The sequence below is a fragment of the Meriones unguiculatus genome, chromosome 21, assembly GCF_030254825.1.
Source record: "Meriones unguiculatus strain TT.TT164.6M chromosome 21, Bangor_MerUng_6.1, whole genome shotgun sequence".
Taxonomy (NCBI): Eukaryota; Metazoa; Chordata; class Mammalia; order Rodentia; family Muridae; genus Meriones; species Meriones unguiculatus.
The window spans coordinates 18,426,424-18,570,602 of record NC_083368.1 but is presented as its reverse complement, the minus strand read 5'-3'; the positions used below and the strand labels follow the sequence as shown (position 1 = coordinate 18,570,602).

The 144,179-nt window shown below is 40.1% G+C and overlaps 1 protein-coding gene across 1 annotated transcript; it reads right to left on the bottom strand.

The window, feature by feature from the left end:
• Positions 1-38,659: 38,659 nt before the first annotated feature.
• Orc5 (origin recognition complex subunit 5) lies at positions 38,660-103,234 on the bottom strand. Its single transcript, XM_060374196.1, has 14 exons — positions 103,019-103,234; positions 100,204-100,296; positions 97,024-97,224; positions 94,078-94,152; positions 88,747-88,858; positions 82,499-82,629; positions 77,164-77,212; positions 76,991-77,081; positions 74,208-74,260; positions 72,506-72,618; positions 71,194-71,241; positions 65,021-65,131; positions 46,918-47,030; positions 38,660-39,450 (listed from the first exon to the last, which is right to left on the bottom strand). Exons 1-14 carry the CDS (start codon positions 103,088-103,090, stop codon positions 39,405-39,407), a joined length of 1,308 nt encoding a protein of 435 aa, XP_060230179.1. The 5' UTR covers positions 103,091-103,234; the 3' UTR covers positions 38,660-39,404.
• Positions 103,235-144,179: the final 40,945 nt, after the last annotated feature.

The window sequence follows — 144,179 nt, the reverse complement described above, 5'->3', positions numbered from 1 at the left end:
TCTTTCCAGCCCTCCCTGTGGAAGGATGCATCAACATTTTCTCAAAAGAAAAAGTCAAAGGCTGGAGAGAAAGCTTGGTGACAGCGTGCTTGCCTGGCAAGAGGGAAGCTTGGCTTCAATACCCAACAGCTCAGACAAACAACAAGCAGCTATTCCAAGGGCGTCTTTTCCTCGAGGCTCTTCAATCTCTCGTGTTTGATTTCCTACAGGGTGCTAATTATTGTTAGAAATCTGAGATATGATGCTTGTTCTCTGGGGATCTTTGTAGAGCATCAAAAAGTGAAATTACTACTTTATTACACAGAAGACTCAAGTGGTCACCAAGTAGGAAGATGTACCTGCAGCCTCAGGTGTAGACCGGCCACTGATGAGGAACATGATGGCTTTAGATACAAGGAAAGTGTGTGGGGTGATGGGCAAGGGGCCAAGCTACCCGAAGACACCTATCCTCACGAAGCCTCTTTTGCCCCTTAGAGTCACTTCCCGAGATGCCAAACTATAATGAACTTAAAGACAGGAGACATTTTTAATCAAGGTACTTGTATCTTATTATTAATGAATTTTGGATCTTACCTGGTGAGCTATGTCTTCAAAGTGTGTTGTAGGTAATTTTTATTGTCAATCACCTAGGAAACAAACTCCAGGCTTACCTATGGTGGGAAGACTCAGACCCGATGTGGGCAGTTACGGTCCTGGACAGAGAGAAAAAGGAGGAAATAGAGAGCATGTCTGCGCTCACCTCTCCCAGTTCCTGGATGGGGACGTGATGTAATCAGCCTGGTGCTCCTTCCACCACTTTCTGCCGTGATGGACTCTAGCTCCTTAAACTCTTAGTCAGAATTAGCCCTTTCTCCCTTAAGTTGCCTCTTCTCAAACACCTTGTCACAGCACTGAGGAATGTAACTGGCACAGAACGGAAAGAACGGGAGAGAAGACCAGCCAGGTGTCGGGGGTGCAACCCTGTGATCCCAGCACTTGGGAAGGCAGAGGCAGGCACGTCTCTGTGAGTTCGAGGCCAGCCTGGCAGGAAAGCTGTCTTGTCAGGGACCTGCTTTTGATACCTCTTCAGATTTAACAGTCTCTTCCTAGGCTCTTGGCCCCTAGAGGCAAAGAGGAATCAGGTGGGCCACTTTAAAGAGGGCGCTGGTGAGATGATCATAAAGAGATGGTTGGTAACTAGTTGTTGAGAGCATCACATTTGATCAACCACAGGAAATCACTGCTTCAGACACAGACAGGTCTTATTTGACGCCAGGGGAAGAAGCTTGAAATGAAGCAGGAACTGAAGGACTGGATGCCCTCATCATTAACAGTTCAAATCTGATGACACCTTTAATGCTAGCATTCTGGAGGCTAAGTCCGGCAGATCTTGATGAGCTTTGTAGACCAGGCTGCCTCTGAACCCACAGAGTTCAGTCTGACTTTGTCACCAAAGTGCCGAGATTAAAGGCGTATATGCTACACCTGGCTTCAAGGGCTTTCTATCTTACATTTAAGTCTGTCATCAATTTTGGGTACTTTTTTTTTTGTATGATGTATGAAGTGCTGTTCAGCTTCGTTCTTTTGCATATGAATATTCAGAAATCCCAGTGCTAAGTTTTTGAAAAGATTATTCTTTCCTCATTGAATTTTCTTGGCATCCCTGCCAGAATCAGTTGAGCATAGATGTGTGGGTTTATTCCTGGATGCTTAACTCTGTGCCATTGATTCATACATCTATATTCAGGCCATTTTTATGCCGGTCTTGATTGCTGCAACTTTGTAGTAAGTTTTGAAATTCATAAGTGTGTGACCTTCAGGTCTGCTCTTCTTTCTCAAGATCATTTTGTAATTTATTTCCACATGAATTTTCAGACCAGCTTGTCATCGTTGGTTTTTAAATCCTTAAACAAATATTCTGATAAGGACTTTTCACTATTTTTTTTTTTAGATGAGAGCCAATAAACTCCCCTACACAGAGGCGTTCAAGAAAGCTACTTCTAACTGTTTTAATTGTTCCCCAGGACTGAATTTGGGCACTCCATTATCATTTTAAAATAACTTCATTCATTTTGAGGAAAAAATGACATTAAACAGATGCAAAACTGGATTTCAAAGTGTTCATGAATAAAGATGCGTGCTGCCAAGTAATCCATAGCACTCTTACCAAGAATCAGGGCTGTTTAATCAGCAAATTGAAGAAAAAAAAATTTTTTTGCAAGGGATCTTTTTTTCCTTTTGAAGAAATCTGATTGCTAATTATTAAAAAGAGCACTACCCAACCTAACATCTGAGTTAGCAAGGAACAGACTAAAAGGTGAATTTCCAGTGAATGAAAATTCAAAAGCCAGCAGCCACACGTCAGTCTGAACTTGAGGGTGTCAGCTCTCGAGACCCCCGCCCGGCCCTCTTTTAGAGAGGCCTGATTGCACAGGGCTTCAGCTAGGATGCTGACAGGCAGGGTGTTTAGAGATCCCTCCCCTGTATGAGTTTTCACGTCTAATGCTGGCACATGGTTTTCACCCCATTGATTTTTCTTCTCATCACTTGTCCTACTTCTTTCCATTCTTTCTTGGCTTACCTTGAAAAATATGGCAGAGACCTGGAGGATGAGTATGCGAATGAATTCAGGTGCTTATCCTGTAGGTGGAAGTGGGTTATAGCGTGTCTACCAACCGTATTCTTACACGGACTCAGATGTGCAATTTTCTAGTAAAAGTTGTTTTGGTATTTCAAAGACGTGTCCATCAGTCTCAAGACTTTACAGGTCAATTAAAATTCTGTCCATGAAAATACCACACCCTAAAGGGAATAATGCTCCAATATTTGCACCATAAGTTCGAGCTTTGCCAGCTACAGAATCCCTTATGAATAATACCTACTTTGTGGATTGTCTGAAGAAAACTCCAATATGGCAGTGGTAGCCATCAATCATTTGGCTCTCTTCCAAGTGTCATGCATCCTCCATCATCAAAGGATGTGTTCAGAGGAGGGCAGCCCCTCCGATACAGCTGCATACAGATTCGAGTGACATGAGCCCAAGAAAACATCAGGAAGCGTTTTCTCAAGCAAGTATGTGGGCTCTAAATGCCACAGGTTTAATGCATGCAGCTTTACTATGTTTGGGCTTTTTGAAAAGTAACACCCTCACACGGATGCTTTCAGTCTGAGGTGAAGTTTCTGAAAAGATCCTGGGGATGAGTCATCGGGTAGGTTTTCCAGTGCAGAATGGTCTGCTTCGAAACTTTACATACACAAACAACAAAAGGAGACTCAGTGGGTTCTGTTTATGTATATTTTGCATATATAGGTACAATGTGTCTATATTTCTATGTACAATATATTTGTATGTTCAGTATTTATAGAATATTTATATAACATTGTACATATATATGTACAAGTATAATTTAAAAGGCTATCACCTTGATGAAGAGCACACAAGGGGTTTGAGGTAACTGGGTAACTGGGAGAGGCTGAAGAGCAGAAAAGGAGAGTGAACTGGTGTGATTCTATTTCAACTAGAAAATATATTTTTTCCTTTTTACTCAGTGCACACACTTGCGTGTGTGTAAACGTGTAGAATGACAGAAAATTTATGAAATGGTGCCTTTACTATCCGCACTGCAGTCCATCTGACATCTCCTATCCAATGGCTTTCCCTGTCAGTGAAAATGCTGAGTAGTCTACCCGATGGCCCTCGGACCTCTGATGGTTCCCAAGCTGTAGTTTCACAAACAGCGTTCACGTAGGAGGAGCTAATGCAAGCAAGGCAGTCCAGTCCCCTGGTGCCCCTGCTGGTACCTAGCTGCTCCTCTGGCTTGCGTGACCTCTAAGCTGTGTATTCTTTTGGATCTTCTCTCCTCCATGACAGCATCTAGTGCCAGCTGCTGCAGGTAAACAGAAGCACACAAAGACAAGACAGTGGCCCTGTAGCATGCAAAAGGCTTTGTAAAGCAAAGCAAAGCAAAACAAAACAAAAAGCATTTTCTTAAACACAACAGTCTTTAAAAGTGGTGATGGGGTAATCAGCAATCCAAAGTAGAGCAAATATTGTAGAACCAAAAATGAAACACAACCCCAGTTGCCATTTTACAACCCCCCTTTCTCTCCACTTGTTTTTTTTTTCCCCCTTGTCCTCCCTAATGTCAGATTTTATGCTCAGTGGGTGTAATACGGTTGCCTTCCTTACCCAAATGTCTGCTTTCTTTCCCAGAGAGTGGCTTTTCTTTCAGACTGATGGCAGCCTTCCACGCTGTCTCTCCCATCTTTCTCTGGCTCTCTGAAGAATGGGAGCTCTTTTATTCAACCCTGGGCAGTAGCTCTCTTGACTCCTCACCCACCAATCAATCACGCATTGCCCAAGGATTCCCAGTAAACTCTGGCTCCCCTTCCTCCCCAGCCAGAACATCTTTTCAGCTTTCATCAAACAAGGACCCAGATTACACAGCCAACCTAGACAACAATGGTACATAACTAAGGAGGTTTTTGGTTTTTTTTTAATGTCTGTTTTATTTCACAGGGCATAGGATCTGTCGGGTAGGTGTTGTCACTGTATCTACCTAGCATTAGTATAAAGATTGTATATAACTCGAGGTTAGGTGGAATTTACTTAGCAACAGGGATTCCCTGCCCCTGCTCTGATGGGGGAAAGCTCCCTTTAGCAGCCATGGCCTTTCATCTTCCTGTTTAGCTGCATCTATGTGCAGGCTTTATGACGCTGAGTCACTTTGAGCCATTGATCTGACCATGTTCAGATCATTCTTACCTACTCTTACTTTTTCTATAACACATCTTTCTCCAGGTTTCTGTTGTTGTAATTCAGATCACCGAATTAAATAAGTATTAAATTTGTAGCCCCATGGAGTAGAACTCCATTATTAGTTTCTTGTCCAGGACGTATTCAGCAACTGCCACAGCCTTTCTAGGAAGCTGTATTGTTCCTCTCGTTCTATCTGAAAAAAGGTTGGCTACATAACTTGTAATAACAGGTAGACAACGCTACTACAGTGGATCTCAGTCTTCCTATTGCCCTGACCCTTTAATACAGTTCCTCATGTTGTGGTCGCCTCCAACCATAAAATTATATTTGCTGCTACTTTGTGAATCATAATGTAAATATCTGTATTTTCCAGTAGTTTGAGGTGACCCCTGTGAAAGAGTCATTCAATCACCCCCCCAAAGGGGTCACAACACAGGTTGAGAACTGCTAGAAGAAGACCCTGTTTGACCTTTTCTGCTTTGGTGTTTTTTTTTCAGGATTTCCATAATGTCAGTATCAAAACCCAACTGACAATACTTGGTACATAACAATGGATATTGTGTGTGTGTTTCTGTTCGTGTGTGTGTGTGTGTGTGTGTGTGTGTGTGTGTTATTCTTCTCTCATATAATACATTGTGACCGCAGCCTCCTCTCCGTTCACTCCTCCGAGTTCTACGCCCACCTCTCCTCTCCCCTGGATCCACCGCTCCCCATCACCCTCCAGAAAAGAGCAGGCCTCCCAGTGTGTCAACCGAACACGACATAAAAAGATGCAACGAGACTAGACAAAAAGATCAAGTCTGGGTGAGACAACCCAGAAGGAAGAAAAACGTCCCAAGAGCAGATAAAAGAGCCAAAGACACCCCCCTCCTCCTAGGATTTCCCCCCAAAAAAATGCCAAGCTAAAGAACCACAGCATGTAGCAGAGAGCGCAGACCCATGTAAGCTCCATGGCTGCTGCTTCAGTCTCTGCGAGCCCCCAAGAGCCCGGCTTAGTTGACTTTGTGAGCTCTGTTCATGTGTTGTGGCGTCTTCGATGACCCCCCCCAACCCCGGCTTCTTTATCCTCTCCCTCTTCTGTGGGGTTCTCTGCCTAACGTTTGGGTATGGGTCTCTGCATTGGCTTCCATCAGCTGCCAGAGAACGCCTCTCTCATGTCAATTGAGCTAGGCAATTTTTGGTCAATCATGTTTGGTTCTACCTTAAGTTTCTGGGCCATTCAGCTTCTGGTTCCTGACCATCCAGGCATTGCCAGGCATAGGCTTCCTCTCGTGGCTTGGGCCACAGCACAATTATTGATGCAATAGTTTAGAAAGCCTTAAGAACAGCTGCCTATAGCAGATTTTAGTAAAAGAAAATTTATTTTCTTATTTTATTGGTGTGTGTATGCGTACGTACATGCTGGTGAGTGTGCAGGCGTGTGTGAGTGTGTGTGTGTGTGTGTGTGTGTGTGTGTGTGTGCGTGTGCCACTGTGGGCCTGTGGAGGTCAGAGGCCATTTCTAGAATAAGTTTTCTTCTTCCACCTTCTCTTTTGCCGTATTTGTTGCACTGAGTAAGCACATGAGCTTCCTCCTGATGATTCTTCTCTCTTCATCTCACTGTTGAAGCACTGGGTTTACAGATATGAGCATCACATCCTCCTTTTGCGTGGGTTCTAAGAATCAAACTCAGGTCCCAGGATTGCAGAGCAAGCACGTCTCCTCACTGGTCTTTTTTTCTGTCTCCCTCCTTCTCATTTTTTTATATCTTCCTCTACATTCTACAATTTAGATAATCACCATGGTAGCAGGCCACATTATAAGATAGTCAGAAATAAAAAAAGACTGACCAAGAAGCTTTGGAGTGGAAGAGGTCCTGGAACATAGAGACAGAAAGGGTGAGGTTTGTAGAGAAGGGTTTGTGGGAGGAACAGCCCACATGAATAAAGCCTAGTTCAAAACTCCTTTCCTCCTCTCTTCAGACTTTCATACTTGTAAGCACCCTCATAAGCACATTCAAAAATATGTTTATACCAAGAGCTGATAAAAAAATGACCGAGGTTTTCTTTTCTTTCCTTTTTTTTCCCATGCCAGGAAGTAAGGAATAATTTATAGTGATTTCCTTAACTCTGCTGCTTGTATCATTATGAAAAATCCCACTCATATCTAGGATGTTGCTTGCAGGAAAGATGTGATTATTATCTGAGTTCCTGCCACCAGGCACTGGAAGAAGGAAGTGTGTGTATCTCTGCAGGGTGAGAACTGACTCCCCACAGACCAGTTTTTCGAATCAACTCTTATTAAATTATAGGCTTTGGCCAATCCCAGGAAACTCCCTCTCTTTCTAACGAAGCATTTATCACCACCTAGACACTGAGTCTATGGCCCGTTCCCTCTCCTGCACCTCCACACTCTGCCTATCCATCTTTTCCCTTTGTTTTGCTTTGGGAGGGAAGCTTGTTATATATTGCTCATATCATGCGTTAATCATGGACTATGGATCACTTTATCGCTCCCCAAATGTCTTGGCAAGGTCTCTATATAAATAAAATGATTATTATTAAAGTCAATTAATCAGAGGCACGATTCACTTTTCAGCACCTGACATCCTGAGTATTTATTGACTCACAGAAATCTTTCTGTTCCTTCCCAGTGTACATTTCAGAGAATCAATAACAGCAAACATGCTACTGTAGACTTCTTTAATTAGGTTGTAATTTGTACATGTATACAGATGTGTTGATCTGTTGAGAATAAACGACTGATGAAGAGCACAATAAAATGTGATACGGAGGCTGGTGAGGCTTGTTGTAGAATTTGCGAGCAATTTTAATTCATACCCAGCAAAAGAAAAAAGACAGAAGCAACTCCCTGTGTAATTAGAATCGCCCATCCACCTCAATTTCTTTTGATGGGTCTGTATACAGCTCCATAATTTTATACAAAAAATACAGGCAGAAAGGGCTCTGGAAATTCTTGTGTTTCAGTTATAGGATGGAAGACATGGCGTCAGAAGTGCTAGGTAACGACCCTTCTGCAGAGGTACTTCCCCAGCTCCAAAGGACACTTAGATCCAGACAAAAAGGATTTCCACTCCTGAAGCCTCACTCCTGCAAGTTCCCAGGCATCACTCCTACTCCAAAGTAATCTATGACTCTTGCCCCAGACTCAGTTAACATTGCGTATATATTCACTCACACAAGATATGTTTCTCTATCTACACAGTGATTCATAATATGATACTATGGCTTTTTTAATTTTTATTTTTTATATTAATTACAGTTTATTCACTTTGTATCCCAGCTGTAGCTCTCTCCCTCATTTCCTCCCAATCCTGCCCCCCATCCCTCATCTCCTCCCGTTCCCCTCTGCAAGTCCCCTGGTAGTTCTCCTCCCCTTCCCTCTGACTCTAGCCTAACAGGTCTCATTAGGTCTCATCCTCCGGGGCCTGGCAAGGCTGCTCCCCCCCCCCCCCTCAGGAGGAAGGTGCTCAAAGAGCCCACCACTGAGTTCATGTCAGAAACAGTCCCTTTTCCCCTTACTAGGGAACCCATTTGGATACTGAGCTGCCATGGGCTACATCTGAGCAGGGGTTCTAGGTTATATCCATGAATTGTCTGTGATTGGAGTATCAGTCTCAGAAAAAGACTCCTGTGCCCAGATATTTTGGTTCTGTTGCTCTCCTTGTGGAACTCCTGTCCTCTACCACAGAGGGCCTATAAAGGCTCTACACAGCAGTGTATCAAAGCAGATGCTGAGACTCTTAACTAAACTTTGGGCAGAGTGCAGGGAATCCTATGAAAGAAGGAGGAGATAATGGGACCTGGAGAGGAAACTTTGGTCTTTTATTTACTGTCTACAAAATGTTGACCATGAGGCAGGAATCATATCGAGGGCAGGGAATCCAAAGAGCTGTTAGAGCCCAGGCCTTGACTGCCTTTCAGTCCAGGGGTAAGAGGAGACAGAATGGCAAACAAATGGGATCTGGTAAGTGTTAGGGGTTCAATAAAGGAAGACAACAGGCCTCTGGGGACATAGGTTTCTGCCTCTTTGGGGATGAATAAAAAATGTGCTAGATGACCCTCTTGAAACCGATTATATATCTTAAAATCCTCTACATACTAAGGGTTTGGAAACGGGAGGTTATGTGGACCAAATTCTACCGGCGGGTCTTCTTGAGCTGTGGCTGAGGACTTGTACTCGTTCCTCCTTTTCTCTCATTTCTGTTCTTTCCCCTTATCATAGTTCTACCTCTGGCCTTCTCTAAATCTCATTTCTCTCATGTTTCTTTCTCCCTTCTCACTTTTGATCGCCTTCCCTTCACAGTGGGAAACCTCCCCTCAATGTGCTCTAGATCTTTATTTCTGGACTGATCCTTGCACCCCCCCCTCCCTTGGGTTTCCTTAGAGTTGAAGGGTTTACAACATGCTTAGTAGCTAAGAGCTGAGCAGGGCTGAGCAGGTGGAAAGGACAGATAACAAAAACCACAGCCGAGGGTCAAAAGGAGCAGACGACACAGGCAAAACCATTCCAGGCGGTTGTTTTTGGTGGTCTACTTTGAGTCCCATAGTCAAACAAATTGGGTTTGGTTGAGTTAATATTTATTATGTTCCTGGTACCACTGCCAAGCACGATTCAATTTTGGATGTCAAGGTGGAACCGATGCAGTTTTGTTCCATTTTGGCTGCAGAGACTCCATCCTTCTTTCTATCTGAAAAACCAAAAGGTGGTTTGTGATGATTGCCTGTCCATCAAGGACAGCGCTCTGGTGAATTATGCCGGGAAGATGTTTTTTGTTGTATCAATAGGAGGCCACTTGAAACACCAGCAAGAGACCTGGACCTCCTGTTTCTACATTATGCCAAGAATCCCCAGTTGTATTTCTTTTTCATCTGATTCAGACAGGGTGATTTTTGTATCTTACACATTGGCTGTCCAAATTGGCAGTCTGGCTGGAAACAAGCTGGCTGAAGTTTAATGCAGACAAGATAAATGTCCAGTGTTGGTGAACTATAAAAATTTTCTTTTCCTGGGCTTTTTTTTTTTTCAGAAGGGAAAGCTGGAGATCTCGGGGGATAGGGGGAGGAAGAACGTGATTACCACTTGGCAAGTTTAGATTAAGAGGCAGAGTAGCAAGATGATAAACATCGAAGAGCTTTGCATCTCAAAATCTGAGCTGAACTCCTGGCTGTATTCAGCCAGCCTGGACAACCCAGGCCAATTGCATAAACCTCAAGGCTGTTCATCAGTCTGCCAGTTGAGGTAGGCATTCAGGCCTCCAGATACTGTGCTGGGAAGCAAGGAGGTTATTGCTGGAGAACAGCTGAGTCCCACCTTCGTGCGTTCTTGATGGGATTGCTTTAAAACTCAGAGAACCCTCCAGTGCAAAATGCACCAGCTAGCTCCCATCGGGGCTCCACAATAAAAGGCAGTTTTGAGTTTGGACTTTGAAAAGGTATGGTTAAAATAAATAGATAGATAGATGGATAGATAGATAGATAGATAGATAGATAGATAGATAGATAACCTAGCTCCCTTATGAACACTGCCCTGAAGGTGTTCTCATTCCATTGGCTCTTCAGGTAGTTGATATTTGAGAACATTTTGGCATCAATCACCAGAGTTCATCTCAAGAATTGTGGCTATTTATTGTTAAATGAGGCAGGTTATACTGATGTTATCAGGGATCTCTTGAAGAAATAGCTTCCTGAGCTTCTTGGAACTGGGTTTTCTAAATAATAATGATAATAATAATAATAATAAACCAAAAATAACAATTAAACCAGAATGGCAGTTCAAATTCAGGTCCCACTGTGAGGTAAAAAACAACAGCAAATAATATTATTTAGATACTGATATAGATATTTAACAGAAGGTAAATTAGGGCACCAGAGTTATTTGGTGATTAATGTCCAAGGGTAATGTATGGGAAAGTCATACAAACACTAATAGCCAATAAGCACATGAAAAAACTGTTCAACCTCCTCAGACACTGTGGAACTCAAAAGTACATCAAGATTCTATCTCAGCCCTGTCAGATTGCTATCACAAAACAAACAAAATCCCCACAAATGCTAGTAAGAGTGCAGGGATAAGAAACCATTTTCCACCACAGTGGGAATGTAAAGTGTCATAGTCACGATGAAAATAGCATGGAGCTTTCTTAAACTGAATATTTTCTATTGAGCCATCGTGTATCTCTATACCTGAAGGAATCAAAGTCAGTGTTCCACACCTGCACATCCGTGTTTATTATGATACTGCTCATATCAGCCCAGATGTCCATCAGCAAATGATAAATGGATAAAAAAAAAAAAAAAAACATGGCGATCAGAGGGGAGGGGCAAGATGGCGGCGCCGGGAGGACTCTCATTCTGAGCAGCAGCACAGCAGGATCAGCACAGTGAACAGCAATCAAAACTCTCGGCCATAAAACACAGTCATTGGGTTTCCCAGGTGAGAGGATACCCCACGGTGGGGGATTCAATCTGCTTTTAACTCACCCGGCTAAACCGCGGAAGAGATCCCGGTTCCGCCAGACGCTTGGCTGCCGGCGCCAGCCCCAGCCCCAGCCCAGAGCCACAAGCCAGTGTCTCTGGTCACGGTCCCAGACTGAACCTTGGGCACCACACTATCAGAGACTGGAATTTTCAGTCGAGAGATAACCCCAGGGTACAGGAAACGATTGGGACCGGCCTTAGGTCACCCAGACATCCCCTGGAAAAGACTCGGGCGGGTTCCACGGGCACCCCAGGAGCCAGCCCGGAGCCAGAGCCGGGGACCCAGGTTCCGGCACAGAGCCCTGCCTGCCTGCGCGCCTGATTCACCGCCGGAGATAGAAACGGCGGGTCTGATCTCAGAGCACTCAGCTCACCCCCAAGCTGAAAAGGTCCCCGGAAAATTACCCAGCTTAGGGAGCCACTCGGGCTCCCAAAAGCCGCAAAGGCAGACACAGGCAGTTTCTGCGCACCAGACAGCTGGCAGAGACTGAGCCGCCATCACACAGCTGTGCTCCAGACACAGGCAAATTTCTGTGGCCAGCCAGCTGGCAGACACTGAGCAGTGTGCACCAGGGCAAAAAAAAAAACACTAGGAGTCCGTGTCTCCAGAGAATCCACGGGGAAGGAAGGAAACTGTACTGATCTAAATCACCCAATCCTTCCCTAGAAAAAGTCTAGCAGTCTAGTGGGGCCGACGCGCCAGCACTCAGCTGTGCTCCAGACACAAGCACAAACAGTTGAGGCGCGCCTGATGTCCAACTGGGTCACAGCAGCTGATCATTAAATTTGCAACAAGAAACCCAGAAACAGGGCAGCTGTCCTCAGGACTTCCCTGGGTGAGAGGAGAACCCTCTCGACTAACAAAGACCCCAGTTACCACTCAGGACTATATCCCTGAGGTGAGCAACTCCTGAAGAAACACCAGCCATCCAGGGACTATACCCAAAAAGCTGAGAAGACATCCTTCAGGAAAAACCAGCTTTCTGCAAAGGCGATTCTCTCCACCACAGGATCCCCAGGAACCACCAGAAAATAACCCCAAACTCCTAAGATAACACAATGGGTAGAGGCCAGCGTAAAAGCTCAAGCAACAAAAGACAGAGCAATATGGCATCTCCAGAACCCAGTTACCCAGGGGCAAGTAGCCCTGGACACCCCACCATAACTGAAATCCAAGAAGATGACCTAACAAGTATGCTCATGAAGATGATAACAGAGGAAACAAATAAGATTCGTAAAGACATAGAGGAAGATAAACTCAAACAGAATATTGCCATCCGTAAAGAAATAGAGGAAGCTGCAGCCAAACAGTTTATGGCCTTTAGAAAGGAAATGCTTAAAACACTGAATGAAATGATAGAAACAGAGTTGAAGGAACTAAAAGAAAAACAGGAAAGTACAATCAGACAGGTGAAGGAAGTAAACAAAACAACTCAAGACCTGAAGATAGAATTGGAAAAATTAAAGAAAACACAAATGGAAGAAATAATGGAAAGGAAGAATCTAGGGAAGAAAACAGGAACTACAGAGGTAAGCATAACCAACAGACTACAAGAGATGGAAGAAAGAATCTCAGGTGTAGAAGATACAATGGAAGAAATCGATGTATCTGTCAAAGAAAATGTTAAATCCGAAAAACTCCTGACACAGACCGTCCAAGAAATGCAAGACAATATGAAAAGACAAAACCTAAGAATAATAGGTATAGAGGAAAAAGAAGACTCCCTTCTCCAAGGCCCAGAAAATATTTTCAACAAAATCATTGAAGAAAATTTCCCCAAGCTAAAGGAGAGGCCAATTAGAATACATGAGGCCTACAGAACACCCAACAAATTTGACCAGAAAAGAAAATCCTCCCGCCACATAATAATCAAAACAGTAAGTATACAGAACAAAGAAAAAATACTAAAAGCTGCAAGGGAAAAAGGCCAAGTAACATATAATGGCAAACCCATTAGAATCACACCTGACTTTTCAACAGAGACTATGAAAGCCAGAAGGGCCTGGACGGATATCATGCAGACCCTAAGAGAACACAGATGTCAGCCCAGGCTACTATACCCAGCAAAACTCTCAGTCCTCATAGATGGAGAAAACAAGATATTCAATGACAAAAACAAATTTCAACAATACCTACAAACAAATCCAGCATTACAGAAGACACTGGAAGGGAAAATACAACCCAAGAGAGCTAGCTACATTCAAGAAAACACAGGAAATAAATAACCTCACTTCAGTAAAACAAAAAGCAACCAAGCACACAACCTGATGACCACAGCCAACATCAAAATCAAGAGATCTAACAGCCACTGGTCATTAATCTCTCTCAACATCAATGGACTCAACTCTCCAATAAAAAGACACAGATTAACAGAATGGATACGTAAACAAAACCCAGCAATCTGTTGCATACAAGAAACACACCTAAGACACAAAGATAGACATTACCTGAGGGTAAAGGGTTGGAAGACGACTTTCCAAGCAAACGGACCCAAGAAGCAAGCAGGAGTAGCCATTCTAATATCTGATAAAGTAGACTTTCAACCAAAATTAATCAAAAGAGATGGGGAAGGACACTTCATACTCATCAAGGGAAAATTCCACCAGGAAGACATCACAATCCTGAACATCTATGCCCCAAATACAAGGGCACCCACATTTGTGAAAGAAACATTGATAAAATTTAAAGCACATATAGATCCACACACATTAATAGTGGGAGACTTCAACACCCCACTCTCAACAAAGGACAGGTCAACAAAACAGAAATTAAACAAAGAAACAATGTCTCTGACAGAGGTCATGAATCAAATGGACCTAACAGACATTTACAGAACTTTACACCCAAACACAAAAGAATTTACCTTCTTCTCAGCACCTCATGGAACCTTCTCCAAAATAGACCACATAGTGGGTCACAAAGCAAGCCTCAACAGATACAAGAAGATTGAAATAATCCCATGTATCTTGTCTGATCACCATGGAATAAAGCTGGACCTCAACAATAACAGAAATAACAAAAAGCCTACACACACACATGGAAACTGAACAACTTGTTACTAAATGACAGCTGGGTCAGGGAAGAAATAAAGAAAGAAATTAAAGTCTTTCTAGAAATCAATGAAAATGAAGACACAACATACCCGAACTTGTGGGACACAATGAAAGCAGTGCTAAGAGGAAAGTTCATAGCACTAAGTGCCTTCAAGAAGAAATTCGAGACAGCTCATTCAAGCACCCTAATGGCTCACTTAAAAACCCTAGAAAAAGAAGAAGCAGACACACCAAGAAGGAGTAGACGGCTGGAAATAATCAAACTCAGGGCTGAAATCAATCAATTGGAAACAAATAAAACGATTCAAAGAATCAATGAAACCAAGAGCTGGTTCTTTGAGAAAATCAACAAGATTGACAAACCCTTAGCCAGGCTAACTAAAAGGCAGAGAGACACCACCCAAATCAACAAAATCAGAAATGAAAAGGGGGATATAACTACAGACACTGAGGAAATCCAAACAATCATTAGGACTTACTTCAAAAGTCTATATGCCACAAAATTTGAAAATCTAAATAAAATGGACAATTTTCTTGATCGATTTGACTTACCAAAGCTGAACCAGGACCAGGTAAATCAACTAAATAGACCTATATCCCCCAAAGAAATAGAAGCGGTCATCAAAAGTCTCCCATCCAAAAAAAGCCCAGGACCAGATGGCTTCAGCGCAGAATTCTACCAGACCTTCAAAGAAGAGCTAACACCAATTCTCTTCAAACTATTCCACAAAATAGAAACAGAAGGAATATTACCAAATTCATTCTATGAAGCCACAGTCACCTTGGTACCTAAACCTCACAAAGACTCAACAAAGAAAGAGAATTTCCGGCCAATCTCCCTTATGAACATTGATGCAAAAATACTTAATAAAATACTTGCAAACCGAATCCAAGAACACATCAAAGATATTATCCACTATGACCAAGTAGGCTTCATCCCAGGTATGCAGGGGTGGTTCAATATATGGAAATCCATCAATGTGATCCACCATATTAACAAACTGAAAGAAAAAAACCACATGATAATCTCCCTAGATGCTGAAAAAGCCTTTGACAAAATCCAACATCCATTAATGTTTAAAGTATTGGAGAGATCAGGGATACAAGGCACATATCTAAACATAGTAAAGGTGATATACAGCAAGTCTATAGCCAATATAAAACTGAACAGAGAGAAACTTAAAGCAATACCACGAAATCAGGGACAAGACAAGGCTGCCCACTCTCTCCTTATCTCTTCAACATAGTTCTGGAAGTCCTTGCTAGAACAATAAGACAGTTGAAGGAGATCAAGGGGATACAAATTGGAAAGGATGAAGTCAAAGTATCACTATTTGCAGATGATATGATAGTATACCTGAGTGACCCCAAAAATTCTACCAGGGAACTCCTACAGCTGATTAACATCTTCAGCAAAGTGGCTGGATACAAAATTAACTCAAAAAAATCAGTAGCCCTCCTGTATACAAAAGACAAAAGGGCCAAGAAAGAAATTAGGGAAACAACACCCTTCACAATAGCCACAAATGACATAAAGTACCTTGGTGTGAACCTAACCAAGCAAGTCAAAGACTTGTATGAAAAAAATTTCCAGTCTCTGAAGAAAGAATAGAAGAAGACATCAGAAGATGGAATGATCTCCCATGCTCACGGCTTGGCAGGATTAATATAGTAAAAATGGCCATCTTACCAAAAGCAATCTACAGATTCAATGTAATTCCCATCAATTCTTTACAGACCTTGAAAGAAAAATTCTCAACTTCATATGGAATAACAAGAAACCCAGAATTGCTAAAACAATTCTCTACAGTAAAAGATCTTCAGGGAGGTATCTCCATCCCTAATTTCAAGCTGTACTATAAAGCAACAATACTCAAAACTGCATGTTTCTACTGGCATAGAAACAGACTGGTGGATCAATGGAATCGAATAGAAGACCCTAACATAAATCCACACACTTATGGACACCTGATTTTTGACAAAGATGCCAAACTATTCAATGGAAAAAAGACAGCATCTTCAACAAATGGTGCTGGTCTAACTGGATGTCTACATGTAGAAAAATGAAAATAGATCCATACTTGTCACCCTGCACAAAACTGAAGTCCAAGTGGATCAAAGACCTCAACATAAAACCAGACACATTAAATCGGCTTGAAAAAAAAGTGGGAAATACCCTAGAACTCATTGGTACAGGGGGAAACTTTCTGAACAGAACACCAACAGCACAGGCTCTAAGAGCAACAACCAATAAATGGGACCTCATGAAACTGAAAAGCTTCTGTAAAGCAAAGGACACCGTCATCAAAACAAAGCGACCACCTACAGATTGGGAAAGAATCTTCACCAACCCTTTATCTGACAGAGGACTCATATCCAGTATATATAAAGAACTAAAGAAGCTGAAAAGCAGCAAACCAAGTAATCCACTTATAAAATGGGGAACAGAGCTAAACAGAGAATTCTCTGTAGAGGAATACCGAATGGCAGAGAAGCACTTAAAGAAATGCTCAACCTCACTAGTCATTAGGGAAATGCAAATCAAAACAACCCTGAGATTTCACCTTACACCCATGAGAATGGCCAAGATCAAAAACTCAAGTGACAACACATGCTGGAGAGGTTGTGGAGAAAGGGGAACCCTTCTCCACTGCTGGTGGGAATGTAAACTTGTACAACCACTCTGGAAATCAATCTGGCGCTTTCTTAGACAACTAGGAATAGCGCTTCCTCAAGATCCAGCCATACCACTACTGGGCATATATCCAAAAGAGGCTCAAGTACACAAAAAGGACATTTGCTCAACCATGTTCGTAGCAGCTTTATTTGTAATAGCCAGAAGCTGGAAACAACCCAGATGCCCCTCAACTGAAGAATGGATGCAGAAATTGTGGTACATCTACACAATGGAATATTACTCAGCAATGAAAAATAAGGAAATCATGAAATTTGCAGGTAAATGGTGGGATCTGGAAAGGATCATCCTGAGTGAGTTGTCCCAGAAGCAAAAAGACACACATGGTATATACTCACTCATATAGACATACAACATAGGACAAACCCACTAAAACCTGTGCATCTAAAGAAACTAAGCAAGAGAGAGGACCCTAACTAAAACGTCCAATCCCCATCCAGAAAGGCAAAGAGGATGGACATCAGAAGAAGAAGAAAACAGGAAACAACCTAGGAACCTACCACAGAGGGCCTCTGAAAGCCTCTGCCCTTCAGACTATCAAAGCAGATGCTGAGCCGGATGGGCAACTGTTGGGCAGGTGAACGGAATTTTAGGTAAGAACTGGGAAATAGTAAGAGCTGGAGAGGACAGGGTCTCCACAAGGAGAGCAACAGAACAAGAAAATTTGAACATAGGGAACTTCCCAGAGACTCATACTCCAACCAAGGACTATTCATGGAGATAACCTAGAACCCCTGCACAGGTGTAGCCCAGGGCAGTTCAGAGTCCAATTGGGTTACATAGTAATGGGAAGAGGGACTGCCTCCGACATAATCTGATTGGCCTGCTCTTTGATCACCTCCCTCTGCGGGGGGGAGCAGCCTTACCAGGCCACAGTAGAGGACAATGCAGCCACTTTTGATGTGAACTGACAGACTAAGATCAGAAAGGAGAGGAGAACCTCCCCTATTAGTGGACTTGGGGAGTGGCATGCAAGCAGAGGGAGGAGGGAGGGTGGGATTGGGAGGAGAGGAGGGAGGGGCTTATGGGGGGATGCAGAATGAATAAAGTGTAATTGATGAAAAATTTAAGAAAAAAGGGAAAAAATAATTTAAGAACCTTAAATGACTTTCAAAATTGGAGGAAAACATGGAGTTAGTCAATTGGCATGGAGCACGTCTCGCCCCTGGGGGCAATGGTCTCCTGAACCTACTCAGACCTCGGACACCACCACTGCTAGTTCTAGAACTGACGCAGGATGTTCCAACGAGGGGTTAAGGCTTCTCATAATATTTCCTATAAGCCCACACCTGTTTGTCTATATCCCCCATTTTTATTCATTATTAGCCAGATAGAGCCAAGCAATTGTGGTAATGATACTTGCTTTTTTGCCCAATGCTGGAATGCTAGTAAATTTAGGTATGCCCTGGTTACTCGCATGCCTCACTGGGTGCCTGTGCCCATTGATGCCCCTCACGCTATGACTCTCTTCAGACAGAAAAGGGATCTTGGAACTACAGCCACCATTGTTACTACCATCTCTTTGACGGCTGTTGGAGCTACCACCAGGGCATTAGCCATGAGTCATACTGGGCAGACTGCTCAGACCCTGAATAATCATTTAGCCAATGTAGCTCATGCCTTAGTTGTACATAAAGGAATTAATGCTCAACTAAAAGGAAGCTTGATGGTGTTCAATCAGAGGATTGACCTCTTGCAGGAGCAAATTGATACCCTATGGCAAATCGCTCTACCTGGCTGTCAATGAAAGTATGCTGGACTTTGTGTCACTAGCATACAACATGAGAATTTTTCCTGTGCTGCAAATCTGTCTAAACAATTGTCGAGCTATATTTTAGGTAATTGGACTGGAGAATTCGATACTACGATGGAGCAGCTGAGAGTGGCCATTGTCACAGTAAATTCTACCAGAGTGGACGCAGGACTAGCCACAGGATTATCAACATGGATTGCTGCAGCCATGAATCATCTGAAGGAATGGGCGGGCATGGGAGTGTTAGCAGGCCTTCTGGTGTTGGTCTCCTTGGTTTGCCTGTGGTATATATGCAAGATTAGAGTCTCACAACAGTGTGATGCAGCCATGATCATTCAGGCCTTTACAGTCATTGAAGCAGGACATTCTCCCCAAGCATAGTTGGATACCATAAAAAGCTAAAATGATACGCTCAGGATGCGAGGCTAAGCACTGCACTCAGGGTCAGCCGCTTTGGACCCAGAGAAGAGCATGTCTGATTGCATGCGGGTTGATGCCCCAGGTCCCGCCTCTGAGAAAAAGGTATCGGTCGGGTCTGATGCTCTTTGGGTGGATGACACCTAAATGAACATCTGTACAAAGTCCCAATTTATTTCTAATATCAGAGATCAGACCTCTACTCTTGCCTGATGCATCTAAAACAAAAAGGGGGAACTGTAGAGAGCTGCGGAATGCTATGCTTTAAAGATGGAGCTGGTTTCCGCCTTCCACCTTCCCGATGGTGAGTGCTCTCTGTCATGAACAACTCCACATTTGGCTAAGGCCAAGGATCTGGCTTGCTTCCATGTAGGTGGACCTATCTGCATTGCCCCCGTGGCACGCCTGGGTTGGCTACCCAGAGGCTATTTAAGCTGTGGGCTGGCTTTCCCTGGGGTCCGAGGATTGTTCAATGTTCCTGAATAAACTGCATTGAAAAAAAAAAAAACATGGCATGTATATGGGTTATTATTCAGCTGGCAATGAAAACATAACAAAAGCATTTTCAGAAAAAAATTGATGGGCCTGGAGATCCTCATATTAACCAAAATTGGCTAGGCTCCAAAGCAAAAATCACATGATTTATCTCATCAATCAAATAAAATCAAACCAAAATAATAGAACTCAAAGAGGAACTATCAGGAGGTAAATTTGATCAAGGTACTGCTATGAAAATGTCATCATGAAACACACTACATAGGACAATGAATACACACACACACACACACACATAATGCATATAACGGAAAATGAGACTTTAGAAGTCGATTCCCTCTTCCTTTCCCAAGTTATATACCCTGGGTCCAGGAGTCCACCCCACTAGGCTCACTAGGAAAACACACCGCCTTCTACCCACGCCTCACCGCCTTGACAGTGTAGACCACGCCTTGTCCCTTCTCGCTCAGAACTACCTTCTGACTGGGCTCCCACCCTGTCTTAATCACAGCACCCTGAGAAACCATGTTAGAGGTCACCCCTGCGTTCCGGCCTCTCTGTTCGATAGCATCCTGTTTTGTTTGGAAAAGAAGCCACACTCCTCCCCTTAGGAAATCTAAGACATCGGAGCTCTCTTTCCTTTTCTGACTTGAACGCCTCCAATCTCCTCGTGGCTACTCTGCTCTATACTTGCCTCATTTCTGCCCTCTGCCATCTCTTCTTTCCAGATACACCACCCCAGGGCCTTTGCATTAGGCTCTGCTCTCAGCCTGGACCAGCCTTCCTTCCTTAAGCTATGTGACTAATCCTTTATGATCATCACACTTTCACTCAAATCTAACTTTCTCTATGAGGCCTACTGCAGCATTAGATAATACCACTGTCCCCCGACTCTGGCATTCTGGTGCTTCCACAGCCCTGGGCTTCTGTCATGTACCGACCCTGCTTACCCTTTATTTTTTGTCTCCTCCTAATAGAATGATAACGTTGCTTTTGCCCTTTTGGTCACTGGTCTCTGCTAAGGCCCTGAACCATTTAATGTGACAAAATCACTAAGTAAAGGTGAGAAGGCAGGATAGGAAAATAATTTAGAAACAATCTCACCTTCAGTGTGATGTTCCAGACACAGAGAGGTGCTTCTGCATAAACCATATAGGACTCTTGCAAGCTGCATTTCTACGCTCTCAGTCGGGGATGCTGAGAGCACAGGCTTCGGGGAGACCTCCTGGCTCAGTTGTTTGATGTAACAAAAAAGTCACCACAGAGGCTGCCGTGTTTATTCAGTGCTTCTCCAGTTCTTTGTGCTGAAGGATAGTGTGCTGTGTTCCACAGGAATGTACCCGCAGTGCCAAACTTCTGTGACAATTGATGACACTAATTTTATCTTTTTATTCTGTGTCCTGTATGCCCCAGACTTTCAATGTCCCTCCCAGTTCTGCCTCCACCTGCTGCTCCTGATTGCCTGGGTTCTTGCCCAGCATCCTTCTGGGGGAGGCATCCAGAGGCTACCTGTGGAATCTGAAAAGCCCCCGCTGCCCAGAGGCCACTGGGTTGATCAGTGGCATTAGGGATAAAGCCTTATCCCTAAACAACAAGGAACTTGTTTTTAGCTTATGTCTTATATTTCTTAAAATGCCACATGTCATTTAACATGCAGCATGAATAAAGTTCTTGGGCATGATACCTGGGCACATCTGAAATGTAAATCTAAACCTGTATCAGTCTGTGTGAAGACAGTAGAAATGTTCCCTTTACTTCATAGCAGTTGAGTCTAGTGGCCAGATATAAGAACAACAAGTATTTTATCCGAAATGTAGATGCAGACGGCCAACACTGTGGGAGGAAGTTGAAATATAACTTGGAGAATAGAAAAGCAGCAACCTCCTCTTTCTCCCTCTCTCTCCTGGGCAGTGCCCGGGACAGCGCTCACATTCTGGTGTGCTGCTGTTTCTCTTTTTACACCACCCTGCCTGACCTTGTTCGCAGGCAGTGGCTTCCCATCCGTGTGGGAGATTCTCCATGGAGATGCATCCATAACATGAAGGCATTCAATATAGAAAGTGACACGCAATGCCTTTCCTCCTCCAGTTTAATTAATGCCGTGACAACTGCCTGGCAGGAATTTCAGTGGAGTGGAGGCCTCCGTAGGCACTGCGGGCTACAAGTAGTGAGGAAACTGTCAAGCTGTTCCTGGATCCAACTTAGCAAAACCCAAGGCTGCCTTGCAGCTTCACTGGGGAGAAGTTTCAAGGAGAACAGGCAGCTCAGATTTGGGGATGCTGGCCACGGCCAGCACTGGAATATTAACTATTAAAGGAAGGACGCTGGCCATGGCGAGCACTGGAATATTTAATGTGTATTACGTTCATAAATGGTGTTTCCTTACCTTTGAGGAGAGCCAGTCTTAGCACCTACCTACGTTATATGTTCTCAACATCCCAAATGCCGTGAGGACTTCAAGATTATTTCCCATCTGAGCAGTGATTAATTTTCATTCTGTTTTATTTTGTGTATGTGTGTGGTGGGGTGCTTTTGTGTGGAGATCAGAGGTTGGCACTGGGTGTCTTTCTCAATTGTTCTCTGTTTGTTTATTGAGAGGCAGTCTCTCACTGAACCCGGAACTCACCGTTCAGCTAGACTGGCTTCGCAGCAAGCCCTGGATCATCCTGTCTCTGCCTCGCCAGCACTCGGGTTATAGACACACGTTTACATATGTGCCTTTCATGTGGCGGATGGAAATCAAACGCTGGTCCTGCGTGCCAAGCTCTTTTTGTGCCCGAGTCATCTCTTCCCAGACTAACGCACCACACCGAGTGTCTGCACGGGGTCTAACTGCAAACAAGGCAGATAGATCACTTGATGTGTGGAGAAAACAGTCAAGGTGAGAAATAGTAACTGACTCTTCAGATTCAGCGTAGATGGGATGAGGGGGAGAGCTGGGGCAAATGAGGTGTTTGAGGCTAGAGAATGAATGGGGCATGAGAGACTGGGGAAGGCTTCTGATGCTTGTCCTGGCAAGTGAAAGGAAGGAGCCGGATCACCGAGAAATGTGTGTTCCGGCCAGGGGACAGTGAGCAAATGGGACTGAGACTGGGCTTGTTTTCTTTCTGATCTTATGTAGAAGGTACAAGTGTCCAACTAATCGACTAATCCATCATAATTTTTGGTACACTTGAAAATGAATATTATAGCCTTTGTATTGTTCTCGAATTAGGGTATTTTATTGCCTTATTTAAGAGTACTTTCTGCCCATGAAGAAGACCCAGGTTAAGTTCCCAGCACCCACACTATAGCTCACAACCATCTGTAACTCACAAAACACTCACGGATAGAAAATTTAAAAACACCAATCAGAAACCCCAACGAAGGCTCATTCTACTTATCACTCTACTTGTCCCAACCATTATTCCTGACTTAGGTCCCTTTGAACTCTGTAGTCATCTTTATCCTTTGTTTGTTCAATTTCTTCTTGCTTTGAAACCCTCTGGTTTTCTAAATACTTCTGCAGCCCTGCATTTATTTCCTAGGGTTGCTGTAGCAAAGCACCACGGACTGGTCAGTTCAAACAATGGGTCTCCGTCAGATGCTGTAGAGGGTTGAAGTCAGATGCCGGACACCGAGCTAGGACAGGCAGCTCCTCCTGAGTGCTCTGAGAATGTGCCCAGGCCTCCCTCCTATGTGCTGGCTGCCACCTTCACGCTCACACAGCGCTCTTCTGAATTTATGTCTGTATCTTAATTTTCCCCTTTATAATGATACTAGTGATATTGGGCTACACCTCACTCTAACGACCTCATCTTAACTGCTTTCATCTGACTAGCTCCATTCCCAAATTAAGTCAGATTCTAAGGTACCAGGGAATTCGAGGTATAACTCCTTTGTATGAGACAGCGGACCGGATAACAGCTGTTTTCCCCTTGGAGTTAAGATTCTGGAATGTGAAATCAATCCTTACTGTTTATTCGCTTATGTGGTATTCATCCTTCAAGTCACTTTAGACTGCCTCTTAACCAGAACGTCATCAAGTTCCTCTTGTTAGGTTTTATATATGCAACACACACACACACACACACACACACACACACACACACACACAAACATGGGAGAGGAGGGCAGCAGGAGAGGGAGACAGAGAAAACAGAGACTGACGAGGTGTCCTTATGTAGCTTAGGCTGTCCTCACACTCAGGAGATTCCTGTCTAAGCCTTCCAAGGGCTAGGATTACAGGTTTGTACCACCTGCACACATGCCTGGTTTGAGAGACAGGTCTCTTCATTATCATCCATGGTGCAAACATCTCTGGATACACTTTGGGCTTCTCTTCACTTTACAGCTCCTTTCTGAAGAACATCATTGATGTCATGACTTTCCTTATACCCCATAAACTGACAATTCCCATGTCTACCACCAGCTCAGAATTTTGTCATAAGGATGACTCACTGTTGCAAGGGCAAGTCAAACACAGGGAAAACTAAACCTAAACAATCTCCAAATCATAAAAATCATGGAGCCCTATGTCATTTGATAATGTCAGATTGCTTTCAGGCGCCGTTACCTAATATGACTGACTTTTCTAGATAGTCCTTACTTTCCACCAAAATTGCTTGCCATAATCTTGTATTTTGTTTAGGCTTCTATGGGTATAATCAAAACCACAAGTAAGCATCCTCATTTAAATCTTTTATCGCTGAGCTTGATACACAGTTACCTAATGTGAGATGAAACCCTGAAGGAAAAGAATGAACTGAAATGATTATATACATTACACTCAAAACTCTATGCTCTGGCCCATCCTCCTCAGACTGCCAGTATGCCCCTGGAGGGTGACCTGCAAATTCCCCATTCTCCAATATCTGGCACACGTGTTGGCATTTCAGTTTCCGAGTATCTTTCAGCCAATAGTAAGTATTTACTAGAACCTGGTTATACAGTGTCTATAAGTGACATCCCTGAATTCATCAAGGACACAGCTGAATGATCCTTAAAGAAAACGACCCTGTCAGACCAAGAAAGACTCTGTGATAGGTACCGTTTTTTTCCTCAATGGTCTTTGGTTATTATTTTTTTATTGGGCATTTTCCATGTTATGGAGTCTTCTCGCCTTCGTTTATAATTCCATTGCTGATGCCCCTGCTTATCAAGTCATAAATGTACTGTTTATCTTGGGAAGCATTTACAAAGCCACTTTGTTCAAGTTCTGACCTAAAGCTCAGCCCCCGAGAGCACACCTCACCATTGAGTATGCTGCTGCCGGAGATTCTTCTGTGGACCTATTATTTAATCAGTATGTTTTTAGATGGATGAATTTACCAGAGCCCCCCCATACACATTTCTAATAATTCCTTCTCATTACATTTGTGAATGGACTGAGATGGAATTCTGGAAATACTTTTCAAAGTCTTGCTGTGTTCTTAATAAGTCCATTATGCTCCCTCAGCATTACACATCACAGGTCTTTAAAAGCAGTAGGTTCTGCTGAATGCACTTTCTTCCAATATCTGTCAGCATCTAAAACAACTGACCCCCTGGGATCCCCACCTGTTTCCCATGCCTTACCGAGATGAAGCTCCGCTAAGACTCACTGCCGGGCTACACTCGTTAACTGCAGCCACTGCCTGACCCAAGAGCAAGTCCAGAAGACAACACAGGCCTGGCTTAAACAGGTCAGTGGCCAGTACTTCCAGTACTTCTGTCTTTTTAAATATATATTTCTTAAATGGAGGTATTTTTGTTTGGTTGGTTTTGGTTTTTCTTTTTTTAAATTTTTTAATTTTATTTGTTCTTATTTTTATTAATTACAGTTTATTCACTTTGTCTCCCCCCTGTACCTCCCTCCCTCTGCCCCTCCCAATCCCACCCTCCCTCCGTTTTCCTCACCGGTGCCTCTCCTCCTCTCCTTCCCTATGATCCTATTCTATCAGGTCTCATCAGGAGTGGCTGCACTGTCTTCCTCTGTGGCCTGGTAAGGCTGCTCCCCCCCTCAGAGGGAGGTGATCAAAGAACAGGCCAATCAGTTCATGTCAGAGAGAGTCCCTGTCCCCATTACTGTGCAACCCCTTTGGACACTGAAATGCCATTGGCTACCTCTGTGCAGGGGTTTTAGGCCATATCCATGAATGGTACTTGGTTGGAATATCAGTCTCAGAAAAGACCCCTGTGTCCAGACTTTTTGGATCTGTTGCTCTCCTTGTAGAGCTCCTATCCTCTCCAGGTCTTACTATCTCCCACTTCTTTCATAAGATTCCCTGCACTCTGCCCAAAGTTTGTCTAAGAGTCTCAGCATCTGCCTCGATACCCTGCAGGGCAGAGCCTTTCAGAGGCCCTCTGTGGTAGGCTCCTGTCCTGTTCCATGTTTTCTCCCTCCTTCGATGTCCATCCTCTTTGCCTTTCTTAATGGGGATTGAGCATCTTAGCCAGAGTCCTTCTTCTTGATTAGCTTCCTTAGGTGTACAGATTTTAGTATGTTTATCCTGTATTGTATGTCTAATAGCCACTTGTGAGTGAGTATATACCCTGTGTGTCTTTTTGCTTCTGGGATACTTCACTCAGGATGATCTTTTCCAGTTCCCACCATTTACCTGCAAATTTCATCATTTCCTTGTTTTTAATTGCTGAGTAATATTCCATTGTACCACAATTTCTATATCCATTCCTCAACTGAGGGGGGAACTGGGCTGTTTCAAGCTTCTGGCTATTATGAATAAAGCTGCTATAAACATGGTTGAGCAGATGTCCTTGTTGTATACTTGAGTGTCTTTTGGATATATGCCTAGCAGTGGTATAGCTGGATCTTGAGGTAGCACTATTCCTAATTGTCTGAGAAAGTGCCAGATTGATTTCCAAAGTGGTTGTACAAGTTTACATTACCACCAGCAGTGGAGGAGGGTTCCTCTTTCTCCACATCCTCTCCAGCATGTGTTGTCACAAGTTTTTGATCTTAGCCATTCTGATGAGTTTAAGGTGAAATCTCTGGTCATTTTGATTTGCATTTCCCTGATGACTAAGGATGCTGAGCATTACTTTTGAATGTTTCTCTGCCATTTAATATTCTCTATTGAAAATTCTGTTTACCTCTGTACCCCATTTTTAATTAGACTACTTGATCTGTTGCTGTTTAACTTCTTGAGTTATTTATATATACTGGAGATTAGCCCTCTTTCAGATAAAGGGTTGGTGAAGATCCTTTCCCAATCTGTAAGCAGTTGTTTTGTTTTTACGACAGTGTCCTTTGCTTTACAGAAGCTTTTCAGTTTCATGAAGTCCCAAGTATTGATTGTTGCTCTTATTGCCTGTGCTGTTGATGTTCTGTTCAGGAAGTTTTCTCCTGTGCCAATGAGTTCTGGGCTCATCCCCACTTTTTCTTCTAACATGTTTAGTGTGTCTGGTTTTATATTGAGGTCTTTGATCCACTTGGGACTTTAGTTTTGTGCAGGGCGATAAGTATGAATCTATTTGCATTTTTCTACATGTAGACATCCAGTTAGACCAGCACCATTTGTTGACAATGCTATCTTTTGTCCAATTTTCATTGAGGTACTGCTTTAGTCCATGGTGGTCTGATAGGATACAAAGGATTATTTCAATCTTCTTGTATCTGTTGAGGCTTTCTTTGTGCCCTATTATATGGTCTATTTAGAGAAGGTTCCATGAGGTGGTGAGAAGAAGGTAAATTCTTTTATGTTTGCGTGGAAGGTTCTATAGATGTCTGTTAGGTCCATTTGATTCATGATCTCTATTAGAATCATTGGTTCTTTGATTAATTTGTTTTGTTGATCTGTACTTTTTTGAGAGTAGGGTGTTAAAGTCTCCCACTATAAATGTGTGGGAATCTCTGTGTGGTTTAAGTTTAATTAATATTTCTTTTACAAAAGTGGGTAACCTTGCATTTCAGGCATAAATGTTCAGAATTGTGATTTCTTCTTGGTGAAATTTTCCTTTGATGAGTATGAAGTGTCCTTCCCCATCTCTTTTGATTACTTTTGTTTGAAAGTATATTTTATTAGATATTAGAATGGCTACTCCTGCTTGATTCTTGGGTCCATTTTCTTGGAAAACCATCTCCCAGCCTTTTACTCTCAGGCAATGTCTATCTTTGTGACTTAGGTGTGTTTTTTGTATGCAACAGATTGTTGAGTCTTGTTTAAGCATCCATTCTGTTAGTCTGTGTCTTTTTTATTAGAGAGTTGAGTCCATTGATATTGAGAGAGATTAATGACCAGTGGCTTTTAGATCCTTCTATTTTGATGTTGGTTTTGGTGATATATTTGGGACCTTGGCTACTTTTAGTTTTGTAGTGAGATTATTTATTTCCTGTGTTTTCCTGAATGTAGTTATCTTTCTTGTGTTTTTCTTTCTAGTGTTTTCTGTAACGCTGGATTTGTGTGTAGGTATTGTTGAAATTTGTTTTTGTCATTGAATATCTTGTTTTCTCCATCTATGTTGATTGAGTTTTGCTGAGTATAGTAGCCTGGGCTGACATCTGTGTTCTCTTAGGGTCTGCAAGATATCTATCCAGGCCCTTCTGGCTTTCATAGTCTCTGTTGAGAAGTCAGGTGTGATTCTAATGGGTTTGCCATTATAGGTTACTTGGCCTTTTTCCCTTGCAGCTCTTAATATTTTTTCTTTGTTCTGTTTACTTACGTTTTGATTATTATGTAGTGGGAGGATTTTCTTTTCTGTTCTAATTTATTAGGTGTTCTGTAGGCCTCTTGTATGCTTATAAGCCTCTTCTTAAAATTGGGAAATTTTCTTCTATGATTTTGTTGAAAATATTTTCTGGAGGTTGGAGACAGGAATCTTCTTTTCCTCTATTGCTATTATTCTTGGGTTTTGTCTTTTCATGTTGTCTTGGATTTCTTGGATGGTTTGTGTCAGGAATTTTTTAGATTTACAATTTTCTTTGATGGATACATCAATTTATTCCATTGTATATTCCACACCTGAGATTCTTTTTTCCATCTCTTGTAGTCTGTTGGTTATGCTTACCTCTGTAGTTCCTGTTTTCTTCCCTAAATTCTTTCTCTCCATGATTTCTTCTGTGTTTAATTTTTCCATTTCTATCTTCAGATCTTGAAGCATTTTGTTGATTTCTTTCATCTGTCTGACTGCATTTTCCTGCAATTCCTTCACCTGTTTGAACAATCCTGTTTCTTTTATTTTTTCAGTGAATTATTTCCTCTCTGAAGGACAGACTGTTTGACTGCATCTTCCTGTATTTCTTTACAGATGGCCATAATCTGTTTGACTTTATCTTCCTCTATTTCTTTATGCATTTTATTTGTTTCCTCCATTATCTTCTTCTAAGCATAGATGTAATGTCATCTTCTTGAATTTCACTTATGATAGGGTGTCCAGTCTACTTGCCCCTGGATAGCTGTGTTCTGGAGATACCATATTGCTTCTACACTGGCTGCTACCCATCTGGCTATCTCAGGTGTAGGCTGTTAGTTTCTGGTGCCTGCTGGAATCTTGGGGTGGAGAGAATCTCCTTGGCAGGAAGATGGTTGTTTCTGAAGGAGACCTCCTCAGCTTTTTTGGGTATGGTCTCCAAATGGCCGATGCTTCTCAGGAATTGCCAGAACTCACCTCAGGTGTATGGAACTGTGTTGTAACTATGGTCATTGGTAGTCAGAGGGGCTCTTCTCTCACCAGAAGTCCTGGAGACAGTGGCTGCCCTGCCACTGGGTTTCTTGCTCTGAATTTAGTGAGTTGCTGCTCTTACACTGTATTTGCTGGGCATAGCCCTCTTGAAGAACCAGGGAGTCCTGAGGTTTGGTCAGTTTAGCTAGGGAGACAGGCTGCACCTTGGAGCAGTGTCTGGGGGCTGATCCCATGGATCCCAGGCTTCTGTAAGTCTGAGGTTGGAGCTTTGTGCCCTAGTACCCAAGTGGTAATCAGTGGCAGGTGAGCACAGCACTCATGTGTGGCAGGAGGCTAGAGCCTAGAGCCTGTGGGAATCCAGAAACTTTCCTGCAGCTGGGTGTCCTGAGGTCAAACCATATGTTTCTCCCACTGTGGAGTTTCCTCCTGACAGGGATACCCAGTCTGTGGTGTTTTGGGTTCCACCACTCGCCTGGGCACTTGCAGGAACCCTGGGAACTTTTCCTGAGAATTTTAGTGTGCATGTGTTGGGGAGGGATGTCCAGCTGAGTGCTCTGAGGTCAGACATGATGTTTCTCTAACTGTGGGGTTTCCTCCCAACAGGAAAAGCCAACTTCTGGTGCCCTGAGGCCTACAGTTCTATATGGGAAGGTGAGTTGGGTGTGCAGGTAGGTCTCTGGGGTGGTGGCTGAGTGCCTGCTGGACCCTAGGACCTTTTCCAGGGACTGTTTGGGTGACCTGAGGTCAGTCTTGATTGCTTCCTTCACTGTGGGGTTTTCTCTCAACTGGAAATCCTAGACTCTGATGTTGTGGAGCCCACATTTCAGTCTGGGGTAGTGATCAGAGCACTCCGGTTGTGGCTATGGGCTGGCAACCAAGTGCCCACCAGGATCCAGGAACTCTTCTGGGTTTAGCTGGGTGACCAGAGAAAGGACCCGATTGCTTCCCACACCATGGAGTTTCCTCTAACCTGGGAAACATATTTGCTAGTGTTTTAGGGCCTAGAGTTCAGTCTGTTGGTTGCTGTTCAGTCACTGCTGTCCTGCTCCTCCAACACTGTGTCCTCTCGGTGCCACCACCTTAGATCCAGAATACATAAATTTAAAACATATAGCTCAACTTAATTTTGAATGGCATCATTGCAACCAACACTTAGATACAGATAAAGGTTAATTATATTACTCCAGAAAGCTGTCATGTCCCCTTCCAGATACCACTGCCACCACCGCCTCTACCACCATAATGAACTGTACCTAGAGGATGGCCATAGATTAAATTTTCCAGTTTCTGTCTTCTTTTACTTCTATATAATGTCTATGAGACTTACTTATGTTAAATAACAGCCTTACAGAAATGTGAGGTTTTAAAATGTATCCTGTGAATATCTGATTGCTTTTAGTTTTGAATGTGATGAATAGAGCTGCTATGGATAGTCTTTCTTTCTGTGTATGTGTTGGGGGAAGTGAACATGTGTGTGCATGTGTGTCATGTGTGGGCAGGATGTTGTCATCCTCCCACCGTACCAGTTCAAACTCCTCCACACAACCTGAAGCACGTGCTGATCTGGAGAAACAACAGCGACACCTGGGTACATCCGGGGAAGAAAAGAGTTTGCTAATAAAAATATTCCATGTTAAATCTACTTCAAGGGAAACTTTATATTTAATGGGAAAAATCAATATTTTATACTTTAGGAATGGGAAGAATGTAAATGCTTAGCAGTAAATACCATTTGGAATTTAATTGGCATATTTAATCTGTAAACTCGGTATTTAGAAATCATCTCACTTGGGCTGGACTTGATGCACACTGATATATCTAAGAATGTGATCCATTCATATCACCACTGCCATTTTCGTTTTTTCTCAATTCCACAAGGACTACTTGAAATTACAGTATTATTAATAACTTAAGAAGCGAAACTTGTATATTTAAGATTTGAATTGTAGCTGTGTCCTACATTCCCATGGGAAAGAATAACCACAGGCCCCTTAGAGAGAGAGAGAGCAGGAGGTCAACCTCTTACAACTCCTGCACCACACTCCACCCTCCATAGCAAATAGGTGCTTTCTAATCAAAGGGGTCATCCATTTATGTACACATTTTCTTTACATATTTACGTTTAAGCAATGGTAATCGCATGAGTTTATCTCTGTTTTTCAGTGCTTCTCTTCTGAACTTCAAATTTTTTCTTTTTAAGGCTTGATTTAGATACTCGGTTAAGTCTGTTTGTGCTGCTACAAGGAAGTACCCAATATTGGGTAGCTACAAGTAAGTCTTTTCTCACCGTTTGTGGGACTGGGAAGCCCAATACCAAGGTCCCAGCAAATCTGGTCTTTGCTGAGAGTTGGTTCTAGGATAGTGTCATATGTTGCATCCTCCAAAACAAAGTACCCATGATGTCTATACTAAAAGTGGCAGAGGGCAAAAGAGATGATGCTATGGTCTCACAAGGCTCAAGGGACAGTAAAAACGGAGTGAGGGGCTGCCCTACTCCTTTTCTATAAGGTCACTAATCCACTCTTGAGAACAGAGACTGAACTCTGCAGCTAAATGAATGTATTTAATGTACTTTTCCTTATTCTACCCCACTTCCCACTGTGCCACATTGACCCATGCCACTACTGCAAAACGAGCACTGTGTATTGAGGGCAGTTAACAGCAAATGAGTGAAGTGTTGCTATCTTAAAAGGAAAGGTATCTTTGAGCCCTACTCATCACATTGGTGATGGATTTCAACATGTGAATTTTGTCAGGATAAAACATTGTTGATCTCTCCTTGCCCAGTTGTTGTAGATTATTATTTACTATTAATATATCTTTTAGTAAAGCTGTGATTATTCCTAAACCAGCTGTAAACCCAAATCACCACACAGAGAGTGGGATTTATTGTTAACCTAGAGCACAGTGCTGGGCAATAGTTATTCTATCCTAAACCTCCGAGCCCGCATAGTTTCCTCCCATTCAGATTTCACCTATTATACTTGCTTTTAGTCATATCTTAGGTCCAGATCCAGTCCACCTCTCCACATGGTTCCAAGACCTCTCCTCCAGATTCTCCTCCTCCCTCTCTGCCTGCTTCCTTCCTCTTCCTCCCACTCCAGACCAGGATGTCCCACCCTATCCTCTCCATTTCTCAGCAATGTGGCTGGTTGTTTTAATTGACAATTTAGAGAACAAATGGTGGAATGTTTACACAAACTTGAGACAGGTGATGCTTAGAATAACCATCAGAATGCAATGGGATTGAAACCAGATAGTGGGGGAGAGAAATCAGCATTTGAATGAACAAAGGGAAATTGTACACATCCCAAAAGAACATTAGACCAACACTCAGTCTTCCCGGTCTCAGCTAGGGTTAACTGTGCTTCCAGACAACCAAGCCAAAAACTTGAAATGACCAATTACTCTTTTCTTCACAACTAACTCCTTATTTAACAAGTTCCATCGAAATTTCTTTCAAATTATGCATACCACAACATCTTACCACAATCTCTGCTGATCCATTTATCTGCGCCATCATTATTCCCCTGGCTTTCCTGCTCCCTTTGGCTCTGGAAAGCCTGTCAGGTAGTGATCCTTTTCAAAACCTCAGGTTCTCTGCTCACGCTCTCCACCTTCAACTCGCACAACCGGAACCAAGGTATGCAACACCCCACAACCTCACAGCCCACTCTCAGCCCCTAACTCCTCTGACACTCACTGTCCTCGCTTCCCATGTTCTCCCCACACAGATCTTCTTGTCTTCCCTGTTTGGGAAGCAGGGAGGAAAAAAAAAATATTTGATTGTAGTGGGAATCTACCGAATCCACCATACTATTTGCAATTTTGGGATGACATATGAGTTTATGTGTTTCTATTTTCAGTATATTATGCTCTGTGTAGTAACCCAGTATGTCTCCAAGTTCTTTCATACCCGTCTTATCAATTTGGTCTAATTGCTTTTCTTCTTACACATGGATAGTTACTGCCCAGGCGAACAGTGCTGAAAGTGCTGCACAGTCCCGAGGCACAGCTTCTGAGCCAGCACGCTGGCCCTCACAGCCATAAGAAAGGTGAACAAGCAGAGGGAGCAACCATGTGATCTATGATTCTCCAAAGAACTGTGTTTGTTTGTTTCCCTGTTGGGGGCCATAAATAAACAAATAGAGCTTATTAGTTTCTTATTACTTCATGAGCTAAAGGGAATGGGGAGCGATAGAAATAGTTTGGAATTTTTTTTCAAAAAGTATAGGTAATTCACAGTTCTTGAAGAACAGCCATGGTTTCTATATGGTTCCCCTAATCATGGCATGGAAATGACTTTGAGAACTAACACATCTAAATCCTGAAATCTATCCTGGGGGTGCCTCTCCAACACAGTACCAATTTCACACAAGATTCCCAATGGTAGGTAACATGTCCAAAACTGAACACAAAATTTTCTCTACCCCATAGGCTTAATGGTCCCCAGGAGGTCTTGATTCAACACCAACACTGGCAAAACCTGTTGCCCACAGATATCCTTCCGTTGCTCACTGCTGTCCCCCTTGTATGTAACACACTATGTGGCATGTAGCTGGTGTTTACTTTTTATGCATACATGACATACTATGGAAATTACAATTATATCAGACCCCTGACCACTTGAAAGTACAATGAAAGATTAGTTTATCCCAAATCCTAGTAGATCTTTAATGCCTCTAAAGCCAAGGCTCTTCCCACTATCCCAAAGCTACTGCTATTTACCCAAACAGTTGGAGTGCCTTTGAAAAGTCTTGTCATTACTGTGCATCAACATGCAGTTAAATGAATGAAATGATTACAATTTTCTGTGCTACCAAATCCTTCCTTCTCATACTGTGCCTCATGAATGCATGCCACTGCTGGAAAATGAGCACTAACTGTGTATTCAGGGAAGTTAATGGCAAATTTGAGCGAAATGTTGTTATCTTGATAGGAAAGATTTCTTTGAGCTCTACGAAGCATTTTTGAAAGCAAATTGTGTCAGCAGACTGAAATTACATGCAAAATTACCAACACCATTCACATATGATAGGCAACCACATGTAAAGATGAAACTTCTGAAACGCAGGAGATGAAGCCAAATTATGAGCTTCTGTCTAATTGCCTCCAATACAACATTCTGTTCATGGGTAAGGTGTTAAAATGCAAACGATCACAGTACATGATAGAGAGATACTTCAGGTAGCAATGGAGGCAGTGTCATTCTAAAAATAAAGATACATGCTACTGTGACCATGGGCAATCTCAAATTTTTAAGAAATATTTTTTTAAGATACAATATTACTTTTTATGAGGAGAGCCAACACTTAACTGAACACTTGCCATGTGCCTGGTACTTACTTAGGTAAGGGTAACGTTGGTACAACTTTTTTTTTAAATTGAAAATAATATTAATTTAGTTAGTTTCCCTTCCCTCAACTCTTCCAGATCCTATCTCCCCACCCATTCAGATCTATACCCTTTATTGCTCTCACTATTAAAAAAATAGGAAAAATAATAAGATACAATAAAAACCATGAATATAAAAAAAGAGCCTAAGAAAAAGCACAACAGAGAGACACATTCACATACAACAGAAAACTAAAAAAGACACAAAATTTGAAACTATACTTTATAAGCAAAAGACCTGTAAGTGGGGAAGGGGGAAGACCAGGCAAAGCATTATGAGTCAAAACAAACAAACAAAAAACAAAAACCCAACCCAACCCACATAAATAAATAAATAAATAAATAGCATCATTCTAAAAATACCATTGAGTTTGTTTTTTATCAGCTATCTAGCTGCTGGGCTAGGATCTGCTTTCAGTGTGGTTTCTATACCCAGTTGAGACTCTTGGAGAAAAATGTTTTCTTTTGTGAATGGTTATTAATTGGAGATAAGTTTCTGGGTTAGAGATGGGGGTTGTGTTCTCCCTGCTTCCCCTCACAGTGCGGAAGCCCATGTGGCTCAGACTTGTTCAGGCCCCATGCATGCTGATAGTCTCTGTGAAGTCACGTGTACATCCGTCCTGTTGTGTCTCAAAGGCCTTGTTTCCTTGGTGTCTTCCATCCTCACTGGCTCTTAAAATCTTTCCATCTCTTCTTCTGCAGTTTCCTGAGCCTGTAGAAGGGATTTGATAAAGGACTGAGTGTTCATTTGATAAAGGACTGAGTGTTCCAAGGTTTTGTACTCTCTGCTTTGTCTAGTTGTAGGTCTCTATATTTATTCTCATCTACTACAGAAGGAAGCTTCGCTAATGATGGGTGAGCAATCCACTCATCTGAGTATATGAGAATGTCTTCAGAACGAATTTTATTGCTATGTTCCTTTTGCAGGATAGTATTTGGCTTTCTCCTAGGTCCATGGCCTTTCTAGGCTCACTTTCTTGGCTATGCAAGGAGTGTCAGGCATGGGTTCTGTTGAGCCCATCATGAGCCCAACTTCTAGGAGGTATATGAGGGGAACTCAGGAGACCAGATTAATCGATGCAATCGAAATGGGGTCACCCCTGCTGGTCAGCGAAGAGTGGCACTGGGAGAAAAAGGCCTTGGGTTTTTAAAGGACAAGACGTGGAAATTTTTAGGGGTTGCAGTCTTGGCAATTCAGAATTGGATGAGGAAGCTATTAGTCTTCTAGTCCTGCTAAGTGTGGATTTGGCTGCAATTAAAGGTGGGGGTGGGGGTGATTAGCTCATCTTCAAAGATCCAGGCTGTGGGCTTTTGGCCAGAGGTCAGGGGCTACTCAGAAGAAGGATTGCTGCCATCTGGGTTGGTTGCTAAGAAACGCTATCTCGAAGACAAAGGTCTGGTCATTCTTTTTGCTGAGCGAAGGTCGTTGCTGTCCTCACAGATGGCCAGGGTCACATTCCTCCATTCTCTGGAAAAGTACTGTAGCTTAACCTGGGCCTAAAACTCAAAAATATAAGTTTTATAAGACATATAGGTAACATAGTTAGTCTGATCCTTTCAGTTCAGTCTCATGGACTTGACCTGAAATCCAGTCAGTGGTTGGTTACTCCCATACACTTTGTGCCACTACTGCACCAGTCTATCTTGAAGGCGGGTCGCCAATCTATCTTGAAGGCTTGCAGCTTGGCTGGTGTTTATATTTCTCCTCTGGCAGCCTGCAGAGTACCTTCCAATACCATGAAAACTAGTCAGTAGGAGTGAAAGCTCTAGATAGGCAACAGCTGTGTTTAAGTGCCTTGAGGAATAGGACCTTACCATCAGTTTGTGGAGAGCAACCAATAGCTTTGGCAGCAGGCTAAGTTGATTAGGGGTTTTCTTGGGGTCCTTTTGGTCAACAACTCAGTTGGTTCTAATCCCTTCCTGGTACTGGAGGTTTCATTTGATGGTAAGAGAAGTCTAATTGGGGCTTTCTCTCCCCCCATTACTTGGTAAGTAATTCTGCTATAGAATGTGTATTTTACTATATTTAGCAATATCCCTAGCCTCTCTGCTTCCTACAAGCAATCCAACTGGACAATCTAAAATGTCTCTAGAAATGCTAAATGTTTCCTGGCAGGCAAATTTGCCCCCATTTGAAACAAACAAACAAACAAACAAACAAACAAACAAACCCTGCTTTAGCTATATAACATTAATTATGTGAACCAATTCCATGAGGCAAACTATATTCTCCAATGATTATTAGTCAGCTTTGCATTACTGTAACACAATACTTTAAATGGTCCATTAAAAAGGGGGGAAAAAGGTGTTGTATAGCTCCCCATTCATGAGTTGTGGCTCAGAGTTCAAGTCATTGGCCCAGCTACTTTGGGAATTTGTGGCTGTGCAGTGTACTATGGGAGGGAATGTATGGACAAGGAAGCTGCTCACCCATGACAACCACGAAGCAAAGACAGAGAAGGAGTTAGTCTCAGTATCATCTTCAAGGTCACCCTTCCAGTGACCTAACTTCCTCCCACTGTGTTGGAGGTTAAAAGTTCCACTAGCTGGTAATAGTGCTCCAGGTTGGTGATAAAGTTTTTAATGCATGCTGTGATCCTCATCCCAACCACAGCAATGAAGACAGATGAAATAACTCGACTAAGGCCACAAAGCCACAGTGATATAGCTAGTTTGGCCCAAGGTAGTCCAACTCCATGACTTCAGAGCAAGTCCAACTTGCTGCCGAATTAAGGAAACTTGATCTGTTTGTGATTTTCAGGGGTAATGCAGTGTGGTTCTGTATACTATTGCCCTTTCCAGAGCTTTTGAAAACAAACTCTCATTTATGAAGGCTTGTCAGGGATTGAAATGACAAGAAAGAAGAGGGAGGATAGTCTTTAGCTATGTGGCCTGCATCTTTGTAAACTAGGAATGTATAAAATAGAGGATTTACATATGAAAACCTAAAACCCCACAGCTCAGTAACTCACTGTGTACCACCTACAGTACTTTTAGATCAAGGTAGAGGAGACAGTATTAAGTTGCCTCCTCTCTTAACAGAAATATCTGGCTTACCAGCTAGTATGATTCTGTTAGATTTCTTCTTATAATTGTAGAAATACATCTTCCAAAGAGAAGATTTCATTTGCAGATGACCCTTGTTAAAATGCTAATATGCGCATTAAGCTCTATTAGTCTTCATTTAAATAAATTGATCACATTACTGAGTCATTTACCAAAGCTATTAGAAAGTAAATTACAAAACAGCAAACTTCTGAAGGCCCTGTTAGGGCAGAGAAAATGTAATTAGGGTATTGCTGAGGGAAGCCTCTTCTAGTGCTGGCAATATGGTGTGAGATGGTTTAAGACAGAAAATGTGCTGTACAGGAGACAGGTAACGAGCTGCAGGAAGAACAATGGCATCTGCCACCGGAAACTCTGGCCCCTGGCTCTCCTGGATGCTATTCCAGTTTCCACCTCACACTTCAGCTTGAACTGACAGGTCACTCAGCATGTTTAGCAAAATCAGAGGTGCCAAAACCACCTGTCCCAGGAGGCATTGCTCTGAATGGGCTGTTTACTCTCCACAGATTGGTTTTGGAAACCCAGGAATGAATCTGTACTGTGCTCAGCTTTTCCCTGGTCCTCCTTCACCAAACACCCTGGGAGGCACTGAAACAACTTTCTGGAAGAGTGTTGAAACACACTCACTGGCTGTGGGTGCTCCCCTTCTGACTGGAAAGTTCCCATCTCACACAGGGAAGCAAAACACAGTTTTATTCCTCCTTTTTCTCCTTACCTGAAAATAAAAGTGAGAGGGAATGAACAAGAAAATGTCAGAAAAATTACTACATAAATAGGCTTTCTACCTAGAAAGGACTGTGAGAATTTTTCTTCAAAAAATAAAATGAAGGAGTAAAATACCACCACATTATAATCAAGCATTTTAAACCTGTTCCAATTTTCAAGTATTTAATGGTAACAGAAAACTACTTTAAAATATGAACAAGTAAGGCAGACAAGGCACATGACTAAGTAAGGCAGACAAGGCATATGACTAACGTAAGGATTTTATTGTAAAGCTCTCAAAAATCCGGCAACTTACAGAAAAGAAAGGAAGAGAGGAAAACAATATTGTGGTAGAAAGCCATGAGTGGTTAACTGTGAGTGAGCAGATATAAACCTTTCGTATGAAGTGCTATCAAGTTAGCAAGGGGAGGCAGACATAAAGCTGTGTGTACACTGAACATGCTGCCTTGTACTTGAGAAAATCAGGGTAAACAGACACGCATATACAGCTTAGATTTCAAATACAGCATATACTTTCCCAACTATGATCTTCTGGAATAGTGGCCTTAGGAAATCTGCTTTGGCAAGGGATGGCAGAGGCTCCTGTGGAGAGGAAGTGAAAAGGCTGGGCATATAAACAAGGGCTGCTGGCACGTTCAAAGCGCAGGGGATAGTTCACAGAGCAAAACACAGTCCTAAGTAAATGGGTTTCAGGCAATTTCAGTGTTAAGATAACATCATTAAGAGTAGAACAGATTGTGCACAAACCCTGCTGTTTATAATTAACACATTGCTTCCAAATACTCCCGGGCCCCTGGTAAATAGTCTTCTGCTCACATCTACCCAGGCCAATCAGAGGATTTTCATCAGATTCCATGCTGGGCCAGCACCTGTTTGGACAAATCCAATAGAGCCAAAGAACTCCTTTCCCTGGCCAGCTGAGTAGTTGGATGAACACAGCTTGGCTTAGTCATTGTCACAGTGTCCATATGGCTTTGAACCTTGTTTTCATAAGAAATCATACAAGTATTTTATTATGTCAAAGTTCACCGTCCTAGAAACAGAAACAGATAGCATGTCAGCATCTTCAATCAATACTGCTCAGCTCTGTATGACTGTAAAGCACATGGGAAGCAATTCAAAACTGGACGATGCTGTCAAATGTAACGGATTTGGAACAGCACTGATCTCTTACAATGTAACTTAAAACCACAATTTTTAAACCATTTTTGACCACACAAAAAGTTACTTTATTAAATAAATAAACAAAAAGTTAGAGCTACTAACACAAGTTTAGATTTTATTTCAAAGCTACTTGCTTTCTGCCTAATAATCAGAACAATCAGAGATGCAAAAGTATTTAAATCTTGTTTGCTTCAGAACACTGTTTATCTTCCAAAACACCTGTTTTACCATCACATAATGCACAGCTCATCTGTCCTCATTTGTAGCTTTCATTATCTTCAGTCTTTTAACAGTGGCTGACCTGTATGCACATTTCAACTAAATCTGTATGATCCAAGAATATGATACAACAGACGATGTAGATGTATATTTTTATACTTTGGCGGCAGGCAGAATAGAATAACAGAGGAAGAAACATATAATTATTTTCCTTCCTCCAAACTCAATCTTCACTATAAATATTCAGACTTAGAGGTTTATTATTTGAATAAATGGTCAAAATAATTAGATATAATGATCTAACAATAAGTACAAAATTAAAGCCTTAAGTATTCAGTTCTGCAAAAATAATCATCCATGTGAGAACAGCCTTTTAGAGTCACTAATTGCACATTCTTACTTATTAAACTATCACCAATTATTCTTTTGTCTATCACTTTGTAATACACTTTCTAAAAAAGTTTCTATACAAATGACTGACATGCCCAATATTTTTTACAACTATGGATAGGGAACTATAGATACTGATTTTGAAAACACATTTAAAAATAGCTCGCTGTGTGAGATGCGCTGGCTGTGAGCTACCCGACACTGACTGAAGACTATCTTTCATTATAACAATGCCTCCCGGAGAAACACTTAACCTTTCTAAGCAGCAAAGAGATACCTGTTGGCATCTACAGTGATAAGACTACCAAAATTGGTCACGTCAGCTAAGATCTCTCACGCACGAAGACACAGCTGTGACACTAACATGGCTTTAGTTTCATGTCCTTTTTTCAATTACCTCTCAAATTTACTGGAAATAAAGTCCCTATCAAGTGCTCTTTAAAGAAAATGCCTTCAGCCAGAACCCTGACTTGTCAGGGCCCTGATTTATCAAGTACAGTGGGCTGCACTTCCTCTCCACAGTGAGAGGGAAGGTGCAGCTGCACACCTCCCTGAAATGCTCCCCTCTCGTGGCTTTGAGCTGTCAGCAAAGTAAGAAAGATTTAATGCTTTGGGTTTTTTTTGTTTTGTTTTGTTTTTTGGGGGTTTGGGTTGGTTGGTTGGCTGATTCGGGTGAAAATAAAAAGCACTGAAGAAGTTAAAAAACAACTTAAATTCCAACATTAGGAGAATCTCTGTACTCCAAAGCATTCAACAGGATAACATGATCAGTACAGGGAAACATCCACAACACTAAGAATGCATGGAGAACACAGAATCACAACTATGTTGCAGTAACCATTGGAAAAAAAAAAGAATAAACAAATAAAAACAATAATTGGTGATAGGACTATTTTATGTTTCAGTAATATTTTTTTTTGTGGTTATAGCACAGTTTATACGATAAACTGTTAACAGGATAAATGGTATGATTTAAACAACCTAAGCAACTTCAAAGCATTCATTTATCGAAGATTCACTGCATTCTGTGTCTCTTTTCTGTCAGTAAGTCAACGGCAAGAAAGCAACTCCTAGTGTATAACTTCTTTTTCTTACAGATTTCCTCAGGACTGGGTGATGACTCGGTGGTTAAGAATCTGCACTGCTCTTGCAGAGGACCCCAGTTGGAGTTCCAGCACCCACACCTGGTGGCTCACGACTGCCTGCATCTCTAGCTTCAAAGAGACCCAATACCTCTGGCTTCTGACGTTATCAGCACTCATATGCACATACTCACACACAGGCACATACACGTAACTAAACAGTACACCAACAACAAAAAGTTATATGTGGTGTTCACAAAGCCCAGAAGAGGGAATGCTGTGAAACTGAAGTTACAGATAATTGTGAGCTGCTAGCCACGTGGGTAATGGGAGCCAAAGAGAGGGCCTCTGCAAGGCCAGCAAATGCTCTTAAGTGCTCAGCTTTCCAGTGCCCACATTGTAAGAGAGCCCAGAAAGCTCAGTGCGTGGCTGTTTGGGGCAGAGAGACGGAAGAAATGCCTTGGGGCACAGGGGTTTGGAGGAGACTGCTAGCTGTGTTTGCTATTGACAAAGATTGTCATGTTCCGGAAAGACCCATCGGCCCTAAACAGCTGGGAGAAGTAAAGGGGTCCTCTCCTCACTAACTTTCTCTCACCTACCTAGAGTTGGGAGGTTGGAAAGGAGGAAGAGACCTAAACACTCCAAATAAAGCAGAGTTTTGAAAACAAGTGCTACATTACGTCTTCAGTAAATCCCGTTCTCATTCTGGGCATTAGCTAAAACATGACTCCCTGAAGGGCACAAAGTTCTCTTCAGTTCTTGCTAAAGGTTAATTTTTCCATGATAGGCCAGAAAGTCCCATCAGAGAAGGCTGGTGTCCTTGTGTAAGAAACCTGCCCTTGAGGCTCAGACTGTTCCAGTCACCACCCTTCTAACTACCTTGTCATCATTTCCTAGTCATTGAATAAAGTTAGCATCTAGTTTGGTCTCCTTTGTATCCTAAGACCCGTAAACTCACTGCATATTTGCCTTTTCATCTCTAAACAATCAGAATAAATGTACTCAGAAATATTCTACCTCTCAAAACATACCCTTCAAGATGTTATTTGCTCCATTTTGGGTACCTTGGACACCTAGGGACATTCAGCTTACAACTCTTCATTTTATTTTGACCTACAAATACTGACTGTCTACGTGCTAGGATGAAACTCCTGGCCCCTGGCTGGTCTGTCCTCCTTTCCGCCGAGCTCGGACTCCATGGCTCATCACACCAAGAGCTCACTTGCTAGCATCTACTCAACTCTTCTGGCAAGACCCCAATATTACGTGATTTCAATTATTATTCTCTGCAGCCCTGTATCTAGCATATGCTGCTGGAAGAGATCACAAGTCTCACAGATTGATGCCACTGTAAATTCAAGGTCAAGAATTCTAAGCCCTCTCAGCACGCTGCTTTTTCTGTGAACACTGGCTTCCATACCCATGGCCACTGATTCCAATATTACACATTTTTCTCAGTACATGCTGCTAATGTTTCTGCCGTTAGTCACAATTCTGCCTCCTCCTTCACAGAGAAAACAGAAGAGGTCAGGTGAGAATTTCCTCAACATTTTTGCTACCGAGGTCAGCATCTGGCTGTACCCAGTTCAGTTCTAGCCAGAGCACACTGCTGTCCAAGCTGTGCTCTTCCAACTCCTTTCTACATCCCAGGCCTACAGTGCTGTGAAGAGTTTGTGTTTTAAATTAATTTTGTCTTGTGTCATTTACTTTCCTCTGTTTTCTCCCTCAGCATTTAAATAGATTCGTATCTTCAAAACAAAAACTAACTAAATAAACACGTGTCGTACTTGTTCCTCTATCTCCTAAAGCCTAGCACAGTGTTTGTATACAATGGGATCACGAATGCTACCTGCACGAAAGAATAAGAGTCAACCCTGTGCTTTCTGCATCCACTTTCTTAGCACTACTACTTGAATGGGCTGAAACGTTCCTTCTGCAAGAGCTGACATTACAAAGAAGTGCTCCTCAGGAAATCAGGACCCTGATTACTCTCTTCCTTTAAGTACCCTTAGTTTAAAGGCATGTGAGATGCCTACACACTTATGCTATATCATGACATCTTCCCTATATTTTTTCCTTCAAAAGTAGAATTCTTAATATCTCCACAGTGTCTCTCCTAAAAAGTAAATTATTGATCAGTTTAATAATTTATTCTTTGCTACTTGCTGACGAGCTGTCATGGTTTTGCTCAACTTGAGACAAACTAGAGTGACTGGGAAAGAGGAAATCTCAACCGGAAAAAAACGCTTCCACCAGATTGGTCTATAGATAAGCGTGTGGAGTATTTATTTGTTTTTTGATTAATGATTGATATGGGTGGGCCCAGTCCACTGTGACTGATGCCACCCATAGGCAGGTAGTCCTGGGGGGTATAAAGTAATGGATGAGTCATGGAAAGCAAGCCAGTAAGAAGAGCACATGGTCTCTGCATGAGCTCCTGCCTCTAGGTTCCTGCCCTGCCTGAGTTCCTGACTTGGCTTCTCTCAGTGATGGACTGTGATCAGGACTGTGAGCCAAATAAACCCTCTCCTTCTCAAGTGGCTTTTGGTCATGATCTTTCTCACAGCAACAGTAAGCAAATTAGGGCAGTCACAGATGCCTGAAAGCAGGATCATTGACCTCCCTGATAACTCCCACAGGGACCTCCTCCTTCTACCATACATCAATTTTGAATGAGACTGTCTTCTTCACTCTCTTTTTCCTGATGTCATCTCTGAAACAAATCCATATGGTTCCCTCCTACCTAAGGTTTTACTGATACTGGAAAGTACAAGAATAGCTGCAATATTTGTTAGTACATAATAAGACTAAGGCATTGCACCAGGCCTGATGGCAGGGCAGCTATAGACATAGCGATATTCTGTGCTTTCAATTTCACAGACCAAGTTTCAGAAAGATGAACTCTAATTATTCAGCTAACTGTTTAAACTGATAAACACATTATATATCCAAATGGCATCTTCCCAATTATAGAGGAAGTGGTGAGGATAGCTACGTATGTCTGATCAGGCTTTAGAAATAGAAGTTCACACTGAGATACAAAGACTAGATGCTGAGCAGAAGTGGAGAAACACTGCAGTCAAGAAGTAGAAAGCAAAATGGTGAACATAAAAAATTTGAAAAGGCAAGTGTGGCTCAAGCGTGAGCCCACAAGGGGAAGAGGCATGTCGTGTATAGGAAAATACAGAAGAATTGCTTCTAGGAGAGAGAAGTTAAATTTTTATGGATTGTCCTGACTGCAGTGAAGACAGAGGGTGGGTTATAAGGAGATAAGAATAAATTAATTAGGAGGCTACTAATGGATGAGACAGTGTCATAAAGTGATAACGTCATGATTCATGACCTATGGGAAGACTACAGAAACAGTAAGTAGACATGGACAGTATGGACTAAAATAAAATAAAATAAAATAACAAAATCACTGTCAAATTCTAGGCTTCTGCAACATGGCAGCCTGCAGTGCTAACTGCTGAACAAGGAAATGCTGGAAGAAAAGGTGAAAGATGAATCTTTCCTTTCTTGTTTGTGTGTGGAGACAGGTTAGAATTTCTGAGTTCAGTCTTGAGTTAGACTGTAATGTCTGATAAAGGTCAAAAATATGAAATATGAAAAAGGGATGGCCTTTAACAGGAAAGGGACTTACTGATGGTTGTTGAAGTTGTAGGTGTAGCTAAAATTGTCTAGAAAAAGTGTTTTATGAGGAAAGATGCCAGGACCAAGCCTCCAGGAACAGCTCCATTTAAAGGTCAGGTGGGAGAGCAGGCTGACAAATGAGCCTGAACAAAACCAGGCAAAGAGCAAAGACAAAAAGCAGCACCATGGCATCATGGTTTCTGGAAGAGAGCTTAAAGAACAGAGTGGTCCTCCCGCTAGGACTCCTTCCCTTACATTTCAAAGAAGGGGAGACCTCCCATGGGCATCAACCCACATGGCCTATCAAGTAGGACTGGGTGCATCTTCTTCTATTGAGGCTACACAAGGCTGCCCAGTTAGGGGAAAGGGACTCAAGGGCAGGCAACAGAGTCAGATAGCTTCCACACCTGCTCTTAGAGCTCCCACATCAGGCATCAGGACCAAGCTTTGCACCTGTTACATATGTGTCAAGGGCTTACAGACTTAGAAGAAAGGAGTGAGAGAAACTTCCTACTATAAAAATTAATAAAAATAAGAAAAAATAATCAAATGGTCAGTGGTGTTAACTACCACTGAAAGACAAGTAGCTGAGATGAATGGGCTCTAGGAAAATGGAGGAGGAGGAATTCTGAGCACAGATGAGAAAGTCCTTACGTAGGGAGATCCCTATCTCTAACATATACACACACAGGAGAGAAAATAAAGACCAGCATCAGTAATGGCACTGGAGGGTTCTGAACTAATGGCTTTAATATTTTGGGAATGAAGCATGGAAAGAGGATCACAAACACTAGGATTTGTGGTTTAAATAAAGTCAAGAATCTGGCAGGCAGGAGAGAATGCTATTTAAAAAGCCACACACTTTATTCCTCAACACCAAAATTGTCATGACTGGAAGCCTGAAGCAGGGTAATCATCCCTAAGGAGAACACAGAAGTGATGTACATTAGCAGTCCTGAAGGTGGGGTAGTGCAGTATGGAAGTGGAAATGATGAGGAGGAGAAGGAGGAGGAGGAAGAGAAGGAACTCACAGAAATGATCTTGTGAAATGAAACAGTCAAGGACACAGCTTAGAGAGAAGAAATTACTGTCACTAGAGACAGCTGCAGGGGCAGTAGTATAATCAGAGCCAGGTTTTAGTTAAGAAGTAAGGAAGATAACTGGGAGAATGTTGTACACATGGGTGGAAAGCGAAACAAGAGGTCAAGTCAGCACAAAAGGAGCATAAGATGTTACCCAAGAGTAGAAGAGAGTAGATGTGGGAAGATAGTGTTTTATGGTCTAAAGTGTCATGTTTTAATACATATGAGCTTTCATATCCAATGGTCTCTTAAATCCCACTTTCCTACAGTATTTCAGTAATTTAATTTCTGTCATCTAACATACTAGCTACTACTTCTAGTTTTACATCACTGGCAAACTGGATTAGAGGATGCTACAATTGAACTAATTCATTCTTGTCACTTAAGTCATCTTTTCTTGTTTAAATGACTTTGTATTCTATTAGAAAGAATATTCTTGCATTGAGAATATTATTTGCATAACTGTGACTTTTTTATTTTTTAAATTTATTTTTATTTACATATTTATTTATTACAATTTATTCACTTTGTATCCCCTCTGCAGCCCCTCCCCTGTCTCCTCCCAGTTCTCCCCTTCTCTTTTCCCCCATGCCCTTTCCCTAGTCCCCTGATAGGGGAGGACCTTCTTCTCTTCTATCTGACCCTAGCTTATCAAGTCTCATCAAGGCTGGCTGCACCATCTTCCTCTGTGGCCTGGCAAGGCTGCATCCTCCAAGGGGAGGTAATCAAAGAACCAGCCACTGAGTTCATGTCAGAGACAGCCCCTGTATCCATTACTTAAGGAGCCCACTTGGAAACTGAGCAGCCAATGGGCTTCCTTTGAACAGCAGTCCAGGTACTCTCCATGCATACTTAGTTGGAGTATCAGTCTCCGCAGTCCCCCCACCCCACCCCTGGACATTTTTACATTAAAAGATAATCTACACTTACCGTGCAATAGCTCTGATGAAATCTAGAGAAACTGTGCATTTGTATTTTGGTGCATCAAGCTGATCATCATGACCAACTAGGGTTAACAACTGTAGAGTCACTAGAGAGGTAATCTAAAAATGAAAGAATATTTTATGAGAAAATTTAATAAGACTAAATGATACCTTTATTTATTTACAGTGGTATTAATAAAGACATAAATGAATCCACAAAGCATACAAGTAGTTTTAGATTTGTACATGCAAATTTGCACGTTTAAAAACCTAGTTTAACAATGAAAGGCACTTGCTAAAGAGACCTAATTTGTCCACAGATGATTTAAAATATTCGTAGCATTTTCTCACATAAACATCATTTGTGTGTGTGTGCATGTGCAGGACAAATATAAACTCACTCTTCAAGAATGATCACCTTTATATTTTTTGAGACAGGGTCTCTCCTCTTAGGACCCAAGGCTCCTCAGTATAGCTAGGTTGGTAAGCTAGTGAGATCCAGGGATCTGCCTGTCTCCGTTTCCCAGCTCTGAGATCATAAATCATAGAGTGCCACCACACTCTACTTCTCATATGTGTGCTGATGATCAAATCCAGGCCCTCATACTTGCATTTTACTAAGTGAGCTAAGTCCTGTCCTAAATAGAACTTTAAATGAGTGGGAAAAGTTAAGAGAGTCTCCCATGGTAAAATTAACTGCAATCCTTTCTACTTTCTATATATGATTTACTTCCCAAAACATTTAAACATTTTCCACAACTCCCTTTATTATTGAAGGCAGAGCTCCTTTTTATACTTTGCCACTCATTTCCTTATATTTCTTATAACTTCCTAATTCTCTATAAATTAAATGCTGTCTCATATTTAATTATATTCTTATACTACCTATTTTTCTTCATCCACAATTTTCACAAACATAATAAGAGTCTTTAACTTAGCTAGGTTAAAATTTCAAAAATATTTTCAGATATCTAAGTTCATACTTTCAGAACAGTCTCAGTGACCGCACAAAGGCTTGGAACAAGTGAACCACTTTGACATCATTTTCAGTTGTACCATTTATAAACTAATCATGTAAACTGTGCAAAAGCATAATATCATTTCAAGATTTAATGGCTAAAAGCCAGTTCTGAAATATGAGTACAATGATCACTCAATTTTTAGGGGGATAAAGGACTTATTTAAGAAAGCTAATATTAAAAAATTCCAAACCTAAACAAAATAATTAAACTAGACTTGCCTTTGTATAAAAAAAGCATAATTTTAGGGGTTATTCATTCCACGAGCTTTTCATATAAGCACTACTACTAACATACAAGTACAAAGTTCAGGAAAACAACTGTTACATAAAATAGTATATAAGTATACTGACACCTTAAGAGTACCTTCCCAGTTTATTAAAGTGTTGCCGAAGTAAAATGAGAACATATCAATTTATGAGCTCAACACCTTGAATCTCAACCACACTAATTTAAAATTCTAAATCAAAACCTATAGAAAAATAATGAAACCTTTAGAAAATTATTCCTTTCCATGCATAAATAAGAATATCTACCTTCTCCATTATTCCATCCTTAAGTAATTTTTATTTTAAATTATATATCCAATAAAATCTTGAGGACTTACTCTTGAATGTGAACATTCAAAGACAATATCACAAAACTAATAGTACAGAAAAGACTTTTTCTTGCTTAACTTCATGACCACCCAAGAAGCCCAGATTTCCATGTTAAGACCACAACTAGATAGCTTGATGCAGTCAGTGTGTACATTTCAGATGGTTCTAGACATTGGCTCCCCCATGACTACTCCAGCACACATGTACAGGCATGCATAAGACAAAGACAGGACGGCCTTTCCCATCTAGCTCTTCAGCATTCAGTGACAAATATGACACCCAAGAAAGAGACACTTGTCATTATGCTCCTAGGAACAGAAATTGATTCATATAGTCTCTAGTTTCAGCAAAGAAAAGTAAGACAGAAGAGTACATAACTCATAAATTAACATTTTAGGATTTAATCTTTGTTGGAGAAAAGCTCCCTAAACAATAACAAAACACACTTTACTTAAACAATATGTAATCTATTTTTAGCACTTCTAGTTAACAGAAGGCTTGTCATTCAAGTGAGCTTTGAATTACCCTGAACATATTTCATAATCAAATACTAACAAAGGTTTACAGGGTTTGGAAAATGATAACCATGTTGACGCTGGAAAAGAAGCTTCCAGTTCCAATAAGATGACATTGGTTCAGATACAATGCTTCTCCCTGTTCAGCACAATTAGAAATCTGGCTATAACACAGGAGTCAACAAAGGAGGCTGGGCAACAGGGAAGTACAGTGGATAATGCAGGGACACCAGGCCTTAAGGAACAATACAGAGATAAAAAGATGGAAAGTCTTTGCTCAACAATAGAGAGTAGGCCAGGCCTCCCACTATCAGTGTGCAAGCCAGCAACACAAGATTTATGGCCAGCCTTATTCTCCCCATGGACAGAAGGCGGTAGCTGTGAAAATGAACTGAGCAGTCTGTGTCTGGCAAAACTATCATTTGCAAATGAAGTGGAAATAGACATTCTTAAACAAGAGAAAATTAGGGAATCTGCCACTGCCAGACCACCTTTAAAGAACAGCCAAGGGAAATTTTTCAAACAAAAGTCTAAAAGGAGCCCTGGGCATCAAAAAGAACATCAGAGAGCAGATAGGTAGAAAAATGTAACACTTCCTGGTGAGTCTAATAGCTGATGAAATTAGCAGCATCATATATTCAAGGCAATGCTATTTAGTCAGTGTAAATAGTAAATGACCAGCTTCATAAGAAAACCTGCACACCAAACTGCAGAGTAGCCTCATTTATAAGAGCCAAAACAACAACAACCTCCAACAAACACCTGAAAGAAGGCATGTGTCCAATGGGTTAATGTTTAAACCCTGGCACAGTCACATCAGAGTCCTAAGCAATAGAAACAAAGGGGCTGTGGAGACTGCTCAGTGGGCAAAGTGCTCGTTGCCAAGCATAAGAGCCCTGAGAGCTGGTTAGGACTCTCCAACACCCACATAAAAAGCCAGCAGGGAACGTGCACCTGGTGTTCCAGCTCTGGGGACTGTAAAGACAAGAGGATCCCAAAAGTTTGGTGGTCAGCTAGTCCAGGTAACTGGTGAGAGACCTGCCTCAGAGGAGAGGCCCAACACTGACTTCTGCCGTGCACACCTACACACATATGCAAAAGTACACATACACGGGATCAAACTACTGATACATGAAAGATGAGTCTCAGCTACCATCGACTGGGGAAGGAAAGGGAAATTTAAGGATATAGCTATCGACAGAAAATAGCGTTGATCCTTACAATACTGAAAACAGTTTGTACTTTGATGGTGGTGATGAATACACAAACATACAAAGAGGAAATATTTTCCTGTGACCAAAGATGCAAAGATGTACATAAAGACGAACAGTTGCAGGGGCTGGAGGAGTGCAGGGTTTGAGCCTTAGTATTTTAAAGAGCAGTGACCTCCCATCCCCCCCACCTGCCCCACAGCCCACAACAACAACCCAAACGCACAGAAATGATCTGTGTAAAGTGGAGCGACTGGAATGAGATCAGTGGCTGCATCGACGCCACCCTGCTGACTGGGGTGCTTTTAGCTGGGCATTTTGCAAAACGTCCCTGCTGGAGGAAATTACTGAAAACACACAAGAAGACAAAGTCTGGATCACTTTTACAACTGTGGCTGACTTACATTAGCTAGAAAAAAAGCTGAATGAAGAAATTATCAACAGTGACAGAGTGTTCAGAGATGTTAAAAACCTTTATCTTTATTTCAAAATGTTTAAGTTATCTATGAAGCTACAAAAAGGTTTTAAAATTAAAACATGCTGGACCTATACTAACCCGGTTTAAAAAAAAAAACATTCTAGGTTGGGAAAGAATCTACACCAACCCTTTATCTGACAGAGGACTCATATCCAGTATATATAAAGAACTAAAGAAGCTGAAAAGCAGCAAACCAAGTAATCCACTTAAAAAATGGGGAACAGAGCTAAACAGAGAATTCTCTGTAGAGGAATACCGAATGGCAGAGAAGCACTTAAAGAAATGCTCAACCTCACTAGCCATTAGGGAAATGCAAATCAAAACAACCCTGAGATTTCACCTTACACCCATGGGAATGGCCAAGATCAAAAACTCAAGTGACAACACATGCTGGAGAGGTTGTGGAGAAAGGGGAACCCTTCTCCATTGCTGGTGGGAATGTAAACTTGTACAACCATTTTGGAAATCAATCTGGCGCTTTCTCAGACAACTAGGAATAGCGCTTCCTCAAGATCCAGCCATACTACTCCTAGGCATATATCCAAAAGAGGCTCAAGTACACAAAAAGGACATTTGCTCAACCATGTTTGTAGCAGCTTTATTTGTAATAGCCAGAAGCTGGAAACAGCCCAGATGCCCCTCAACTGAAGAATGGATGCAGAAATTGTGGTACATCTATACAATGGAGTATTACTCAGCAATGAACAATAAGGAAATCATGAAATTTGCAGGTAAATGGTGGGACCTGGAAAGAATCATCCTGAGTGAGTTGTCCCAGAAGCAAAAAGACAAACACGGTATATACTCATTCATATAAACATACAACATAGGATAAACCCACTAAAATCGGTACATCTAAACAAACTAAGCAAAAGAGAGGACCCTAACTAAAACGCTCAATCCCCATCCTGAAAGGCAAAGAGGATGGACATCAGAAGAAGAAGAAAACAGGAAACAACCTAGGAACCTGCCACAAAGGGCCTCTGAAAGCCTCTGCCCTGCAGACTGTCAAAGCAGATGCTGAGCCTGACGGCCAACTGTCGGGCAGAGTGAATGGAATTTTATGTAAGAAGTGATAAATAGCAAGAGCTGGAGAGGACAAGAACTCCACAAGGAGAGCAACAGAACAAGAAAATTTGAACACAGGGAACTTCTCAGAGACTCACACTCCAACCAAGGACTATTCATAGAGATAACCTAGAACTCCTGCACAGATGTAGCCCATGGCAGTTCAGTCTCCAAGTGGGTTACATAGTAATGGGGAGAGGGACTGCCTCTGACATAATCTGATTGGCCTGCTCTTTGATCACCTCCCCCCTGAGGGTGGAGCAGCCTTACCAGGCCACAGAAGATGACAATGCAGCCACTTCTGATGAGAACTGATAGTCTAAGATCAGAAAGAAAGAGAGGAAGACCTCCCCTATCAGTGGACTTGGGGAGGAGCATGCATGCAGAAAGGGGAGGGTGGGGTCGGGAGGGGAGGAGGGAGGGGCTTATGGGGGGGATACAAAATGAATAAAGTGTAATTAATAAAAAAAACATTCTGATACAATATAGTCTTAAGTGGGAAAGTCAGAGAAGCAATCATTTGAATAGTGATCTCCCACTGGAGCAGGATTATAAACACAGAAAGATTTTCTCCTTAAAGGAACACAGGTAGTTATGGTTTTGAAGCCTGGCCACAGGCAACAGTTTCATTCTATAAGCCCGTATTAGTTTTCACACATTTGCCAGAGATCCAGAGCTCGTAAAACATTATATCTTAATACTGTAGGAGGATTACAGGCAACCCCACCCTGATTGAGTTTTCCCCCCAACTCTTATCTTTTATGTCTATTCTTCAAAATGGCAAAAGTTCTGACTTTGTTTAAAAGCTATAGAAACCACTTACATGTTGAGTATATTAAGGACATTTTTCTAGTGTAAAAACAATTGCAAAAGAAAACTCAGAGCTGGAGAGATGGCTTGGAGGTCAAGGGCACCTGGTACTCTTACAGAGGGCCCAGGTTCAGTTCCAAGCATCACACTGGGCGGTGCACAACCTGTAACTCCAGTTTCAGGGACCACATTCTCTCTTCTGGTGTCTGTATTAGAAAGTACACCATAAAAAGTGACGGGCATTTTCAGTCCCCAATCAGCCACCCAAGGCCAACTAATAACTTCACAATTACTTAACGGGGAAATCCAATGAATGTAACATATATGACAACCTAGAGGTTTATTAGAAACATTTCAGAGTTCTTACAACAAAATTCCAAGGTAAGCATTTCATGTCAGGACTACATACAGAGTTTAGCCAAAACCACGTCTGACTTTAGGTGCTGCTGACTACTGAAAAATGGTTTGCTAACTAACACAATTACTATCGTTTACAAAAAGACCTCAGTCTTGGCCTCTTTTTTTTTTTAACCTTTTCTTCTCTTACACTCTTTCTAGAATAAACGTACATGTAAAGGTATTCAGTCATTCCTCAGGACCTAATCAAGAGCATGCCTAGAGATGGAGAAAAAGAGCTATGAGAACTACCTACTAATATTAATAACCATGAAACATTAGTAGTGCGGACACTGGAATTTGTCACTTATCTAGGCTCTATGCAGGCACTGTGCTACATTTCCCTAGGTCTTACAATTCCCCTAAATACTTAAGATGGCACCTTCTTTCCAGATAAGTAAACAACCCTAGAGGTTAGTAAACTGCTGATGCTACTGGGCTAAGAGCCCAGAGGCACTGGATTTGGGTGTTGTAGGATCTGTCTGGTACCCTACTCATCAATATCCACCTTATAACTCTGAGACAGGATCTCTCCCTGACTGGTGAGATCAGCTGGTGGCTGGCAAGCCCCAATAACCCTCCTGCCTCCACCCCAGCAATGTTGGGGTTATATGTGCTTGTATGAGCATGCCCACCTCTTTGCATGGATGCTGAGATCTGAACTCAGATTTTCTTGCTAGCACAATACATCCTCTTACCTACTGAGCCAACACTCCATACCTAAATGTCTTAATTTACCTCTTACGTATTTAGTTGCCACTGATGGTTTTCCTCAAAAATTGTCTTTTCCCCTCAGTTCAGGGCTATACAAAAACTTCTATAAATTGGAAGCATTTTGCTAACAAGATGAACATTATTCACGTAGCTATTTTGGAAATTGGGCAGTTTCTACTTTATTTTACCTTACCTTAAAAAGAGAATGTAGAATAAAGGTTGCATGATGCTTGGAAAGAGGCCAGAAGAAAGTCAGATAGCAAATACCAAGAACTAACTAGACAGGAGGAATGGCTTAATCACCATATAGAACAGCGATTTCCTTAGGTACTTTATTTATAAGGAACTACTACAGACATATGCAAAGGTCCTAACACAAATAGATGGTCAACATGTAAGGAAAAAAGATGCTTACTGCTTTGGTTTCATGATTATACATAGTAGACATTCAATTAGCATATTATAGTCTATGAATATACAGAACTGTGTGTCAACTAAAAGTAAAATATTTAATATGAGAAAGCTGAAGTATATAATCTTTTTCATTTAGCTCTTAAAACAGATATATTCACCAGGAAAATTTTAAGAATGCGAATCTCTCTGTACATACAGTATTTTTTACTGGGTCTTAAGTGAGGCAATATTTGCTTAGTTCATCTTTGCTGTGTTTTTACTGTGTTCTTTGTTCTCAGCCATGAGGGAGATGAGCTGATTATTTATATCGTAACAATAGGAGTTCATGTACCACAGGGAGGGTTTCTCCCCCCTTAATCTGAGAGGCAGTCACTAACAAGCTTCAGCTGGAAATGCTTAGTGTAAAAACAGTGTGAACCTGTTCCTGGGCTAATAAACTGTTCTTTCTGCCAACAAAAGGAAATCAATTTACAACTGTAATTAATTTTTAACAAGCTCATTATTTTTATAGTTTTATAGGATGGTATATAGGTCAACTGATGTATGAAATAACCCATATTTTAATTGTTCTGAAAAAGCTTTATGATTTATAATAATTTATATTAAATTATTTGAATGAACTTAACACATGAGGTGTCAGTGTATGAGCTCCACACAACTCAGCAAGTTTCATAATTGGTTGGTATCAAAGGTTGTGATGGTTCGTGACACAAGTTAACTGTTAATCTTACATTTACACACACACACACACACACACACACACACACACGAGGTAAATGGAAGCACTAGAAAGAGATAAGCAAATACTATCTGAGTGGTTTAGTTTGAAACTGTTACTGCTCAGATAAGGAAATAAAAAAAGTGTGCTTTTTTTTTTTTTTTTTTTTTTTTTATCCAAAGGAACTAAGAGAAATGCCTGTAACCCCTGGAAATGGCTGGAAACACTTGGTAGCTGGGAAGATCCAAAGCACACATACGGAGTCCTTCATTTAGGGACACTGTGTCTGAGGAAGTCTACACATTCAAACACGCTGGAGAAAAATACACAATAAATGGTAGCATTCAGGTCAGCGTTCTGCTAATGATATGAATAAATACAAGTATCTGATTCTAAAGAAGGGACTGAACTAAACGTAAATGGGGCCAAGTATGAACTTACTGAGATGTGCCATTAAAGGGACAGGCCACGATGCATAAATGAACTGAACAGTGACAGAACACTATATGCAGCAATACACGACAAGAACACTTACTATGACATAGAGAGGAAACAGCCTATTGTGAATAGGACGGAGGAGAAACAGAGTGGCAAACACTGGGTCAGAATGAGCAGGGCCTTACAAGAAGGTCTATGCAATGGAGAGCTGGTTCTTTAAATAACATAACTCATTAAAAAGTGTAGACAGAAATAAAAACAAAAAAGGATCAAATTCAGTTTTGTAAGGTTTATGTTGGTGCCTTTATATAAAGAGCCTGCAGACAAGGAGACCAGCTAGGAAGCTGCTTTAGTACTGAGAAATGATGATGCTAATGACTCAAGGCAACTGCAAAGTAGTAAAAGAATAAAGTATATTTAATATTTAGTAGGAAAAGCATATTGAATGTAGCAATTAAACAGGATAAAAGAAAAACTCAGGAGTTATTTCTCCATTTGCTAAAGGTAAACTAAAAAACCTTGTATTACTTTTTCCCCCTAGCAATGCATCACATTTTACACACACACACACTGAAAGTCCACAGACACATTTTAGGGAATCACCTGGTTTATCACATCAGTATGAGATATATTTGAGATATTTAGATCAACTAAATTTCCTTTGTTACTTCGGACAGAGCACTTGAGCATGAGGGATATAAATATGTAGCCCACACACGGTTAACATTTAAGCAGCATCTGACACCAGAGAAACATGTAAGACAGTTCTGGGTAAGCTCTCTTTCTTATTCTGAACAATCGGGCTTGTTCACCTACCATTCTAAGAATTCAACTGTCTACCAACATGCAGTGTCTGAAGGTGAGCGAGCACTTAGGTTCTAACAGCGACCTGGGCTCAAGATCCCTACTTTTCTATCCAGAGGACAGGGTAGCTTTCCTGCAGTGTGCACCCATGAGTGGGAGGAGCACTCTGTCTATGAACGTGCATGTGTGGTAGGTCTTCTGATGCCTACTGTGGCCACTCCTCTCCAAAGAAAACGCAACTGAGCTATAAACTAAGTTGCATTGGGAAACTCCCTTAAGCAGCACCTATTCTTTTACGATATATTTACACGTATCTGGAAATGTAGCATGCACTTCCATAGTGGAGATTGTCCCCAATCATTTTCCCACTAACCAGTCAGTCCTTATTCAAACTCCCCTTTCTCTTTAAAACAATTTAGCTCTACTGTATTGGTTTGCTTATATAGTCACTATAGCAATAGTGCAGAATCTCTTAAATACGCATCCTGTCCTATACCAGCAGCATAATGGTAATGAACAGTATTAGCATTCCTTAAAACAGTGCAGCTAGTGAAAAATCATAGATCAACTTCACCATTTCCAGTTATAAAGATATTGTTAAAAACACAATCTGATACAGACACCTACTGCCCAGTGCTGACATGAACAGTAATACACCCACACAGGGGTAGGAGGAGATGTGAGAATCTCATTTGCTGCACCCGTGGAAGCTGAGCAGCATGGCGGTGGTGCTCTGAGCTGCTAGGGAGGAGCCTCTTTCAAACAGCATCCCTGCTGACCTATTCATCAGCAAAGTGGACTTTCAGTAAGCCTCTCCATTCCCCTAGATGGAGTGGAGTGCCACACAAATCGCTGTTGTGGCTGAGTAAAAAAAAAAAAAAAGACATAGTAAGATTAGGAAATGTTAGTTATTTTTTGTGATTTACATGAATTCCCCTGAATAGCACTTCAGTGAAGTATTATTACTGACTCAGGGAATGATGGTGCAAGCCAGGCGAAGCAGAGAAATAACAAAGAGAAAGCTTTGAACTTCACCTTCAGAGTAGTGTATTATCAACGGAATTACTTTTTAAAGGCAAACTCCACTTAAGTCACCAAATTTAAAGTTTAAAAAGAGAATTCTGTTACTCAAGACAGTTTATATGAATATCTGATAGCAAGATTTTTGGATGTTGTATTTTATATGTACAAGGTCTTATTTCATATAATAAATGTATGTATTGATTATAATCTTTAATCAATTACTTATTGATTATTTTTAATCAATTACTTCTAGTGTCACCTCACTAGCATTTAATAAATTACTTCTAGTGTCACCTCACTAGCATTTAATAAATATACTTAGTTTTTAAAAATATTCTGAGAACCACCATATATGTGTAAATTAATTTTTCAGGAAAAGTAAACTACTTATAAAAATCAATTATTTGGCTAAAGTGCTTTTGGTAAAAGTTTAGAGACATCTAAAATAGTGTTAATGAGGTTAAGAGTATAATTTTCATTCTAAACTATGTCAAACAGCAATGCAGCTTTCTAAGAAAAGCTATCCAGTGCATAATAGATCATGGAAAATATACTGTTTATATCTCTACATTGTCTATAATTTGTTATATGTAATCTAAAAGTTCTACGTATCAACTGAAATTGTTTGATGATACAACTAAATTTATATAGGCATTAACAAACCTTAGTTATAACACAATTGTCATATAGTTGCTGCCCCAAACACTGAACTCAAGGCAGCGAAAGGAAACTGAACAGATTTATCACTTCCTAAGACTCTTGAATGTCTAAGTTCTCAACTATCAGGGACCACTGAAGTAAAAGAAAAAGTCTCTAATGTTAAGCCCCCCTTTCCTTAAGAGTGACAGAGAGCTTGTTTAGAGTCTGGGTATTACATCCTCCAGAGCTGTCTGTCCTTAGAATAAACATGGATGTCTCTGACAGGACAGAAGGCAGGCTGAGAACGCTACTGACACACTTAGTTCCTTTTTTATTTTCTTCACCTAACACAGTGTTTGAAGTGTAGCGGACACTTATAAATATCTACTAGATAAAATTTTAAGCAAACAAAGAAAAATTCAATTATAAGCAGGAAAAAGTATCGACTATGAAATCTAATTCAATTAAAATAATTTTATACGCTTCAGGATAGTAAAAGAAAACATGAAACAGCTCCCATCTTTAGAAAACCTGAAGTGAAACAGATACAATGTATATCTGTCTGTATTTGAAGGAAAATGTCATGCTCTGGTCTTAGTAAAATAGCATGTTAGCCCTACTAGCAGCAAAGAAGTCTTCCCTGCAGTTACTATGAAGGAGAGACTGAGCGCCTGCCTCACACACTCTGGCCATAAAGAGCAAAACCCCATTCTGCCTTCTGAGCTCCTATTTAACTAATAAGACAAGTCAGATGAGCAGAAATCCTAAGGCTATTTAAATACAATTGATCAAACCTTTGGGAGAAAAGATTAAGCTTTTAATACAAAAAAAGTAGTGCATCAAGTAAATGCAAATCTATCCTAGTATGCAGGATAATGTCAATTTAAAAACAGAAAAAGTAGAAACATTTTTTTTTAAGTAGTAAAATTTATATAGTAACTCAAGCTCTAAAATGTTTTCAATAATGTTCACATAAGTGAAAATAAATGTACAGGGAATTCTAAATGTTTTTATTAAATTCTGTATAACGCAATATGAAATCACCCAGAAATTGCATGTAAATGAAAGTATAACTGTCAGCATGCTGCATGAAACTGTTTTATAAGAATTACATGTTCCCTTACCTCTCACCAATTCCTTGCTACTAATTCTTAGCACAGCTTTATAATGTACTAATATGTGTTATATTAAACTATTATATGTAAGAATCACAATAAATTATCTTAAATTTATTTAAAAAAACAATATGATGAATAATGTTATGTAAATATTACAATTCAACATCTCTACTTCTTAAAAAATATTTTTTCTTTTCAAAATCATTTTTACAACTTGGTACCAGTGATTTTATAAACAAATTCACAATTTCATCCTTTGGAGAAAATGTAACGTGGCTTAATATTTTAAAATAAGTGATATGTGACAATGATAAAGAACTGTACTTGTGTTCCTGCTTTAAGAAACAAATTTGGTCTTTGTGGAGCTCCTATCGTTTCATGTCATACTAACTCCCCCTTCTTTCATATGATTCCCTGCACTCTACTGAAGATTTAGAAGAGGGAATTAGTATGACATGGAAAGGATAGGAGCTCCACAAGGACCAAATACAGCTGGGCACAGGGATCTTTTCTGAGACTGACACTCCACCAAGGACCATGTATGGATATAACCTAGAACCTCTGCTCAGATGTAGCCCGTGGTAGCTCAGTAACAAATTGGTTTCCCAGAGTAAGAGCAACAGGGACTATTTCTGACAGGAACTCAGTGGCAGGCTCTTTGACCTTCCCACCCCCCAAAGGGATAAGCAGTCCTGCTAGGCCACAGAGGAAGACTTTGCAGCCAGTCCTGAAGATACCTGATAAAACAGGGTCAGATGAAAGGGGAGGATGTCCTCCCCAATCAGTGGACTTGGAAAGGGGCAGGGAGGAGATGAGAGGGGGAGGAATTGGGAAGAAATGAAGGAGCGTGATACAGCTGGGATACAAAGTTAATAAAATGTAACTTAAAAAAAAAGAAAAAGAAACAAATTGATGAACAAATGCCCTTGTGGTGTACTTGAGCATATTTTGGATAAATGTCTAGGAGTAGTATACCAGGATCTTGAGGGAACACTATTCCTAATTGTCTGAGAAAGTACCAGATTGATTTCCAGAGTGGTTGTACAAGGTTACATTCCCACCAGCATTGGAGGAGGGTTCCCCTTTCTCCACAACCTCTCCAGCATGTGTAGTCACTTGAGTTTTTGATCTTAGCCATTCTGATGGGTGTAAGGTGAAATCTCAGGGTTGTTTTGATTTACATCTCCCTGATGGCTTAAGGACGTTGAGCATTTCTTTGTTCAACCATGTTTGTAGCAGCTTTATTTGTAATAGCCAAAACCTGGAAATAACCCAGATGTCCCTCAATGGAGGAATGGATACAGAAATTGTGGTACATTTACACAATGGAATACTATTCAGCAATTAAAAACAAGGAAATCATGAAATTTGCAGACAAATGGTGGGAACTAGAAAAGACCATCCAGAGGGAGGTATCCCAGAAGCAGAAAGACATACATGGTATATACTTACTTATAAGTGGATACGAGACCTATAAGTTAGGATAAACATACTAAAATCTGTACACCTAAAGAAGCTAAATAAGAGGAGGACCCAGGGTAAGATGATCAATCCTCACTTAGAAAGACAAAAGGGATGGACACTGGAAGTAGGAGAAAACAAGTAACAGGACAGGAGCCTACCATAGAGGGCCTCTGAAAGACTCTACCTAGCAGTGTATCAAAGCAGATGCTAAGACTCATAGCCAAACCTTGGGCAGAGTACAGGGTATCATATGAATGAAGGGGGAGTTAGTAAGACCTGGAGAGGACAGGAGCTCCACAGGACCAAATATATCTGAGCACAGGGGTCTTTTCTGAGACTGGTTCTCCAACCAAAGACCATATATGGATATATCCTAGAACCTCTGCTCAGACGTAGCTCATGGCAGCTCAGTGCCCAAGTGGGTTTCCCTAGTAAGGGGAACAGGGACTGTCTCTGACATGAACTCATTGGCTGGCTCTTTGACCACCCCCCATGAGGGAGAAGCAGCCTTGCCAGGCCACAGAGGAAGACAATACAGCCAGTCCTGATGAGACCTGATAGGCAAGGGTCAGATCGAAGTGGAGGAGGACCTCCCCTATCAGTGGACTTAAAGAGGGGCAGGGAGGAGATGAGAGAGGGAGAGAGGGACTGGGAAGGAATGAGAGAGGGGGCTACAGCTGGGATACAAAGTAAATAAACTGTAATTAATATAAAACAAAAATTCAATTAAACAAAAAAAGAAACAAATTGTTGGCCAGCACTCGGGAGGCAGAGGCAGGTGAATCTCTGTGAGTTTAAGGCCAGCTTAGTTTACAAAAGTCCACGATTGCCACGGTTATAAAGAGAAACCCTGTCTCAAAAACAAAGACAAACAAACAAAACACCAAATTGTTCAAAATTCTCCAAACAAATTATCAGTTTTCTTCAGATAAGGGAAACACACACACACACACACACACACACACACACCATGTGATTAATATGCTTCTAAAGAAAAGAAATCAATACTTTCTCTTTGAAGAAGGTCTTTAAAGGTCCTATCTGAACAAATTCAAAATGTGAAGGTAATGAGTGTAACTTTACCCATTTGCTGCATGGCTGTGGTATATGCCTTCCACTCATACAACAGAAAAAAGACAAAGCTCTAATTCCAGGGTAAGCCTCTGTCGGCCGTACTATTCACACACGGGGAGACTGCAGTTACCTCAATGAGAACTTTAGAACAGACTTGTAAGAAGGATTACAAGGTGTATAGGATAAAAACTAGGTAAGATGAATATCTTTAAAATGTTTTTAAAGTTCAGTAAATTCACACAACTTTCAATGTTCAGTGTGCTGCTCCTCTGAATGCACTAGTGAGTAAATTCAGAATACTCGCCATGATTGCTATTACCACCCTGAACTATTCTCAGACCGCAAACACTTAAATCTCCTTTAAGATGTGATTTTTACAGTTTTATTATAGAAGTGATTTAAGTGAAATAAAATTAAAATATTTTTTCTTTGTGCTAAGTCTGAATTTATATAGCATAAATGATCAATTGTTATATGAACATTTTATATATAAACTGTTAAATCAAGCTTCAAAATAGTATATTACTATAAAATAAATCTTTAGGATAACTGCATGTAGATTTACTTAATGGAAGAGTAATACATCATCATCTCATATAGACAAGCAACATAACTCCTCACTAATCACACTTTTCATGAAAGGATACTTATATGCCTAGATACACACAACACATACTAAATTCCTTCAAGTCATTCTGCTTTCACTCAAACAAACCAAATGTGGAAAAATTTTAAAATCACTTTCTTTTTAAATATCAGAAACAACGTTAAAGCTGGTTTCTACTGCAACTTAAACCTACAATGCAACAACACTGTCACCTAGTGTTCACAGCAAATAAGAACACCCAATAAAAATGTTAGAGCTGAAGTATACATATTTAAAAAATTAGTGTATAAATTAATTTTAAATGGTGCTTCTGGAGGGGAAGAGTACAGCTGACAGATGAATAAAAGGAGAGAAAAGAAAAACAGAAGCAGCCTTTCAGAGTCACTGCTGACCAAAAGCAAAAGGAATGCGAGACAGCCTCCTTTTGGATCTGATTGCCACATTTTGTTCCTGAATATATTACGTTTTTCTTTTCTTTTCTTGGCTAAGTTACTGACCAAGCAAAAGCAAAGGTCAAAGCCCTAAGTCTAGGTATATCTAGCACCTTGCTTTTCCCCATCTTTTCTACCCTAATAATCGGAATGACCAATTTCCTAAAAGATTTTATGAACAAACATGTATGTGTGTTCACTTATATGCTTTAAACACCTGAAACACTATAAATATCAAGTGTTAATGAGAAGAGGCAACAGAAAGTCAACGACTTTCACTGCCAAGAGTGAAAAGAATTTTCTTTCTTACCAGATAAAGGTAGACCTCGGGCCAAGCTGTCTCTAACTACATCAGTACCAGCAAGGTGCACACAGAGGCTGGTGATACTGTTCACACTGGCCCTCAAAGCCAGGGTGCCAGAACAGTCAGTAAGCCCACATCAGAAACCGCTCTGTCTGTGACTGGTTCCTTGGAGAGTGAAACTGCTGAGTCTACTTCTAAACAGTAGGATGCCCTGGTGACTCGAGCACAGTACAGGAGGCACAGGCGCGCTGTGTGGGAGGGGCAGCCCTATGAACAGAGGGAACAGTACCAGTCTTACAGCGACTGCTTCTGTTATGACACAGCCGCATCCAATGCCAATCAAGCTCCTCGAACAACCGTGGACAAATGTTTCGCTTTTGCTTTGTTCTCTAACTTTGGTCCTATACCCCCTCACCCATCCCCGTTCCTGCTCATCACTAAACTGTATCCACTCCAAATGTCAACTGATTTCATTGCTTTTCCTTTTTGCAGAATTACTTTTTAAGTAACACAGAAATACTAAAGAACAAAAACACTCTGCTCATTCTTTCCAGCCAAGCTCCATTTTTTCCACCTTAGCTGCCAGGTCATTCTTACAGCCTGCCCAATGCAGAAGTAATCATTTCTGCTTTTAGCTCATCACAAGCAATGTCAAGCATTCCTTTAAAACCTTTCAATACTATTTTTATGTATTCCCCACCACCACCAAATAAGTTACAAACTCCCAAAAAGGAAAGTTCTTAAAAATTATCCTTGTTTGGTTCTCAAAAAGGTAATTTGGGGCATCTAAGAATTATAATCACATACAATGATGCTGCTTCTTTTCTGTTTTGAAGTCATCTTTCTCTTACTTCTTCTCAACCTAAGCTGAATGTGTTTAAAGATAACAGCACCTGATGTCCCTCTCAGCTACGGTAGTAATAAAAACCATGTATGTTGTGTGTAGAAACTTGCTAACAGTAACTGGACATGTGGTGCACACTCAGGAACCCAGCATTCAGGAACAGGCAAAGGGATTGTGACTCAATGCACATACTAATTTTCTATAAATGTTGATATGAAGCCTTATAAAGATCAATCTAGATCCAATGTCAGGAGTGTTGCAACTACTGTCAATTTTGGTACTTTAATCTTCTTTAATGAGTTAAAAGCTATTATCAAATGTTACAAAATCTGACATCCATTCTGAGCTCAAACTTATAGTGAGGTAATTATAATTTAACTGTCATTATTTGTTACCAAGCATAAAAATATACCCATAAACAAACTGCTTACTGCATATCTGACCCGACTGTATTCTAACAGATGCCAGTTACATCAGTTCGCCTTTTCTATTCATCATGCGTGCCAACTCTTTCTGAACCATTTAAGAAATATAGAAATACAGAATTTTCTTTAGATATCAATGAATTACTTAAAAGCAAAAGCCAAAAGCCAAAATACTCATTTTCTACTTCTTGGCTTATACTGCCACCTAGCGAAATGCTGAATGAAAACTGAGTTATTATAAAAAAGAGGTAAATTGACAGAAAGAGCATGTCAACCCAAGAAATATACTTATGAGAAATAAAGACATTATAGATTACTTTCCTACACATTTAAAAATATTTCCATTAAATCATGCTTATATATTATAATTCACCAATTTAATCATCAAGCCACTTGTTTAATCAGCAGTGATTTAAAAAATTCCTTTACTGAAAAAAAGAAAAAGAATCAGAAACATTAAATTGCTTTTGTCATCATTTATACTTAGAAACCTGTGATTTCCCCAAAGAATCTTTGGAACTTTCAGTCTATCTGCCTCTCAGCATCCTCAGGAGGCCTGGTTGAAGGACTCGATAGATGCCAAAGCTGAGGACGCACAAGCTCCGTGTATAAAACAGCATATATTTATATACAATGAACCTCCTCTTCAGTATACTTTAAATAATATCTCTATTACTTATAAAACATAATTTAATGTGAATGCTATATAAACGGCAGTTACACTATATTTATATTTGTATTGGATAATAACAAGGCCTGCATATGCTCAGGACAGAAGCAATTCATTGTTTTCTTTTTCTGACTGTAGTTGGTTGAATCCATGAATTCCAAACCTGGCTATACAAAGGGCCAACCGTACTTACTAAGAACAGTAGTCACCGTACAGTTGAACATTGACATTTGCCGAGCAAAAGTAATCTATACCCAGACTGCCACCTACCACACTACCTGAAAAACTGACTGGAAATGGTAGAAAAGAACCCATGACGAGGCCTACCTGGGAAAAGATATTTGCTGTTGGAGCCACTCTGCTGTCCACTATACTGTACAATATTGCTAATAACCTGTCCAGAGGAAACGGCTTTGGTCCAAGAAGATGATTGCTTGTCTGTAGAGAAAAGACAACATATTCTTATAACACAACACATGTTTTCTATACTATAGATTCCTAGTAGTAATAAATTTATAGTTTTTCCTCAAGCATACTAACAAAGTTAATATACAGTCCTTAAAACCTTGCCTGATATTTATCTTTTGACATTTTCATTAGCATCCATTAATTATGCACAACAATAGGTTTCATTATGATGCTTTACTACACACAGATAATGCATGTTGATCATATCCACACCTGCTCATTTACACTTCTTGTCTCCCCCATCCTGCAGATCTTCGTCCTACCTGGTCCTCCTTCATGTCCATTACTCTGTTAACCCAGCTGAGTTTCACTGTTACTGACAGAGGATAGGTATGGGGCTATTGGGGCATGGCCACCTTACCAGTGGCTACAGCACTGAAGAGCTGCCTCTCCCTCCTCCAGCAACCATTACCTTCCTACAAATCCTCAGAGAGGGGAGTCAAGAGCCCTGCCAACTCCATGTTGAAGGGCACTATCTCATGCAGATAATGCCATATCTTTTATAAATAATCTTAACATTTCTCTGTGCCAATAAACGTGAAAGAACTCAGACATTTGCAGTCTTGAGCACTTCTGCTGACATTGTCAAATGATTTTTCAAGATGATGTATAACCAAAACCAAGACATTCATTCATTCATTCATTCACTCATTTGTGTGTGTGCACATGTGTGCCTGAATGTATGCACGTCCACCACAGGCATGCAGGTGCCTGCAGAGGTTGGAGTTACACAAAGCTATGAGCACCGTTTGGGTTTGGAGCACCAAGTGCTACTAATTGTTGAGCTATCTCTCTGGCCCCCAAACCAGGTTCTTTTTTTTTCCTTTCCATTTTTACTTTTATTAATTACACTTTATTCACTTTGTATCCCCTCGTGGCCCCCTCCCTCTCTCTCCCTTCTTCACACATGCCCCTCCCCAAGTCCACTGATAGGGGAGGTCTTCCTCTCCTTCCTTCTGATCCTAGTCTATCAAGTCTCATCAGGAGTGGCTGCATTGTCTTCTTCTGTGGCCTGGTAAAGCTGCTCCTCCTCAGGGGGAGGTGATCAAAGAGCAGGCCAATCAATTCATGTCAAAGACAGTCCCTGTTCCCATTACTATGGAACCCACGTGGACACTGAACTGCCATGGGCAACATCTGTGCAGGAGTTCTAGGTTATCTCCATGCATGGTCCTTGGTTGGAGTATCAGTCTCGGAAAAGACCCTGTGCCCAGATTTTTTGGTTCTGTTGCTCTCCTTGTGGAGCTCCTGTCCTCTCCAGGTCTTATTATTTCCTACTTCTTTCATGAGATTCCCTGCACTCTGCCCAAAGGTTAGCCATAAGTCTTAGCATCTGCTTTGATACCCTGCAGGGTAGAGCCTTTCAGAGGCCCTCTGTGGCAGGCTCCTGTACTGTTCTCTGTTTTCTCCTTCTTCTGATGTTCATCCTCTTTGCCTTGCTGTAAGGGGTTTGAGCATTTAGCCAGTCTTCCTTCTTGATTAGTTTCTTTAGGTGTACAGATTTTATGAGTGAGTGTATACCCTGTGTGTTTTTTGCTTCTGGGATACCTCACTCAGGATGATCTTTTCATTATTTCATTATTTCCTTGTTTTTTTATTGCTGAATAATATTCCATTGTGTAGATGTACCACAATTTCTGTATCCATTCTTCAGTTGAGGGGCATCTGGGCTGTTTCCAGCTTCTGGCTATTACAAATAAAGCTGCTACAAACATGGTTGAGCTAATGTCCTTACTGTGTACTTGAGCATCTTTTGGATATATGCCTAGGAGTGGTATAGCTGGATCTTGAAGCAGCTCTATTCCTAATTGAGAAAGCACCAGACTGATTTCCAAAGTGGTTGTACAAGTTTACATTCCCACCAGCAATGGGGGAGGGTTCCCCTTTCTCCACATCCTCTCCAGCATGTGTAGTCACTTGAGTTTTTTATCTTGGCCATTCTGATGGGTGTAAGGTGAAATCTCAGGGTCTTTTTCATTTTCATTTCCCTGATAGCTAAGGATGTTGAGCATTTCCAGTGTTTTTCTGCCATTCGATATTCCTCTATTGAGAATTCTTTGTTTAGCTCTGTACCCCATTTTTAAATTGGATTACTTGTTTTGTTGTTTTTTAACTTCTTAAGTTCTTTATAAATTCTGCCAGTCCCGATGAGACCTGATAGGCGAGGGTCAAAATTAACTCAAAAAAATCAGTAGCCCTCCTGTATACAAAAGACAAAAGGGCTGAGAACAAAATCAGGGAAACAACACTCTTTGCAATAGCCACAAAGGACATAAAGTACCTTGGTGTAACCCTAACCAAGCAAGTCAAAGACTTGTATGAAAAAAATTTCCAGTCTCTGAAGAAGAATTAGAAGAAGATATCAGAAGATGGAAAGATCTCCCATGCTCATGGCTTGGCAGGATTAATATAGTAAAAATGGCTATCTTACCAAAAGCAATCTACAGATTCAATGCAATTCCAATCAAATTACCAACACAATTCTTTACAGACCTTGAAAGAAAAAATTATCAACTTCATATGGAATAACAAGAAACCCAGAATTGCTAAATCAATCCTCTACAATAAAAGCTTCTAGCAGTATCTCTACCCCTGATCTCAAGCTGTACTATAGAGCAACAATAATAAAAACTGCATGGTACTAGCATATAAACCAGATGGTGGATCAATAGAATCAAATATAAAACCCTGAAATAAATCCACACACTTATGGACACCTGATTTTTGACAAAGATGCCAAAACCATTCAATGGAAAAAGACAGCATCTTCAACAAATGGTGCTGGTCTAACTGGATGTCTATATGTAGAAAAATGCAAATAGATCCATACTTATCACCCTGCACAAAACTAAAGTCCAAGTGGATCAAAAATCTCAACATAAAACCAAACCAGGTTCTTAATTCCTAGACTAGAATATACTACTTAATTCCCGCCATTCCTCTTCAGACCAATTCCTGGAAAATATACTTGTTCAACATTTAGTTAACAACACAGTTTCAAAAGAGTTGAGCAGTTTAAGAAAGTTCAACAGTTTTAAAAAGGTTGATAATTACAAACACCATCTTAATTTAGTAAAGTAATAAAATGGTCTCATCAGTGACTAAGCTGACAGCCTGATATAATCTAGAATTTATAAAAACTTTAAAGACTGTAAATGTTCATAGTTGTGGCTGTTCATATGGTACAATCATGTGATTAGAAAATCACAATACTTGAAATTCCATTTTATTAGCAGATACTTTTAAAAACAGGTTGAGAATTTAAGGACTTTCTATTAATAGTGAAAAATTAGGAAATTATATGCATGAGAGTAATTATATATTTAAAAGAAGAATGGCTGTAAGCAAAGAAACAAAACCTGATCAAAGTATAAACAATCCAGGATTTACTTCAGTTACAGCTAAAAGACAACAGTTAGATATTATTTGTATTTTTAAATATACTATTAATTTTTATTAATTACATTTTATTCACATTGTATCCCTCCTCCTCCTCCCCTCCCAACCACATCCTCCGTCCCTCTTCTCTTCTGTTGCCCTTCTCCCATTCCAGTAATAGGGGAGGTCTTCCTCCCCTTCCATCTAACCCTAGTCTATCAGGTCTCATGAGGACTGGCTGCATTGTCTTCCTATGTGGCCTGGCAAGGCTGCTCCTCCCTCACGGGGAGGTCATCAAAGAGCCAGCCATTGAGTTCATGTCAGAGACAGTCCCTGTTCCCATTACTATGGAACCCACTTGGACACTGAGCTGCCATGAGCTACATCTGCGCAGAGATTCTAAGTTTATCTCCATGCATGGTCCTTGGTTGGAGTATCAGTCTCAGAAAAGACTCCTGTGCCCAGATTTTAGATATTATCTTTCTGCTCTTAAATTTCACAAGCTTTTCCTTCCAAATACTTCAATCCTTGAGAAAAGTACAGAGGTTTAATATAATAAATACCAGTGTACTCACTACCCAATTTTATCAAACCCAAATATTATGTAATATATGCAGATAAACAAAAAACTTAGACCACATTACTAAAAAGTTGAAACCCATCTAACCCTTTCTATCTCATTATCCCTTTCTTTAGAAAGAATCCCCACCTAAAACACAATGCTCTTATTCTCACACTGGTTTTCACAATACTAGTGTTCACAAATCAACTAGCAGTATGTAGCACTGTATGACTTTAAATTCCATACAAATTATGTTATTTTGGATGCAGCTTTTTATCACATTACCTTTTCCCTTTAATATTATGTTTTCTAAGACTTATCCATAGGTATTTTAAATGCAGCCCTAATCCATTTTTTTATCTTTTCCATTTTTATGACTGTATCACTATCACATTTAGTTAAGAAAGCCATCACTACTACAAACATGCTGCTACTGACAATCTTGCACACCTCTCCTTGCACACACATGCACTTCTGCAGGAGAACAAAGACAATGCTGCAAGTGTTTGTGTTTTTCCCCCCCTTCTTGGGCACACAGGGAAGACTTTATGTCTTCATTTTTGCAGATGGATGGAGGTTATAAAACACAGCCTACCAACTCTGTAGGTTGACAATATCTAATCAAATTAAATATGCATGAAATTTGTATATCGGTCAAGGCTAAAGCTAGGCCGCACTGCAGAAAAAAAAGAGATCCCAATCTGAGCAGCTTGCCACGACAGAACTTATGTATTTGCTCACAAAACTGAATGAGTTGCATGACCTCTCCCATCCTACAATGATGTCCAGTGAAAAGCACGGGCCTCTCTAGTCAACAACAAAGAGAGCAAGGCGAAAAGGATCCAGCCTTGGCTGGCCTGAAACTTCCTATGCAAACCATGCTGGCCTTGAACTCATAGAAATCTGTCTGCCTCTGCATTCTGAGGGTAAGTTCCGGGATTAGATACATTTAAAAAGTATACAAATCATTTGCTTATAATAATTATAAACAAGTTTGTTTAAAAAGAATTCTTTCCTGGGATCTTACCATTTAATAAAGACAAGCTACTTTGTACCCTAACAGGATGTATTTGTTTACATAAATAATAGGATATCTGCTGAAGGTTTTATGCAGGATGTAAAGTGGCTTCAGTGTTCTGTAATGTTGATCAATATTCTGACTTTATACTCATTGTGCTGGGAATATCACTTTGCAAATGCACATCAGACAAAATGGTAAAAGTATGCTTAACAGACCTTCAGAAATTGCTTGAAATTCTTTCCTAAGCCCAATACAAACTTCATTTAACTCAAACAAGCAGATTAAACATTAATTTTTAAAAATCAAGTTTTCTAAAATGAAACAATCCAAAGATAAACTAAATTGATACATGCTTAAAACAATGGTAGAAAAATATGAAAGATTTTTGTTTCCTGTAATTAAGCTATTATATTTTTTAAGAGCAGGAAACGTTGTATCTGTAGTAAAAATAGTATAATCGTAATGAGCAACTGTCGTAAATCTGAACATATGTGTGTCACACAGCACGGTGGTATGCCCAGTTGTGTGATTTAACATGGACCAACTCCTCAGGTCATTGCAAGTTTGGTTTTAAATTAATTTTTGGTTGTTACAAGTTTATAGAGAATTTTTACTACTGATATAAGGGGGGGGGGGTGAAGACCCTTAGTTTAAAAAGTTTTGTGCTATTCACTTCCTAATTCCACATTGTAGAATTCTCTTACCTGCTTAAGTATTTATGGGTTTTCCATTTTTATTTCATCAATGGACTTTTTAGTGGGTATGTAAGAGTGGAAAAGAAGAAAGTAACTGAGTTTAATCCATTGTGTTTATCTTAACAATTCAGGGAGAATTTTTACACCAAATAAGTTATTAAAAACTGCCAACTTAGTTATATCTCTAGTACCTGCTCCTTTCAATTTGCTTTGGAATAATGTACTTAACAAAATGTTATTACATTAAATGGTAACATTATTAACATAAAAGTTCTTATATGCAAATAAAATTACACATTTATCCATTTCCTTAATGATCCTACATTCATTAAGTTTTTCTACATCCAAAAGGTAAGAGAATTTAAAATATAAATACCTTCTCATGCTTCTTTAGAAAGTTGGTTTTCTTGATTTTCCCATGATGCTGTAATTAGGGAAAATAATTTTTTAGATTAAGGTGCTCAAACCAGAAAAAACAATTCATTGAAAATATGGTGCATATATAACATATATTTATATAGTATGATAACATATATTTATATAGTATGAGTTTATATATATATATATATATATACACATACACACACACACACACCTTCAGAAATTTTATTTTACTTATTAACTTATATACATATTAGACTTTGCTATGTTTTAGGGTGGACTTAGATTTAGACTGGATGCAGAATTACTTTTGCATACAAAGCTTATAAAATACAATAGTGATAATTCTTAGAAAAATTTATTACACTGATCCTACTACTACATATTCACTGCTATAAGAACAGAACTTCCAAAGATAAACAAGTTATTTGTCACTTAAAGGAGAATGGGCACTCAAGACTCAGTAGTTGGGGTTATCGTTGCCCTCAGAGGACGAGTAACAAATGACAAAAATAAAAATAATAAATCGATCAAAACAAACAAACAAACTTTACTATCAAATGTTTTGCCTCCAGAGGAGGGAGAAGAAGAATGACAGCTGAAGTTCAGATGCCTAGAACCTTCATAAACGCCAGATGGTGTGGTGGCCCGCTGGTAAATCAGCCGCACAAAGAGGAGATGGGGTGCCCAGGGCAAGCCCACTAGCCAAACTCCCGACTGGCGAGTTCAGAGAATGGAGACCCAGGATGACTTCCAACATCAAACTCCACATGCATGTGCACACATATGCATGCTCACCTTGTCCACACACATGCACACAAAATGAAAATGCATGCACACATGTAAATGGGAATAAAAATAAAGAAGGGTCTGAGGGAGTGAAAAGGTTTTACACTAACGACTTATACCCAATATCCTCTCTTCCGTAAACACCTGCTTTCTTCCAAAGTTAAGACTGTGACTGTAGAGCCATTAACTAGCAGGTCCAAATTGTGTAGTTAGCAATCTCTTAGTCTAATCTCTGCCCATTAGAAATTCATAAATACAGAGAAACGTCAAAGCAGCCATTCCTTGGTATCCCTAGAGGACTGAAGACCATTCAGACACCAAACTCCATGGACATTCAAGTCCTTATATACAAGTACGAATATTAGCTGTATAATATACTCTGTTCTTTGAACCATCTTTAGATTACTTAAAATAATGTAAATGCTGTAAGAACAGTTAATTTGAAGCTTGCATATTTTAACCTGCAAGACCAACCGTACTATTGGGATTTTCAAGAAACAGAAGGCTGTTACTCATACCTTGAGGAAGAACCTCCTGTCAGTTCTTGCTGGGTTGTAAGAGGCAAGGTAAGCAGCGATAAGAATAAACTTGGAGTAGTAGGGAAGCTCCACATGGGTGTATGCCGAGAGACCTACATGACAGAACATGACAGCATCATGGCGTTGCACAGCGTTCCAGCTGCCCTTCTGACCGTACTACACGGCTCTTCGGACACGGCTGCCGCAGGGCTGAATATTGTCAATGCTTTGTGTGCTCTATTTACTTGGCTCTTCCCAAGCTGGAGTGTAAATTCCATTGTTTTGTCCCTTTAAGATTATTTTTTCCTTCCCTGAAGACCTTATATGACCACAAATTAGGACACTTTACCTCTACTCCAATTCTTTATCCCCCCCCAACACAGACATGCACATAAAAACATATCCCATGTAATATTATGTCACATGTTAAGAGCTCCTTAGATGAAAATAACAACGCCTACTGACAGACACTTTCCACCGAAGAAGCCATGTCTAGTAGACCATTTCCTGTACACCTACAATTGTCGGGAGCCGGCATAGCCCCCAGACTCTGATTTGTAATATCCTGCCGGACAAACAACAGAGGTCTGTGAATCATACGTTTCGGTTAATAGCCCTGCTGGACAAATAACAGATGTCCGAAACCATAGACGTTGTTTTTAGTGACTGAATAACCTTGTGAGCCTCCACTGTAACAATCACATGAATCAAGTGATTTCTTACAATAGTCTTGGTGATTTTCCACAGTTATTTCCTCCTCCTCGAAACCCCCCTCCCCGCCAGAACTACCCTATAAAAATAAAACTACTGCACAATAAAATCAGCACTTGAAAGGCATTCGTCTACTTGTGCTCGTTTCTCTCTCTCCCTCATCTCCTACAGGTACGACCCCCTTCGCCCCCATGAATAACTAGGTCCCGCGGGGCGGGACATACAATGCCATGCACACGAAGAAGGATGTGATGCTTACTGTGTGTCACACTCTGTGGGAGGCCTTACAAGAGCACCACTTAAAATCTTTGTAATAATTTAAAGCTAGCTATGGGGCTGGAGAGATGGCTCAGAGGTTAAGAGCACTGGCTGCTCTTCCAGAGGTCCTGAAACAGCACAGTTTGAAGCACACAGGAAGTAGCACAGATAAATTACAGCAGTTTTTTTCTAACTCTAGTCATTTATTTTACTCTCCTATAATATACTTCTAGAAATCATTTGGAAATCAATTGAAATGCTCAGAAACCAAGAGAAAAAAACCACCTTAATACCACCATACCATACCCTTTCCTGAAGAGAAATCTTTACATTTTTCAAAAAGAAAGATTTTTGATATATTTTTAAAAATCTTTTCAGTTGATAAAAATGCATAGCAGCTTCTTAAAGAAAAATAAAAGCAGCTAAAACTATAACCTGTATATTCCTAACCTGAAATATAATGTATCATATAATTAGGTGATAACATATAATTAGGTGAATACTTAGGTGAAAACATCACAATAATTATTAATTTTTTACATACTAGAATCCAATCCAAAAACACAAAATTGATATTCAGTTGAAGGAAAATCATTAATGAAAATACTATAACTTGAAGAGTAATCTCTTTTCAAACGCTACTTGCTAACTGAAGACCCTTTAGCATTAACCACCATATTTCCAATAGTTTAAACAGTGTCCTTGGTACTTGTCTCGGTATTTTCTTTGATACCTTTTAGCTGTCCGGGATCTGTGTCATCGTTCTGTAACTTTTCCCACTGGGAACTAAAATAAAATAACAAAAATAGATTTAAAACTGTAAGAAATCAATATGCTGTAATAAAAAGAGCCTCATAGAACCTACCAGTTTAATTTATGAACAAATTAGAAAATAGAAAATAAATACAATAATCATGTGTATGTACCTATACAAAATCATTTGACATATAACAACAGTGTAACAAAATACTCAAATGTTAATTTTTAAAATAATCCTTTTTCCTCTGACCACAGGTGTAAAGCTAGCAAAATCACAATCAATAAATACCATAGCCACTCTGTAAGCTCCCGACAGTTCTAGTCACTGCACTGGATACAGCTGTGCATTCATCTGTGGAATGATCAACTGACATGGGTATGATCAGATCAGAACATTGAGACCCAAAGAGCAAGTCCTTGCAGAGCACACAGTCAAAAGCAGAACTAATGTAAATGAAACTGCATTTTTCAGGAAAAGAGACAGAAGAGAACCCAGACACTGTACAGCTGGTTAGGAACAGCCTGGAAGGATAAGAAAAGGTGTTTGGGAAAAAAGTTTTGGCTTCTTATTAGCCTCTCATCTCTTAAAAGGAGGAGTAATACTTCTTTTTATTTTTCTTTTGTTTTTGTTTTTTCTGGCAGCTAGCCTTGACTGGCCTGGAATTTACGATATAGACTGGGTTGGCCTCACAAAATCTGTCCGCCTCTGCCACCTGAGTGATGAAATCAAAGCATGTACTGCCATACCTCTTGCCAGTTTTTAAAAAGATATGATATCTACAGCTTATCAAGCAATGAATACTCATATACTGTTCTACACCTGTATTTTGTTTCCATTTAAAGATAAAACTGAATTCAATGTTTTTATCAATCTTTTGGTACTAAGTTTCCCTGGTATTTCTTTGTCATGCCAGGGCTGTTATTACCAGATTGCTCAGAGGTGCCTTATAAATAATGTTCCCTGTTTAATTATTTTTCCTACAGCTTTAATATTTGATTTTCAGATTGAAAAGACAAGTCTTTTGGCTTCATTTTTCTTTGGGTTTCTCAAAAACACTGATTACTTTGCAAGTTTCATTAACTTTTTTTCCTCTTTTTTTCATTTATTCATTTATTTGTTTATTACAATTTATTCACTTTGTATCCGGTTTATTACAATTTATTCCTGTAGCCCCCTCCCTTGTCTCCTCCCAATCCCACCCACCATCCCTTTTCTTCTCTATGCCCCCTTCCCTGGCCCACTGATAGGGGCGGTCCTCCTCCCCTTCTACCTGACCTTAGCCTATCAGGTCTCATCAGGGCTGGCTGCATCATCTTCCTCTGTGGCCTGGCAAGGCTATACTCCAGGGGGAGGTGATCAAAGAGCCTGCCAGTTCATGTCAGTGACTAGGTGAACCCACTTGGAGACTGAGCAACCTATAGGCTTCCTATGATCACGGGGTCTAGACCCTCTCCATGAATGATCCTTGGTTGGAGTATCGGCATAAGGGATGACACATGCTGGAGAGGATGTGGAGAAAGGGGAACCCTCCTCCACTGCTGGTGGGAATGTAAACTTGTACAACCACTCTGGAAATCAGTCTGGCGCTTTCTTAGACAAGTAGGAATAGTGCTTCCTCAAGATCCAGGTATATCACTCCTGGGCATATATCCAAAAGATGCTCAAGTATACAATAATGACATTTGCTCAACTATGTTCATAGCAGCTTTATTCATAATAGTCAGAATCTGGAAACAACCTAGATGTCCCTCAGCTGAAAAATGGATACAGAAATTGTGGTATATTTACACAATGGAATACTACTCAGCAGTTAAAAACAAGGAAATAATGAAATTTGCAGGCAAATGGTGGAAACTAGAAAAGATCATTAACTTTCTTTTGTAAGTGACTTTTTCCTTGGAAGACTAGAGATGTTTTTCTTTTGTTTTTAATTTAAACAGTTCCACATCTCAATACCAGACTTAATAATGCTTCTTTTAAAGACGTTAACAGGCAATTATGTTGCCTTATGTGGAGGAAAATGCCTTAGGCCTGACTGAGTCACACTGAGAGACAAAAAGTTTCAATAAATTTTCAAGTAGTACCAGTGAAATAAAAAAGATCCTTCCAGGAGGAAGATGAGGTCAGAAGAAACAATGCTTGAATCCTGACTTAAAGATGCAGTAAAAAGCCACAACCTGATTAACACAGCAACTACTAGAAGCTGCAGGAATGCATCCCTGAGGACCTATCTCAGACTTCTGGCATTCAGATCTCTAAGATAATGCACCGTCTTAAATCTCTAAATCTGTGGCAATTTACCAGAATGCAGCAGACTATCAGAGTCTCAGAACTGACCATTCTGGATAATCTGGGGCCACGAACACTTCTGGTGCATAAAAGCAAGTCTTTTTTTATTCCCAAGATGTTTTCTTTCCTCCAGTGCTGAAGCTTTCCAACAAACCATTTTTTCCTATCTCTGTGAGCTCCAATTATACATGCTGAATCTTCTCTTTCTACCGTACTCACATGAAGAAGGAAAGGAAAGCATGCGTAGTTTGGTTTTTATCAAAAAACAGTTTAGATATAAAGTTTAGTTTAGAAATTTGAAGTATTTTGGAGTTTAGATTTTAGATTAGGGAGCTTAATCTGTAAATTCTATATAAATATTTAATAACAAAACAAACAAAACAAAAAAAAACCCTGATGTTTACAACATTTCTAGTCCAAGGCGCTTTGGGTAAGTGATTTTTAACATGTAAAACATACACAATTACCTTGAAATCTCCCTGAGATAAACAGTCTGCATTGCCTTTTTCAAGTGAGGTTCAATATTTCTCCACAGTTTGCGAGTATCACGTTCACCTGCTATTCTCAGGAGAAAATTTCAACAATTCAAATCTTGTATAGTTTTTCTCAAATGAAGTATTAATAATTTATAGTTAGTTACCTTCTCCTTTAACTACAGGTTCGCAGTATTTGGGGAAATTAAGCACTGCCTATGAATTAGAAAAAGAAGAAGAAGATTTTAAAAAAGCAGGAAACAATTACAATTGGGAATTCATTTTTCACATAAATTTTTATTAAAAATTAAGCAATTTAAATTCAATTTTTAAGCAGAGTGTAATTTTCACTTATTACTGCAATAAAACAATAAAAATATCAATAACGGTAGAACAACAGAATACACACCATTGGCTAAATCCTATGTAATACATTAGGCTCATATAAAATAAGAAGGCATAATTTGTACTCTCAGTCATAATGGTGTTTAATAAAAACATGAAGGGCAGACAATCAAATGCTATTTTCCAGCATGTGAGCACCATCATAAATTAAGCATTATGCAGTTAAGGATGATTTAATGTGTGCGCACTGGTCACTGCACATATGAGTTCTTGGTACTATCCCAGGCACACCAGATCAGTTGGAGGATAACATGCAAGAATCTACTGCATGTGGGTAAAATGTGTGTTTCCACACAGAGGTGGCATTCATTAACATTAATTTGATCTCAAGTATTTTATGATAAAATGATTTAATAATAGAGCCTGGAGAAGAGACAGACATAATGATATACCTGTATACATTCAAATTCAGAGAACAATTATTTTTTATTTTGTTTTTTGAGACAAGGTTTCTCTGTGTAGGTTAGGCTGTTCTGGACTCACTTTGTAGACCAGACTGGCCTCAAACTCACAGAGATCCTCTTGCCTCTGCCTCCCCAAGTGCTGGGATTACAGTGTGTGGCACTGTGCCTGGCTTCAGAGGATAATAGTAAGTATTAAAATTAACTGCAGAGAGAAAGGAGTAAAAGAGAACTATTCACCTCAGCCAACTTCTTACCCTAATTTTGGATTTTCGGCCTACAAACTCAACACAGTACTAGGGTATCACATTAATGAAGCCAGTTAATAGCCCACCCAAGTTCTGTACTGCCCTCCAACATCAAGCCCATTTCTCCTACACTTAAGTTCTCAAATAGCAGCAAATTCTCCTGCTTTGTAGTAGGATTTTATCTTAGTTAATTTTTTTTTTAATGTGACAAAACACCATAATCAAGGCAGCTTATGAAGGAAAGCATTGAACCAGGACTTGTTTCCACAGAGGGTTAGCCCACAATCATCACAGTGGGGGCATGGCGGCAGGCTCGGCAGGCTGGGGCTGGAGCAGTGGCTGAGAGCTTACATCCTCATCTGCAAAGAAGAGGCAGAACTACCTGGGAATGACATGAACTCTTTAGAAACTCAAAGCCTACCCCCGAGTGACACACCTCTTCCAACAAGACCACACCTCCTAATCCTTCCCAAATAAGTCCACTAACTGAGAACTAAATATTCAAATATATGAGCCTATGGGGGCCATTCTCAACCAACCACCACAGAATAACAGAAATTCACAGTCACTAGGACCTTAAACACTATTGCTTGTTTCTGAGAAAAATAAAGTAATAAGGCTGATAATAAAAACCACAAAACTGCTCAAAACCAAGCAGAAATAATTTCAGATTGGTTTTGATATTCCCAATTTTCACCATCAGTGCCCACCTCCTCATATGTTCCCCAGGTCAGTTATCAAGTTAAGAATACCTTCTCACCACTTTCATTAATAGACAGGAGAAGTGAAGAACGCAGCTGTAACTTTCCTGAGACCTGACAACATACTCACACCCACGACAGTAAGAGAAGCTCAATGGTCAGGACGCACAGCCATCATGCTACCTGTTAACTCACGGGCTGTTGAAAGGGCACTACTGTGTCCCCTGGCATCTGAGGGAACAGAAGTAAATGGCAGTCTGCCGGCCAGCACACAGGCTTCCATTCACCTAAATTTTAACTGTGGATCTGTGAGGTGACCAGAGAATTCATTCCTAAATCAATAGAGAGCACATTTAATAAGCCCAATTCAGGTAAACAGGATTATTTTCGACAGTTTCAAAGGAAAGACTTTCATTACTTTAGGTGGTAAAACAATCTACTATGAATATTGACAAGGTGGTAAAGGGAGAACTGGCAAATTAAGAAGCCTTTCCAATGCTTCCTCAGTGAGATTTCCAGCACAAATAGGCAAGATTATTTACTGGAAGGTAGTCTGAAGTAAGAATTCTAAGATGACCCCCCCAAGACTCTGTGCCTTAGCATGACCACATTGTCTCCCAGATCAATAAAACACTAATCTAGGTATTGCTGCAGAGATTTTGCAGCTGAAATGAAGATGGCAGAGATCATGCTACTGGAGAGCTATGACAGGGAACATTATCACGTGGATCAGAGCTAATCATAATCGGGAACTTGTCCTCTGGGTGGTCACAGAAGGTAGTGATCACAGGGGAGTCAAGCATTGTCACTGGCTTGCAGATGGGGCTGACCAATGTGCCTTCTCTAGGAGGCCTGGGGAGAGAGACACGGTCGGTCACCAGGGCCACAAAACTTTGTTCTCACAACCCAAAGGAAGGGCCGAGCGCACTTGGAGACAGATGTGCTCCAGACCTGCAGGATGAAAATCCATTCTGGACAAAATTTTCATTTCAGCTTTACCAAACACGGAACCTAGCAACACATTGCCTGGTTTGTGACCTACAGAATAGTGAGCTGATAAAAGCGTGTTGTTTAAGGTACGAAAGATGACTATTTCATATGCAGAAAAAAACCACAATATACATACTACAGCATAAACACTCCAGAGCCAAGCAGACATAATTCTGAATTATTTTGCCTGTTTAAAAACTCTGTATCTATTTCTTAAATACTGAAGGAACAAAATCGGAACTAAGAACTCTAGAATTAACACTCACTAATTCATAGGAATTTCTAACAAGCAGTGAGTCCTGTCTGTGTTCCAGAACTTCTCACTCTAAATGCTTAATGTGTATTAGCTCATTCAGTCCTTCAAAATACGCTATGTGATAGACATAAATAACCACTGTGCCCATAGGGGTGGTTTAAATCTCAGTAACCACAGAAAACTCTGCTTTCAAATATATCAAAGATTAGGACAAACCCACCCTTTCCAGGATAATCAGCCTATTTTAAAATTGATATCCAAAGACAGCTTGAAATGAGAAAATAAACTTAAAGTAACCAACTGTAAAAATACTTCCCCAACCAAATACATATTAATTACAAAGAAAAAAGATATCATTCTAATCAAACAGTAGAAGTAAACATGACTAACTACTAGTACATGACAAATACAATGTGACAAAAACAATGTGAGATAAACTGGCTTCCTGTGCTACCTTACAGGAAACAAGGAAAACAACAGGACATTTCTGTGATATTCCTGTCCAATGTACAAGAGGAAACATAACAGATGCAAACAGGATTCTACAGATCAACTGAACTAAAGGTCTCAAAAGCATGAGAATTAAAAAAAAAAAAAGAATTGTCTTAGGTGAAAGTAAATTCAAAAGACGTAATGGTTAAGCAACATGCAACTGTGTACTGATTCTCTGGCTTTGGAGCATCTCCGTTGGGACAACTAACATACATGCAACAGGGTCTGAAGGCTAGTTTGCAGTAGAAAATTAATTATCTTTTGCATGTACATGTGCACGCACACACACAGATGCATACACATATGGACCAGAGGACTCTGGGTATCGTTCGGGTGCTGCCAACACTTCTTTCGGAGACATGGCACTGGCCAAGCAGGCTACACTGGCTGAGCAGGGAGCCCCAGGGATCCTCCTCTCTCTGTCTCCCCAGCTCTGAGATTACAAGCATTTGTCATCAATTACAGTTCTTTTTGTCCTGTCCTGGGGTCAAATCAGGCCTCCACACTTCTCAGTCAAGCACTTTACCAGCTGAGTTGTCTTGCCCCCCTCTTCCTCCTCTCTCACCATCGAGTTTCTGATTTTGACTGTGGAATTGCAGTTAGCTGGGTGTATGTCTTGGTAAGAAACACATGCTAACTGGATGTGGTGGCGCACGCCTCTGATCCCAGTGCTCAGGGAGGCAGAAGCAGGTGGATCACTGGAACTCTCCAGGCCAGCCTGGTCTACAAAGTGAGTCCAGGAGAGCCAAAGCTACACATAGAAACACTGTCTCAAAAAGCCAAAAGAAAAGAAAAAAAGAAAAAGAGAAGAAAACAGAATACATGCTGAAGTATTCAGAGATAGTAGGATATCAGGTAAACGCTTACTCTCACATGGTTTGAGAAATCAAGAAATGAGTTCTTTTTCTAAACTTGAAACTTTTCTATAAATTAAAACCTGTTTCCAAATCTGTAAAGTAAAATTTAAAATTACTCAATACTTTCATTATCTTGTAAAGTACTTACAGCAAATATCAACACCATCAAATAGAGTAGTGAACTACATTTTACTAGCTGCTCATTTTACCAGTTATCCTTATTTTGACATCCTCTCTCAGTCACTAAGCCACTCTCTTCCCACTATCCAGAGGGACAAAAGAAAGAAGACAGCTAAGCAGATACTGCCAACTTCTGAACAATTCAGTTATCTCTGAGTGACTTCCCATCATTCTAAGTCTCACTTTGATATTTTGGAGGAATTTAAATATATGACATGTTTAAAAAATAGGCAAAATTAAGGTTAAGAAAATAGGCTTTTGTTTGTTGTTTAGATGAGTATGAAAAAATAACCTCTTTATCTGGCTTTTCTAACAATTATAATTACATTTTTGAACTACCAAATGCATCATCAGAGAAAGCAAATCTAAATGAATATTCAAAATAGCACTTGATTTTTTTTCTGTCTTTGCTGCCTATATAGGTAGCCTCAAAATATAATTACACAGATAGAAATTCCTACAGCAGATTTGAAAGCACACACAGAAAAGACAATTCAGAAAAGACAATTGAGAAAAGACACACCTGTAACCTAGTAACGAGGAGGGTGGAGACAGGCAGATCACTGGGGCTTCCCCATGGCCAGCGTAGCAGAAAAATGTGAGCTCCAGGTCCCATGGGAGAGCCTGGCTCAAAAGAGTAAGTGACAGAGCAGAATACCTAAGAGCCTCCTCAAGCCTCTGTGTGCACACACCCACCTGCACACACACAAAGACACATTGATAATAACTTAAAGATGGAACAGATGATGAATGCAAATTTTCTTACTGGATTTAAGTATGCACTAACCCATAGACCTCAATCCTTTTAAGGTAGATTAGCCACAAAAAGCCATTTCCAAACTTCTGAAATATACTCTCAGCTTCTAGCTTGTCTCAAGATTTTCTAAATGGGAAAACATTAAAGGATATACGCAAGCACACACTGTGTGTGTGTGTGTGTGTGTGTGTGTGTGTGTGTGTGCACGCACTCACCAGGTGCCTGAGCTCATTCAGATCTCGGCAGACCGTGTAGAAGACTCCGAGGAGAATATTGATGTAGGCGGCATAAAAGTCAGCTGAATACTCGGGAGGGTGGTCGTGGGACAGGATCTTTTGAAGGTTCCCTGTTCATAGGACACAAACTAACTTAAATGACCAGTACAGAACCATAATCCTTATGTTCAGGATTTTATAAATATGTTTTAAAAACAAATATTTAGATTCAACAATGATTAAGGAAAATAAAGTAATTATCAGTTAGAAAAGTATAATTTTGTGATAGAATTACTAATATTTCTTTTTCTTCCTGGCACAAAACTTGGGTTAAGCATCTCCCACTAAGTGTCTTCTAAACACACCTGAGCTTGCACCAATGAGGTGACCCGACTGCGCCTCTAGATGACTTACAGATCAGAACAGTTGCTAGAGTTCCTACACCCTGGCCTTGGAGAAGAAGAGATAGACTTAAGGGTAAGTTCTTCCCAATGGGCAATGATTTAGCCAACTGTAGCATGTAAAAAAGGCATGAACACCCCTAAACGATAGAGTTTAGATACAGTGCAGGATGGTGAAAGAATCCACATGCTCGCTGAAAACACCTCAACTCTACTGGGCAGAGCTTCCAGGCTTGGGACATCTCTGCACCTCAGTTTTGTAGCTCTTCATCCAAATGCCCCTATCTGTTTTGCTTCTTTTAATCTTTGACAATAATCTGACAGTAGCAAGTTCAATAGTAAGAAAGAAAGTGCAGTGCTTTCTTGAATTCTGTGAGCCCCAAAGGCACACTGCTAAACTAGAAGAGAGGACCATGAGAACCCTAATTTAGAGTCAGTTTTCAGAAGTCAGTTCTGCACTTGGAGATGGCATCTATCTGCAGGAGAAGCAGCTCCGTGAGGCTGAATCTGTGCTTTCTACACCAATTCCTGAAAAACAGTTCCAATAGAATTGACAAGCAATTGTTAAACTGGATCAAGCAATTGAAGAATTGATTGTTGGATGGAAAAAGAAAAAAGAAACACTTAGCATTTGTTGTCAGGAAGTCTTTTTAGTAGAAATATTTCAGAATGAGTAATATAAGTGAAGCTAAAAGGCCCCACAAATGTTCTATAAAGAATCATTAAATGATGACAATAAATATAAAACAGTGACAAAGAGACAAGCTTGACATTCTTATTACTGGCCAAATAGAGATCAAAGATGAAAAGTAATACAGGTTTTAGTTATTTTTTTTTTTTTTGCCTATTAAGTATTATCAACTATAAAAAGAGTGGGTAACACACAGAAACTCCCAACCAACTAGGAAATCCTTTTCCGTACTTAAAAAAACAAACACAATTCATTAAAAAGCAAGTTTTCTAATAGTCACCATCTAATGTTAACCTGTACTTTCTCATTACTTCTTTTGTAGGACATGTCTTGTAAGAACAACAAAGTTGCTTCTTTCACAGCTTTATGTATTGCATGCTTCAGATCTTAACCTTATTTTCATCATGCTAAAAATTTCTAAAAGCAAAATTAGCCAGGGGGTGGAGGCACACGCCTTTAATCCCAGTACATTGGAAGCAGAGGCAGGAGGATACCTGAGTTCAAGGTTAGCCTGGTCTACAAAGTGAGTCCCAGGATAGCCAAAGATACAGAGTGAAACCCTGTTTCAAAAATACCAAATAAATAAATAAAAATAAATATTTATTATTCAAAATTTCCTAGCCATAGTACATGAGCTGGAATTAAATCCTCTGACTTCATGGTGCAATCTACTCCTCAGACCTTTTGGTTAAGAACTGTTGGACTACAATGAGAACCTTATGCCTGTTCTCCAGAAGTGCAGGTCTTCTGCACAATTTCAGGTATAAAGCAATCTGGGATTTTCTGACAAAGTTAATTTCCTTTTGTTTAGGTTGTCATTAGCCAAATCTTTTAACGATGCCACTTACCACCACATCTAGATTAGCTACTCTCATTTGTGATAATATTTAGATATAGCTACAGGTTCAAACAATGGACTAACAATGCACAGAACTAACAATGTAAACTCAGCTAACAGTTAAATACTGTATCAAGGTGATATTTTAAACATAGCAGGTAAGAAGAAAGTATTTCCAAAGCTATTTTCACTTACAGCATTACCCTAAGGGGATAATAGATGGAAGATTATTATATTCATAACAAAACTACTAGGGAAAAAAAACCCACAAGGTTAAAACTTGACTTTGTAGCCTATGTACTTTCACATTCTGCTAATATACTTTAAATATAATGTCACTACATTTTTTAAAAAACTATGCTTGGAAAATAATTGGTATACTAAAAAATTTGCAATTAGAAATAAAGGTATTTATGTATAAGCTATCATATAACTGGATGGATAGAAAATAGAGCAAAAAGGAGGAGATGGACGGCTGGATGAACACTGGAAAGTTGGTATATAAATGCACAGATGAGGAAATCTGGGGAACAGTGGTGTTTCCAACTCAAGGCTGCACTCCTGTAGCATCATGGACATTGCAGTAAATACATCCCTCCAATAACGCTTGGTTTCCCATAACAAAGTTCATTAGATATTGCCACTGGCCTGTTTCAGCCATGAGGACATTCTCAGTAAATTGCTCTAAAACTGCTCTAAGAACACCAACAACCCGCTGCTTGAGTATCGACTACATAAAAGGCGTAAGGTCTACTGTGCCCAAGTCATGTCTAATCTACTAGCCTAGGACTATTCCAAGGAATAATAATAATTAAAAAAAATCTCATTCCTAACAAATGCTGAACTACCAGGTAGCAAACAAAAAGGAAAGAAAAACCTTTAGATTGTTCTGAGTATCTTACAGATTTGCTTTTAGGGCATGATCTACCACAGAAAGAAAAGCCACCCTAATATAGACAAAACTTTTCTGTAATGAAGAATTAACAGTGGATGGATATAATCAAACTTCAAACAAGCAATAAAGGACCACAGTACCTGGAGAAGCTAAATTTAGCCCTGGAATAATAAAACAGGTGAGTCCTACCATCAAACCACTTTGTGTTATCTATGTATCTGTCTATGTGTCTTTCCTTCCATCCGTCTTTCCATCTGTCTATCTATCATCTATCGATAGGGTCTCTTTATGAAGCCTTGGCTGTCCTGAAACTCTCTATATAGACCAGACTGGCCTTGAGTTCTGATATCTGTCTGCCTCTACCTCCCAAGTGCTGGGATTAAAGTCCTGTGCCACTACACCTGGCTCAACCAGGTTTTTTAACCAGTTCTGTACAAAAAGAGTCCCAAAGGAGCTCAATAATCTCAGAGTCGAGGAGAAAGAGGATGGGGTAGAGTTAGGACAGCCTGAATTTTCAGGCCGTGTATCCAAGGACATAGAACTATCCTAGAGCGATGCAAAAAATTGTATGTGTGTTGGGGGGGTGGGGATCGGACGGACAAAAACCTGAGTTCATATAAATTCACATATACACAGAGTAAAACGAAAGGCCAAATAAGAACAACTTCTGGGGATCAGAGGGAAGGACAAAGGCCAATTATTGAGAACTAAAGGTCAGAAAATTCCCAACTTATATGGGTTTATTAATTCTTCATGATACTTTTAGTTAGAATGCACAGACCATGATGAATATATGGGACATTCAGTAAAAAAGATTCCAGTGGTGTTAGGTCTTAGAGAGAGAGAGAGAGAAAAAAAAAACATCTAAAAATTAGCCCTGGAATAAAAGTTATTCTCCCAGAACACATCAAGCATAGCCTAAAAATATTAAAATCACAATGTCTATAATTCAGCTTTTTAAAAAGTAGATAAATGAAGCGTAATATTCAGGAAAAAAGAAAAAAAAAAGGCCAGTAGAAAGAAAACCAAAATAAAAGAGGTAATCAGTTAGTATATTATAAATATGTTCATATACTTAACAGTACTTTTAAAAAAAAAAGCAAAAAGAAGTCTAACGAGCAAAAATTCCAGAGGATAGCAAGATTAACGTCAGAAAAAAAAAAGGACAGTGAATTTAAAAACAGAGAAATAAAAACTATGTCAAAAAAAAAAAAAAGAAGTAAAGGAAAAGGGATTTTAAGGTTAAATAAACTGCAATGGGACAATGTCACATGACATAAAACAGTACAGTCCTGGGGAAAATGAGAGTTCTAAGTGGGACAAAGCATGTGAAGAAGTAATAACTAAGTTTTGCTCGGATCAATGGTTTTCAACCTGCGGGTCTTGACGCCTTTGGGCTCATGAACTCCCCTTTCACAGGGTCACCTCAGACCATCAGAAAACAGATATTTACATTGCCGTCCGTAACAGTAGCAGAATTATAGTTATAAAGTAGCAACAAAAATAATTTTGGTTGGGGGGTCACCACAACAGGAAGAACTATATTAAAGGATCACAGAATTAGGAAAGCTGAGAACCACTGGCTTAGATGAAACTACATTTATAGATAGAGAATAACAAAAACATATTAGACAGAATACATGACAAAAGCTATTTTCTTTCTTATATTTATATTTAATTAAAACCAAAAGAATATTATAGGCTTCTAATAAGTAGTACCAAGGGGCTTAAAATAAGGAAGGAAAACAAAGAACGTAGATGGAACACATAGTTGAGATGGAACATTTTAAGTCACCGAGTTTTTCAAATTGTTATAGAGCAGGACTTAACCTATGCTGACAATAACTAAACCAAATCTAATCAAGCTTATCATGATCTCTTCAAACAAAGAACAAAATGTAGAAGCCCACTGCTAAAACACAGTAATCTTCTGTATGTAGTAAAGACCAGAAAACAAGACTTTCAAATTGGCCCTCTGACTATAATTGGAAAGGTGTACCTAAAACGAAAACTATAAAAATGACACACCTATCAATTAACATGATTAACAAGTTAACAAGTTAACCATTCACTGCTAATCCCTCTGCCCTGATTTCATGCTTCCAATAATCTGCTTTACTGGTTTATGTCCAGTTAATGACTCATTTTTAATAGAAAATGTATAATGATAGTGTTCATGCTATAAACACTATACATGAGTATATTATATTATATAAACACTATATATGTTTGTAGTGTTTGAAAGGCACTAAAACTTTATTGAACAGATGTAACATGGCTCCATTTATCATACAGTTAAAAGGTCTTGTTTTCATATAATGCAACCTAGAATGATTGTTATATTTGATTTTATCCTGAAAATTCATTCATGCATATATCTTAAAAAAAAAACAAAAACAAAACAGAGTTTACAATTATACCAAATTTGTACTTTCTTGATGTAGAAAAACCAATATAATGTCACAGACCCAAAGCAATTGTTTAATAAATCCTTTAATTTAAGCTTTCTTTCCTATTATTTCCTCCTCCCTCCCCCATTTTGTGATTTCTATGCACAAGAAGCTACTAAAAATAAGGTCTTTACCTATTTTGAGCTCCTTTAAATAAAAAACAGTTAATTAGCTAAAGCAAGAGGTGTTACTTGGCATCTGTTCTTGTGAAAACAGGCAAAAATGTGTTGCTCTTGGCAATGAATGTTTATAGCTCATTAGCTGAGAGGGACAGTATTAACAAGGCCACGATCATGGGATGCTATTTTCTCACAGCTGCTCCACCACCTTATGCTCCACAGCTATAGTCTTTGAGTCAGAGGCATTATCCCTGTATAGCAAGAGCTCAAAATGCAACAATACGCAAGCACTGTGTTCTTCCAAAGAAAACAAATATTAGAACCTTTAAAATTTAAGATTAAATACAATCCCCAAGAAAACAGACATGACAAACAGACAGTTGGCAGAGTAAGAGTTACAGCAATGACAAACAAAATTTATAGAATCAAGACACATTCAACATGGCACTTAATCCAAGTACATGGTAAAGATTTCTCTGCAGTTCTCTGTCACCAATCCAGCATGATTCTTATTTGTGTGGATGTTGCATATACACAGTGTTTATGCATGTATGTGAATATATATATAATATATGTATATACATATGCATATATATGTACATATGAATCAAAGCTGCTGAACATACACCATTAACAAACATGAGACCTGCTTATTTAGGGACCATGAGAATAGGTCCTTCACAGCTTAAAATTAAAACTGCTGTAAATGCAGAAATATAGCATTTATTTGAGACTGGCAACAAGCATAAAAAGGTGAGGATATAAAAGTATTTTACTCTAAACATGCTATATAGATCAACACTTTGAACACAAAAACTTAACAAGGATTATTTATTCAAACAATTAAAACTTACCTATGCTATAATCTGGGAAATATAAGACAAATGGCTCAAAGCATCCGGTATTTGGACGAAATTTTTCCCAAATAATCTCACTGAGAAAGATAACAGTCACATTTCTGTCAGTCTGCAGAGAAGAAGAAAGAAAAGTAACTTAGTGTTTAGGAATCTGAGGGCAGTAATTCCCTTTGGATTTATCTTCAACTAAATTCAGCAAAGCTTAATATGTAGCAAATCATTTGCATATTAGTAGACCATATTTAGAAAACGTAATCAGAGAGCTCAACCATTTGTGAATTTTCATACATAATTGCTTGGAATTTTCATAAAACTGTAGGTTAATCAACATTTCAGTTATTCATGAACACTAGGGCAGTCACAAAGGGACTTATTTTTTAGAATTAACAAACATATCATCTTGTAAATTAAGACAAAATCTTTATGAGATTTTTTTAAAAATCATAGGCTGTTAATTAACCAACAACAAGAAAAGATAATTTAGCATTTCCTATTATTAAAATAGCTACAGCAACTCAGAAAAAAGAAACATGGAGTTGGATAAAAATAGATCTGCCACATTGTATAACTTCATATTATTAAGAATGTCTTCTGTGTGTTTTCAAATTATTGAGAAAAACTAATGGCCACAATATAGTAAAAATACAAATAACTATGATGAACAATACCCCCCCATCACCAATGCAAAGTAAAAGAGTTGTCTTTTGAAATGTATTTAAATATTACATTTAGTATACCACAATGAAAAATTAAAGGTAAATATTATCCTTTAACAGACTGGGCATAAATGCCTGTGCACACCAGACAGAATTTATCTGCTCATTCCTTTGTATTTTCCCATGCTCTTTTTGGCACCCTTGAGGCTAACAATGAAGATGTGGTATCTGCTCCTGTCTGCAAGTCGTCTTAGGACCCTCTCTCATAAATTGCTTTATTTTGTGATGATTTACTATTTGACTCCTAGCAAGTGAGCTTCTTGCCTGCTGTTTTGCATTACTTAGAAAAATAATTCCTTTGATTAACAAAATCAGTTCAATGAGTGAATGAATAATTCTATTAAAAACTGATCATCTTTATGAGAGAAAGTAAGATGTTAGAGGCATAGAGGTCCTAGTACAGACAATCACTGTTTATGATGGAGAGGTATCTGAATGGAAAAGATACAAACCAAATACCTGAATTCGATCCAGAAAGCTGAGTGGATTTCGTTAATGACCTGGTGATCTTTTTGCTATTTGTGGAGGCAGACCTCACCCACTTTTTGCTATAGAGGCAGACCTCACTCAAATTCTCCAGAATGATTGTCCCTGACTCTTTCCTCCCTAGACTGTCACCCATCCTCAGGGGAGATGTCACAGGTACTTTGTGCCCTGCTGACCTCTATGCTATCTCAGAAACCACACTAGATTCTAGGCCTTAAGCTATAGAGGCCACCCTTGTGGTCACATATACTCTGTAAAGGAGTTTCTTTATTGTCACACCTTAAGCCTCATTGTGCACCTGGAACTGGAATGACTATTGCCTGTAAACAATTTCTCACTTTGTACTGTGTTTTAATACGCTGACAATGAACCACCTGGCATTGGACTCCCCAGAGTCTGATCTGATTGGTGAACTCAGTCTGCCCTGGGTATTTATTCTTATCTCTTCCTGCAATTTGCTTCCCTTCCTGGATACCTACAGGAAATCCTTCAGGAAAACTTCCTCACAAATGCAATGCCAAGGTTCCACCACTGAGCTATACACCAGACCCAAAGGAAAGATTTTTCAAATGCTTTATCTTAGAAAGTCATTGATTAGCTTCTTTAGATGTACAGATTTTAGTATGTTTATCTTATACTATGTTTCTAATATCCACTTATGAATGAGTATATACCCTGTGTGTCTTTCTGGTTCTGGGATACCTTACAGGATGATCTTTTCTAGTTTCCACCATTTGCCTGCAAATTTCATGATTTCTTTGTTTTTAATTGCTGAGTAGTATTCCATTGTGTAAATGTACCACAATTTCTGTATCCATTCCTCCATTGAGGGACATCTGGGTTGTTTCCAGCTTCTGGCTATTGTGAATAAAGCTGCTATGAACATGGTTGAGCAAATGTCCTTGTTGTATACTTGAGCATATTTTTGGATATATGCCTAGGAGTATAGCTGGATCTTGAGGTAGCACTATTCCTAATTGTCTGAGAAAGTGCCAAATTGATTTCCAAAGTGGTTGTACAAGTTTACATTCCCACCAGCAATGGAGGAGGGTTTCCCTTTCTCCACATCCTCTCCAGCATGTGTTGTCACTTGAATTTTTGATCTTAGCCATTCTGATGGGTGTAAGGTGAAATCTCAGGGTCATTTTGATTTGCATTTCCCTGATAGCTAAGGATATTGAACATTTCTTTAAGTGTTTTTCTGTCATTCAGTATTCCTCTATTGAGAATTCTATATTTAGCTCTGTACCCTAGAGATACAGATTACTTTTTTTGGATTTAATTTAATTGGATTACTTGATTTGTTGTTTAACTTCTTGAGTTCTTTATATATTCTGGATATCAGAAAAATGGCCATCTTACCAAAAGCAATCTACAGACTCAATACAATTGCCATCAAATTACCAACACAATTCTTTACAGACCTTGAAAGAAAAATTATCAACTTCATATGGAATAACAAGAAAGCCAGAATCACTAAAACAATCCTCTACAATAAAAGATCTTCTGGAGGTATCTACATCCCTAATCTCAAGCTGTACTATAGAGCAACAGTAATAAAAACTGCATGTTACTGGCATAGAAACTGACTAGTGCATCAATGGAATCGAAGAGAAGACGACACAGAAATAAACCCATGCCATTATGGACACCTGATTTTTGACAAAAATGCCAAAACCATACAATGAAAAAAAAGATAGCATCTTCAACAAATGGTGCTGGTCTAACTGGATATCTACAAGTAGAAAATGCAAATAGATTCATACTTACCACCCTGCACAAAACAAAAGTCCAAGTGGATCAAAGACCTCAATATAAAACCAGACACACTAAACCTGTTAGAGGAAAAAGTGGGGAAGAGCCTTGAACTCATTGCCACAGGGGACAACTTCCTGAACAGAACACCAACAGCATGGGCTCTAAGATCAACAATTAATAAATAGGACCTCATGAAACTGAAAAGCTTCTGTAAAGCAAAGGACACTGTTGTCAAAACAAAAGTCATTGATTTTTTTTGTAAAAAGTAATTCTTAATTTATTTAGGCTTAAAAAGTATGCTCTGTCTACATTCTTGATTATAAAGCTCATGGAAAAATCAACAGATATCTTTTTATTTATTTAGTGTGTTCGCATGTGTAGGCACGCTTGAGCACCACAACATGTCTGTAGAGATCAGGGGACAACTTGTTGGAGTTGGGTCTCCTCTTCAATCATCTTGGTTTCAGGTAATGAACTTGGTTTCAGGCTTCACTGAGCCTGAGCCATTTTGCCAGTTCAAAGGCATTTTATATAAATAAGTTAAACATATATGGGGAAAATAAAAAATAAAACAAGATCAATGATTTTAAATTGGCAATATTTTCACCAAAATACTTTTAGTATGCAATAAATTTTATCATAATTTAAAATTCCTTTGACCCATATACTTAAGGTAAAAAAAACAGAAAATGTTTTTATTACGTACTCTGAAATGAAATATAATTGAAAATCAGGCATTTTTACAGAAAAGTTAAACTAATAGTTCCCTTTTCTAGTGGAAATTACAGTAAACCTTATATTTTCTCCAAATTGTTTCTATGATTAAAACCAAATATAAGTGAAAGGCCTAATTACGGCTAACGTCACCTAAACACCATTATTTGGTCTACAGAGAAAATATAAAGGGCAACAACACTCTAGGTAGCAAGTATGGGAGACACTGAGTGAAAGCATGCAAAAGCCCACACACATCAACAAATCAAAACAAACTAACAAAAATGAAAGGACAAAAAGCAGACAAGCACCATGTAACAGGAGTAACTCATGCCAAGAGTTATCCACAGACCCCAATGCCTATTTACTATCCTGCCATCTATCTCCCCTCCCCACACTTCTTCACACATGTGAACCACAGGAGTCCATATTTTGGGAGACAACGATTTCAGTGACACCTGGGAAGCCCCTTAAACTTTTAAATTGCAATCATTTGAATCAGAACTGTTTCCAAAGGCTCATGTATTTGAACGGCTGGCCCTTGGTTGGTTTGCAGCTGGGAAGGACACAGAACCTTTAGAGAGCAGGGCCTTACAGAAGAAGTAAGGAAGAGCTAGCCTTACACCTGACTTCCTGTTTCTGTCTTGTCTCCTCCCCTTCCTTCTTGTATAGGAATGGAATGGAATCAGGGGCTTCCTAACTGACATCCTGGCCTCATAACCTGCTGCCACGCCTGCTGCAGGGTGGACAGCATCTCCTCTGGAACTGTAAGGCAAAAATAAACCCTTCCTGCACAAGCTTACTGTTCTGTCACAGCAGTCCCTCATGACTGGACACTGAATTTCCCTTTCGGAGAAGGAAGAAGACTCAGTACAATGTTACACTCAACATTTTATTACAAACAAGCATGCAGCCAGGACATATAACCTACTGATGCTCAAACCGCTGCTAAGATAATAAAAGCAAATTAAACATATGCAGCAACCACGAAGTCATCAACATTTAAATTACTCTCACCTGAAAAGGACAGACAGTACTGTTCTGCTTAGCCAGCTCCTTGCTCTGTGTGACCAAACTCCTAACAGGAAATATGCATAGCTGTGTTGAACCTAGCACTCCTACACAGATACTGGTGAAGACTAAATTCTCTCATCGAGTTTCTTTTTTCAAATTATTCAAATTTTTGTGCTTTTACTCTATGATAATTACTCTCTAAACTGACACATGCATATAAATCTTTTCTACTTACTATTTTTGCATTAGGCTATGACAATTACCATTGTTTTGAGACTGTTTAATGATAACATAATAGTAGAGTGAAGATTGCATGCTGATACTGAGTGGCTAGCAGAGAGAAATCCAGATGACCACACTTTCGTAGATTTAAATGAAAGGATATTTAAGCATTATTGTAGAATTCAATGTCTAGCCTTCTCCCACTGAGTGAATACTTAAAATTCTTTAACAGACACCAAATTATTTATAATTGAAATTTAGAAGCTAATTTAGTAATTCTATCAAGTCATAAATTAATATTACTATGGGAAGAACTGAACTTTAATTATGACAGAGAAATATGAAAACGCAAGATATGGGACAGGGAACAGATCTTCTACTCTATTATGAGGGAAAGCCACTCTCATATATGACTTACCAATTCTTGCAATCTGAGGAACCCAGGCAAAAGATTGGCTTCCATATCTCTTAGATATTCAGCTTTATCTAGAACCTTTAAAGAGAGATGTCTACATGAAAATCAACTCATAATGTATTTTATAAAGCATGACATACTGTAAGATTTTTTAAACTTTTCATGCTACAAAGAAAACTTGTAACTTTTTATCATAAATTTGGATTTACTTTCTGACCAAAGTTAGAGTACAGTTTCCTCCTGAGGAATAAGCCTTACTTAACTCTAATGAGACAGTGACTGACACCCCCACACATTTATGGCACTTTTGCAACAATGGGCAGATCTCGCAGGCTCCATGTTACTGTACTCACAGGTTCACTGGTGAGGGAGACTGTTGATGACTGTTCTCCCGCAACAGCCAGCAAAGCACCTGACACTACATAAACTGACACGATGAAAACTAGGCAGAGGGAAAGCTTCCAAGTTAGTAACAGCTTGACGTAACTCATTTGTTAATAGTCAAATTGTCTTGTATTTGGTCAGTATGAGCCTCTTCAAATTGGCTCCCATGTTTTTCAGTCATTGATATTTTCCTAGCTTTGAAACATGACAACATGGCCTGTGTTATCTAGTGCATTTTCTGCAGAGAACTAAGGTCCCCTTCTCTACAGAGGAGACTATCTTGTATCAGAAACACATACACTTTAATAATAGATCTTATTGTAAGCTACATAATCACTTAATTTAGGGACAAAATTAAGATGCAAGATATAGTTTTCCCGAATAATCCAGATCTTTTATATCCATTGTACTAACAGAGAACTTGTAAAAATGTATGAGAATAATCATATTTAAAATATTTAATTCCTATTTAGTTTAGACAAACTAAAGCTACAACTTACTGCAATAAAGATATAAATGAAAATTAGTTTTTCCACTACACAGTCTCATTAGGAAATTTCCCATCAATCTCCATATAAATAATTCTAATCTAAAACACAGACTAACTAAAAGATTTTTAAAAAAGATCCACTTTAATGAAAAAAAAAACAACCACAAAGCAGAAACATCAAATTAAGAGTCTATTCTTTTAATCTGATAATGATGAACTGCTATAATTAATGATTTCATTATCCCAATTAATGATCCTTCTTCAAAAGCTATTATCAGATAACTACGATTTTAAAGGAAAACTGAGATGTGAATATTTTTCTTAATGATTCATAGTAAGGCATTTCAGAAGATTCTCAATTTATAAGCCATTTTACAAGCAGAAAATTCTTAGTCAACTTTCAAAATTATTTCCAACGTAATAAAGTATATAGATTTATAGTTACAGACCATTCCATAAACTTACTCTAAAAACATGCTCTACACCAAACACCTGTACACTTTTCTACCCTTACTGTTTAGCCAAATAACAAATGTTTGCTGGGAATTTGCACTGGTCTATGGGATATGAGAAATGAGTATTCTCCCATCCTCACCCTGACTCTCTCTCCTTTCTAATCTAACTCGTCCTGCAAATTCTAGTTGCTAAAGCCAGCTATATATTCTGGGGCCAATCCTCCTTATTTTTCTATCAATTACATTTTTTAAATCATCCTTCTCTAAGAGTACTTCTATATATTTAGATATTTCAAGTTCTACAGATATGGCCCTCTATGAATATGAAAGACATTCAGTCCTTACATTATGAAACAATTTTCATAATATTAAAACGGTATTTGCCCTTTTCATCATGTTGAAACATTTGCACTGTATAAAACCCAACAGTGAGTTAAACACAAGTCACCTTAGCATACATCAACGAAATGGTACGAATTATTAGTAGTCATTGCATTGGGCTGGAAAGATGGCCAGAGCACCTGATACTCTTCCAGATAACCTGGGTTGGATTCTCAGCACCCACTGGAAGCTTGCAACCATCTATAACTTCAGTTCCAGGGAATCCAATGCTTTCTTCTGACCTTTGTCAGCTCCAGGCACACATGTGGTACATAGATGTACATGCACACAAAATACCCATACACATGAAATAAAATAAATGAATTTTAAAATAAAAAACTTCCACTCCTTACAAGACAGAAAACGTGTTTTTTTCCGAATTGCCTGCAAAGGCAAACTAAGAACACTGAATATCCTATAAAACAAAGAAATCCTTGAAACATACAGAGAAAAAGCAGACAGCTCACATTAGTTTTTCTCATCACCTAGTTTGTGTTTTTGTCCCTCGTATCTCCAACATGTGCTAAACATGCCAGCAAAGGAGGAAAACCAGTGGGAACAGACCAGAAGAGCTCCAACAAGGAAGTGCTCTCTCTGGCTACAGGAGCAGGAAAGGGAAAGCCTGGCAGGCTTCTAAGATACTGCACACTGAGTAGACTTAGCACCTCGCTAAAGTCTCAGTCTTCATGTCTGTTCTTTCTTATCTCATCTTCCTCTGAACACTGGCATACTACATAAGCACATGGAATGCCACATCTCTCAGGTCCAAGGCTCATCTGTATTATAGCCAACTGTACTGGTAACTTAATCTAGTCTCGTAGTGCCTGTATGTTCATCACCCCAAAATTAGATCTCCATACTGGACCACTAAACCCAAATCAACCTGTGCTCCCTTAAAATGTTTTTGTTACAATGAGCAAAGTAACTAATGATCCTACTATTCTTTTTGGTCTGTCTCAAATCTTATCACCTCATGAAGCTGTACCAGATCACTAACATCAGTACTTCGCACACCATGGCTAGATTTATTCTATTCTGCGTGTTGTCTTATGGAAGTATGTGTTATAACTCTTCTGTAGAGCAAAGCTCCCTTTTAATAGCAGCTCTGACACATTTTTGTATCACAAAAGCACCTTTCACAGAGCACTATACAATATAAAACTCAAAATAAATATATGGAAGTGTATCTATTGCACAGTTTTCAAATTAAAAATGATATGATCACATCAAATTACTTACAATATATACAGTCTGATCCTTGAGATGTTCAGCACTGGTCACTTGCTTAAACAACCGAACAAAGTCATTAAATGTTTCACAGGTCACTTCTGTCGGACATCCTGACTCTGAAGAATTAAGACGATTCAGCTTGTTTAAAATTTGTTCCAAAAGTAGCCTCGAAGTAAAGCACTCAACACAATTCACAAAGGCATGCGGAAGCTGAAAACAAAACACAAAACAGGGTAAACAAAAAACATGAACAATAAAGTCTCTGTGGGACAGCCTCTAACTCCGTCTGTTAATCCATATCCTACTGATGTTCATCCATCCTATGTCCCAGGAACCTGACCGTACAAATTCCAGGCCCTGGCTGGAGACATCAACAGGAAGCAGCAGCTAGGGCCTAAAGCAGAGCTGTTGAGGCAAACAGTTCAGCATTTCTTCCCTGGACAGTCCACTTTGGCAGTGTCTACATTCTGTTACAAAAGGCCAGAGCTCAAGCTGGGTACACCTTTTTTGTAAGGCTACTGGTTTTGCTGATCTCTGGCAACAGTGATTCACTATGGTTCCTTGAGGTCTGGGGCTGATAAAGGCCATGATGAATTACTGTTCCTTTTTGATTCCCTTAAAACGTCTTCAACCTTTGTAAACAGCCCCTTCCTTAAATAACTTCAGTGATTTAAGTCTGACATTTGTTGTCTTCTAGGACCCAAAGTAAATTGGTATTTTCCTCTCAAAGTATTATTATAAAGAAAACAAATTACTTTTGAAGGTTAAAATTCCTAGTAAGAAATTTGTTTATTAGAGAATTTTATTTGCTAGTAAGTTACATTTATTAATGAGAGAGGTGCCATCAGTATTTGCTAACCTCCTTTACCCTCATATCCTTAGGTAGAACACTCACAATGTCTGCTAAGATAAGTAAGATAAGTATCTTGTTTTCTTTTGTGCTACTTCTTGTCTGAAATAATAGCATTTTTTTCTAAGGATATATTTGGTTATATATAACAGAAGCAGTAATAATCCCATCTAATACTGATTAAGTTGTCGCAAAAGTAACAAAATGTTAAAAATGTAATACATCCTTTAAACATAAAACTTACTTGCTTCATGCTTTTGTTCAACAGGTACCTTCTGGATACACACAAGCTGAAGACCAAAGACCTTGTAAACAGAGTCTAAAGCCAAATACAAAACCCAGGCACCTGTGTGTTTAAAATGGCAGTTGAGAAAGACTCTACCCAGTAGGGTATTACAGCAGATGCTGAGACTTAAAGCCAAATTTTGGGCAGAGTGCAGGGAATCTTATGAAAGAAGGGGGAGACAGAAAAACCTGAAGGGGACAGGAGCTCCACAAGGAGAGCAACAGAACCAAAAAATCTGGGCCCAAGGGTCTTTTCTCAGACTGATACTCCAACCAAGAATCATGCATGGTGATAACCTAGAACCCCTGCACAGATGTAGCCCATAGCAGCTGTCTCCAAATAGGGTCCTTAGTAAGGGGAACAGGGACTGTCTCTGACATGAACTCAGTTGCTGGCTCTCTGATCACTTCTCCCTGAGTGAGTGGGCAGCTTTATCAGACCACAGAGGAAGCCAGTCCTGATAAGACCTAATAGGCTAGTGTCAGATGGAAAGGAATGAGGACCTCCCCTATCAGTGGACTGGGGAAGGGGCATGGGAGGAGAAGAGGGAGGACACAAGGGAGGGGGCTACAGCTGGGATACAAAGTGAATAAATTATAATAAATAAATTAAAAAATTTTAAAAACAAAATAAAATAAAATGGCAGCTGATCTTTGGGATCAAAGACTAATATCTAAAACTTGAAGTATGCCAAACACTGTGTCTGTGAGGACAATACATAAAAAAAAAATTACATCCAGGAAACACAAGACACACACACAAAATCACAGTTGAGAAGATTAAATATTATGCATACAATAAAGCTAAAAGTGTTAAAGCCACAGAACAGGGGTACATTTAACATAGCATTAGAAGTAAGGAAACACTTCCCAGAAGAGGTAGGAAAAAAGGCTAAATAAGCATCTGTCAATAAAGATGACAGTAAGTAGAGGAAAGCCATTCCAAGGAGTGGACTCAACACAGACCAAAGTCTGTAACACAATAGGAACTATATGTAATTCATCAGGCCATCTTAAACATGCATCGTGGAGCTTAGGCAAGACTAGAGTTAGCAGACGGAAGCTTGTGGCCTGCACATCTGCTTCTGTGTGCGCAGTTGCTGCAGATCACAGCCATGCCCATTCACGTAAATATTGCTACTGCTGACTTAGGACATGAACAGGTGTGTGCTTATGTTCATAACAGCATCTGAACTTTATTTTAACTGCTTACAATACTATACTGTAATGCATTTTTTCATGTGTTAACATTTACTTATCACAACAATCCCAAAGGCTGACTACTTGTCCCAGGCTGAAGATAGGGAAGGCACTAGGTGGTGAATCCAGAAGAAGAAAATGAGTCTCCCAGACTCACCTGAATCACCTGACTACTGACCTGAAGCTGCATGAGTAGGTCACAGGATGAAAAAGAGATTATAATTAGGAGACATGCAGAAATACTTGGAACAAGCAATGCTACATGAGACTGAGATAGCAATGGCCCAGAGTAAATACAGATGAAGTCATGACTTTACAGTTGAATGTATTAGATTGTTTTACTGCATGAATGAGGATACAAAAAGGGCATATAAAAAAAAATTCTGACAGCTGTACTAATGATGAAGATTATTCAAACAGGAAATTTGGAAAGAACAGGATGGAAATATGTACAACTTTACACATGCTTTCTGTGAAATTACACATAAATTCTGTGAAAAATCAGAATCATCAGAATCAATATTATAAAAAGAAAGTAAAAAAGAACCATGTTAAAAAGCAAATTCAAGTATTTTTAAAAGAATCTATTACTTGTGTGTCGATAAAAGAGAGAAAATAAAAGAGAAAAATCAGGCTTAACTTAAAACTTTTTAATGTTAGGGTTCAAGTTATTTAATAACAAGTAGGTTTTGAAGTTTATACACATTGAAAGTATTCCAACAAAATCTGGGCAGAAATACTTTATACAGATATACTCTAGAGAAAGGTAAACTTGAATAAAACATCCAGATCCATTCCACCTGTAGCAATTAGGAATAAGGATCCATTAATACCAGGTTCAGGGTTATCCTCACCTCTAAAGTCTTCAACAAGGTCTGTGTGACATAGGTCTTCCCACTGGCAGTATGTCCATAAATAAAGATGGATGGAAAGCTGAAATGGTGTCTCTAGGAAAGAAAAGACAAGGTTCTTTCTGTCTGTATGAAATCATAAATGAATGAACATTTACCAACTTGTAAGAAAGTTTTATTGGTTCGGTATCATACTAAATTCAATTTCAGTGGTGCGTAAATATAAGTTCTTAACATTCTGAACGTAAATTCAACTTGAAGTGCTTTCCTTTATGAATTTATCTTGTAAAATTATATGTGGCCATTATTTTTATGTATTATATAGCCATATTTTTATTATTAAATGTGTTTCCAAACTCAAACTCTTGCATTCTCAACTTTCTAAGAGATTTAAGGAAATTTTCAAGGATAATTTTGCCTATACTACATTTTTATCTTAATCTTTCTCAAAGATCTAATGTCCTTGTAGGCTACAATTTCATTATAGATTTTAATGTTTGAAACTAAAACAACACAACACAAGAGACATTTTTGAGGTCTCACTCCTAGGAAATCTTAAAGAATACCTCTAAACTATGCATAATCACTTATCTTGGCATAAGTGTATACACTTCATCAAATCAAACCCTGGTGAAATCTACATAGCAGTGTATATATTGGTTATAGGGACATAATTCAGTGGTATGTCACTTGCTAAGAATGTGCAAGGCTCTAGATCTGATCCCTACCACCACAAAAAAAGTTAACCAACATGCATATGCACAAGATGTTTTTGTAATACATTAAGTCAGAAGCAAACTGTCAAAAGTATTACTGGCCTATCCAACTATGCCAATATGCCTTCCTTATTTATTTGATGAACATCAACATTCATGAGACAGCCATAACAGATACTGAGCACCACAGAAAACAGTTTAAGATAGGTTAAACTCAGAAGGATTCATAATCTCCTGGGGAGGCATAAATTTAAAAAATAATTTCAGATATCACTGTATAAGCAAAAAGGAAACTTTTGGTAACCGTCAACAGCTTTGTTTTTGTTTGTTTGTTTGTTTTGTTTTGTTTTGTTTTTCAAAGCTAGATGAAATCTGATTTTCTGGAATCCTGTCACACTTGTCTACTTCTGCTATTTGGTGCCTAATATAATCTTCCATGCCCTAACAGGCTTTTAGCACTGTGATAAATAGCATGACCAAAAGCAACTTGGGGAGGAAAGGGTTTATTTCAGCTTACAGTTATAGATCATCATGAAGCTGAGACAAGAATTCAAGGCAAGAACTTGAAGAGGAAGGCCTCTTACTGACTTGCTCCCTATGGCTTCTTCAGCTTCTTTTCTTTATCACCCAGACCACCTTCCCAGGGGTGACACCATCCCCAGTGGGCTGGGCCCTTCCACATCAATCATCAGTCAAGAAAATGCCCTACAGACTTGCCTATAGGCTATCTGTTGGAGGCATTTTTTTTTTCAATTGAGGTCTCTCTTCCCAGATAACTTTAAGCGTGTCAAGCTGGTAACAAAACTAACCAGCACATTCCCCTTTATAACAACTTTTATATTGTTATAGTTAAAACGACTTTACAATTACTTATCTTTTCACTATCATAAACCTCACTAACATCTGTAACAAAAGAGAATCTGGCCCAATGTCATACACAGAGGAGGTGCTCAGCATATACACATTTGCTAAACATACGAACGAATCTTCTAAGAAACATGAGCTAGATCTCTCTCTGTCTCTCAGTCTCGCTCTCAGTCTCGTAGTTATTTGCTATCCTGGGTCTTTGTATTTTCCACATGCCAATGTCCTTGAAGAAAAATATTATTTTTGTTAAACATAATTTAAAGGGCAAAGGTGAAAATCTTTTTCTGTGATCCACTACTAAATCAGCATTACCCATATTTATTTGCTAATAACGAACTCCACTTTTGAGGAGTGTCTTTGGTTGGAGTAATCCGTGTTTATGAAGTCCAATGAAGGAAAACATAGAGCATAAGCATGTATATATTTCAACAATCTAGGGAACTATAATTGAAAGCATTACAGCAGTTGACCTCAATCTTAACTAATGTGACACCTTTTAGAGCCCTTTTCCATTAATACTTCACCGATGACCTCAGACTCACTCACATCCAATACTCAGCTGGATAAGTACATATTTAAAACGCAAACTACACGGCTATTTGTTTTTACTCATCTTCGAGATAAGATCCGAGTGCAATTAATTCGAATTAATGAGTACAATACAAAAGGCAAACGAGAAAGTGAATGCTACCCCTGCGAATGAAAAGGGATCTCTAGCTGTGCTCATTTCGGAGGACAAGCTCTCTCCTGTAAAGCAGCTCATCTCCTAAGCAGGGAGAGGAACCCAGGCGAGACCTCTGCTGGAAAGCTGCAGGGTTTTAAAGGCTAAAACACAGCGTTTTCCCGGACTTGAAGCAACAACCTCTCTGTATTTGACCTAATCTACACCTCACTTCAACGGGTGAACTCGCATTTAATAAACACTCTGCAAACAGACTTAACCCCTGCGCAGTAGCAACTTGCAGTGCCTATTCAGTGCTCACATAATCTCCAAAGTATGGACCAAGTAAAAGGACCACTTCCTAGGCAATGAGCTGGCCAGCCCTTCCTCTGCAGTCTCCTTTGAAACGGACTGAGAAGTTTCTCTGGGTAAGTGTGGGACAGGCCTTACAGCACCTCCATCTCATCCTAAGACGGTCACCTACCACCTCGTGATCCACACACTACTCCCCCAAACAGAACGGACCAGGGACGCGTTCTCCTCTGGAATTTGGGAAACAGTCTGACCACAATACCTCTCCAAACAGGGACTGCAACGTGGACACTTGAGCCTCTCGACAGAGCACCATGCTCTCCAGGTGAGACATTCTGGTGGGCACCACCCGAAAACGCAGGACAGGCGACGGCTGTCAGCTCCGCGCCTCTCACTCCGAACCGTTCACTTCCCCCGACGACAAGCTTGCCGGCCAGAAGCCTGAGCTGTGCGCGGAGCCGGCGCAGTCCAGTGACGTCAGCGAACCCGCGCGGTCCAGTGACGTCAGCGAGCCCGCCGAGGTGGGCGATTCTCCAGTCTCTCGCGGCGCCGGGTCTCAGTGTTCGGCGCTTCTTGTGTGTTTCGTTGGAATTCTGCGCTCCGGCCGTGCGCTTTCCGCCCTAAAACGGGGAGGACGAGAGGAAGGAAAGGCCGGGAGGCGATCTGGGTGGCTTCAGGTCCCGCCAGGAAGCCACACGCCGGGGGGAAGGAGTATTCTTAAAAAAAAAAAAAACAGGCTTTCCTCTGGTGATGAGGTGGGCCGTGGGAACTCATTTCTGCACGAAAAGGGAACTCTGAGACCTTAGAAGTTCAGATAATTTTTTTGTTTGTCTAGATGTGGAAGTATTATAGAGTGTTAGTGAGGACACTAGGAATAAAAACAACGCTAGCCGGAAACGTGTCTTTATTTGTTGGACACCTAGAAGCAAGATGTTAGAAGAACCTTGAAATTAAAAGAATGTATAGATTCTTATAAGGGACCACAGGAAGATTCAGAGACAGGAGAATGCCAACTGGAATGTGGAGATAGGAATGAAATAGAGTGAAACGTTTGCAAGCCAATGAATACTAAGGACTGTATACCAGAAACTAGAAGTGGGCATAAGCAGAATTCCTCTCAAGAGAGCCCAGAAATCAACTCCCAACACCCAAAAATGGGACTTGTGGCCTTCAGAATTGCTGGAGAATAAATTTTGTGTGCTACAAATCACCCTGTTTATGGTAGTTTGTACCCTAGGAGAAACTACAATAGCTACATTAATCATTGTGATGGATTTATTCTTAATCAAAATCTATGCTTTGAATATGTGCAACTACATGCATGACAATCATACCTCAAAACTTAAAATTGTGCTAATGGTGATCGTGTGTAATGGTCTCTAATAACGAATAATTCTAATTCTATTGCTATGAAGATTTATTTAAAATCATTCATCTAAGTTAATATTTGTCTTATTTGCTGTCTCTAATACATACCTGCTTTCTCACCTATAATCTCTTTTTTTGTATTTACTATCCATATCCAAATTTATTTAGTTATTTACTTATCAAATTAACGGATTCTTGCCTTCAAATAAAAGGATCATCACGGGTTTATATTCTTAGCTGCCTATGCCTTCCGACTCTACTTGAACCTGTCCATCTCCTCCTCTAAAACCTTTTATAAGTAACATTAAGCTAGTTTGCCCTAGACATTTTTTAATGAAAAAAAAAGATTATTTTCATACAATATATTCTAATCATGCTTTTCTCCTCTCCCAACTCCTCCCAGATCCTCCCCACTTCCCCACCCACCCAACTCCATGCCCTTTCTCTCTCTTAAAAATAAATAAATAAACAAAACCAAGAAACACGTAAAAATCCACAAAAACCTGATCTTGAAAACCAAACTATATACTAGAGAAACCAGTGAGACCTGCCCCCCCCAAAAAAAAGCCCAAACAAAGCTATCTGAGACAATAGTTTACAAAAAGACTATTGAGTTCATTTTGTGTTGGCCATCTACTCCTGGGCTTAGGGCCTATAGATCAGGACTTCCTTATTCACAAATTTTTATTCTTTTATCACTAGGCTGGAAGAAGTGCCACACTACAAGGCATCCTAAACTAAGCCGTTGGAGGGGACGGCCCAGAAGTAATAAAAGGTATATAGGATTATTTTTTATTTTTATTTTTTTGCAGTTACACACTTAACCAGTTAGATAAAGTACATGGCAGGACAGTGGACAGGCACAGTTTCTTCCTTTGTGTCCACACAATCACATAGATAAGGTTCTGAGTAGTTTCCCATGGGCTGCCCTGAAACTCCTGGTACTATAGCCTGGAGAAATGTCACATGGTGAGGAGATATTATGTATATAAAGTCTCACTGTAGAAATGTGCTGGAGAGCTAGACTCGGCACATTATACATGCATATAAGTGTTTTACTGACAGCCATTTCTTTGGTCCCTCACCTGCTATTTATACCCATTTTAAAAGTTGTTTCGGCCTTTTCCATAGAGTCTATAACGTGCTTAGTTAATCACTACACACATTTATTGCTTGAAGAATACTGGAAGAATTTAGTCTTCACTTTTATATTTTGTACTTTTATTGTAGTAGCTTTTGTTTTTCAATATGTGATTAAAAACATGCATGCTACCATTTTTTGCTTTAAATCAGTGTCGTAAGTAGTGGAAACCTTTCTGTAATGAGGGAAATTAAAATATCTAGTTAGCCAATAGCTCCCATTTGCTTCTTTAAAAGTTGGTAATCATACTGATACCAACTGATACTGATACTGTCCTGTAGGAGATAAAGACATTCTACCTTCTATGCAGAATGAGTTAAGGACCCACGGCACCCCAGATGGAGGATGAGAGTCATGGGTAAGCTTTACTGTATCAACCCTCACAGCTGCCTACCTTGTATGGTCAAAACACAAAGGGTATGTGCCCCATTCTCTCAACCCTTAGGTATAGATGAGGTAATAGAAGTTGTTCAACACTCTAAGGTCCTCATATCCCTAACATCACTCCTCTTAGATGATATCAATCCCACCTCTCTGTCCTCATGGCTCTTCCATCTCTTGCTTCAGACCTTAACCTCTGAGTATCATCTTCTAAACAACACTGTCTGGCTGCTTTGGAGAAATGTTGGTTGTGTTTTCCCTGATATGTTATCTCTGCTGATGAAATGAGCCAATTCAAGCCAAACTAAAGTATAAAGGCAGGGGGCTAGAGAGATGGCTCAGAGGTTAAAAGCACTGGCTGTTCTTTCCAAAGGTCTTGAGTTCAATTCCCAGCAACCACATGGTTGCTCCATAACCATCTATAATGAGATCTGGTGTCCTCTTCTGGTGTGCAGGTGTATATGCAGGCAGAATACTATATAAGTAATACATAAAATAAAATTTAAAAAGACTTCAACTTTTAAAAAAAAAGTATAAAGGCAGGTTTATTAGGGGCAGCTTGGGTGGGGTCACTGTTCCCAAGGAATGAGGCCAGGGAAGTCTCCATGCAGGGGATACAGAGGAGAGGGGGAAGAGAATGAGAGCATACAGAGAAAAAGAGAGAGAAGCAAAATGTCTGGATTACATAGTGAAGAGCCTCTTGGGAAGAGGAAGCCCAGCCCCTGGACTGGACAGTTTAGGGTAGAGGGTGGGGATATCTTTCCTATCAGATCTGTAACCCTGGCACTAATAATGAATTTCTCCTGCTGTGAGTAGTTGATGGAAACATCTTTCTCTGTCATCAACCTCTGTGGACATGACCTAGCTCTTGTTTCTTTGGGGCATAGGATGGTGACTGTGTGATGCATGTCTCTTTTACACCTTTTACGTGTGAGATGGACAGAATGACTGGATACACATGTTCACTTCTTGTTTGGGGCACTAAGTGGTGCTTCCTCCCACCCCTTCTAAAAATCAGAGACAAAATACAAAGGTCCACAAAAAGTCCTGTGACTAAGCCAGTTAAAAAGATCATAAAGAGCATCTCTTTAAGAAAGTCTTCTGGTGGCACATGTCTTTAATCCCAGCACTTGAAAGGCAGAGGTAGAGGTGGGAGGATCTCTGTGAGTTCGAGGCCAACCTTGTCTACAAAGTGAGTCCAGTTACACAAAGAAACCCTGTCTTGAAAAATAGCAACAACAACAAGTTCTTCTGTTTACATTTATCTATCAATTATTCCTTGAGAACAGAATCATTATTAAATTCTTCTTCTTCTTCTTCTTCTTCTTCTTCTTCTTCTTCTTCTTCTTCTTCCTCCTCCTCCTCCTCCTCCTCCTCCTCCTCCTCCTCCTCCTCCTCCTCTTCTTCTTCTTCTTCTTCTTCTTCTTAAATTATTATTCTTAAATTATTCCCTGAGTACAGCCACTTCAGTATTTTTGCCTTAGGTGTTTGTTTAAGTCATTTTTCTGTCTGATATAAGTAAAATTCTTTTTAAAAAAATTGTAGAAGAGTTGGAGGAAGGATTGAGGGAGCTGGAAGGGTCAAGGATACCACAAGAACACTTACATATCCAACTAACCTGAGCCCCTAGGGGCTTGTTGTAGTAAATTAAAAAAGAGTGTTGGGCTATATAACTTTTATTTTTAACCCTTAAATTATCACACCGGTATTATTTAACCTGCTATCACAAATAATAATGCACAGACATCTGTTAGGTTTATAACTGCTTTATTTACCTTGAGCAGATTATTCCCTTGCACTGTCTCAGTACCTTCACCATCTACCTCCCAGCCCCCATCCAATGCCATCCAACTTGATTCTCCTCAATTGGACTACCTTTCATCAATAATCTCATGGTACTTGCTTATATTCTCTACCTGGGCCTTTTCACGCCATTATTGGAGTTCTTCCTTGGCCCACATGGTGTTTTCTCCAGGCTAACACATCCTCGTGTCCCCCTCCTTCCTCTCTTCCTGTCTATCTGTCCTTCCCATGGGATACTCCAAAGCCCGGGAACCTTAGCCACTCCTATTCCATCTGCCCTGCCCAGGTATAGGTTGTTTAAACAACCAATCACATATGTCTTAGGCAGGTTTACAAAACAAAGATAGGTTATATCCATGTATGGTCCCTGGTTGGATAAACAGTCTCATAGAAGCCCCCTGTGCTCAGATATACAGGGACCTTGTGGGGTTCCTTGTCCCCTCTAGGATATACTAATTCCTCCTTCCTTCATAACCTACAACCCCTGCTCAGACATAGCCCATGGTAGCTCAGTATCCAAGTGGGTTCCCTAGTAAGGGGGGACAGGAATTGTTTCTGACATGAACTCATGAGCTTTCCCTCCCCCGTGAGAGAGGACCAGCTTTGCTAGGCCACAGATAAGGACATTGCAACCATCCTGAAGATACCTGATAAGCTAGGGCCAGACCCCCTCTCAGTGGACTCGGAAGGGGGCAGGGAGGAGAGGAGGGAGGGAGGGGACGATTGGGAGGGAAAGAAGGAGAGGACTACAGCTGGGATACAAGTGAATGTATAAAATTATTTAAAAATAAAAAAATATTAAAAAAAACAAAGATAGGTGTAATCATATGTTAAAGCCAGTAACACACATCAGACCAACCTCCAACAGGGACTCATAGAGACTGAACCGCCAACCAAAGGATATGCATAGACTGGTCCTAGGCTGCCTATACACATGAAGCTGATGGGCTGCTTGCTCTTCAAATGGGTCCCATAACAGTTGGAGCAGGGCCAGTGTCTGACTTGGATTCTGTTGCCTCCCTCTGGATCCTTTTTCCCCAGCAAGGCTGTCATGTCTTGCCTCGGTGAAAGAGGAGGCACTTAGGCCTGATGGGACTTGATGTGCCAGGGTGGGTTGGTACCCAGGGGGTGGGTATGGGGGAAGTGGGTGGGATGGTGGGACTGGAAGGGGAGGAGGGTATGAGGTTGCAATTGGGATGTAAAATGAACAGATAAATACATTAATGAAAAAAACTTTTAAGTTACATTTGCTTAGTGTGTGTGTGTGTGTGTGTGTGTGTGTATGTGTGTGTGTGTGTACACAAGAGCAGTACTCTTGGAGGTCAGAAAACAGCTCATAGGAATTGGTCTCTTCTTCCACCAAGTCGGTTCTGGTGTGGGTTGTCAGGCCTGGCAGTATGTGCCTTTACCTACTGAACTCTCCTGCTGGCCTCACAAGCAGGTAAAATTCTTACATGACAACAGCCAAAGTGGTGGGCGTTTCCGAGAGCTCCACGCTCTGCCAGTCACAGCTTAGCCATTAGCAGATGATGCGACACCAAGAAAAGATTTGACATGAAGACACAAACACGTATTAGAAAGCTGTGTAGAAGGCAGAATTGGCAGGCTTATTTAAAGAGGAGACAAGAATGATGTCCAGGATTCTGAGAGGAGCCGTGACTGTCACTGCCTGAGGAGATGCCAAGAGAACACTGTGGGAGACAGAGATGGAGAGTTCGGTTTCCGGCAGGCAGGATTTTAGGGACCTGGAAGACATCCAAATGGTTATGTTGCTTGGCTAAATGGTCTTGAAGCTTAGGGGAAGCCATTGAAGCTAAACACTTAAGAGCTGAATCATTAACATTCAGATGGATGTTAAATTCACAACCATAGCTTAACTCCCTCACGGAGAGTGGATACAAAGAGAAGTTAGAAGGACAGTGTGGGCATCGATATGACAGTTAGCTGAATCTGGGACTTCGGCTTTGAACCGGGCCGTCTGGAGGACGGTGAGGAGTCACCAGTCAGTTATGCTGCCTGGTTCCAGGTAAGTAAGTGGACAGCCACTGTAGAGAGAGAACTGCAAGATGGCCCAGCAGACGAAAGCATTTGCTGAGTAACCCTCATCCTCGTGCCAGACTTTGGTCCCCAGCACCCATATTTCATGGACACAATACATAATAGTAAAGTTGTTTTGTGTTGTTTTGTTTTTTTACATTAAGACCATCTGACAAGGACTCAATAGATTCAGTTCAACCAACCACAGTGCCTGCCATTGCAACATAAATGGTCAGGTTGACCAATGAGGACGAGAAGGCACACCCTCCTAGTTCCCAAGCTAGAGCAGAGGGACTTCCCAGCCCAAGGCTGTACAATCTGCAGCAGCTTGTGGAAAAGTGAAATCCCTCAGTCTAGCAGAGGGAATGTTGAGAGAGAAAGTTTCTGGATCTGGGTCGACTTGCTCAGTTGTTTCTGGACTGCTACAGCTGCAGAAGAAAAAGAAAAAAAAGAAAGAAAGGAAGGAAGGAAGGAAGGAAGGAAGGAAGGAGAAAGAAAGAAAGAAAAAAGAAAGAAAGAAAGAAAGGAAGGAAGGAAGAAAGAAAGAAAGTGGAAAAGCTGAGAGAAACCTATGAGCAGATCCACAAAGTGTTGGTGGGCTGGAGAAATGAGAAACACAAAAGCTAGTTTTCAGAATGAAAGTCCTGTAACCTTTCAGAAGGCTAGTGAGGAGCGGAGTGAGCCAAGAGGCAGACTTTCACACAGGAGGTGGAGGAGACCAGGCAATTCTGATCTGTTTAGGATGAGGGCACATTGTTCTGGCCTTCCAAGGAATAGCTTTCTGTTCTGGGGAGATGGCAGTAACAAGCTCAGCTGTAGTATTGTTTTGCAAACTAGTGCCAGCAGGCAGCCGAGGATTCCTACCTTGTTTACAGTAGAAAAGAACAAGGATGGCCTGGGTTGCCGGCCCTCCCCAGCCTCCATCCCAAGATGTTGATGCTTTCTTTGTTGACTCAGCAGATTTAGTTTGGAGACCTTTGGCTGAACTGTGGCAGCACGCTTCTAGATAGTGGCTTTTTATCATGGAGGGCTGTCTGTATGGAATGGACTCTGAAAAGGAAGGACTAGTCAGAAACTGGTCACTGTGCCTCATCAGCAGTCCCTGTCACCCGGGAAAGGGGGCTTCCAGGTAGCTTGAGGGACTGGGGCAGGGGAGGTAGCGTCACAGCTGTACTTTTCCGTCTCTAGATGGCGCTCTTGGAACCAAAATAACAAATCCTGGATCCTGGGAATGTTTCTTACTCAAAAGAGAAGGCAGCAGAAGCTTGCCCCTGGGATAGGAGAAAACCCTAACCGCAACGACTGCTCTCTTTCTTCCTGAGTCAGATATGTGACAAGAAGGATGAGTGAGAGGAGATGCAGCTCAGTAACGGAACCATCTGGGACTCTGGGAGCCTGTGCCGCTCACATGTTCCAATTTGGCAGCTGCTGTGGCTTCAGGTCAAAGGGCATCTGAAGCGTTAAGCTTCTCAGAAAACTTCTGTAAACAGCCAGCGTGCGAACTAGCATTTCCTGAACTCTAAACCGTGCGTGTTCACTGAGAAAACTCTCAGGCTTGCCCTAAGAAGAGGGAGGTGTCTTTTCGCCCCAACAGGTATGTCCCACATGGCCTCAGGACCTGTATATCTCTACTGCTTGCTTATTCCTTAACCAGGACATATGTTGTCACAGAATTAATTCATTATTTCCTACGTCACCACACTGCTGAATATGAACAAAAAGGCAAGATCATTAAAGCAGTGAGAAAAAAAAAAATGTCAGACACCTAGCAGAAGCCACAAATAGACTCTTAGTATATCAGCCCCTAAGCAATGACTACCAGAAGAAAAAATATCTCTTAAAATGCAGAGAGAAAATGTCCTCTCCGGCCTTGTGTAACCAGAAAAACTTCTTCCAAAATTGAGAGCTAAATAAATAATTATCTTTGATCTAAACAACAACCAAAACCTTAGCAGGGTATGATGGGGCACACTTTTAATCCCAGCACTCAGGAGGCAGAGGCAGGCGGATCTCTCTGAGTTCAAGACCAGCCTGCTCTAAATAGTGAGTTCCAGGACAGCCAGGGCTACACAGAGAAACCCTGTCTGGAGAAACAAAAACAAACAACAAACAAACAAACAAACAAAAAACCTTGATTACTTTTGTTACCATGAGATCTTTCTACATGGAACATGGAAAAGTTGTACTTAAGAAAACCGTCAGAAGAAATGTGTGAAATGCAAGAGATCATGAGAGAAAAGAAAGGGCAACGTAACGAGACCGTCCGACAAACAGTGCTAGTAATAAAGTAATGTCTAATCTGTGGGTTTTGAAAAGGACAGAATTAAAGCACAGAGCATGAATAATCATGCAAGGTGGAAGCTAGTAAGCTTTTAGGGTCTAAGTGACTGGTTCCCTGTTTTCTATAGGGGAATAAAGTTAAGATATCAGTTTAGATTTGGCTTAGTTAAAAAAAAATATTTCTTTGGATAGATAAAATCTCTTTTTGGTAAACTTCTTTCATAACGGAAAAAGAAAACTTTAGAATTCTATAAAGTGTAAATTGAAAATCTCTGGCATCTGCATTCAGCATTTTTCTTGTTCAGTGCTTGTAGGCTGGTGAAAGCGATTGGATGAGAGACTGAAAGTGAATCACCCTTTAGGGGAGGTTCAGATATATTCCTGCATAATATAGTGATATTACGAAGGAAACTGTGAGGGTGATGTTGGAGGTTGGTCTGATACATGTTACTAGGCCTCAAGGTCTGGTTTCACCCATCCTTGTTTTGTAAACCTGTCTAAGACATACCTGATTGGTTGATTAAACAGCCTATACCCGGCAGGGCAGAAAGGGGTAGGCGTGGCTAAGGTTTCCAGGCTTTTGAGTTGAAGAGAGAATCAAAGCAGATAGATGAAAGGAAAGAGAGAAAGAAGGAGGACGCCCTGATGGGTTAAAGTGGAGAAGAAATCACATGGTCCTGTGGGAAGGACTCCAATAATGGCGTGGAAAGGCCCAGATGAAGAATAAGAGCAAGTGTTTATAAGATTATGGATAGAAGGTAGTGAAAATAGGAAGGATTAAGATAGCATTGGATGGGGGCTGGAAGATGGATGGTGAGGATGTTGAGACAGTGTAGCGAAATATCTGCATGGCCCAAGGTAAATAAGGCAATTATAAAATGTAACAGGTGTCTGTGTCTTGTTATTTGTGATAGGGGGTTAAATAATACCACCGTGATAATCTTAGGGCTAATAATAAACGCTATATAGCCCAACACTCTTTTTAATTTACTACAACAGGGTGAGTTATAGATATCAATGAAGGATGGATGATGAAAAGTATGGAGATGTCCCAGAGGAAGTGACACTGACAAACCACCACCACCAACAAAACCAAAAAACCAAACTAACCAACCAAACATCATCAACTACAACAACAACAACAAAAAAAACCCAAAACAAACACACACCAAAAAACACTCATTTCATTTAAATGAATTCTCAGAGATGCTTCACGTCATCAAAAGCACAAAGGATTAAAAGCCAAGAGTATTTTTGCACAGCAGTAGCAATACAAAAACACAATTTGAAAAAGCATTGCCTCCAAAGTGACAATGATAATAACTTTCCAGCAATGTATTTCATAGAAAATTAGCAAGGAAGCCATGAGCTCATCTGAAAATGAATACACAGACATAAATACAAATGTGTAAAATTGGGGGTAATTTTCTCCAGTTGAAGTCGCTCGGAAGCAACACCCACATAACCCTTGGGATCATTTACAGGAAGTCTGTTCTAGAAGATGGGAAGTAGCAGGCTGAGAAGCCCTGGTATAAATCTGGACATTTTTCCCCCCTGGGGAAGACTGTCAATTTCACACTGCTCCTTGTTAACAACAGTTCCTACTTAAACATCTGTGGCCCGTTAGGGATGTGGAAAGATAGCTGGAGAACCCACCGACGGTGTCTTCCTGGGCTACACCTGTGATGTCTTGGGAACGTCATTCTGTCTCCAGCTTTACTACATAACTATGAAGTTGTGTATTAAATGTATACTTCACCCTTCATCTATTTTTGCCCTGAAAAGCTATAATGCTACTTAGAAATGTTGAACATGGCGTCTCTTTTCAGCTCTGGATGTACTAAAAAAACTTCATCCCTATTTTTCACATCTACCCCTGTTACCTGCTGTCAGATCAGCATCAGCATGTATGACCTTTCAATCACCAGTTCCCACACTGGATTCCCGAAGCCCACCCCAAGCTGAGTCGGAGCCCCACATGGGAAAAAAACCAAAACCAAAACCAATTAATCAGTGGCCTCAAGTGGAAACAAAGTGCTTTACTGGTTTGTTCCATTTATGCTTTTCATCTTATATACAGTCAATTCCGGCTTTCCAATGTTCATCTGATTCTGTCCTATTAGGTCATATCAGTACATTGTGAGAAAGGTTATTCATCAAGAAAAGAGAACAGTATAATAGAAGACATAGAAAGAAGTGGGAAATACAAAAAGTGAAAATGTACATCACTTGTAGATGTTGAAAGTAGAAAGATGATATATAGAAAAAAAAAAAAACAGCCAAAATATCTTTTTAAAGGCAAGAGGCAGAGTTTGACAAATTAATGAAAACACGGATGAATCCACACACTGAAATGTACAGAATGATTGCCTCACTCGCTTTTAAACTAATTTAATATGTGCTTAGCCCCAATTAACAGGCTGTTTAATCTCAATGCCTGATACCCCTTGAAGTGCATGTGTGAACTTGAAAGGCAAATGTTGGTGGCTCCTCCCTCTTTAGTCCCCCAGGTTACAAGGGATGTCTCCATTGTCCTTGCTCGACTTTTGCAAGACTCTTCTAATTCTGTTTTGTTTGTTTGCTTTAACTTTAAAAACCTTACTTATTTATGTTTATGTGTAATGAGTGTTTGCTTGCGGGTGTATCTGTTCACGTGTGTGTAGTGCCTATGGAGAGCAGAAGAAGGCTCTGAGTCCCTTGGAACTGGAGTGAAAGAAAGATGGTTGTGAGCCCCCAGGTTGGTGTGAGGAACTGAGCCTAGGTTCTCTGCAAGAGCAGCAAGTGGTTTAACTGTTGAGCCATCTCTTCATCCCCTTTCCTAATTCTTTGGACATGTGAATCTCTGACAAAACTAGACAACAAGGCTGTAAGACTCCTCCTCAACCTCTGTTACCACCCATAATCGAAACTCAGTTCTCCATTCTGTGGAGCCTCTTGACTTCCAAATTCTCTCCTGGCTTAGCAAAATCCACCCTATCAGCTTCCCTTGCTCAGTCACCAAAACTATCACTTTTTTTTTTCTTTTTTCCAATTCAAGCTTTCAAAAAACAAATATAAGCAATGCAGGTTGTTTACACAGAAGAGAGGAAGATGTGGGGCCTGACAACCTTCTTGGAACTGGACTGGAGAAATCTCTGAGTAAAGTTATAAGTTAATGTGTCAAAACTACCATTTGCATCAAATTCAAAGAAATCTTGCATAAGCCAGCCAGATTCAACACCATGAATAAGCCACAGACAGCTGACACAGGCAGGAATCGGTGCTTCTGTTTCTCCGACTCTGACACACTTCAGGGTGAGTGAGGATCCTGGCTGAAGATTCTCAATTACCAGTATAGAGACCTCAGCAGACATTTGGCCAAACCTAGTGACATCATCAACCATTGGTAGCTACTGCCTTTAATTCAGGCCCACAGTTTAAAAGAATAGAGGAGGCTCTGCAAACTGAAACTCTCTGTAATTTGCAAGAAGTAGTTAATCTGACTTGAAGCCATATATGTTCTTTATTTGATTAGGCCTTCCGACTAGTTTTCTATCTTGATGACAAAAAGAGCAGTGTGTTTGGTTACCAGGTGATGTTTCAGACCTGCTGGGGGCTCAAAATCATGTATGGCCTATATGCTGTGTTCATTTATAAAATCTTCAAAATTATGAATTCCAGAAGACTTAACTATAAAGATTTTAGAAAGATGATTGCAGAATCATACTCTTCTTGGCTCACACATGACATAACTGTCCCAGATAAACTTAAGTCGTTGTTTGTGACTCTAGGGCAGTAAAATATCCAAGCAGAGCGGAAGGATAACCACTATGGAGGTTAGTTAATATGGAAGCCCGGAGCAAAAACTTAGGGGAGGTAGTATGTGGCTGGGGATCCTGAGCTTCCCATGGAGTAACTACACCTCCTAGCCAAAGAAACAACGTGTGTCTGCTGGGTAGACTGTGTTCAGGCACTGGGAGTGGAAATGGAAATCAAGGCTATTCTCTAGAGGTTTTAAGTGAAAGGGAGGGGGTAGGAAAAGCCAGTACTCAGCCACTGTGAGTCAGCTTATCAGTAGATAGCAAGACTTCGGGATTTGGAATAAAAATCTATGTCTTAAAGCTTCCCACACAGCCGCTTGGCGAGGCAGACCACACAGTTATTACATATGGAAAAAGAAGTAGTAGTTGGGAAAAAGAAATGAGGGAAGAAAATTGAGGAGGACTTCATTTCTGTCAGAAATGTTTTTCTTTTAATAGAGAAGACCAGAGCTAGCATTCAAAGAGATGCTCCAAGAAGATGTAGACAAGATCCAAGAGAATCAAGAAGGAAGAGGACATCAGAGAGGTCCTTCCTACAGCTGTTCATAGCACAGAATGATACCTAGAGATTAGGTTCACAGCTTGAGAATGCATATACAGTTTGAAGACTGTTTTATGAGAGTGTTTTAATTTCACTGCTTTCAATGCTCTAGTGAGAAGGGTGTATGTAAAAAGACAAACAAATATATTTAAATATCTACAGTAACATATATGAAATGTTCTCATTTTGGAAAATTTCAGCATGTTTCTTATGTAACAACGTTACTCTGACCTGTAAAGATTCACCACCGAGCTAAGTAGCTTAAAGTCTTTCATCACCATTTAGTGCCTGGAAACCTGTCTACCATCTAGAGATTCATGTTAACGTGAGAGTCAGGAGTAGTGTTTGCTCCATGATGCCCAGTCTCACGAAGCAGGCAGAGAAAGAAGTGGAATCACTACAGGCTTACTTGCTAAACGTTATCAGAGTAAGATTTAGGCAATGTTTCCAGTTTCCCACCCTGGATGTGTCTCTACTAGCACCTCCCCACTTCCCCAGGTCCGCTGGCAGGTTTCCAGGAGAAGCTGTAGAATGAGCCCTTGACCTATTTTCACATGCTGCTAGGATCTTAGCTGACATTACTTCCAGCGTCTTGCTAATGTCATTACTTTCTGCTTCTGGCTGTTTTCTCACTCATTCTTGGCTGCCTTCTGAGGTTGCCGTCTGTTCACCCTTGCTTTGTGTTTTGCTCTCTGGCTAAAGAACACCATCCCTCTTGCAAGCCTCGTTCTCATCAGGGTCATCTCTGCACAGACTGAGTATATATACCTCACCCCCTTGACCATATTTCTGAGAGATATGGCATTTTGGCTTTTGCTCTGATTGGCATGCTGTGCTGTGCTCGCCTATCTAACATCTCCTTACTTATTTATATATCTAGAGGCCATAGACTGCCATATAATTCCCTTAAAGTCCATATAATACACACTACACAACTCAGGGAATTTTTTGACAAATTGAAAACCAAACCAGCTAAATCAGTTTTCACATTGTCCCCAGCGAGTTGCAGGTATTGAAAATGCTTTATTAAATGAAGGCTGTGATTTTTTTGTTTGTTTGTTTGTTTGTTTGTTTAGAAAATGAAGTCAGATGTGATAGAGTGAAAAAAATCACCATGTATCATGAAATAGAATGCTCTTTTGTGAAACTCATGCTTCACAAAAGTTGAGAGTCATAGAATAACCTTCGAAGGCTGTGATGGTTGATTTTGGTTGTCGGTTTGATGGGATCAGTATTCAAAAGGCTGGGGGTATATGGACATTTGCAGAAAGGATTAGCTTAATGGAAAGGATTCCCTGAGAAATAGCACCTCTAACTGGGTCATCTAGAGAGGTCTGAGAAAAGAGCAGCCCTGCTTGTTGGTGGGTCCATATACCCCTATTGTATCTATCTATCTATCTATCTATCTATCTATCTATCTATCTATCTATCTGCTGCTATCAGGCTGCAGCCTCTTCAGCTTTCTCATCTGAACAGAGACTAGCAACTTCACTGGCCTCTCCCAAGTCTTTAACCTTAGGTCGGCATTTCTGAGACACCTGGCTTTTAGGACTAAGCGGCTCCCAGGTTTCCAGATCCTCTAGCGTGTAGATGGACATTGTTAGGCTACCTACCCTCTACCACGCTAGCCAATCTAATATCACCTCCCACCCCCATAAACACGTGTGTGCACACACTATCAGTTCTCTGGACAACCTTACTAGTACAAAGGCCATGTGTTAGAGTACAGCGTAGGTTAGATATTAGGTAGACATTTGTTCATTTTGTATATCTACTTTCTTGTCCTACTTTATTTCTGGCGATAGAACCACTTATGGGCATGAGTTCTTTGGACTGAACTCATTGTCTGAGGAAGCCCCAGGAAACAGCAGTCAGTCCAGTCAGGGTTCTCCTCGGAATTTTATGTGCCCTGTGTCCCAGAAGATAAAGACCAACCCTTTCCCTCCATCAGAGTGGCCTAGGTGATAACACATGCATTTTAGGCTAAAATTAAGATTACCCATGGATATATTGGAGAGACTTGGCAAAAAAGAGTGATAATCCCAGTTCTAAGTATTATTTGGAACCTTTCTACTTCATCAGCAAAGTATTTATTTCTTTTTTTTTTAAATGTTAAATGGTTTATTTTGGATCTTGTCTCCACTGCAACCCACAGAATCCTAGCCATTATATATATATAAAACCTGGAGGGAGGATTTGAAAAATCTGAATTTGGGCCTAACAGTGCCACACACTTAATATATGATTCATGGAAAATCCCAAAAAATCTCTATCACCCTCAATTTACTTTTTGTCTAAAATAAGGGCTCAGGTTGGTAGTTCACTGTCCTTGCTTATTCTCACAGTTCCCAGTTATACCAAAATGAAGATGGGAGGGGCAGAGATACCTAAGCTTCCATGGTAGTTTTTTCTGAATCAGAAGCTATGTAAGTGTACCTAAAGCAGGTACTTGCAATTATTTATTATTTTTATTATATTTTACATTTTATTTTGTGCATATGGGCATTTTGCTCTCTGTACTACATGCATACTTTTTGCTCTTGAAGACCAGAAGAAGGTTTTAGGTCTCCTAGAACTGCAGTTGTAGATGATTGTCAATTGGCGTGTAGGTTGCTGGGAAATGAACCCAGTTTCTGTGTAAGAGAAGCCAGTGCTCTTAAACACTGAGGCATTTTTCTAGCCCCAGGCACTTGTAATTTTTAAAATGATCTGAGATGATTCTGACCAACAGCCAAGCCGGGTGAGTCTCAACCGTATCATTTCTATAGTTTCCGCATCTAATGATACTCAGTGCCCTGTGTTCCTTGAGACTATGCATTTTACTAAATTCCTAGGAAGCGATACAGTGTCACATGGAGAACATGAACTCTATTTTTGTTGACTGGCTTAAGATAAGTGATGGAATATAGATGATGATGATGATGATTAATGACGATATTTGCTGTTCCTATTCAAAATTAGCCTTCTAGAAAAATAAGACCAAGGAAGGAATTTTTGTACCCAACATGTAGGATGGTCTACACAATAACAAACTTTTATTCAAGTAGTGAGGGTGTGTAAAGAGAATAATGTGGAAGCGAAAGAGGAGAAAGTGCAGGGAAATTGGCTGATTACATTTGCTTTGTGTCATTGTAAAGATTTATAGTATCCAGAAGTGTCACATTTTCTGTGTCAGAGCATAAATGTAAATTAGAGATGTGAGACAAGCAATAATGCAAAGCCTCCATGATCTTTCCTAAGTAATTTTCTCCTGCCCCAAATTTTTATTCAGTATGAAAAAACTACATGTTTCTGTCATTAATTTTAGAAAACCCCACAGAGAAAAGTCTCATTACCCCTACGGATTTGTGTCTATTTTCCTCTTTAATATTGCTTCGGCATAATTTATTAGTCTATTCATTGTTTTTCACAAGAACTCTAACGTGACAGGCTGACTTGGACCTCTTTGTCTGGGAGGAGGGTGTCTCAGTATATCCTCATTATGCTTTCACTGCTCCCCTTAGTGGAAACTGCAGTGAGTTATGGGACAGCCGGAGAGACAAACACACTGCCATCAAATGCGTACGCTCATCTCTTCTGTGTCCTGGGGGCTCCGAGACAGTGGTCACAGAGGCGAGAAGAATGTGTAGTCTCCATTTGTCAAGAGTTAGAAAAGATTTTTGGGGAGAAGAGAGGCAGGTGCAGAGGGACCATCAAGGAGGCAGAACAGGGTAGGGAAAGTAAGAGACGTTTTTGTACCTAAGGAAATAACTATTTTTGAAATATTAGAGTAGCTTGTCAGCCTTGACTATTTTTTTTTCAGATTCCCAGGAAACTAGGATAAGTAATTATAGGCAGTGACTGTCATTGTCAAGATAACTCCATAATTAGAGAAATACAAAATATGTCTCACTCTGAGGCATCTCAAATAGAGCTGCTTGGGCAGCTGTCAATTAGGAAAGGTTAATAAAGTCAGAACAGCCAGATGGTGGGGAAAGCGAAGACTGTAGATGCTCTGTCCTCCTTAAAACACAGGGCTTCTTTGCTTCAGCAAACCCAGAAGGAGAAAAAGGGTCCTGCATTCTGCAATAAATTTAATGGGATTGCTGTGGGATATCTGCCAGAGAAGACATGGGTTTAAGCCAATGGAAAGTCTTTATTGGCCAGCAGATGACAACACTGGGTGTTCGGGATCCCAGTGCAGCCCTGAGCCTTTCTCAGGGTGAGCTTTTAAGTACAAAAGTCATGTTCTGGGTTGTCATACTTCACTTAACAAGAACAGTTAGCCAGAAGCAGAACTACAGGTGCTAAAAAGCCGAGTGAGTATGTTTTGAGATTGTCCCAGTGCTACGGACTTTGATAGATTTGGCTTTTGTTTTGGTTTTGGCAGGTGACGGCTGTCTACTTGCTGAGTTTTACAGCCGGAATGGTACTTCCATCAGGGAGTCGGTTGTGCTAGGGCCGTGTTACAGGTTAGAGGTTTTCTTTTAGACGCATAATGCAGTTGGAATCCATCTTCGCTTGTGTAAATGTCATGAAATGGCTTAAACAAGGCACCCTGCTATTTTAGCTGCCTTTCCTGACGCTGTGATAAAATATCCCAACAAAAGCAAGCTCAGGCAGAAAGCATTTATTTTGGCTCACATTTCCATGTAAAGTCTATCACGTCAGGGAAATCTCGGCCTGTCAGAGTCCTCCGAGGAGGAGGAGGTTAGGAAAGCTGTGTGTACTGCATGTACAGTTGGGAAGCAGAGAGTGATGATTGCTGGGACCCGGTTAGCTTTCTTCATTTTATGCAGCTGAGGAATCAAGCCCAGGGAATGTGCCGCCCACTATGCGGATGACTCCTCCCACTTCAACTAACTTACTGAGATGATCTATCATAGTCACGGCCAGAGGCTGATGCAATCTAGACAACCCCTTCTTGAGATACACAGTCACCTCGGTAATTCTCGTGCCTGTCTATCTGATTATGAATACTAACCATCACATTGTCTGAATAGTTTCAATAAGCTGGATTTAAAAAAAAAAAATCTGTCCCACAATTTAAAATGTAAACCAGGGATCTTCATCCAGGAAAATAAATATGCATGAACCAAGGTGCTGTTCAGAGTTCTGTAATTGTTTAGGGGAAGTAGTTGAACACACCTGCCTTCTGGCATCAGGTTTAAATTTACTGATGCTCAGGTAGACATCCTGTATGCTAATAAACAGAGGTAGTCACTTATTGGTTGCAAAGTCTATGTGCAGTTTTGTTTCATTTCAAAACCTAGAAAAATCTCTTATTTTTACCACAGAAACTGCCGGAGCTTAAGATAACACACTGTTAGCTGTTAATATAATTATACACTTAAAACTTCCATAACATTTGAAAAGTCCATAGTAGCTGATGTTTGCTACAAAGTCTGGCATGATAGTTTCTTCATCTCCCCTTCTTTCTTGTCACTTCTCTCCTTTCTTTTATGTTGTATATTTAGGATACGATGTCTATATAAGTAAGTGTGAGAACGATGTGAAAATTGGATTAAAATAAATTTTTGCTCAAGACAGCTTTATTCATCAGCTACAAATAGATGTGATATTTAAATACTAACAATCATATCATAGTTTGCACATGAGAATAATTTTAGAAGATAAGCTTAAAAAGGAAACCACATTGTTAAGATTTCAGTTGATGAAATGTGTCTGCCCACGGCTAACTTTTTCCATTCTCTTTAATATTCAGTGCAACAGTGTCCATTTTTATTCTGTGCTTAAGTCAATGACAATGGCATCAGCTTTATTGTGTTACCTGCCAGGAGGTCCCCACAGGGCTAGTTGAATGTTACCAAAGGTCAATGTGTAATTGTAGTTGTGATTTTTCAAAACCAGAAGTAGCTAGAATTTATATTGTTGTGGCCTAGTATGTTGATTAAGTTTAGCATCTATGGTTTGAACAGAAATGTTAATTGCTTGTTAAAAAAAAAAGAAAGTGAAAATGGTGTACTTCATAATTACAACCTTGTATTTGAAAGCCTTTGGCATAAAGCACCATTGAATATGTTCTATTTCTGCTGATTGACCTTCTCCACTCAGAAGCTGGAAAAATTACCTCTATAGATAGCTAAATATAATTTCAAGGCTTTTCCATCTGCAAACACGTGAGAGCTGCTCTTTCATTCCTCGAATGTACATTGAGATGCTGGGGTACAGGAAGGAAAGTACAATGCTCTCTCTTGTCAAGAAGCCCATTTAGTCAAGAAAGACAGTTACAAATACATTTGTGTAAAGCTCATACATGGAAATATATATGAATGCTAAAGAGGTGTAGTTCTGAGCTAGGGGCCAAGGAGTGGTAGAAATCTCAAGAGCAGGGGGCAGTGTTCCAGAAACATGTAGGGTTTGTGCAAAAACATGAGTATTTGAGAGCAGCAAAGAGTTGAGTTTGGTTAGAATGGTGTTGAAAGATTAGAGAGTAACCAAAGGGCAAGATGGATGGAAACCAGGTAACTTGGCCGTGATGCTTAGCCTCAGTAAATACACAAATATCATATCACACATGCAAAATCAATACCACTCATAGACTTCCTCACATTTCTCACCCTCTACCAAAGTCTTCAGATTATCAACTACTAAACTGCTAAAGGCAATGGAGATTACTGACGAATGTTGAGGAATGGTTTAGAGCAAACCTGTCCCTATGACTGCTATGTGATAACCTCTCATGTATCAGGCTTGAAGAGGGACTGACTAGAGACTGCAGGTGTGCATCAATACTGCATACAGTTCAGGATTTTAAAATCTGGCTCTCGTTTCCATGAGCAATCAGAACATTTAGCTTACAGGAGGCACATGTTTATCTTTGGTTTCTAGCACAGTTTCTTCAAGCTGTCACACCAATTGACTGTCCTCCCGACCCCTGACCTTTTGATTCACTGCCATTCCAATTAAGATTTCTCATTTGGCAGGAAACTGCAGAGTAGTAATTAGTTACAAGCTTCATTTGGGCACAGCCTCAAGACTTTTCACATCAATGTGTATTTCTCATGGATGGCTCATACCAGATTTCTCTAGCCCTTTGATCTGGTTCCAGACAGTAAAGAGGTGAATTTACTGTGGGTAAGAGCCGACACAAGAATAAACAGACAGCAATGCTGTAGCTTTTGCCGGCATAACAGGTAGAGCATGACTCAGCCAACAATTTGAGGCAGAGTATGAAAGCGATAATGGCAAGGTTTGATGATTTCCAGGTTTCCAACAGGAGAGGCTGAGATGCTTGGAAAAGATCAAAAGGATCAAAAGCTTATCAGGGTCAGGAGGCATGTGCTGCTTGTCTGTTAAATACTGATGTTAAATACTGCGGTCAGGTTTGCTTGCCTTATCTCCCCTTTATATTTAGACCTTGTGCAATATCATTCATTCTTGTAGATCCAGCCACCACCACATGTGTGCCTGTATCTGTGCTGCTAGAATTTCCTCACTCCATCTAGATAGTAGGAACTCAATGAGTATTCACTAAATAAATGAATTGTACTTGAGTAGCTCCATCTTGCATAGTTTTCCAATGGCTATTGTCTACTACTTATATAAATTAGCTATTTTTCTAACATGTTCAGAGACATTTATGAGTCTGAATTTCAAGATTATAGTCATTTTTTAGTTGATATTTATTGGTGGCAAACTGATGAATAAAAAAAATCAGCAATGGATTAGTCTAGTCATGGAGAATATATGTAGAAGAGAGGTAGTAATATCTCAGTAATGCTGAAGGATTAAGAACAAAAAATAAAGTAGGATAAGCTCTCAAGAAAAAGAATAAAGGGGAAGGCAAGATAAAAATCAGGGAATAAGAATGGAAGCAATTTAGATGAAATGGCCTATGTGTGGCAAGTGCTTTACCTACCGAAACCTCAGGGTGTTACAGTTTGAATATGAAACACAGTTTATGTGCTTGAACACTTAGTCTGGAAGCTGGTGGAGCTGATTTGAAAACACTGAGGAGCTCCTAAGAGTTAGAACCTCGTTGGAAAAGGAGAGCTATTGAGGACAGGCCTGGAGGCCTTATAGTACGCCGTCTCTTCCTGTCTATTCTCTGCTCTGCTACAGTTATAAACTACCCCGTATTCATCTCCAAACCATGCCTTTCTAGTCATGGCAGACAATATGCCTTCTCAAACCATAAGGTCAAATAAACTGCAGCTTCCCTAAGTTGCTTTTGTCTAGTATTTTGTAACAGCAATGAGGAAAGTAAAGTATGTAGCTGGCATGTAAACTTACAGACAGTATTTCACAATGATTCGGTGCATCGGAGAATTCAATAAGGTGCTGGGTTCCCAGAAGGAAGGACAGATGGTCCCAACAATCAGAAGGTGTGAGCAGGAGTGGAGCTGACTGCCGCCACTTTCCATGTGAGGAATTTGGTGTGTCATATCTTTACAATGCTAATCTTTGTAGATTTAGAGATACTGATTCTGACAGGGAGAGTATGTCCACTACCAAACAAAGAAAAAGTCTGTTTTGCTGCAAACTATGACTGCTGTTTGAGCACCTCTGAGAACATCCATAATGAAGAATCACCATTTTGGCAGTGGTCATTGACTCTGAATTTTTAGAAAAAGGCAATGCTGCAGGATTGGAGCAGGGAGGTATATTTGAAACGCAGATGACCAGCTTTGATATCATTTGGTACTTCCATGACCAATTTTAATGGTGAATTAAAAGCTGTAGCAACCTTCTCAGAGTGATATCACACCAATAACAGCAGAACTGCAAAACCGAGGGTGAGGAACTAGAATGGATAACGAGGAAAGGCTATGACGATATCAGTTACTATTTGAAGACTAGACAAGCAATAGGTCATAATTCATCAGGCTAGTTGTCCTGCTATGTTTTCCCATGTCCAAAAGAACCTGGAAGGGCTGATTCTAAAACATATGAAGGAGATCCAAGTGGTACCAATTGTTCATCAAATTAGATGCCTGGAGACACTGTCCAGATTCCTCTTTAGTGAAAGTTTGTTGACCTACTTGCTAGGAATGCTGTTTGCAGACTGCCTTCCCCTCTAGGTTCCCTCAAAGACTGGATCAGCAGCCTGCAGGAGTTTCATTCACGGTCATGACTCCAGGCCAGTTAATAATTAATTGACTCAGGAATATAAAGGTCTGGGCATCTTGATCTAACCCAGGTCATGTTGCAGGTCTGTTCTAGCCTCAGGATTTCCTCTGTGGTCAGCCAAAGCCGGCTATTAGGCCTTCATCACAGCCTCAGTCACCTTCATTCCAGATTAGCTTCCTGCCTCTCCCTTCCACAGCTACTAATATCAAGGGGTTCTTCTTAATAAAAATGTGTTAAACTCAGATTCTGTCCCGACGAGCTCAACTTATGACATTTCTATGCTACCTAGCCCTGCGTCATGGTTCCTCTTCACACCACCATTCTTTGTATCCTCAGGGATGGGATCTGTGTCCTCTTTAGGGATCTCAAGCTAAGTTGGTCTCAGCTCAGCTGTTGGTCCTTTGGTCATGGGATCATCTTCTAGGTAGAAGTTCATCAGGTCAGACCTTGTCTCTTAGTGGCAATCATCTTATGTTTCCTCTGGTATTACTGCCCTTGGGCTGTGGAATGCAGAATACACTGTTTCTCTCTGCAGGGGATACTTTTTTCTCATCACACAGAAGAGGGACCAATTTCAGTACATGCTTATTGTACACCTACTTCTGTAGAATCATGAATCTGTCATTTAAGAGTTTACCGAGATAAAGCAAGTCTTTTCCTAATGAACTTATACAGTTTGTGGAACTGGCAGTTAGTTTCTCCTATGAGCAGGAGAGTCTTTCAGGTCTTCACATATAACATGCTTCCTTCCATCTAAAGCTCAGCTTCAGCTGTCAGTTTCAGAAGCAACATTCAGAAAGGATGGCTGAGTATGTCCCAGCCCATATGTCCCTTGTCTTCCCAACTGCAGAAGCAGACTCCTATCCTAGTTTCCTAAATGTGCTTCATTCTTGAGTCTAGATGCAGAATGGCATTTATTATCTCCTGGGCTATTCTCACAGACTGGTGTATGAGAATGATTTTGTCAACCAGAATATTCAAAGACAAGTGCTAGTCACGGAGACAATCCTGCATGTTAAGTAATTCCTTGAGGATGAGTGGTACCCAGAAGTCATTTTCACTGGTCCATCTCTCATCATGGGATGATGAAGGAAAATCAGAATTCTGATTCTAGATAAGCAAGGTCATATTCCATATTTTACATCGTCACATGAATATTATTCTAAATTCTCACACTTCACAGGGGTGCCTTTTCTGGAGATCAGGAGAGTAGTCACTTTGCTGATGCACAACTTAGTTCATTTTGCTAGAATAATAGTTTTAACTCCTCTCAGGTGAATAGGATTGCTCTAGAACCTGATGATTTACTGATAAAATAAGCACATGAATGCAGTTTCTTGAGCTGGTTGGCTGAAAGTGCATGAGTTCATTTCATTAAAAAAAAAAAACAACATTAAACTAATGGTCTCAGTCACATAGCCCACAGACATGCTTGGTTTTGACACAAGTGAGTTTTAAATTTTCCCTTAAATGAATGACCGTCCTCTATCGATCTAATGACTGTCAGACTTCATTAATTTCTATACCCTGCTCAGCTCGGAGGACTTTTGAGTTTATAGTCTTGCTTAAGGAAATGTAAACTGTTATTATTAATGTTTTAAAAGATATATGCAATGCAACTTACAATGATATATGCAACATTATAAATGTTTAATAAAGCATACATAAATATCTATATACTGACTTTAGATGGTTGCTGATAAGGGTTAGATGGTTTGTTAGTATCATACTCATTGCTTTATCTCCAAAGCCCAAGAAAGTGTCTGGGATACTGTTAATGCTCTATAAGTATTTGTTGGACCTAATTTAACCAGACAGGAAAGAAAATAGGTCATTAAGATAGGGTAGATATCAATGAGAAGTAGAAACAGAACTGAAGAGAATAGTTAAAGTAAAACAAATGTGGAAATAAGTGGCCAAGTAGAACTTGTAATTAATCTCAATAAGAGAAAATAGAAACATTAAGGCAGCAATGGCTCAACACCAATCTTACACAGTGGTAAATCCCCAGGGCAGTCAAGCCTCCAGCAGACGAGGTTCTAAGAAGAGAAATGGAATAAGTTTCTTAAAGGCCCAAACAACAAATCACAGAAGGGCACATGTTAAGAAAGCACAGAGCTAAACAGAGAATTCTCTGTAGAGGAATATAGGATGGCAAAGAAACACTTGAAGAAATGCTCAATGTCCTTACTCATCAGAGAGATGCAAATCAAAACGACCCTGAGATTCCACCTTACATCCATCAGAATGGCTAAGATCAAAAACTCAAGTGACAACACATGCTGGAGAGGATGTAGAAAAAGAGGAACCCTCCTCCATTATTGGTGGGAATGCAAACTTGTACAACCACTTTGGAAATCAATCTGGCACTTTCTCAGACAATTAGGAATAGTGCTTCCTCAAGATCCAACTATACCACTCCTAGGCATATATCCAAAAGAGGCTCAAGTACACAACAAGGACATTTGTTCAACCATGTTTATAGCAGCTTTATTCATAATAGCCAGAACCAGGAAACAACAAACAACTCAGATGTCCTTCAGTTGAGGAATGGATACAGAAATTGTGGTACATTTACACAATGAAATACTACTCAGCAATTAAAAACAAGGAAATCATGAAATTTGCAGGCAAATGGTGGGAATTAGAAAAGACCATCCAGAGGGAGGTATCCCAGAAACAGAAAGACACACACAGTATGTACTGACTTAAAAGTGGGTATTAGACATATAATATAAGATAAACACACCCAAATCTGTACACCTAAAGAAGCTAAGCAAGAAGGAGGAACCTGGGTAACAAGATCAATCCTCACTAAGAAAGACAAACAGGATGGACATTGGAAGGAGAAAGCAGGAAACAGGACAGGAGCCTACCACAGAGGGCCTCTGAAAGACTCTACCCAGCAGTGTATCAAAGCAGATGCTGAGATCCATAACCAAACTTTGGGCAGAGTGCAGGGAATCTTATGAAAGAAGAGGGAGATAGAAAGACCTGGAGAGGACAGGAGGTCCACAAGCATAGCAACAGAAAAAAATCCGGGCACAGGGGTCTTTTCTGAGACTGATACTCCAACTGAGGACCATTATTGGAGATAACCTAGAACACATGCTCAGATGTAGCCCATGGGAGTTCAATATTCAAGTGAGTTTCCTAGTAAGAGAAACAGGGGCTGTGTATGACATGAACTCACTGGCTGGCTCTTTGATCACCTCCCCCAGAGTGGGGAGCAGCCTTATCAGGCCACAGAGGACAATGCATCCAGTCCTGATAAGACCTGATAAACTAGGGTCAGATGGAAGGGGAGGAGGACCTCCCTTATCAGTGGACTTGGAGAGGGGCATGGGAGGAGATGATGGAGAGAGGGTGGGATTGGGAGAAAATGAGGGAGGGGCTACAGCTGGGATACAAAGTGAATAAACTAATTAGTATAAAAAAATAAAAATTAATAATAAAGAAAGTAGAGCCAACAAGTATTAATCTTTGGCAAACAGTACCTGGGAGTATTAGAGAATCCAGAATTGGGCTAACTGGAAGCCACCTGACACATGTGTGTACCAGATTAAGAGTTATGAGATCAGCTGCCTGGCTGCTGGCAAGAGATCCCTGGTAAGAGACGGTAGCTCTCGGTCTATTGCCTTGCTGTAAATGAATTGCCTGGTTGTGATTATGTCACCTAATACAGTCTGACCTGATGTGGGCAGACTAGGCTGACTGGACAAGTTCACCAGCTTCTAACCTTTCTCTTACCTTTAGTTTTTCATCTGTAATTCACCAGGGTCTTTTTATTACCCTGTGTCAAGTAAGTCCTGACCTTGATTGGAGTATTCCTTTCCTTAAGCCATCAGACTCCAACTTCTTCCTGCCTCTTCTCTTTCTACAGTAAATTTGTCCCTTTTCATAGGGCTTACACTTGATTTTCAAGTCAAATTAAAATTTCTACTGCAATGATTCATCCTGTCCAGTCATTCAGGGCTGTGCATGGCTTCCTCCATCAGGCTGTTCTTAGACCCCCAGACTCCACATTTTCTGAATCTGGTCTTGCTCTTTTCCTCATTTGCAAGAAACTGTTTTTCTTAACAAGAATTTTTATCTTGAAAGGTGGTGTGTGGCTTATGGAACTCTAGCATAGAAGTGCAGTGACTCATTGTCCTAATTAGGCCTAGTCACTGTAATGATACACCATGACGAAAAGCAAATTTGGGACCAAAGGGCTTATTTGGTTTGTACTTCCACATTGTATCTTATCACTGAAGGAAGTCAGGATGGGACCTCACACAGGGTAGGAACTTGGAGACAGGAACTGATGCAAAGACTGTGGAAAAACAACGCCTACTGGCTTGCTCAGCCTTCCCTTATAGAACTTGGTACCACCAGCCCAGGGATGGCACTACACTGGGCCAGGCCATCCCCCATCAATCATTAATTAGGAAAATGTTCTTCAGGTTTGCCTACAGCCCAATCTCATGGAGGCATTTTCTCAACAGAGGCTCCTTCCTCTTTGATGATTCTAGCTTGTGTTAAGCTGGCATAAAGCTAGCCAGGACACCCATGTCTGACCTGTTTGCTTGGAAATATCGCTTCATACTTTCTGGAAGGACATGCATCCTACAGTGAGGAAGAAGCAGATTCCTACATCTTCTACTGTCTTGATCATCGGTTAGAAGGTTGATGTCATAGTAAAATTATGTTATTATTGGCTGAACAGCCTGCTGCCTTTGTAAACAACTCTTTGAACACAGACAGGTTCAGTTGTTTATATTATAGGTCATGGCTGTTTTCATGTAATAATGGCAATGTTAAGTAGGTGCAATGCAAGAGACGCTGTATGGGCCAGAGAGCATTATATTAACATTGTAAAGTTAAGGTCTTAACAGAAAATGTTGGCTGACACATGACCTAGAACTTTCTTGTTTGTTTCAGCCTTTCTGGTCTCTTCCGTTAGAATGGAGGCTGCTCGATGGTGTGTGGATTTCCCTTACTGCAAGTCCATAGAGAGGAGATGTAGGATTTTTGATTGAATGACAGGAGTTCATCCAAGGAACATTTTTAAGTGCACCAGATGAGCAGCAAAAGCTAGACATGATTTATATTTTATGGGATGGAAATGGTATTTCTGTGCTGCTTCTCTTCAACACATTGATTCTTATTTAAAGTTTGACTCCACAAGGGTACTGTCATAAAAGTTCCTCAAACTTTCTTGAAATGTTTTAAGGAGATGCTGCCTTTTTGAGGGAAGGCTGCAGATTCCATCCTACTGAAGGGCTTGGCACAGAGGTGTGAGAGGAGAGTAATCTGGATGAATTTCCATATGCTATGATGTCAATGACTTGCCTCTTCTGTTTTCAAAACGGACTACTAATTTAGCCAAATGAATCAATGATAAACCAGTCTGCCTCCTTTTTAGGCTTGAAAACCATCTTAGAGTAAAGACAAACTAGGTTTATTCCTGTTTATGATTAAATCTGTTTCTCATGGGTTGAGCTATGCCCCACCTGTAACCTTAACTACAAATGGTTCTATACTGCCTGTTCCAGGAAGAGACCATCATGCCTTTGTTTTGAAAGGTTATTATGACCACCCGTTGATATAAATACCTTGTTGTGACCTCCTTGTTATGACTACTCTGACTAGCCTGTTATGACCACCTTGTCATGATCACCTGTAGTTATTCCCACCTGTTATTATGACCACCTTGAAGGGACCTCAGAGTTGGCACAGATCACAGATCACAGATCATTATTACCCTGGAGAAGACAAGCTGGGGATGGAGGGCTGCCTCTAGATTGGAAAAAGATAGCAGCAAGTGTTTCTCAAGGAATGGCTTTTTTAAGGAGAAAAGGGGGAAATCTGTGTTAGGATGAGTTGGTAAGGTTACCTGATTGAACATGTCAGTCAGGGTAGCTAAAAATGAATTTTGATTGCTGGGCCTTTGTGTTTTGATAGTTGGACCTTAGGGATCAGGTTTAGGAATGAGTCATGCATAAGGAAGTGGCCAAATAAGGGAAGAGACCCTCTAAATGGCCCATGTGTCAGTTAAAATTATAGATATGTTTTCATTGCCTAAACAGTTTATCCTAGCTGCCTGTTGTCTTAATGGTTGAGCAGTGGTGGTAGGTCTTCAGCTGTCATACAGGGCAGTGGGTCTTTGGCTGTCATATCCAAGTAGAGGAACTTGGGAAAATTGACCTCACCTTGACCAGGCAGAATAAGACATTTAACCTCAAAGTATTTACAGTTTGAGCAGAGCCCTGGCAGCAGGCAGGGCATGGGAGAGTTTAGCCCAGTGGTTAGTTACCACAATCTAGATGGAGTCATCATTGTATCCTAACTGTCTTTTCTGGCGACTGTAGGGTTTTATGTTAGTCATGACTATGTCTCTATAATGGAAAGTTTAAACATTTTAGATGCCATATTCAGTAGATCTCTGGATAGTTTGAGGACTATCTAGTATGAAAAGGGGAGGCCTCCCATGGATATCAACCAGCCGTGGCATATCAAGTAACAATAAGACTAGGCACATCCTTTCCTGTTGAGACTAGCCGGAGCAATCCAGTAGGAGGGAAGGGTCCCAAGGACAGACAACAGAATCAGAGACAGCTCCTGCTCCTGCTGATGGGAGTCCCACAAGGAGACTAAGCTACACAACTGTAACATAGATGCAGAGGGCCTAGGTCAGACTCATGCAGGCTCCCTGGTTGGTGGTTCCGTCTCTGTGAGGCCCCATGGACTCAGGCAGGTTGATTCTGTGGCTTTTCTTGTGGTGTCCTTGTTCGCATCCGCACACCACACACACGCAGTTTTGAGCACACACACTGGCCTCTCTGTTTCTCACTCCAGTTCAGTGTGGGATTGTCTAGTTTGGAGACCTATGCTCAGTTCTACACTTGACAGGACACACCCTGACCTGCCCGTGAAGAACCAGAGGCACACTTTTCCAGGGAGAGGTCATCAGCTCCCATCAGGCCTGTCAAGAGTGATACTCCATAACCCCAGGACAGCTGCGAACCTCAGCTTTCGGACATAGACCTGTCTTAGATCTTCTCAGTGCTCCCCTGCTGTCTTCACAAACACTAGAGTACTCCTGGGGAGCACGGACAGCACAAGGAAAGCACTTTCTAGTTCTCAGGGAATTATTTAAAATGCAATGTTTCCATAGAGAAGGTATAAACTGTCACTGAAGAAAATTTAGAAACTGGAGAGAAACAGGAAAATGTCTGTGTGCCATTTTAGTAGCGGGGTGCCTGTGGTTAAAAAAGCACAGCTTCCTCACTTTCAAAATGGGTATGCTAACAGCCTCTATACCATATGGCACTGCCTCTGCACTTGGCAGAATCAGTTATATGGTTGGCACTTCATATATTAACTCTGCTCTTACTGATATGCCTGGGTCCCTTTGTCTATGAAGTTGGGACAATGTTTCCATCATCTGAATACCATTTATCACATAGCACTTTTCCCCATGTAAATGGTAATTTGTAAAATGAGGTCTTAAGAATTAAGGGTCGGGGGCTGGAGAGATGGCTCAGAGGTTTAAGAGCACTGTCTGCACTTCCAGAGGTCCGGAGTTCAATTCCCGGCAATCACATGGTGGCTCACAGCCATGTGGTGCCCTCTTCTGGCCTGCAGATGTACATGCAAACAGAACACTGTATACATAATAAATAAATAAAATGTTAAAAAAAAAAGAATTAAGGGTCGAGGAATCCAAGATGGAGATGCCAAAAGGACACTATGTCAGAAGAGCAGAACAGCAATGACCACACAGCGACCAAGAGACAGAACTCTGGGCCCTAAAACACCAGCAACTGTGTTTCCCAGGTGAGAGAAAACCCCATGGTGTGGGAAGCAATGGGGTCCATTCTCAGGTCACCCAGCTAAACCCTGGAAGAGTTCCCAGGTTCCAGCAGGTGCGTGGTCACCATCCCAGCCTGAACTGTGGGCCCGACAACACCAGAGACTGGGATTTTCACTCAAGAGAAAACCCCACGGTGAAGGAAGCAATTGGTACTGACCTCAGGTCACCCAGACAATCCCTAGAAAAGTTCCTGGTCTTAGGCATGTGCTCAGCTGCCAGCCCAGAGACCTGCCTGCAGGCCCCACTCAACTTCCCAGACAGAACAGTGGGTGCCAGGACACCAAGGACTGGGTTGCCTTTTCAGAAGGAAACCCCAACAAAAGCCAAAGCAATATGGAAGCTCCAGAACCCAGTTATACAGGGACAAGTAGCTCTGGACACCCTATCATAAATGAAATTCAAGATGACCTTACATCTATGCTTATGAAGAGGATAATGGAGGAAACAAATAAAATGCATAAAGAAAGAGAGGAAGATAAAGTCAATCAGATTAGGGCCAACCTTTAAGCAATAGAGGATGATAACGTCAAACAGATTAGGACCATCCTTAACGAAATAGAGGAAGATAAATTCAAACAGATTATGGCCATCTGTAATGAAATACAGGAAGATGCAGCCAAACAGCTTGTGGTCTGCAGAGAGGAAATAATTAAATCACTGAAAGAAATAAAAGAAACAGGAATGTTCAAACAAACAGGTGAAGGAATTGAAGGAAAAACAGGAAAGTACAGTTAGACAGGTGAAGGAAATCAACAAAACAGTTCAAGATCAGAAGACAGAATTGGAAAAATTAATGAAAACACAAATGGAGAAAATCATGGAGAGGAAGAAGTTAGGGAAGAAAACAGAACTATGTAGGTAAGCATAACCAACAGACTACAAGGGATGCAAGAAAGAATCTCAGGTGTGGAAAATACAATGGAAGAATTCAATGTATCTATCAAAGAAAATGTTAAATCTAAAATTTCTTGACACAAACCATCCAAGAAATCCAAGACAACATGAAAAGGCAAAACCTAAAAATAATAGCAATAGAGGAAAAAGAAGATTCCCGTATCCAAGACCCACAAAATATTTTCAACAAAATCATAAAAGAAAATTTCCCCAATTTAAAGGAGAGGCCTAGAAGCATACAAGAGGCCTACAGAACACCTATTAAATTAGACCAGAAAAGAAAATCCTCCTGCCACATAATAACCAAATCAGTAAGTATACAGAAGAAAGAAAATATTCTAAAAACTGCAAGGGAAAAAGGCCAAGTAATATATAATGGCAAACCCATCAGAATCACACCTGGCTTCTCAACAGAGACTATGAAAGCCAGAAGGGCCTGGACAGATATCATGTAGACTGTAAGAGAACAAAGATGTCAGCCCAGGCTACTATACCCAGCAAAATTCTCAGTCATCATAGATGGAGAAAACAAGATATTCAACAACAAAAACAATTTAAAACAATACCTACCCACAAATCCAGCATTACAGAAGATACTAGAAGGAAAAATACAACCCAGGAAAGCTAACTACATTCAGAAAAACACAGGAAATAACATCACTACAGCAAAACAAATAGTAGCAAAGTACACAAACACATTACCACAACCAACATCAAAATCACAGGATCTAACAGCCACTGGTCATTAATCTCTCTCAACATCAGTGGACTCAATTGTCTGATAAAAAGATACAGATTAACAGAATGGATGTGTAAACAAGACCCAACAATTAGTTTCATACAAGAAACACACCTAAGACACAAAGATAACCATTACCTGAGAGTAAAAGGCTGGAAGATGGTTTTCCAAGCAAATGGACCCAACAAACAAGCAGGAGTGGTCATTCAAATATCCAATAAAATAGACTTTCAACCAAAATTAATTAAAAGAGATGGGGAAGGTAACTTCATACTCATCAAAGAAAAATTCCACCAAGAAGACATCATAGTTCTGAACATCTATGTCCCCAAAACATGGACACCCACAATTGTAAAAGAAACATTAATTAAACTTAAGCCATACATAGATCTCCACACATTAATAGCAGGAGACTTCAACGTCCCACTCTCATCAAAGAACAGGTCACAAAAAGAAATTAAACGAAGAAACAATGAGTTTAACAGAGGTCATGTATCAAATGGACCTAACAGACATCTACAGAACCTTTCACCCAAACACAATAGAATTTACCTTCTTCTCTGCACCTCATGGAACCTTTTTCAAAATAGACAATGTACTTGGTCATAAAATAAGCCTCAACAGATACAAGAAGTTTGACATAATCCCTTGTATTCTATCTGATGGACTAAAGCTGGACTTCAACAACAACAAAAATACCAAAAAGCCTACACACACATGGAAATTGAACAACTCTCTACTCAACCACAGCTGGGTTAGGGAAGAACTAAAGAAATTAAAGACTCCTAGAATTCAATGAAAATGAAGGCACAACATACCCAAACTTATGGGACGCAATGAGAGCAGCACTAAGAGGAAAGTTCATTGCACTAAGTGCTTTCAAAAAGAAATTCGAAACATCACATACAAGCAACTTAACAGCTCACCTGAAAGCCCTGGGGGGGGGGGGGAAGAAGCAGACACACCCAAGAGGAAAAGAGCTGTAAATAGTCAAACTCAGGGCTGAAATCAATAAATTAGAAACAAATAAAATAATTCAAAAAATCAATGAAAACAAGAGCTGGTTCTTTGAGAAAATCAATAAGATAGACAAACCCTTAGTCAAACTAATGAAAAGACAGAGAGACACTATCTAAATCAACAAAATCAGAAATGAAAACGGGGACATAACAACAGACACTGAGGAAATCCAAACAATCATTAGGTCTTACTTCAAAAGCCTATATATCACAAAGTTTGAAAATCTAAATGAAATGGAAAATTTTCTTGACTGATTCCATTTATCAAAGCTGAATCAAGACCAAGTAAATAAACTAAATAATCCTATATATCCTAAGGAAATAAAAGCTGTTATCAACAGTCTCCCATCCACAAAAAGGCTCCGGGCCAGATGGTCGCAGTGCAGAATTCTACTAGACCTTCACACCAATCCTCTTCAAACTATTCCACACAATAGAAACAGAAGGAAACTTACCAACTTCATTCTATGAGGCCACAGTCACCTTGATACCTAAACCTCACAAGGACCCAACAAAGAAAGAGAATTTCAGGTCAATCTCCCTTATGAACATTGTAAAAATACTCAGCAAAATCCAAGAACATATCAGAGATATCATCCACTATGTCCAAGTAGGCTTCATCCCAGGTATGCAGGGATGGTTTAATGTACAGAAATCCATCAATGTGATCCACCATAGAAACAAACTGAAAGAAAAAAAAAACCTAATTGATAATCTCCCTAGATGCTGAAAAAGCAGTTGATAAAATCCAATATTTGTTTATGTTTAAAGCCCTGGAGATATCAGGGATACAAGGCACTTACCTAAACATAGTAAAGGCGATATACAGCAAGCCTATAGCCAACATCAAACTAAATGGAGAGAAACTAAATCAATCCCACTGAAATCAGGGACAAGGCAAGGCTACCCACTCTCTGCATATCTCTTTAACATAGTTCTGGAAGTCCTTGCTACGGCAATAAGACAATTAAAGGAGATCAAGGGGATTCAAATCGGAAAGGAAGATGTCAAAGTATCACTATTTGCAGATGATATGATAGTAGATATGAGTGACCCAAAAAATTCTATCAGGGAACTCCTACAACTGATAAACACCTTCAACAAAGTGGCTGGATACAAAATTAACTTAAAAAAAATCAGTAGTCCTCCTGGATACAAAAGACAAATGGGCTGAGAAAGAAATTAGGGAAACAACACCCTTCACAATAGCCCCAAAGACATAAAGTACCTTGGTGTAACTCTAACCAAGCAAGTAAAAAACTTGTATGAAAAAAACTTCCAGTCTCTGAAGAATGAAATAGAAGATATCAGAAGATAGAAAGCTGTCCCATGCTCATGGCTTGGCAGGATTAATATAGTAAAAATGGCCACCTTACAAAAAGCGGTGTACAGATTCAATGCAATTCCCATTAAATTACCAACACAATTCTTTACAGACCTTGAAAGAAAAATTCTCAACCTCATATGGAATGACAAGAAACCCAGAATTGCTAAAATAATCCTCTACAATAAAAGATCTGGCGGTACCTCCATCCCTATCTCAAGCTGTACTATGGAGCAACAGTAATGAAAACTGCATGGTACTGGCATAGAAACAGACTGGAGGAAGAGTGGAATTGAATAGAAGATCCAGACATAAACCCACACAGTTATGGGCACCTGATTTTTAACAAAGATGCCAAAACCATACAATGGAAAAAAAGGTAACGTCTTCAACAAATGGTGCTGGTCTACTGGATGTCTACATGTAGAAAAATGCAAATAGATCCATATTTATCACCCTGCACAAAATTAAAGTCCAAGTGGATCAAAGACCTCAACATAAAACCAGACACACTAAATCAGTTAGAACTAAAAGTGGGGAAAAGCCTTGAACTCATTGGCACTTCCTGAACAGAACACCAACAGCACAGGCTCTAAGAGCAACAATCAATAAATGGGACCTCATGAAACTGAAAAGCTTCTGTAAAACAAAGGACATTGTTGCCAGAACAAAATGACAGCCTACAGACTGGGAAAGGATCTTCCCCAACCCTATATCTGACAGCAGGCTAATATCCAGAATATATAAAGAACTCAAGAACTTAAACAGCAACAAATCAAGTAATACAATTAAAACATGGGATACAGAGCCAAACAGAGAATTCTCAATAGAGTAATATAGAATGGCAGAAAAACATTTCAAGAAATGTTCAACATACTTAGTCATCAGGGAAATGCAAATCAAAATGACCCTGAGATTCCACCTTACATCCATCAGAATGGCTAAGATCAAAAAACTGAAGTGACAACACGTGCTGGAGAGGATGTAGACAAAGGGGAACCCTCCTCCATTGCTCTTGGGAATGTAAACTTGTACAACCACTTTGGAAATCAATCTGGCACTTTCTCTGACAATTAAGCATAATGCTTCCTCAAGATCCAGCTATATCACTCCTAGGCATATATCCAAAATATGCTCAGTATACAAGGACATTTGTGAGGGCAGTGTTACCAGGCCACAGAGGAAGACAATGCAGACAGTCCTGATTAGACCTGATAGACTAGGGTCAGGTGGAGGACCTCCCCTATCAGTGGACTGGGGAAGGGGCATGGGAGGAGATGAGGGAGGGAAGGTGGGATTGTGACGGGGGTGGGGGGGGAGGAAGGGGGCTATCGCTGGGATACAAAGTGAATAAATTGTAATAAATAAAAAAAATTAAGGATCGCTGGTAGGGTTTTAAATATGAAAGGTTCTCCGTCTCAAGTTTTATAGCTCGCCATCGCAAGCCCAGATGGTGAAGAATTAGGCAAATCAAGCACTGGCAGTGCTTGGCGAAGGTGATGGGGTCTTTTTAGCAAAGTAGAAGCTGGCTTTTCCCAAAGGTGCCAGATTCTAAGGGCTGTATTTTTTTTTTACTCTCTTTCTGAGGTGCATAATGAGTATGATAACTCCTTTCCATAACACCTAGGCATAGTTTTACACTAGAAAGTATATATGCTTAGAGATGAAGGGTTTTCTTAGCCAGGAAGCCTAGGATCATATGGCTTATGAATTCACGGTATTCTGAGAACCGAGCTGGCTGGAGAGCTCCGTCTATGGAGTTCCCTGGCCTCTGAGACCTGACACCTCCAACCACCTTCCTCTGCCTCCCCTTTCCCACCCACGCAACCTTCTAGGAGCTGAGAAGATTGTGAGCATGGAGTTGCTCACTTTTTTCACAGCCTTGAGCCTCACCTCTCTAGCGCCAGAGCCTCAAGGGAATTCAGACCCTGAAGAAATGCTCTTCCAATCCAACTGATTGCTGCATCAGACCTGACAGGAAAGAGAAAACTACAAAGGCTGCACAGGGCCAGTCTCCCTGCGGTCTTGCTGTCTCTGGAGGGCTATTTGATCACATGACCTAATTGCTCTTTCAATACTTCAATATTTCCTTGCTCTCTTCTGCTCCTTCCTCCCTGTCTCCCTTCCTCTTTTTCTTCTCTCTTTGCCAGCATAGTTCTCACTTTATTCTTCTTTCGTTAAGATGTTTTTCTTCCCTCTTTAGCTTCTTTAATGTTTTACTTGCCTATAATACCCATCTGTTTGTGCATGTTGTCAAATTTTCTCTAGTAGAGCCTTTATCATACCAGTCTTAAAGTCTGCTATCTCACAGTTCTAGAAGGAACCTCACATAATTCTGGTTCTGATTCTTGCTTTATGTTTTTCAGCCTGTTTTTCCCCCTTACTTTTTACCCTTCTTTGTAATTTTTTTCTTGAAATCCAGACATTATGTATCAGTTACATAGACCATTAGTGTGAGATTTTATGTCAGTTTGGCTAGAAACTAGGCTGTGTTTAATGGTTTGTTTGTTTTCGAGACAGGCTTCCTCTGTGTAGCTTTGGCTGTCTTGGAACTCTCACTATGGATCTGCCTGCCTCTGCCTGCCTCTGTCTCCAGGATTAAAGGCATGCACCACCACTGCCCAGGATTTAATGGTTTCTTAATTGTACAAGCCAAGCTTCAATTTATTTCCATACTTGTGGGATTTTTCTTTTTGTGGCTGTTTGGATTCCTCCCTGGTTGTACTAATTAGGAACTAGTGTGTGTGTGTCTCTGTGTGTGTATGTCTGTGCCTGTGTCTGCCTGCCTGTCTGTCTTCGTGTCTATGTGTGTCTCTGTGTGTGGTATACACAGCAGATATGTGTGGTGGCGAATGTTCACATGTTTTCTGGGTACATGTGACTAGGTGCACACAGAGGTCAGAGAAGGACATCGGGTGTCCTGCTCTGTCATGTTCTCCCATATTCACTTGAGACAGTCTCTCCCTGAACCTAGAGCTGGGCAGGAGGCCAGCAAGCCTAGGGTTTTTCCATCCATGCCCCGCCCCCTGCTCTGATGACAGATGTAAGCACCTAGACCTGGCTTTTTTCTTCTTTTTTTAATACTTTGTTTTCAATGTACTGTGTTCTGATCACAGTTTGCCCTCCCTCACCTCCTCCCAGATTCACCCCATCTCCTCATCTATCCAACCCCATCTTTCTCTCTCTTTTTAGAAAAAAAAAAGGCCAATAAAAAACCAAACAAATCAGAATAAAACAAGACAAACAGAGGGGAAAAAAAAAAAACAAAGAAAAAGCATAAGAAACACACATACACAAATCTATAAAAACACAAAACTGAAAATCATACTAGATGGCCAAAAGATAAGTAAGGATAAAAAACAAAAGTCTAACTAAGGCACTATGAGAAAAGAAAAACATTCAAAAATACCATTGAGTTCATTTTGTGTTGGGCTCTATTGCTGGTCATGCCCTTAAGTGTGGTTTGTATATCCAGTGAGACTCCATCTGGGAAAGCGATTTTGTCCTTTGTGAGAAGTCATCAGTTGGAGATAGTTTCTGGGCTAAGAATGGAGGCTTGAATTCACTTCTCTGCTCAGTGCTGGGATTCCATCTGGCTTGAACCCACACTTGACTTAGTACATGGGTATTGGGGATCTGAACTTCGGTCCTCGTTCTCTTGTCTGTGGAGCTATCTCACCAGCTTCAAGAGCTACTTTAGAAATAAAATCTGAACCTTGCATTATTTTTTTTTTTCTATTTTTATTCCCACATGGTCTGGAGCCAGTTCCTGTCATGGTGAGGTGTGGGGGACAGGAAGCAGGCTAATAACCTTGACCTTATCTTTGTCTTCTCTTGAGCCCCAGTCCCTGGACTGTGGTGATCAGAAGTGGCTCTGCTCTTCCACAGTCCCCTTTGTTAAGAACGGAAGGCTCCAAGAGGCTGTCCAGTTCGTCTGGGTGGGTATTTTAAAGAATACTCTTGGAGTCTTATAAAATAGTTATTTTCTCTATTTCCTATGTTGAAGTAGGAGGGCTTTTTTCTCAGATGATGTGAACATGGTGAGGTTCCTGTAGGTCTAACACATGGGAGTGTGGGATTAATCTGTCATTAGGTTCTAGCAGTTTCTCAGTTCATGCCAATTCATGCTTACCCTCCTGAAATTTGCAAAACTTGACACTTAACATTCCTACTGGTTTTAGCCCCAATTGATCCTATCCTGCACAAGGGCTTTTTAGCTGTTGCTCTCTGGACTTGGCCCTCTCTAGATTCCAAGGTGTCAGTTTGCTCTATGACTTGAGCTTTCTGTGAGGCTAAGAAAGGTGGTGAAATGTTACACCTCTTCCTCGTCAGGATGGAAGTGATGATCTCCAAATTCTGTGAGGGCTGAGATAGGAATTCTCTCTATCAAGTTACTGTTAACCTTGAGCACATCCTTAAACAACTGCTGTCAGTCTTGTCCCCCCCAACTCCCCATATTCTGTCTTTCAGATGAACATAGTTTAGACTTTCATTCTGTGCTTTTATTCTTCGTCTGCTTGTTTTCTGAGATAGGAATTTTTTAAATGAAACATTTTCTCTGACCAAGGTATCCAATTTTGTTTGTTTTTGTTTTTGTTTTTTGATCTTCAATGCTTGTGATTTTTCTCTTCTGTATCCTGTGCTCTGTTGGTGAAGCTTGTCTCTAGGTTTCTCGCTTGAGTTCCTCAATTTTTCATTTCCTGATTTCCCTCAGTTTGAGTTTTCTTCATTGGCTCTGTTTCTGCCTTCAGGTCTTGAACTGTTTTATTCTTTTCCTGCCACTGTTTGTTTATGTTTTCATAGATTCTTTAAGGGATTTATTTACTTTCTGTTTAAGGACCTCACTACTGTTAATCAAGACTATTTTAAGTCTTTGTCTTGTGCTTCAGCTATGGCCTCCCAGGGTAGAGTTGCCGGGTTGTGGTGGAGACATCTTTTCTTGGCTGTTATTGATTGTGTGTTTATGCTGGAGTCTAGGCATCTGGGGCTGGGAAGACCGTAATTCTAGGTGCTGACATCTGGTCTTGTCTTTATCAGGTAGGTATTTTGTTCCTTGGTTCTTGCTGTCCTCTCTGGTTCTCAGGAAAGTACAGTGGCCGTGTGTTGCCTGGGAGGAAATGTTTCTGAGATCCTGCCATTTGTGGACACTGGGGGTTCCAGGCAAAATGTGTTTCTAGGTATTGGGGCTGACACTTAGGAGTGGGGATGGGCTATAAGAGAGGACCTGGGGTGGTCCACAGCAGGGAGGAAAACAGTGTTCCACCAGGTTCTGGTTAGTTCAAGGGAATGGGGTCATAGAGTGAGAAGAGGCCCCAGCAGGTGGTCAGTACAGATCTGGGGAGGAGCCTAGGGGACTGGACTTGGAAGAATGCAGGGACAGGTGACAGTCTACGCTGAGCCCTCCTGCTTTGCCAGCTAGTGTGGTCTGTGAGTTCCCAGGGAATGCTTGTTGGATTTGGGACCTATGATAAAGCAATGAGTATGAAAGGGAGTTTGGAGGTGTAGATCTTTGTGGTACACTGGGGAAGGGTGTGTGGGGGGGACTGTAGCAAGGTGGTCTGTTACAGAGATGGGGAAGAGAATGGAGGGACTGGTTTTGGAGGAGCCAAGGGAGAGGTGAGGATCTGCCTCTAGTCTACCTGCTTCCCTGGCCTGAGTAGTCTGTAAGTTCCTAGTGAGTACCTCGGGTTTAAATATTTTAATGTGCACCTATACCCTAATAAATGCTAAGAATACATTGTTAAGAGTGCCTCATTTAAGTATCTCAACGTGCCTATTGATCTTGAACACAATAATTTTACTTTGAAATTTTCACAATTGTCCAGACTTTGCTGGTTCTGCTGCTTTATGTGTTAATTCTTTCTTCCTAGTATAACTTATTTTTTTCTCTCAGCAGAATAGCTAGAAATAATATATTCTACATAGATGGAGAAGTACGGCCTGAAATTACATGAATAATAGAAGAGAAAAATCAGGGCTCTAAATTCAAAATAATCTACTTCTCTGATTTTCATTCATTAAAAATAGAAAGAATTGAAGTAATTGAAGCATTTTAAATTGCCTTCCATAGATAGTAGCAAGTATATTTTACTATAGCATATCTCCATGAAGCCAAAAAAACTGAGAATAAATGTTGATAGTCAAAGAACTGTTGATAATTGCAATTGATATTTATCATAACCATCATATAGCTATCAACTATTACTGATAGTTATGGCTAGTAAATACAATCCAATTTACATCCCCAGGTCTAGCACAGTCCTGTCATAACATGAAAATTATGTTATAAAACTGTAATCATTTAGCCTAAAGAGAATTTGCACCAAAAAAAAATCAGCCCAAATATGGAACTGTTTGCATTTGGCTTAAATCAAGTGACTTCTCTCTGAATTGTGCATCATACAAGCCCTATATGAACTGTATAAATAGGAATAAAAAATGGAAACATTAGAGGCAGGTGAATTGCTGAGAGTTTCAGGTCAACCAGTTCTACATAGGAGACTCTGTCTTGAAAGAAAGAAACAAAGAAACAAATAAAGAGAAAGACAGAAAGAGAAAAAAAAGAGAAAAAAGAAAGGAAAAGAAATACAAGTGCTATCTATTGGTTGTCATAGACTATACAAGGGTTGGTGCTGTGAGTATCTAGTTAACAAGGAACTAACAGATTTGTGATTTTCTGGAACTCTCTGTATGTAAAAAGGAATGTCTCAAAACATAAAGCAAGACACAGGTTAAGGATCTAGTTAATCACTATTTTTGTGTGTTGACCGAATACCTTAGTTGGCTTCCACATTCCCTTATATTTGACTGTAAGTTTTCTATGTACCAAACCAAATGAATACTTACTGAATAAAATTTTCCATATTTTTACCTTTTCTAGGAAGTGTTTTGATGAAATAAAGGCTCCTCAAAACATGGAGTTAAAATAGACCTAGGTTCGAGCCCAACTACTGCATATTTCTTGTGTAATATTGGGTGATTATGGTTAAAAGTATGGTGCTAGAGTTGAATGTTCTTTGCTGCCCCCAGTTCTTTCCCTTCCCCTCATATCAGCAACTAAACTTCCTCTTCCCCGCTAGTCTGTCCTTTGTCTTCTTCTTCTGTCTCCCTCCACTTCTTCCTGTCAACTCTTTGCCTTCATTTCCCACAATCATTGTTCTCCTTCA

Bases quoted from the DNA above. Each gene is read 5' to 3' on its own strand.
- Orc5 (XM_060374196.1), bottom strand. From the start codon at position 103,090: ATGTCTCACCTGGAGAGCATGGTGCTCTGTCGAGAGGCTCAAGTGTCC. The intron at 88,859-94,077 runs GTAAGTCATATA...TCTTCTCTGCAG, and splicing joins TCCTCAGATTGCAAGAATTG to ACTGACAGAAATGTGACTGT. The intron at 39,451-46,917 runs GTAAGTGTAGAT...TTCTGTTTCTAG, and splicing joins TTCATCAGAGCTATTGCACG to GACGGTGAACTTTGACATAA.